Here is a 144,179-nt window from a genome sequence, read left to right as displayed (position 1 = left end):
ACCTACACAAGGCTGGGATGGGCTACAGGACAATAGGCAAGCAACTTGGTGAGAAGGCAACAACTGTTGGCGCAATTATTAGAAAATGGAAGAAGTTCAAGATGATGGTCAATCACCTTCGGTCTGGGGCTCCATGCAAGATCTCACCTCGTGGGGCATCAATGATCATGAGGAAGGTGAGGGATCAGCCCAGAACTACACGGCAGGACCTGGTCAATGACCTGAAGAGAGCTGGGACCACAGTCTCAAAGAAAACCATTAGTAACACACTACGCCATCATGGATTAAAATCCTGCAGCGCACGCAAGGTCCCCCTGCTCAAGCCAGCGCATGTCCAGGCCCGTCTGAAGTTTGCCAATGACCATCTGGATGATCCAGAGGAGGAATGGGAGAAGGTCATGTGGTCTGATGAGACAAAAATAGAGCTTTTGGTCTAAACTCCACTCGCCGTGTTTGGAGGAAGAAGAAGGATGAGTACAACCCCAAGAACACCATCCCAACCGTGAAGCATGGAGGTGGAAACATCATTCTTTGGGGATGCTTTTCTGCAAAGGGGACAGGACGACTGCACCGTATTGAGGAGAGGATGGATGGGGCCATGTATCGCGAGATCTTGGCCAACAACCTCCTTCCATCAATAAGAACATTGAAGATGGGTCGTGGCTGGGTCTTCCAGCATGACAACGACCCGAAACACACAGCCAGGGCAACTAAGGAGTGGCTCCGTAAGAAGCATCTCAAGGTCCTGGAGTGGCCTAGCCAGTCTCCAGACCTGAACCCAATAGAAAATCTTTGGAGGGAGCTGAAAGTCCGTATTGCCCAGCGACAGCCCCGAAACCTGAAGGATCTGGAGAAGGTCTGTATGGAGGAGTGGGCCAAAATCCCTGCTGCAGTGTGTGCAAACCTGGTCAAGACCTACAGGAAACGTATGATCTCTGTAATTGCAAACAAAGGTTTCTGTAACAAATATTAAGATCTGCTTTTCTGATGTATCAAATACTTATGTCATGCAATAAAATGCAAATTAATTACTTAAAAATCATACAATGTGATTTTCTGGATTTTTGTTTTAGATTCCGTCTCTCACAGTTGAAGGGTACCTATGATAAAAATTACAGACCTCTACATGCTTTGTAAGTAGGAAAACCTGCAAAATCGGCAGTGTATCAAATACTTGTTCTCCCCACTGTGTGTGTGTGTATGTGTGTGTGTGTGTATATATATATATACTGCTCAAAAAAATAAAGGGAACACTTAAACAACACAATGTAACTCCAAGTCAATCACACTTCTGTGAAATCAAACTGTCCACTTAGGAAGCAACACTGATTGACAATAAATTTCACATGCTGTTGTGCAAATGGAATAGACAACAGGTGGAAATTATAGGCAATTAGCAAGACACCCCCAATAAAGGACTGGTTTTGCAGGTAGTGACCACAGACCACTTCTCAGTTCCTATGCTTCCTGGCTGATGTTTTGGTCACTTTTGAATGCTGGCGGTGCTTTCACTCTAGTGGTAGCATGAAACGGAGTCTACAACCCACACAAGTGGCTCAGGTAGTGCAGCTCATCCAGGATGGCACATCAATGCGAGCTGTGGCAAGAAGGTTTGCTGTGTCTGTCAGCGTAGTGTCCAGAGCATGGAGGCGCTACCAGGAGACAGGCCAGTACATCAGGAGACGTGGAGGAGGCCGTAGAAGGGCAACAACCCAGCAGCAGGACTGCTACCTCCGCCTTTGTGCAAGGAGGAGCAGGAGGAGCACTGCCAGAGCCCTGCAAAATGACCTCCAGCAGGCCACAAATGTGCATGTGTCTGCTCAAACGGTCAGAAACAGACTCCATGAGGGTGGTATGAGGGCCCGACATCCACAGGTGGGGGTTGTGCTTACAGCCCAACACCGTGCAGGACGTTTGGCATTTGCCAGAGAACACCAAGAGTGGCAAATTCGCCACTGGCGCCCTGTGCTCTTCACAAATGAAAGCAGGTTCACACTGAGCCTGTGACAGACGTGACAGAGTCTGGAGACGCCGTGGAGAACGTTCTGCTGCCTGCAACATCCTCCAGCATGTCCGGTTTGGCGGTGGGTTAGTCATGGTGTGGGGTGGCATTTCTTTGGGGGGCCGCACAGCCCTCCATGTGCTCACCAGAGGTAGCCTGACTGCCATTAGGTACCGAGATGAGATCCTCAGACCCCTTGTGAGACAATATGCTGGTGCGGTTGGCCCTGGGTTCCTCCTAATGTAAAACAATGCTAGACCTCATGTGGCTGGAGTGTGTCAGCAGTTCCTGCAAGAGGAAGGCATTGATGCTATGGACTGGCCCGCCCGTTCCCCAGACCTGAATCCAATTGAGCATATCTGGGACATCATGTCTCGCTCCATCCACCAACACCACGTTGCACCACAGACTGTCCAGGAGTTGGCGGATGCTTTAGTCCAGGTCTGGGAGGAGATCCCTCAGGAGACCATCCGCCACCTCATCAGGAGCATGCCCAGGCGTTGTAGGGAGGTCATACAGGCACGTGGAGGCCACACACACTACTAAGCCTCATTTTAATTTGTTTTAAGGACATTACATCAAAGTTGGATCAGCCTGTAGTGTGGTTTTCCACTTTAATTTTGAGGGTGACTCCAAATCCAGACCTCCATGGGTTGATAAATTTGATTTCCATTGATAATTTTTGTGTGATTATGTTGTCAGCACATTTAACTATGTAAAGAAAAAAGTATTTAATAAGATTATTTCATTCATTCAGATCTAGGATGTGTTATTTTAGTGTTCCCTTTATTTTTTTGAGCAGTGTATATCGTTTTTTCCCTTGGTTTCTTTTTTCTTTTTGTATTATTTTTATAGTTATTTTGTTTTCTTTTTTTAAACAATTTTTTTTGGGGGGGGGGTGGGGTGGGGTAGGGGGGTGTATAAGGATTACTTTTATACTATCCCAGGTATTCCTTAAAGAGGTAGGGTTTCAAGTGTCTCCGGAAGGTGGTCAGTGACTCCGCTGTCCTGGCGTCGTGAGGGACGCACCATGGTCTTGTAGCAGATGCGAGCTTCAACTGGAAGCCAGTGGAGTGTGCGGAGGAGTGGGGTGACGTGAGAGAACTTGGGAAGGTTGAACACCAGACGGGCTGCAGTTTTCTGGATGAGTTGTAGGGGTTTAATGGCACAGGCAGGGAGCCCAGCCAACAGCGAGTTGTAGTAATCCAGACGGGAGATGACAGGTGCCTGGATTAGGACCTGTGCCGCTTCCTGTGTAAGGTAGGGTCGTACTCTGTGACTGTTGTAGAGCATGAACCTACAGGATCGGGTCACCGCTTTGATGTTAGCGGAGAATGACAGGGTGTTGTCCAGGGTCATGCCAAGGTTCTTTGCACTCTGGGAGGAGGACACAACGGAGTTGTCAACCGTGATGGCGAGATCATGGAGCGGGCAGTCCTTCCCCGGGAGGAAGAGCAGCTCTGTCTTGCCGAGGTTCAGCTTGAGGTGGTGATCCGACATCCACACTGATATGTCTGTCAGACATGCAGAGATGCGACTAAAATGTAAAATGTAAGACCTCATCAAAGCTCAATGGCTACGTCAGAGAGGGTTACAAGGTAACACACACGCACACATCATCACCACCTTTCCAACAACTTAACACATTGATTCTATGTAACCAGTATATTCGTGGATCGAGAATTTATATTCTCTCTCAATTCTTCTCTCATTTGGCCAGTTCAACCTAGACTCTCCACCTGCCTGACCAAGGCCCTTCTCCCCCGATTGTTCAGTGCGGCCAGCTCTATGTGGAAACACTCTTTTTAATTATTCCCTTCATCTTGCTCACCAACACCTTGCTGTAATGTTCAAATTCTGTGAATATCATTTAGCTATTTTTGTTATTTGTTTTATTTGATCCATATTTAGCACAGGGGAAAGCATGCTTCCAGACCGGAACCCTGTGAAATGTGAAAGCGCATTCCAGAATGACAACACTTCACCTGATTGGTCGGAAGAAAAAACACTGCCCGTGGAATGGAAGTGAGTGAGGGCGAGTTAAGTGAGGTGAAAGGTATGGTGAAGAGCTCAGAGCCCGAGCCTGGCATCAATGTACATGATAAAGAATCTGGTCCAGTAGGAGTGACATTTTTGGAGAAAGTGGATCCTTGCCTTTTGGCGCATCCATTTGTGGTTTCACTGTGGGTGGGAAAGGAGTTTGGTGCAGTTGAATCAGTGAAGGTAACCTGTAGTGGACTTGTGATATTTGTTTGTGTTTCTTCTACCCAGAAAGAGTGGGTGCTCTGTGTCACGCAACTTGGGTCAAGATCTGTTTCTTGCTTTGCGCTTAGGAATTGTGCACCATTGAAAGGAGTGATTTCTGGGGTACCATTAAGTGTGGAGGTGGAGCAATTGAAGTTGAAGATTCCTGGTGTTTGTGATGCCCGCCATTTGGTGTGACACAGACCTGGTAGTGAGCGTGGTGATACAGAGGAGTCACTGTTAGTCCTTTTTGAGTCAAAGTCATGTTAGGATTTATCCTGTGCAAGAGAGGCAGGTTGAGGTGGCCAGAGTCAGAGTAGTGCAGAAGGTGTCGTATGCTGAAGAAAGTAGTGGAGGATGGGTCAAGGATGAGGGATCCCTGTGAGTAGTAGATCTGTGCCAGCACAGCGGGATAGGCCAACGAGTGATCTATGCTTTAGTAAGGTTGGCTTCTTAGCGTTCATAGCAATGGTTATCAACTGTACTGCAGAAATAGAATGTAAATCACAGAAAATAGATGTTGTGGTGGCAGCTGCAGAGATGTATTTGGGTATACAGGGTGTGTTGAGTGGTGGTGTCCCTCCTCTCAGGCCGGTGGCATGGTGCAGGAGCAGGTAAGGTCAAAGTCGTGGAATGGGGTAGTGGGTTTTTAATGAGTGTAGGGTTAGTTGGAAGGGTTTTTATTTTTTTATTTTTTATTCCCATTTTGTATCACAAAGTATATTATAATGGATTTATATTATAGTCCAGTTGTGGGCGGTAATGCAACATATTGGATGCCAACCGTCATTAAACCCAGAAGAAGAATAAAAACCCTGCCCACCAGAGCTGTCCTGTTTTTCTCTGCTGTTGCTTGCTTGCAGAGTAGCTCTTACAAGCACAGCATTCTTTTTTACAACTATAAAACTTTTGGCAGAGGTTAGTCGCTAAATTAGTGACAAAACTCAGAGCGCGCAGATTGGACATTGGCAAATCTAGTTTTGATTCACAGAAGATTCACCAGTCACAAGTTTAGTAAAGGAGTTGCATTCATTCTCAAATTGAGTTGCATGCTTGCATATCTTACTGATTTTTATTTTCTTAACATATTAAGTTACATGTTTTGCAAGTGTTGACGTATTTATTCACACATCACGTAACGTGCTTGCGAGTGTTGTTGCATTTTGTGCAACTACAAAACTAATTATACAGGTGCAACTCATATTTTACATGTGCAAATCACATTTAGTGTTTGTACACTTGTGTCTCTCTATTTTACCTTCATATCTTAGTAGCCTACTATTTGGGTGCCTGGATCCTGTCCAAACACTATCAAATCATGCTCCTCAAAGGTGTTTACTCCCATTAAATCGCAGCGATATCATACAGCCACGGCTTCCCATGTTGATATGGGTATTGTAAATAGTAATTCTGTGCCTGTTAATTTAATTTCCATTGATAGCTCTGTTAGCTCCCGTAAGGAACCCACTGTTATTAACTCCACCTATGCTATTAATAGTCTTATATCAAGCTATTGTATTGCTACATGTGCTCATAAGCATAGTATTGTCAATAGTAATGTTGTGCACATTTAACTTAATTCTACTATTAGCTCTGCAACTTTGAATCTAATCAGGAAGCCCATTGTGGCTCGCTCATCCAGTTCTATTGCCTCTTGTGTCACCATGGATACTCCTGCTGTTTTCAAATCACTGAGGGCTTGGACTGTTACATATAAATGTGCGAGGCCTGATGTCTAAACTAGACTTTCTGGATATCTGGGTGCATGACACTAGCCCAGACGTTCTGGTTCTCAGAGACCTGACTGAATAATTTGATTATGGATAAGGGCGTTGCCATTGCGGACTACAACCTTTTCAGATGTGATAGACAAAACAAAGGGAGGGGTGGCTATTTAAGTCAAATCTACTCTTATGCCATCATGCTCTCTTAGCATCTCTGTCCCAAAATGTGTGAGCTGTTGGTTATAAAAGTGTCCATAAGCAAAAAAAATTGCATATAGTTATTGCTGCGGTCTACTACCCCCCAGCTGCTTCAGCGGAGGCTGTTGGTATTATTTAAAACCCTTTCTGTTATCTGAACTGGTTGTGTTAGGAGATCTAATTATTGATTGGCTTACACATGCCTCAGATCAGTTTAAGAATATCGGTCTTGAATTCAACTTGACTCGGCTGATAAGGAACAGCTGGGGTGAGATTTTGTGGTCCTCTGTAGCTCAGCTGGTAGAGCACGGCACTTGTAACGCCAAGGTAGTGGGTTCGATCCCCGGGACCACCCATACAAAAACAAAAACAAAAATATGTATGCACGCATGACTGTAAGTCGCTTTGGATAAAAGAGTCTGCTAAATGGCATATTATTATTATTTTATTATTATTATAACAAAACCCACTCGGATTAATGTAAAAAACCTAGCAAACTCCTTATTGATTGACCTTATCCTGACTAACCATCCCCTAGTGGTGTTTTTGCAAAAGATATCAGCGACCACTGCCCTATTGCTTTCATTAGAGATACCAAATTGAAAAACTCTGATCCTCGTATAATTGTAAAGAGAAATGTTTTTTTTTTAATTCTCACCCCAGCTGTTCCTTCATGATCTATATTATTCTGAGCATTTTTCTACTAGACCCTATTTTCGCACTTGAATATTTCTCATCCATTTTCACCACTCAGGCTGATAAACATGCCCCTTTCAAGAGACTCAGATTCAAAAACCGGACTAATCCATGTTACTCTCCTGTACTCTCAGACCTCCTCTTGATGAGAAATCAAGCCTGGGCCAAAGCTAGACAAACTGGCTCGTTAGGTGTTTGGCAGCTATTTAGGCAATTGAGAAATAGGTGCACTGCCTCAGTTAAACAGGCCAAATCAAACTACTTCCTTAGCTCTATGGCAGACTCTGTTAGTGATCCTTCTAAATACTGGAAAACCGCTAGTGCACTGATGCAGGGTAATTCCTCTACGTCGCTGCCTAAGCAAGGAGTTTTAGACTCTTGCATCATTACTGAAAAACTTCAGATTTGTGATGCTTGTAATCAGCATTTTATCTCAGCTGGTTTCTTATTTTTAAAGAAATGGTGGTCATACTGTTCTTGGCCAGTCAGTTGACTGTTCTTCCCACATACAGCCTCGATGGATGATCAGTCAACCTCACGTGAATTGGGAAATGGCAGTCAGGGTTGTTATTTTTGGCAACTCACAGAAACAGAAGTTCTTGCTGCCTTATTAGTTATTGACACCCAGAAGTCATTAGAGGCTGACAATTTGAACCCGTCTCTGCTTAAGTATACAGCGCCCCTCATTACTGGCTCAGTAACACACATTTTTTTATTTAACTTTAGTATCAGGAAATATTCCAAATGTGTTGAAAGCAGCTTTTGTGCTGCCACTCCAAAAGGGCGGGATAGAAGTGATCTCTATAATTATCGACCCATTTCCAAGCTCCCTTGTCTTGAGAAAATCCTAGAATCATTGGTCAGCAAACAGCGACGCTATTTTCTATCTCAAATCAAATTTTGTTTGTCACATGCGCCGAATACAACAGGTGTAGACCTTGTGAAATGCTTACTTACAAGCCCTTAACCAACAATGCAGTTTTAAGAAAATATAGTTAAGAAAATATTTACTAAATAAACTAAAGTGAAGAAAAAAAAAAAAAAAAGTAACACAATAAAATAACAATGAGGCAGGGGGTACCGGTACCGAGTCAAAGTGCGGGAGTACAGGTTAGTCGAGGTAATTTGTACAGGTAGGTAGGGGTAAAGTGACTTTGCATAGATAATAAACAGCGAGTATCAGCAGTGTAAAAACAAAGGGGGGGTCAATGCAAATAGTCCGGGTGGCCATTTGATTAATTGTTCGGCAGTCTTATGGCTTGGGGGTAGAAGCTGTTAAGGAGCCTTTTGGACCTAGACTTGGCACTCCGGTACAGCTTGCTGTGCGGTAGCAGAGAGAACAGTCTATGACTTGGGTGACTGGAGTCTCTGACCATTTTTTGGCCCTTCCTCTGACACCGCCTAGTATATAGGTCCTGGATGGCAGGAAGCTTGGCCCCAGTGATGTACTGGGCTGTATGCACTACCCCTCTTTAGAGCCTTACGGTCGGATACCGAGCAGTCGACATACCAGGCGGTGATGCAACCGGTCAGGATGCTCTCAATGGTGCAGCTGTATAACCTTTTGAGGATCTGGGGACCCATGCCAAATCTTTTCAGTCTCCTGAGGGAGAAAAGGTGTTGTCGTGCCCTCTTCATGACTGTCTTGGTGTGTTTGGACCATGATAGTTTGTTGGTGATGTGGACACCAAGGAACTGGAAACTCTCGACCCACTCCACTACAGCCCCGTCGATGTGAATGGGGGCGTGTTCGGCCCTCCTTTTCCTGTAGTCCACGATCATTTCCTTTGTCTTGCTCACGTTGAGGGAGAGGTTGTTGTCCTGGCACCACACTGCCAGGTCTCTGACCTCCTCCCTATAGGCTGTCTTATCGTTGTCGGTGATCAGGCCTACCACGGTTGTGTTGTCAGCAAACTTAATGATGGTGTTTGAGTCATGCTTGGCCACGCAGTCGTGGGTGAACAAGGAGTACAGGAGGGGACTAAGCACGCATCCCTGAGGGACCCCCGTATTGAGGATCAGCGTGGCCGAAGTGTTGTAGCCTACCCTTACCACCTGGGGGCGGCCCGTCAGGAAGTCAAGGATCCAGTTGCAGAGGGAGGTGTTTAGTCCCAGGGTCCTTAGCTCTTCAACTGGATCCTGGACTTCCTGACGGGCCGCCCCCCAGGTGGGCACTATGGTGTTGAAAGCTGAGCTGTAGTCAATGAACAACATTCTCACATAGGTGTTCCTTTTGTCCAGGTGGGAAAGGGCAGTGTGGAGTGCGATTGAGATTGCGTCATCTGTGGATCTGTTGGGGCGGTATGCGCATTGGAGTGGGTCTAGGGTTTCCGGGATGATGGTATTGATGTGAGCCATGACCAGCCTTTCAAAGCACTTCATGGCTACCGACGTGAGTGCTACGGGGCGGTAGTCATTTAGGCAGATTACCTTCGCTTTCTTGGACACAGGGACTATGGTGGTATTCTTAATGTTAATCAATCCGGATTCAGACCTAAACACAGTACCACTACGGCTATCATGCTTGTTGTAAATTATATTGCAAATGCATTAGATTATAGAAATAATTGTGCTGCCATGTTTGTAGACTTGTCAAAAGCTTTTGATACTGTAGACCATGTTATTCTGTTGAATAAGATGTCCTCGAAAGGGTTGGTTACTGATGCTTGCCAATGATTTCATAATTCTCATTGACAGAACTCAGGCCATCAAGGTAGATGAGGTCAAATCTGAGTTCCTTGGGTTACATAAAGGGGTGCCCCAAGGTTCGATACTCGGCCCACTACTGTTACAATCTATATACAATGAACAAAAATATAAACGCAACATGCAAAAATATTTTACTGAGTTACAGTTCATATAAGGAAATCAGTCAATTGAAATAAATTCATTAGGCCCAAATCAAAATGTATTGGTCACATACACATGTTTAGCAGATGTTATTGCGGGTGTAGTGACATGCTTGTGCTTCTAGCTCTGACAGTGCAGTAATATCTAACAAGTAATATCTAACAATTTCACAACATACAGTGGGGAGAACAAGTATTTGATACACTGCCGATTGCAGGTTTTCCTACTTACAAAGCATGTAGAGGTCTGTAATTTTTATCATAGGTACACTTCAACTGTGAGAGACGGAATCTAAAACAACAAAAATCCAGAAAATCACATTGTATGATTTTTAAGTAATTAATTTGCATTTTATTGCATGACATAAGTATTTGATCACCTACCAACCAGTAAGAATTCCGGCTCTCACAGACCTGTTAGTTTTTCTTTAAGAAGCCCTCCTGTTCTCCACTCATTACCTGTATTAACTGCACCTGTTTGAACTCGTTACCTGTATAAAAGACACCTGTCCACACACTCAATCAAACAGACTCCAACCTCTCCACAATGGCCAAGACCAGCGAGCTGTGTAAGGACATCAGGGATAAAATTGTAGACCTGCACAAGGCTGGGATGGGCTACAGGACAATAGGCAAGCAGCTTGGTGAGAAGGCAACAACTGTTGGCACAATTATTAGAAAATGGAAGAAGTTCAAGATGACGGTCAATCACCCTCGGTCTGGGGCTCCATGCAAGATCTCACCTCGTGGGGCATCAATGATCATGAGGAAGGTGAGGGATCAGCCCAGAACTACACGGCAGGACCTGGTCAATGACCTGAAGAGAGCTGGGACCACAGTCTCAAAGAAAACCATTAGTAACACACTACGCCGCCATGGATTAAAATCCTGCAGCGCACGCAAGGTCCCCCTGCTCAAGCCAGCGCATGTCCAGGCCCATCTGAAGTTTGTCAATGACCATCTGGATGATCCAGAGGAGGAATGGGAGAAGGTCATGTGGTCTGATGAGACAAAAATAGAGCTTTTTGGTCTAAACTCCACTCGCCGTGTTTGGAGGAAGAAGAAGGATGAGTACAACCCCAAGAACACCATCCCAACCGTGAAGCATGGAGGTGGAAACATCATTCTTTGGGGATGCTTTTCTGCAAAGGGGACAGGACGACTGCACCGTATTGAGGGGAGGATGGATGGGGCCATGTATCGCGAGATCTTGGCCAACAACCTCCTTCCCTCAGTAAGAGCATTGAAGATGGGTCATGGCTGGGTCTTCCAGCATGACAACGACCCGAAACACACAGCCAGGGCAACTAAGGAGTGGCTCCGTAAGAAGCATCTCAAGGTCCTGGAGTGGCCTAGCCAGTGTCCAGACCTGAACCCAATAGAAAATCTTTGGAGGGAGCTGAAAGTCCGTATTGCCCAGCGACAGCCCCGAAACCTGAAGGATCTGGAGAAGGTCTGTATGGAGGAGTGGGCCAAAATCCCTGCTGCAGTGTGTGCAAACCTGGTCAAGACCTACAGGAAACGTATGATCTCTGTAATTAAAAACAAAGTTTTCTGTACCAAATATTAAGTTCTGCTTTTCTGATGTATCAAATACTTATGTCATGCAATAAAATGCAAATTAATTACTTAAAAATCATACAATGTGATTTTCTGGATTTTGTTTTAGATTCCGTCTCTCACAGTTGAAGTGTACCTATGACAAAAATTACAGACCTCTACATGCTTTGTAAGTACGAAAACCTGCAAAATCGGCAGTGTATCAAATACTTGTTCTCTCCACTGTATACCCAGTACACACAAATCTAAGTAAGGAATGAATTAAGAATATATACATATACAGTGAGGGGAAAAAAGTATTTGATCCCCTGCTGATTTTGTACGTTTGCCCACTGACAAAGAAATGATCAGTCTATAATTTTAATGGTAGGTTTATTTGAACAGTGAGAGACAACAAAAAAATCCAGAAAAACGCATGTCAAAAATGTTATAAATTGATTTGCATTTTTAATGAGGGGAAAAAAGTATTTGACCCCCTCTCAATCAAAGATTTCTGTCTCCCAGGTGTCTATTATACAGGTAACAAACTGAGATTAGGAGCACTCCCTTTAAGTTTGTTACCTGTATAAAAGACACTTGTCCACAGAAGCAATCAATCAATCAGATTCCAAACTCTCCACCATGGCCAAGACCAAAGAGCTCTCCAAGGATGTCAGGGACAAGATTGTAGACCATCGCCAAGCAGCTTGGTGAGAAGGTGACAACAGTTGGTGCGATTATTCGCAAATGGAAGAAACACAAAATAACTGTCAATCTCCCTCGGCCTGGGGCTCCATGCAAGATCTCACCTCGTGGAGTTGCAATGATCATGAGAACGGTGAGGAATCAGCCCAGAACTACACGGGAGGATCTTGTCAATGATCTCAAGGCAGCTGGGACCATAGTCACCAAGAAAACAATTGGTAACACACTACGCTGTGAAGGACTGAAATCCTGCAGCGCCCGCAAGGTCCCCCTGCTCAAGAAAGCACATATACAGGCCCGTCTGAAGTTTGCCAATGAACATCTGAATGATTCAGAGGAGAACTGGGTGAAAGTGTTGTGGTCAGATGAGACCAAAATCTAGCTCTTTGGCATCAACTCGCCGTGTTTGGAGGAGGAGGAATGCTGCCTATGACCCCAAGAACACCATCCCCACCGTCAAACATGGAGGTGGAAACATTATGCTTTGGGGTTGTTTTCCTGCTAAGGGGACAGGACAACTTCACCGCATTAAAGGGACGATGGACGGGGCCATGTACCATCAAATCTTGGGTGAGAACCTCCTTCCCTCAGCCAGGGCATTGAAAATGGGTCGTGGATGGGTATTCCAGCATGACAATGACCCAAAACACACGGCCAAGGCAACAAAGGAGTGGCTCAAGAAGAAGCACATTAAGGTCCTGGAGTGGCCTAGCCAGTCTCCAGACCTTAATCCCATAGAAAATCTGTGGAGTGAGCTGAAGGTTCGAGTTGCCAAACGTCAGCCTCAACCTTAATGACTTGGAGAAGATCTGCAAAGAGGAGTGGAACAAAATCCCTCCTGAGATGTGTGCGAACCTGGTGGCCAACTACAGGAAACGTCTGACCTCTGTGATTGCCAACAAGGGTTTTGCCATCAAGTACTAAGTCATGTTTTGCAGAGGGGTCAAATGCTTATTTCCCTCATTAAAATGTAAATCAATTTATAACATTTTTGACATGCATTTTTCTGGATTTTTTTGTTATTCTGTCTCTCACTGTTCAAATAAACATATCATTAAAATTATAGACGGATCATGTCTTTGTCAGTGGGCAAACGTACAAAATCAGCAGGGGATCAAATACTTTTTTCCCTCACTGTATGGACGAGCGATGTCAGAGCGGCATGGACTAAGAAACAGTAGAATAGTATAGAATACAGTATATACAAATGAGATGAGTAATGCCAGATATGTAAACATTTATTAAAGTGGCCAGTGATTTCTAGTCTGTCTATAGGCAGCAGCCTCTAATGTGCTAGTGATGGCTGTTTAACAGTCTGATGGCCTTCAGATAGAAGCTGTTTTTCAGTCTCGGTCCCAGCTTTGCTGCACCTGTACTGACCTCGCCTTCTGGGTGATAGAGGGGTGAACAGGCAGTGGATGTGGTGGTTGATGTCTTTGATTATCTTTTTGGCCTTCCTGTGACATCAGGTGCTGTAGGTGTTCTGGAGGGCGGGTCGTTGTGCAGACCGCACCACCCTCTGGAGAGCCTTGCGGTTGCGGGCGGTGCAGTTGCATACCAGGCGGTGATACAGACCAACAGGATGCTCTCAATTGTGCATCTGTAAAGGTTTGTGGGTTTTAGGTGCCAAGCCAAATTTATTTAGCCTCCTGAGGTTGAAGAGGCTCTGTTGCACCTTCTTCACCACACTGTCTGTGTGGGTGGTCCATTTCAGTTTGTCAGTGATGTGTACGCCAAGTAACTTGAAGCGTTCCACCTTCTCCACTGCGGTCCCGTCGATGTGGATAGGGGGTGCACCCTCTGCTGTTTCCTGAAGTCCACGATCATCTCCTTTGTTTTGTTGAAGTTGAGTGAGAGGTTATTTTCCTGGTACCACACTCCCAGAGCCTTCACCTCTTCCCTGTAGGCTGTCTCGTCATTGTTGGTAATCCAGCCTACTACTGTTGTGTCATCTGTAAACTTGATGATTGAGTTGGAGGCGTGCTTGGCCACACTGTCATGGGTGAACAGGGAATACAGCAGTGAGCTGAGCACACACCCTTGTGGGGCCCCAGTGTTGAGGATCAGCGAAGTGGAGGTGTTGTTTCCTACCTTCACCGCATGGGGGCGGCCCGTCAGGAAGTCCAGCACCCAGTTGCACAGGGCGGGGTTCAGACCCAGGGCCTCAAGCTTAATGATGAGCTTGGAGGGTACTATGGTGTTGAATGCTGAGCTATAGTCAATGAACCTCATTCTTACATAGATATTCCTCTTGTCCAGATGGGATAGGGCAGTGTGCAGAGTGATGGCGACTGCATCGTCTGTGGATCTATTGGGGCGGTAAGCAAATTGAAGTGGGTCTAGGGTGGCAGGTAAGGTAGAGGTGATATGATCCTTGACTAGTCTCTCAAAGCACTTCATGATGACAGAGGTGAGTGCTACGGGGCGATAGTTGTTTAGTTCAGTTACCTTTGCTTTCTTGGGTACAGGAACAATGGTGGACATCTTGAACCATGTGGGGACAGCAGACTGGGATAGGGAGAGATTGAATATGTCCGTAAACACACCAGCCAGCTGGTCTGCGCATGCTCTGAGGACACGGCTAGGGATGCCATCTGGGCCGGCAGTCTTGCGAGGGTTAACACGTTTTAAATGTTTTACTCACGTCGGCCACGGAGAAGGAGAGCCCACAGTCCTTGGTAGCAGGCCGCGTCGGTGGCACTGTGTTATCCTCAAAGCGGGCGAAGAAGGTGGTTTAGCTTGTCCGGAAGCAAGACGTCGGTCTCGGGGACGTGGCTGGTTTTCCTTTTGTAGTCCGTGATTGTCTGTAGACCCTGCCACAAACGTCTCGTGTCTAAGCCGTTGAATTGCAACTCCACTTTGTCTCTATACTGACGTTTTGCTTGTTTGATTGCCTTGCGGAGTGAATAACTATACTGTTTGTATTCTGCCATATTCCTAGTCACCTTGCCATGGTTAAATGCAGTGGTTCGCGCTTTCAGTTTCTTGCGAATGCTGCCATCTATCCACGGTTTCTGGTTAGGGTAGGTTTTAATAGTCACATTGGGTACAACCTCTCCTATTCACTTCCTGTATACTCAGTTACCGTATCGGTGTATTTGTCTATATTATTTTCGCAAGCTACCCGGAACAAATCCCAGTCCGTGTGATCAAAACAATCCTGAAGCGTGGATTCGAACTGGTCAGTCCAGTGTTGAATAGTCCTTAGCACGGGTACTTCCTGTTTGAGTTAGGAAAGCCTATAGGAAGGGAGAAGCAAAATGGAGTCGTGGTCAGATTTGCCGAAATGAGGGCGGGGGTGGGCCTTGTAAGCAATGCGGAAGTTTGAATAACAGTGGTCCAGAGTTTTAGCAGCGCGAGTACTACAGTCGATATGTTGATAGAACTTCACCAGTCTAGTCCTCAAATTTGCTTTGTTAAAATCCCCAGCTACAATAAATGCAGCCTCAGGATATGTGGTTTCCAGTTTGCATGAAGTCCAGTGAAGTTCTTTGAGGGCCGTCGAGGTATCGGCTTGAGGGGGGATATAAACGGCCGTGGCTATAATGGAGGAACATTCTCTTGGGAGATAATACGGTCGGCATTTGCTTGTGAGGTATTCTAGGTCGGGTGAACAAAAGGACTTGAGTTCCTGTATGCTACTACAATTACACCATAAGTTGTTAATCATGAAACACACACCTCCGCCCTTCTGCTTCCCGGAGAGATATTTATTCCTATCTGCGCAATGAACTGAGAATCCCTCTGGCTGGACCGATTCCGACAGAGTATCCCGAGAGAGCCATCTTTCAGTGAAACAAAGTATGTTACAGGCCCTGATGTCTCTCTGGAAAGAAATCCTTGCCCTGAGCTCATCAACTTTGTTTTCCAAAGACTGAACATTAGCGAGTTATATACTCGGAAGCGGTGGGTGGTGTACGCGCCTCCTAAGTCGAACCAGCAGGCCGCCTCAAGGTGCCTCTCCTCCGCCAGCGACATTTTGGATTGGCCTCTGGAATCAGTTAAATTGCTCTGGGGAGAGCGAACAAAGAATCTGCTTCGGGGAAGTCAAAATGCTGTTAGTTCTGGTGAGTTCTGATATCCAATAGTTCTTCCCGGCTGTATGTAATGACACAAAATATTTCCTGAACTAATAATGTAAAAAATAATAAATAAAAAAACAAAATACCGCAAAGTTTCCTAAGAGCTAGTCGTGAGGCCGCCATCCCCGTCAGCGCCATCATTCTCTATGGCTTTCACATGACTGGGAATACAGATATGCATCTGTTGGTCACAGATACCTTTTTTTTTTTAAGTAGGGGCGTGGATCAGAAAACTCAGTCAGTATCCGATGTGACCACAATTTGCCTCATGCAGCGCGACACATCTCCTTTGCATAGAGTTGATCAGGCTATTGATTGTGGCCTGTGGAATGTTGTCCCAGTCCTCTTCAATGGCTGTGCAAAGTTGCTGGATATTGGCGGGAACTGGAACACGCTGTCGTACATGTCGATCCAGAGCATCCCAAACTTGCTCAATGGGTGACATGTCTGGTGAGTATGCAGGCCATGGAAGAATCGGGACATTTTCAGCTTCCAGGAATTGTGTACAGATCCTTGCGACATGGGGCTGTGCATTATCTTGCTGAAACATGAGGTGATGGCGGCGGATGAATGGCACGACAATGGGCCTCAGGATCTCGTCAAGGTACAGTATATCTCTGTGCATTCAAATTGTCATCAATAAAATGCAATTATGTTCGTTGTCCGTAGCTTATGCCTACTCATACCATAACCCCACCGCCACCATTGGGCACTCTGTTAACAACGTTGACATCAGCAAACCGTTCGCACACACAACACCATACACAGGGTCTGCGGTTGTGAGGCCAGTTGGACCTACTGCCAAATTCTCTAAAACGACATTGGAGGCGGCTTATGGTAGAGAAATTAACATTACATTCTCTGGCAACCGCTCTGGTGGACATTCCTGCATTCAGCATGCCAATTGCACGCTCCCCCAAAACTTGAGACATCTGTGGCATTGTGTTGTGTGACAAAACTGCACATTTTAGAGTGCACCTGTGTAATGATCATGCTGTTTAATAAACTTATTGATATGATACACCTGTCAGGTGGATGGATTCTCTTGGCAAAGGAGAAATGCTCACTAACAGGGATGTAAACAGATTTGTGCCCAAAAATTTGAGCGAAATAAGGTTTTTGTGTGTATGGAACATTTCTGGGCTCTTTTATTTCAGCTCATGAGACATGGGATCAACATTGAACATGTTGCCTTTATATTTTTGTTCAGTGTATTTGGTTTTAATATCATCACCTCTTGAAGAGCATAGTCAGAACTACACATTTCCGATTTGTTTCACATTTAGCTCTGTCAGAGTTATACAGCAAGTAACTGCATGCTTTTCATGATCAGTAAACATCAATTTATCATGTATCTTGAGATACACGTCGATCCAGAGCATCCCAAACATGCTCAATGGGTGAAATGTATGGTGAGTATGCAGGCCGTGGAAGAACTGGTATATTTTCAGTTTCCAGGAATTGTGTACAGATACTTGCAACATGGGGCCATGCATAATCATGCTGAAACATGAGGTGAGGATCTCGTAACGATATCTTTGTACATTCAAATTGCCATTGATAAAATGCAATTGTGTTCGTTGTCTGTAGCGTATGCCTACCCATACCACCATGGGGCACTCTGTTCACAATGTTGACATCTGCAAACCGCTCACCCACACGACGCCATACACGCTTGTCTGCCATCTGCCCGGTACAGTTTAAACCGGGATTCATCCGTGAAGTGCACACTTCTTCAGCGTGCCAGTGGCCATCGAAGGTGAGCATTTGCCCACTGAAGTCAGTTACAATGCCGAACTGCAGTACAGTTTCTGACAGTTTGTGCAGAAATTCTTAGGTTCTGCAAACCCACAGTTACATCAGCTGTCCGGGTGGCTGGTGTCAGACGATCCCCCAGGTGAAGAAGCCTGATGTGGAGGTCCCAGGCTGGCGTGGTTACATGTGGTCTGCGGTTGTGAGGCCGGTTGGACATGCTGCCAAATTCTCTTAAATGGCGGCTTATGGTAGAGAAATGAACTAACATATGAATTGTTTTAAGATGGTCGTACCATTGATCATTTAGCTTATTGATTTAGAATTTGAGGACTCCTTTAAATAAATACAAATTATACAAATTTTATTTTATAAAATATTGAATTTGGCCTTTACTACTATAGCCCATAGAAATGCATTGAATAACACATTTATAAATGTCTGTCCTATATCTAGGAGCTATAAGAAAGCTCAGGAAATATTTTTGTTTTTTGGACACATTTAACCCCTTATTTTTGTAATAAGGGGTTACAAAGCCATTTCCATTTATTTTGGAAATGGCTATGTAGTTGGCCCTGGAGGGGCATGTGTTACAGGCTCACTAGACCTCAGCTCTGATCAGCGGAGGTACTATACTGCCCTAACTACCACCTTGAGGCAGTTGTTTGGCAGTAGAGACTACAGCGAGAGCATGCCGGAGAAGGCAAGACAAAACCAAAAACCCATTGGCTTAACAATAAAGTGGCAAGGGGAATCACCAATATAACCCTGTTACACTCCCCCCTACTGAATTCCACTTGCAAAGAAAAATAATGAAAAATACAAAACGGCACTGTGCAAACACTCAACATATGTACAGAATAATTCAGAGAGAAAAAAAAATTATAGATATTTTTACACTACCTAATATAGAAAACTAAAAGGTAAAGCTGTGTATATCGAGGATGCAGACCCTGCTTTAAAACAGTCTCTACATATTCCAATCATTAGACTATTCTCCTTGAGAATTAGAGTGAAAAGCGGTTGATCAATCCCCTTAGCCCTCATAGGTAAACATGCCTGTTACATGTTAAGAACACTCAGTGACTTTAAAACATCCAAGTAATAAAATAAACAACCATAAGAGACTTTATCATATCCGTCACATTACCATCCTGCAACCTCTAATCATGGTCACAATGATGTAAAAACAGAACAAATAAAAGATGTCAATACCATTCACATACTAACCTTCAAGAGCTAACTTTCTGCTGATTCATAATCTCAATCTGTCTAGACACTGGTTTAAATATTATTCCTGCCCTTGACCTAAATACGACCCGAGTACCTTCAACTGCATAAGGGGTAACAGTGTTGTGTACTGTTGCAATAGTGGGTCTGTCAACACAGTCAGTGCGTAACTGATCAGGTAAGGAATGGTCCGAGTTTGGTAGGTCAGTACAGATATCGTAAGCAGACTGGTCAATTATCTCACTCACTACACTGTTACGGTCTCGGTCAGATTCTTGAAGACTCTCTGATGGAGGCAGACCTTCCAGCTGCAGTATATCTTCCACAGAATCCAAAGGTGGAATATCCTGAGCTTCCAAGGATCGCACATCACCCTCCAGGCTTGTGTCACCTATTCCTTCAGAAAGCAACTCTGACACCCACACTCTTGTTCTGTACTCAGCATCATCATCCACTGCAGTGTCCATGGCAGCCGAGACCACAAAGCTGTCATTCATGTCCTCAGACTCTGTTAATCCAGACATGTCTGTTCCCTCATCAACAGCAGCATGGGGAAGAGGAAGAAAGTTGACTGGCATTATCAGGTTGCGATGTACCGTCTTCTCCTATCCAGTGGAGCTGTTCTGAATCTTAAAAGTGTGACTGTCAGCATTCAATCCAGTGACAAGGTAGACAGTATCCTCCCAACGGTCAGCGAGCTTCCGCTTTCCTCGCTCCCCCTTGTTAGCCAGCAACACTCGATCCCCAATCTCCACTGGTGCTCCTCTGACTCTTCTGTCATAAAGGTCAGCGTGCCTCTTCAACTGCTTCGCTGCAGATGCCTGTGCTGTATTCATGGCTTCTTTCAAATCTCTCCTCAAAGACTGAATGAATTGATCAAAGTCGACAACTTCTGGGTTCTCTATGACAGAGCCAAAGACTATGTCAACAGGCAGTCTTGGCGTCCTCCCAAACATTAGCAAGAAAGGGGCAAAGCCTGTGGTCTCGTGGATGGTACAATTGTACGCAAACGTGAGGGACTTCAGCGCCTGAGGCCATCTGTGCTTTGCTCTCGTCGGCAGGGCCTGGATCATGTTTCCCAACGTCCTATTCATCCTTTCACAGGACCCGTTCCCCATCGGATGGTACGGCGTGGTGTGAGACTTCTGAACACCTGCAACACTCAACAGTTCGGCTATTAAAGCGCTCTCAAAGTTGGCTCCCTGGTCTGAGTGTATACGGCGAGGCATCCCGTAGACACAGAAATAGTTGTTCCACAACTGATGAGCTACTGACTTAGCAGACTGGTTCGGGCACAAGAAGGCATGAGCCAATTTGGTAAAGTGGTCAGTAACAACGAGCACATACAAGGACTTGTTTGAAGAATCTTCTGCAGACCAAAAGTCTATGCACACTAGTTCAAGAGGCTCAGTTGTTATTATGCTCTCAAGAGGAGCTCTAGCTTCCGGATCAGGAGTCTTGCTCACGACGCATCTCCTGCAGCACTTCACATATGCTTTTACCTCCCTCTCCAGGCCATGCCAGAAGAACCTCTGTCTTGTCAGGTAGACTGTTCTCTGTTGGCCCTGGTGGCCAGCTTCATCATGGACACCCTTCAACACCATTGCTTTCATGGAGGCTGGAACCACATACAGATACATCTTCCTCTTTGTAACCACATTCTTCGAAACACGATACAGTACACCCATCTTCATGGTCAACTTGTCCCAACTTCTGAGAAGACACAAAACCTCAACACTCATGGGCACGCTCTCTCTGGGATGGTCTTCTCCCCCTCTCCACAAAGAAGATCACTCTACTGATCACGTTGTCATCACGCTGCTTACTCATCAGTAGGTCGTGTGGCAGAACATCGACATCGGTCTGCTCTGATGGCATAACAGCCTGTGGAAGCTGTGGCAACAGTAGTGCATGTGAGCCCACTTCACCCACCCAGCACCTGTGTGAATGAAGAACAGCTGCAACTTCATGTCTTGATAAAGCACCAGATGGGGGGGTCAACAGTAGCCTGACAGTTAATGACCACTTCGTTGGAGTCAGAGGCTTTGTCAAAGGGGTGGCTGGACCAGCGAAACACATCTTGCACTCTGTCTGTGCGCACAGCTTTAGCTTCAGCTAGTAAGGTCTCGTATGGGACCATTGTCAGGCGATGGAGTGCACTGGGTCGTACGAAGGGCTCTCTGCTCAAAGCATCTGCAACAACATTTATTTTTCCAGGGATGTACTTGATGTCAAACTTGTACGGTGCTAGCTTGGCGGCCCATCTCTGTTCACAAGCATCAAGCTTTGCTTTGGTCAGAATGTATGTCAAGGGATTATTATCCGTCCATACCGTGAACTGCTGGCCCCGTAGCCAGTGGTGGAACTTGTCACAGATAGCCCATTTCATGGCAAAGAACTCAAGCCGGTGCGCAGGATACCTCGACTGCGCATAACTGAGGGACTTGCTCGCGAAGCCTATAGGGCTCGCTGTAGCTCCCTGCACCTGGGACAGCACAGCACCTAAGCCGTTGCTGGACGCATCCACCGAGAATAGAAAGGGTTTGTCGAAGTTGGGGTGGGCCAACAAAACCTGCTCCAGTAAGGCTTGCTTTAGCTGGAATAAGGCCTGTCTGCATTCTGTTGTCCAGTCGGCAGCCGTCAACTTCCTGACAAGTGAGCGTCACTTCTTTTTCCAGCGTGGAGCCTTGTCCAGTAGTCAATCCAAAGAGAGGCTTTGCGATGGTCGAGCAACCTTCAATGAATTGTTGATAATACACCACCATCCCAAGGAATGACCTCAATTTCTTCTGAGATGGAATGTCAGTGCCATCTGCCATCAGATCAGCTTCTGTTATTCCTGTAATGGCCCTCACCTTCTCTGGGTCTGTAGCTACACCATCCGCACTAATGATATGTCCCAGAAACTTCACAGACCTCTGCAGAAAGTTACACTTTTTAGGCGCCAACTTCAGGTTGTGAGCCTTGAGACGCTCAAAAACCATTTCCAGGCGCTGTATAGCCAGATCTTCAGTGGGTGCATAGACCAAGACATCGTCAAGGTAACACAGCAGGCTAAGAAAGTTCTGATCCCCAAAGATGTTTAGCATCATCCTCATAAAGGTTGCAGGACTATTACATAACCCCTGTGGCATACGATTGTATTCGTACAATCCAAATGGCGACGTAAAAGCTGTGAATCGCCGGTCATCCTCATGCACTAACACATTGTAGTAGCCAGAGGTAAGGTCCATTGTCGAGAAAAAGGCATTTCCACCTAAAGCAGCCAGCGCATCAGCCTGGTGAGGGAGTGGGTGTGCATCCTTTATGGTGCGAGCATTGAGCAAACGAAAATCAGTACAGTCTCAGGTCTCCAGATTTCTTCCATACAAGGACAAGGGGAGAGTAGAACTCACTACTAGACTTCCTTATGATTTCACGTTCTTCCATCTCATTCAATGCTTGCTTGAGCTTCTCATAATGATTTGGTGAAAGGCGTCGGTAGGGCATCGGAAAGGGTTTCTCATCACTCAGTTGAATGCGGTGAAGACATCCAGAAGCTTTTCCACAATCCAACTTGTGCCTGGAAAAAATGTACTGGTACTCAGCTATGAGCTGGATGAGTTTCTTCTTACCAGCAGGAGACACTTGACAGGAGTCGACATCAATATCAGTCAAACCTAAGTCACGTAAGACCTCAGGACTGCTTGAACTGTCAGGTCCGTCAGTATCGTGAAATTGTCTGGAACCGTCATCAGTCAGTGTCAAGTCATCTTGGCAGTCAGTGAGTATATCAGCCGGTCTCTGCACTTGCTGCTGAAAAGCTGCTGATGAATCATCATTCACACACGAACAGTCAAAGTCCTCTAGAGCCATGCAAGGAAAGACATCGGCTAGAGTGGCATTTCGTCTCAATGTCACTGTCTTCTGAGAAGGGTTTATCACTCTAACAGGGAGCCACCCATCCCCCCGCAATAGAGCTACTGTCCTCCCTACCAGGATTGACCTTGGTGTTGACCTTGAACTGCTGGGCTCAATGAGAACAGCACTGCCCGCTGATAGATTCTGAGTGTTTCGTAGTCTGCCCCAGACTAAGTGCTCCTGCATAGGCTCTAGAGTCACAGCCCCTTTTAGTCTCACAGTTCCAACTTTGTCAGGTACTTCACTGTCTCTCCATCTCTCCACATTAGCCATCATGTTGATTCGCTTGCTCTCCTCACCCCCATCACACACAGGAGTATAAAGCCTCTTCCAGAGATCTCCATTAGTCTTCAGGTGGCAAATCAAGTGCTTTAGGAGATTGCTGCCCAAGATGAGGTCATCACTCTGGCCTTCAACCACCAGTGTAGGCACGGCAACTCTACAGCCGTACACCTCCAGCTCACATACTCCCGAAGGCCTCGTCTTCAACCCACCACAACCAACCAAGACTACCTCTGTAGGACTCAATGATGGACTTTTCAACACTCCTGCATGCAACAGTTCAGGTAAGACCCTAGAGCTCAAGGTACAAGCCATGGACCCACTGTCAAGCATAGCTCTCACTTCTACTTCTCCTCCTATTAACACCTTGGCATAGAATAAATCATCATATGGGGAAAGTCTCTGTGTGTTCAGCATTATGATACTCTTCTCAGTCTCCATTTCGTCACAAACACTTTTATATACAGACTCCAAATCAACAGCTCTCACCGATGGGGACTCTACAAAAGGCCCTTCTACATGCAGGCCTACTAGTTTCCCGGGAGCTGTGGCCTTGGGGCACTGAGAGCGTGTGCGTGGCCAGCTACATGACAAAGAAAGCAGAGGTGATTGGCCCTGCAGTGAAAGTAAGTATCATGTCCAGCATCCCCGCACACATTACATGGCCCATTAGACTTCAATTTGCTCCTATTCTCTTTTTGGAACTTACGGTCAGACTGTTGTGGCCTCTGCTCCAGCACACGCTCCAGCATTGCAAGGATACGTTCCATCGGCTCAGCTGAGCCCTGAATAGTCTGGGCTGGAGAAGGCAACGCATTAGGTACTTCCATGTGGGGCCTCACAGCAGGCATGGTGATTTGCATGACAGCACCAACTTCCTGCTTCATTGTTGCAATGGCTGGGGTCACCTTAGATAAGTGAGAGTACCTCTGCTCCCTTCTGTATTCATCCAACCTCTCATGAACATCTGCAGCAGTCCACTGTTGTAATGGTTTGCACTTAAAGATAAGCGACAGTTTGGCGTTAGGGCAATGTCTGATGAACATGACCGTGAGCTCATGAGATGGGTCTTCAACACTTTTTTTCTGTCTCTTTAGACAATCTTCAGCAACCTCCATAGCCCTGTTAAGTCTGAGCCAATAGTCGAATGGTTGTTCATCAGTCAGAGGTAATGTGGCATAAAAGTCAGCGAGGGGCATGCTTGAAAAAGCAGTGTCACTAAAATGTTGTTTCAGTATGTCAAAGATGGGACTCGGGCCTTTGGATAAATCAACGGAGGGATTGCTGCGTATGCCCACTTTAACAACATCACGGGCCCTTCCCATAAGCCTACCCATAACCTCATCTGCTTGGTCCATCACAGATACGCCCCTCGTACGCATGTAAACCATGACCATATCCTCCCACTCATGCACTGTGCACTTTTCAGAGCCATCCCCCCGAAAGTACACCGGTTCCCTGATATCAGACTTCAATACCAGGTTCAGGCCTGACACATCCATACCCCTAGAGCTGCATGCATTTCCCATAACATTGTCACCAACATGTCCAACAATTGCCTTTGACTCCAAACAGGAGGTAACGTTCTCCCCAATGGAATGACCAATCTGCAAAATCGAACCTATAACTAGTACACTGGTAAAACTCACCCTACTTATATCAGATATACGTTAGAATTGCAAATAAACAAGTAACACACAAGTTATATCGTTTATCAGTGAAGAGAAAGTCTCAACCAGAGAAATCATCCATTTCGATAGTAAAACGTTGCAGTAGCGCCCTCTTGTGGCGAAATGCGATATTGCCATAAACTGCACCAGCAACGTCTTATCTGATTCTTCAACGGCAACCACGGCGAAGTTCTGAGATGGAAATCCAGCGAAGGATGATCCGATCCAGAAGAACGGTCATGGCACCACTGTAACAGTACTCTTCTTGCGTTGTGTACAATCAATCATCAACACGAACTCCATCTTGTAACACCAGTCATGGAGCTTTATTCTGATAGGAACAGCACAAAATTGCACGTCATGCAATGCACGGCTCACCATCCAACTCTGCACTCACGCACGCTGGTTTGGTGCTTTTTCACTGGGACTGTAGTTACCAAAATAATACAATTACAATATAATATCTTTAACAATGTACCTGATAGGAACAGCACAAAATTGCACGTCATGCAATGCACGGCTCACCATCCAACTCTGCACTCACGCACTGTACAACATATACAAACCCCCCACCAGAAATACAAACCCCCCACAGTAAGTTGCTAGCTAGTATTAGCTGGAATTCTCTACAACAAAATGCACAACAAATATTCACCAAAAAACACTGCATCTTATGTGTGATGTTCAAATAACATTTACAAACAAATTGATATAAATTATACATTTACATAATCACTTGGGAGTATAAAAATCACTTTTGAAGTACAGTGCTTTGCAACCAACAACTTACCTCTGGTTTGGTGCTTGTTCACTGGGACGATTCTAACTGAAGCATCCTCCCTCGTAAGCAAGCTAGGCCAACCAGCCAATAAGATGCCATGTTGAGTAGGTGAAGGCAAGACAAAACCAAAAACCCGTTGGCTTAACAATACAGTGGCAAGGGGAATCACCAATATAACCCTGTTACACCAGGACAACAACCTCTCCCTCACTCATCATCAAGATCAAGACAAAGGAGATGATCGTGGACTACAGGAAAAGGAGGGCCGAGCACGCCCCCATTCTCATCAACGGGGCTGTAGTGGAGCAGGTTGAGAGCTTCAAGTTCCTTGGTGTCCACATCACCAACAAACTATCATGGTCCAAACGCATCCTGACTGGTTGCATCACCGCCTGGTATGGCAACTGCTTGGTATCCGACCGTAAGGTGCTACAGAGGGTAGTGCGTACAGCCCAGTACATCACTGGGGCCAAGCTTCCTGCCATCCAGGACAGGACAGGTGTCAGAGGAAGGCCCTAAAAATTGCCAAGGACTCCAGCCACCTTAGTCATAGACTGTTCTCTCTGCTACCTCACGGCAAGCGATACCGGAGCGGCAAGTCTAGGTCCAAAAGGCTTCTTAACAGGTTCTACCCCAAGCCATAAGACTGCTGAACAGCTAATTAAATGGCTACCCGGACTATTTGCATTGACCACGCTGCTGCTATTCCCCCTCAGGAGACTAAAAAGATTTGGCATGGGTCCTCAGATCCTCAAAAAATTCTACAGCTGCACCATCGAGAGCATCCTGACTGGTTGCATCACCGCCTGGTATGGCAACTGCTTGGCCTCTGACCGCAAGGCACTACAGAGGGTAGTGCGTACGGCCCAGTACATCACAGGGGCAAAGCTCCCTGCCATCCAGGACCTCTATACCAGGCGGTGTCAGAGGAAGGCCCTCAAAATTGTCAAAGACTCCAGTCACCCTAGTCATAGACTGTTCTCTCTGCTACCGCACGGCAAGCGGTACCGGAGTGCCAAGTCTAGGTCCAAAAGACTTCTCAACAGCTTCTACCCCCAAGCCATAAGACTCCTGAACAGCTAATCATGGCTACCCGGACTATTTGCACTGCCCCCCACCCCATACTTTTACGCTGCTGCTACTCTGTTAAGTATTTATGCATAGTCACTTTAACTCTACCCACATGTACATATTACCTCAACTAGCCGGTGCCCCCGCACATTGACTATGCAACGGTACCCCCCTGTATATATAGCCTCCCTACTGTCACTTTATTCTATTGTATATATAGCCTCCCTACTGTCACTTTATTTTTACTTCTGCTCTTTTTTTCTCAACACTTTTTTGTTGTTGTTTTATTCTTACTTTTTTGTTTAAAATAAATGCACTGTTGGTTAAGGGCTGTAAGTAAGCATTTCACTGTAATGTCTGCACCTGTTGTATTCGGCGCATGTGACCAATAAAATTTGATTTGATTTGATTTGCTACTCGCTGTTTATTATCTATGCATTGTCACTTTACCCCTGCCTACATGTGCATATTACCTCGACTAACCTGTACCCCTGCACATTGACTCAGTACCGGTACCCGTTGTATATAGCCTCGTTATTGTTATTTTATTGTTGCTCTTTTATTTTTTACTTTAGTTTATTTAGTAATTTTTCTTATCTCTTATTTTTCTTAAAACTGCATTGTTGGTTAAGGACTTGTAAGTAAGCATTTCACGGTAAGGTGTTATATTCGGTGCATGTGACAATTTGATTTGATTTGTTTCAGATCTACACAAGTGCCTAGGGAGGAGGGGTTAGGGTTTCTTCTGGACAGGACAGAGCCTAACTACTGGCCCAATAAGCACATGCCCTAGAGATATCACTTATTAGGACAGTGGTTAGGGGGACGTTGATGGAATGTTCTCCTGAACACAATGTTCTTGCAACGTTCCCATGAAATATGTCTAGAACATTCATATCTTAAATTATAGGAACATGGTAACCACGTTCTGGGTACATTTTGACATTTGACATTAAGGGAATGGTCTTGGAAACATTCCATGCACATCAGGGAACATACCTATGAAAACGTTAGTTAATTACCTAATGAGACTCTTAAGGGAACGTTCTCTAAAGTTGTGGGAACGTTTGTTGTTAGCTGCCTAAAATGTCTGTACTTCAACCCATGCCAGATATCCCTCAGGTTGTTGTAATGACTATGGTGGATGGCAACCTGAAAAAGATCTTTACAAGTAAGAGAATCTAACACTTTCAACACTGTTGAAGTTCCTTTAAAAGTACCATAATGTGCCAGTTATGCCAGTATTTATTGGCCGACAAATATAATCTGTAATGTCACATTTCAAGATGGGGAATGAGGTTACGAAGCTAAATCCGTTACATAGAGAAGCAACACATTTCTGTTTGATTCAATCATCTTTCTCTAGATGGAATGCAGTAATCAGCTGGGCATCCCAATGAACTGCACCCTTCCCGTAAAGGACTGCGATAAGGAGGGAAATGTAAATTAAGATGTAGATGTGCTGCTGCTGAAAGCGATCATCAAAATCACACATTTTGAAAAGGACTACATACAGTGAGGGGAAAAAAGTATTTGATCCCCTGCTGATTTTGTACGTTTTCCCACTGACAAAGACATGATCCGTCTATAATTTTAATGGTAGGTTTATTTGAACAGTGAGAGACAGAATAACAACAAAATAATCCAGAAAAACGCATGTCAAAAATTTTATAAATTCATTTGCATTTTAATGAGGGAAATAAGTATTTGACCCCTTTGCAAAACATGACTTAGTACTTGGTGGCAAAACCATTGTTGGCAATCACAGAGGTCAGACGTTTCTTGTAGTTGGCCACCAGGTTTGCACACATCTCAGGAGGGATTTTGTTCCACTCCTCTTTGCAGATCTTCTCCAAGTCATTAAGGTTTCGAGGCTGACGTTTGGCAACTCGAACCTTCAGCTCCCTCCACAGATTTTTTATGGGATTAAGGTCTGGAGACTGGCTAGGCCACTCCAGGACCTTAATGTGCTTCATGAGCCACTCCTTTGTTGCCTTGGCCGTGTGTTTTGGGTCATTGTCATGCTGGAATACCCATCTATACGACCCATTTTCAATGCCCTGGCTGAGGGAAGGAGGTTCTCACCCAAGATGTGACGGTACATGGCCCCGTCCATCGTCCCTTTGATGCGGTGAAGTTGTCCTGTCCCCTTAGCAGAAAAACACCCCCAAAGCATAATGTTTCCACCTCCATGTTTGACGGTGGGGATGGTGTTCTTGGGGTCATAGGCAGCATTCCTCCTCCTCCAAACACGGCGAGTTGAGTTGATGCCAAAGAGCTAGATTTTGGTCTCATCTGACCACAACACTTTCACCCAGTTCTCCTCTGAATCATTCAGATGTTCATTGGCAAACTTCAGACGGGCCTGTATATGTGCTTTCTTGAGCAGGGGGACCTTGCGGGCGCTGCAGGATTTCAGTCCTTCACAGCGTAGTGTGTTACCAATTGTTTTCTTGGTGACTATGGTCCCAGCTGCCTTGAGATCATTGACAAGATCCTCCCGTGTAGTTCTGGGCTGATTCCTCATCGTTCTCATGATCATTGCAACTCCACGAGGTGAGATCTTGCATGGAGCCCCAGGCCGAGGGAGATTGACAGTTATTTTGTGTTTCTTCCATTTGTGAATAATTGCACCAACTGTTGTCACCTTCTCACCAAGCTGCTTGGCGATGGTCTTGTAGGTCTACAATCATGTCCCTGACATCCTTGGAGAGCTCTTTGGTCTTGGCCATGGTGGAGAGTTTGGAATCTGATTGATTGATTGCTTCTGTGGACAGGTGTCTTTTATACAGGTAACAAACTGAGATTAGGAGCACTCCCTTTAAGAGTGTGCTCCTAATCTCAGTTTGTTACCTGTATAAAAGACACCTGGGAGCCAGAAATCTTTCTGATTGAGAGGGGGTCAAATACTTATTTCCCTCATTAAAATGCAAATCAATTTATAACATTTTTGACATGCGTTTTTCTGGATTATTTTGTTGTTATTCTGTCTCTCACTGTTCAAATAAACCTACCATTCAAATTATAGACTGATCCTTTCTTTGTCAGTGAGCAAACGTACAAAATCAGCAGGGGATCAAATACTTTTTTCCCCTCACTGGATGGGACCTTCAACACCAGGAGAGTTGCACTTTAAATGGAGCTTGATGTGGTGTACTGTTATTAACACCAAGTTGTGTCAAACTGCTTTTGAAAACATTGTGGGCATGTCCAGCTTGCCTTGGATGTATTGGATCTTTTTTGCTGTACTATAACCTGTCTTTTGAGAAGATTAAATTAGTTAATTGAAATGTATTGGTACATTTTGAATTCTTTACAAAGAAAACTGTGATGAAATTAGGAATTATACTGTACAACGTTGACTACAGTTTTGTTTTGTCGATCCTGTAGTAGATGACTGACTCTCCAATACAATGTAGAGTCAATAAACGTGGATACATGCAGATATACTGTAAACACCTGTGAAAAGCTAAAGACAATTTAAAAACCTTATTTTCCAGGACAAAATACCATACCAGTTTAGCTTTGTATTTATTCACACAAAACAAAATACATTTTTTTAATAAGGCAACACAATATATACATACAATGACTTATATATGAATACCGTATTTAAATGTAAAGTTATTTCATGACAAACAAGTCATTCAGTACCAGCACTAGCCTGAACACAGTCATGGTTTAGCAAGTCATGTAAAAGAGTACCAGATGCTAAAGCTTCTTCAAAAGTCTCCTTCTTGTTGGTGTCCATTAGAAATGTGGAATTTTGTAGAATTATCTAAGCAGATACAAGCTTTTGACAGTGATGTCTCTGACAAAACATCCCTTTCCGATTGTGTACTATGAACAATGGGACATAAAATATCAAGACCCAGAACCCTTTTCCAAAAGAAAGACTCAGAACAGAAACACTTTTGTTGAAATAACTTCCAATACAAGACCACTGAATCCTATTCATTTACGTACAGCGCAACCAAACTCCAATAGCATTTACTGAGCACATTTCTTGTTACTTTCATTAGCTGTGTAAGATACAACAAAAACATATTATCCGATATTGAACATCTTGATCACTGAGGATTCATGTTAGAGACATTTGGGCAATATGACGGATGACTTCAGAGTGCTTGCATGGTGAAAGCTCCATTTGTTTAGTGTTAAATGTCTCCACATGCAGATCACTATTTGGCAACTGTGTTTGACTGTACAAAGTAGAATAATTATAGAAGAAAAACATGTGACAAGCCTACAAATGGCTTACTGCTTGATCTGAGTTTGATACCTAGCTTATTAGTATTTCTCAATATTTTGTGCCCTAAACCATGTCTCTGAAGTCAAATTAGTAGGTTGCTAGAAAGTTTGTGTTCCTTCTCTTCACTGCTGAGACTGAGTTCACAATCATTTACAAAAATATAATTATATTCTGCATAACAAACATCAATAATATAGATTAGTACTGAATTAGAAGATGAGCAGACATGGAGAGTGACTTGAAAACAACACCTTGGAAAATACCCTGGCCCATGAAGTATCAGTTCAAACCAGACCTGGGTTCAAATGCATGTGTATTACTTTCTATTTATATACTTGTGTTTGAGTATTTTCAAATAATTTGGCCTGAATCAACTACTTCTATTGGAAGCCTACTATTTGAGAGTATTTTCAAATACTTATTTCAAATACTATTTTCAAATACCTGGGTTAAATGCATGGGAGTGTATTTAAGTCAGTGCATTTTAGTTTAGTCAAATACATGCCAATACATTCCAAGTGTATTTCCAAATAGATTCCAATATTCAACTACTTGTCTTTTCAAATAAAAAATATCTGAATATTTACTTGGAAATGTATATGAAAGTAATTGAGATATTTGAAATAGTATTTGAACCCAGGTCTGGTTCAAACAGATCTGGTTCTGTTGTTATGCATGATGCAATAGTGGGGCTCAGCTGTAACTGTTCAAAACACACAGTTGATAAGGCCATGAAGTGATGTGTTACGAAACAAAATATTAAGGTTCGTATCAAGCTCATATCATAATAGTGATTTAAATATGATGGTACACTTAATGGTAGTACCCTGCCTGGATTATTTGTGGACAGTTGGATTTCAGAGCATTAGATAAATGACGTCTACAGTTCAGGATGTAGTGGCTAGGGGATGTGTGTGGTTTCCTTGTCTTACTACACACAAACGCAATAATGCCCCACACACACCTACAGTCTCTCCCTCTCTCTCTCACTCATGCGTATGTAAACACAAAACAGGCCTTCCACACACACACACACACACTTCTCAGCCATAGTTGTAGGTGAAGTTGTAAGTGCTGGGCTCCTTTGGCACGGGGGGAGGGGCTTCGGGTATGGTGATGTTCTCCAGGTCCAGGAGGCGGAGCTTCATCTCCATGGAGATGAGTGTGTCCAGGTCGCTGCGGGTGAGGTCACTGCCCATCTCTCGGCCCAACAACGCACACAGCCCATCAGTCCAGATACAGTACTGCTCCATGCACAAGCAGGCAGACAGGCACACACAGACACACAAAGCAGACAGAGAGCACAGGTCAGATAACATACAGTACATTTGCAACACACACTCATATACATGTCTTCAGAGTTGTATTTATTCTGGGGTTAAACGGGTTGCTTACCTCATATTTGTTGGGAGCCACAAAGTTGAGGTTCTCATCAGGATCGTACAGGATGGAGAAGGCCAGCTCCAACACCTCCTACACACAGAACAGAGATCACATCTCATGTCCACAACTCTAATATGAACTGCATGCACTAGAACAGGGGTGTCAAACGTCCGGCCCGCGGGCCGGATCAGGCCCGCAAACGGGTTTAATCCGGCCCGCGAGATGATTTTGTAAAGTATAAAAATGAGCTGCAATTTTTCAATAAAAGAAACTGCTGTTCCAATTGTGTCCACTGGATGGCGCAATAGCAATTGTGTTAAGCAAGCAAACTGTTTATACCGGGGCAGAGCAAATAGGTCAAGCAAGTGCAGCCAGTCCGGATGAGCTACTTTGTTTTGCCCGCGATATTTATTACGGCTTCTACTTTTAACATTATGTGCGTTGGCACCCTCATTGCCCCAATATGTCTCTGTCAAAAAAAGAGAAAAGTGGACGCAGAGTGTTCCAAGAAAAATGGTCATCCTATTTATTCACGGAATTGAATGGGAAAGCTGTATGTTTGGTGTGTTCACAGCATGTTGCAGTGCTGAAAGAATATAACCTTCGTCGCCACTATGTGAGTCTTCATGCCGACAAATATGACAACTTTCAAGGACAGCGGAGAAGAGAGAAGGTGAATGAACTGTTGGCGGATCTGAAGAAACAGCAGTCTGTGTTTACTCACAGCCGAGACATCAGTGACGCTGCAGTGAAAGCTAGCTACCTCATTGCTAATGAAATCGCAGTGGCTTCAAAACCATTTAGTGAGGGTGAATTTGTAAAAAAATGCATGATGAAGGCAGCGGAGATTGTGTGCCCTGAAAAGCACCAGGCTTTTGCAAATATCAGCCTGACAAGAAACACAGTTGCAGACAGGATTTCCGATCTTTCAGTGGATTTGGACAGCCAGTTGAAGCAAAAAGTAAAGTAATTTATTGCGTTTTCGGTTGCAATTGATGAAAGCACGGACATTACAGATGTTGCACAACTGGCCATTTTCATCCGTAGAGTTGATGACACATTGACCGTCACCGAGGAGTTCGTGGAGTTGGTGCCGATGACAGATACAACGACAGCAGCTGATATTTTCACTGCACTCGTCAGCGCGCTGGACAGGGTCGGAGTGGACTGGTCCCGCGCTGTCAGCCTGGCTACAGATGGTGCGCCCTCAATGATCGGGAAAAAAGCAGGCGTTGTGACAAAGTTCAGAGAGAAAGTCCAACTGCAAATGGAGGACGTGATTTTTGGACTTTTCACTGTATTTTGCACCAGGAGGCTTTGTGTTGCAAGTCATTAAAGATGGATAACGTCATGAAGGTGGTTATTATTTTTATTATATTATTATTATATTATTATATTATATTATTATTATTATATTATCCAAACTGTTAATTTCATCCGATCCAGAAGCCTGAATTAACGTCAGTTTGACAGCCTTCTCAGAGAGAAAGACCACATCTATGGCCTGCCATACCACACTGAGGTAAGATGGTTAAGCCGAGGTGCTGTGCTGAGGCGTTTCTTTGATTTACGAGAAGAAATTGAACAGTTCATGGAAGAAAAGGGCAAACCAGTGTTAGAATTTCATTCCGCAGAATGGATGCAGGACCTTGCATTTATGGTGGATGTTACAGAGCACCTGAATAACTTGAACAAACAGCTGCAAGGGTGCAACAAAGTTGCCACGCAGTATTATGACAGCATACGTTCTTTCAAGTTGAAGCTGTCATTGTGGGAGACGCAACTCGCGGTGGTGATGCAGCTCACTTCCCCTGTCTGAAAAATGTGTGCGCGACCCAACATGTGGCAGACATGAAGCGGTTCAAAGATAAAATAACGGGACTGTTAAGGGAGTTTGAGCAACGCTTTCAGATTTTTGGTGAACTGGAGAAAGACTTCAACGTTTTTTGTTCGCCATTAACCGTGAATCCCTCTGATCTGCCCGTCAGCATCCAACTTGAAATAATATACTTGCAGTGTGACTCGGATTTGAAGGGCAAATTTGTCGCAGCTGGCTTGGACACATTTTATCAGAATCTCTTGCCAGGTTACCCCAACTTGACAGCCCTCGCTGCAAAACTGTTGTGCATGTTTGGAACCACATATCTTTGTGAGCAAGTTCTCTGTAATGAGCATAAATAAAACAAAGCTGCGCTCAAGGCTCACGCACAAGCACTTGAATCACATCCTGAAGTTGGCTGCCACTCAGGATGTGACGCCTGATATTGATGCGCTGGTGAAAGCTAAAAGATGCCAGGTATCAGGAGTCAAATAAACTATGCAACCCCACTTAAAGTGCTGCATGAGACACCCTGATATAGTTCTGTGATCTGTGATATACTTCTGTGAATCACTGAGGCATTGTGTGTTTGTGTGTTGTTTGTCCTCAGAATTTCAAATAGCTTGAGGTGTTTTATGATTAATAGTGATGTTGTGCTTGTACTATTTTGGACACACTGTCCTCAGGCTCCAGCTTTATGTTTTATGTTGATAGTATTAAAACAAAGAAAACAATCTGAAGTTGTTGTTTTTAAGTTATATATACCATGATTTTACCGGTCCGGCCCACTTGGGAATAGATTTTCCTCCATGTGGCCCCTGAGCTAAAATGAGTTTGACACCCCTGCACTAGAATGACTAGATATTCCATGGATGGGCCCTGGTCAAAAGTAGTGCACTATAAAGGGAACAAGTTGCCATTTGGGACGCATCCATAAACATTGAGATGAATAAGATGAAGGGCTAGTAGTTACATATCAGTTAAAGGCATGCCCTCTGCTGGTAGGCTCCAGTACAGTACCTTGTTTTGTTTCAGTGCACTCTTCTCCTTCATGTGGGGACAGTCCTTCCCCGTCACCACTGACTTGATATCAGACACGGGGACTGCAGGGGAAGATTAGAAAGAGCAGGAAATTAAAAAGAGATGAAACAGGCATGTATCTAGGTCAGCCACTGCACAGTTCCACTGATCTAGGCGTGATGTGGATCAGTCCGTTTTAAGACTTGGTTGTTTACCATCCATATCTGTGCAACATCAGCTCAAAGCTAGACTGAGAACAACATGAGGTGTGGCCTATGCCTAAAAAAAACCCAGTAAAACTGAAGCCTTTCCATGTGCTTTGAGACTTCACCTGATGAGCTTTTAGATGGACAACCTCACTCAAATCTCATGATTGCACAGGTCACAGAGCCCATCGCTGTAGAGAGTGAGTGGGAGACACTTAGTGTTGTAGCCAGGAGACTCACTCTTGTCGGTGAGCAGCTCAAAAGGCACTTCCCCCTGGGGAGACTCGTCCAGATCTCCATAGTGCAGCACCTTGTGGTTCAGAGACAGGCGGCAGAACCAGAACTTCTCTGAGGAGGACAAAACAAAGGACAAAGTTAGGAATAAAGACAAAGGTAGTGATCAGTCCTCTGAAGTAAATCAACAGCAAGAAAATATTTTTATTAAAACATCAGGTAAATGCTGCCATATTTGTTATTGTGTATGTGTGCGTGTAGGGTTCCCACCTTGTCTGCGGCGGTTGCCAAGCTTGCGGAAGCAGCTTCCCTCACACAGGCGGTTGAGTCGCTGTTGCTTGATCAGCTCCAGTATCTCAGGCTGGATCCTTTCACGCAGTTCACTGCAACAAACAAACACACACACACACACACACACACACACACACACACACACACGTAGGTCTCTAAGTATTGAACAGCAACTAAGACAAGACTGAGGCAAGGCTAAAATAATGACATGAGGGGTTAAGAAGCCAAACACAGAGGCAGACTAATCTAATGGACAAAGTCTAAGAGTTAACATGGATGTGTGACTGACATGATGGGTGGTGACTGGAAGTCGTCCTGGCTCATCCTCTCTGACTGGCGCAGACGCAGGATCTCAGAGTAGCTGAGGCCTCGTAGTTTCCCTTTTAGCTGGTCCAGGGACGAGGGCTTCATAGCCAGAGCCCGGGTGATCTGCTCCCGAACCACCTGCATCACCTGACCAACCAAGGGTTAGCAACACAATGGATTACCAACCACAGTCAACCACGCATTGGAGCCAATGGCTACATCCAATATTCCACAATTTTCCAGTAGTGTGCACTTTAAAAGCATAGGATTGGTGTAAGCATTGGCTGGAGGGAGTTTCCACATTGTAAAATCCATACGAGAAAGTGTGCAAGTGCACACTTCCGGACAAGGGTGAAGAATCGTGACTCAGCCTATGAGGTTCAGAGATTCTGCGGTGGTCAAAGGTCTCTAGGTGGTTGAACTCTGACCTTGTTGAAGTCCTCGGCCGTGGCCCTCATCTCCTTCCAGGTCTTGTTGAGCAGTTGGATGCAGACGCAGAAGAACTCCTCCCACGCCCGGTCGTGAGTAAAGAACATGGGGTGGTAGTCGTTGCAGCCCTCGTTGGCTGGAGAAAGGGAACACACACAGTGGATGCTTATTATAACACGTGGTTGTCATGAAAAAGAATGAATCAGTTATCCCTCTGACGATACATGTACAATAGAACTGATGAGATTGGCCATTCTGATTAGCTTGGAAAGCTCCAAACAGATTGAGGCTAGCTTGAATGCCACATCAGCCGTAAAGCCATCTGTGATGTGTTGTGATGAGTCCATGTGTGAGGGTGTGAGAAGTGGGAGCATTGTACTCACGCAATTCTCCCACTTGCAGTATCTCACATAGCATACGGGTGAGCTCGATGGCACAGCGTCCGAAGGGACACTCGTGTTTGTCCTCGCGGCTGCTGTTCTCCAGAACAATCTGATGTGAGAAACACACCACACATTATATATATATGTCACACTCGGGAAAACTGAAGTTCTACCATTTGAAATCTTCAAATATTTGTTTTCAGATTTCTTTCACAGACAACTAAAATGGCAAGCTATTCCCTATATAGTGCACTATAGGTAAAAAAGTAGTGCACTATATAGGGAATAGGGTACCATTTGGGCCGCACTTACAGACTCACCCTGATGTAGGTGTCCTGGTGCAGCTTGGCCAGGTAGAGCATGTTGTCCAGGGCCAGCATGCCTGGAGGGGTCTGAGTGAAGTCCATGGCAGGGTTCACATGGTTCTGGAGAGACAACAGACATGAGCGTCAATGACACAGACAGACCCATAACAACTCCTCTAGAGAGCAGCAGCTCTACCAACCCCTCTACAGAACCAAACAATCCCTTTATGACACCAAACAACCACTTTAATACATCCACACACACTCAAACAACCCCTCTAGAGAGCTATACAGATGAAAACAACCCACTAGCTGGACTCACAGTGAAGCCCAGCATCTTGTAGTCCTTGGTGTACATGGCCTTTCTCTTCTCTGTGCCACTAGGGTCATTCTCCCCGTCAAACGCAATCCTGCGCAGCTCAAAAATAATGTCCCTCTGGGCCTGGAGATGGATGAGGGCAGAACATAAAAACATCAAACAGTATGAATATGGCCAAAAGGGTTCAGCTAAAAGATTCAGGGAATGCAAAAAAAGAAAAGACCGCTTTTGTTAGTTTCTGGTCATTTTACCTGGTCACTGGGATCCATCTTGGTCATCATGCGTTCTTCCAGAAGGTTAAAGGTCAGCACCTGCAGCACGTACAGCTGGTGTGCCATCTCAGCTTTGATTGGTCGGTTGCCTCGGATAACGTGCTGTGAAAGATGACACATATATTAGGAGTTCTGGATCTGTAATGTTAAGAAAGCATCACGTTATTATGAAGGGCTGTTTAGAAAGCATCACGTTATTATGAAGGGCTATTTAGAAAGCATCACGTGATGCTTTCTAAATAGCCCTTCATAATAAGGTGATGCTTTCTAACAGCCCTGCATAATAACGTGATGCTTTGTAAATAGCCCTTCATAATAACATGATGCTTTCAAAACAGACCTTCATAATAATGTGGTGCTTTCTAAACAGCCCTTCATAATAACGAGATGCTTTCTAAACAGCCCTTCATAATAACGTGGTGCTTTCTAAATAGCCCTTCATAATAATGTGATGCTTTCTAAACAGCCCTTCATAATAACGTGATGCTTTCAAAACATTCCTTTATAATAATATGATGCTTTCTAAAAAAAAAAGTCATAATAATGTGATGCAACAAGCCCTTCATAATAACGTGATGCTTTATAACAACCCTTCATAATATCGTGATGCTTCCTAAACAGACCTTCATAATAACGTGATGCTTTCTAACCAGCCCTTCATAATAACATTATGCTTTCTAAACAGCCCTTCATAATAGAGTGACGCTTTCTAAAGCATCGTGTTATTATGAAGGGCTGTTTAGAAAGCATTGTGTTATTAAGAAGGGCTGTTTAGAAAGCATCGTGTTATTATGAAGGGCTGTTTAGAAAGCATCACGTTGTGAGAGTCAGGCATCACGTTATTATGAAGGGCTGTTTAGAAAGCATCACGTTATTATGAAGGGCTATTTAGAAAGCACCACATTATTATGAAGGGCTGTTTAGAAAGCATCTCGTTATTATGAAGGGCTGTTTAGAAAGCGTCACGTTATTATGAAGGGCTGTTTAGAAAGCATTGTGTTATTATGAAGGGCTGGTTAGTTTTGGCTCTGGTTTGTGCCATCCAAGACAAGTACACTCAGGCTTTCCCTGACACTCACATTGAGGATGATGGATCGTAGGTGTTTCTGTGCCAGGGTGCTCGCCATCTCCTGAGAGGAAGATAGACAAATACAGTGAGACTCAAAAGCGAGGCCTGGTATGGAAATAGTTAGCCAATAAGCTTACTACCAGACAACAATATCTAATTTGAGGAAAGGCTTACAGCCATATCACACAACCCTGAAAGGGGTTCATAACTGTTACATTTCCATTTTTGGGTGGGGTCACATCATCAGAAACATATCTCCCCCTTACAGCAGTGAGACATGTCTCAGAGTGCAGAATGCTGCTTCTACAACTAGGGGGATCCAGAGTGACTATGAAAGGATTGCATAATGTATTCTTCACGGCTGACTTTATCTAAGTTGATTGGACGATGACGGTGGCAGTCCACAGTTCTCTATGGATCAGGAAGGGGGGCTGAGGGGATGGAGTGAAGGATTGTGGAATGATGTGTACTCACAGTGAGCTGCTGGTCCAGGGGGTTAGTATGCTCCTCCTGAGGGGGTGGGTTGGGAGGAGGGGTGCAGGCGTGACGGCAATGGAAACAAAGAGTGCACACTTATAGGCACACATCACAAGACACAGCATGCACAGTAACAGCATGGTACAGTACAGTACACCTTGGTAGTGAGGAACAGCACAGTACATCACAGCACAATACGGCAATGCACAGCGGAGTATGGCACAGCACTGAATGAGATGTACAACACAATGCAGTGTTGTGTGGCAATGCATGAACACACAGCACAGTAGAGCACAGTACAGTACAGCATAGCATGGAGTCTCTAGAGGCTGAAAGACAGAGCTCAGACTGACATGCTCCTCTGGTTGTATGAATAGTATACATGTAGGTTTGATGTCAAATTTTATTTTTGCACTTCAAAATATGATATCTTCACTTCATTACTTTTGTAAAATAAATATACTACACTGAACCAAAATATATAACGCAACAATTTCAACGATTTTACTCTGTTACAGTTCATATAAGGAAATCAGTCAATTGAAATACATTTATTAGGCCCTAATCTATGAATTTCACGACTGGGAATACAGATATGCATCTGTTGGTCACAGATACACTACATGACCAAAAGTATGTGGACACCTGCTCGTCAAACATCTCATTCCAAAAAAATTGGTATTAATATGGAGTGTGTCCTCCCTTTGCTGCTATAACAGCCTCCACTCCTCTGGGAAGGCTTTCCACTAGATGTTGGAACATTGCTGCGGGGACTTGCTTCCATTCAGCCACAAGAGCATTAGTGAGGTTGGGCACTGATGTTGGCCGACTAGGCCTGGCTCGCAGTCTGCGTTCCAATTCATCCCAAAGGTGTTCAATGGGGTTGAGGTCAGGGCTCTGTGCAGGCCAGTCAAGTTCTTCCACACCGATCTTGACAAACCATTTCTGTATGGACCTCACTTTGTGCATGGGGGCATTGTCACGCTGAAACAGGAAAGGGCCTTCCCCAAACTGTTGCCACAAAGTTGGAAGAACAGAATCGTCTAGAATGTCATTGTATGCTGTAGCATTAAGATTTCCCTTCACTGGAACTAAGGGGCCTAGCCCGAACCATGAAAAACAGCCCCAGGCCATTAATCCTCCTCCACCAAACTTTACAGATGGCACTATGCATAGGGGCAGGTAGCGTGCTCCTGGCATCTACCAAACCCTGATTCGTCCGTCGGATTGCCAGATGGTGAAGCATGATTCATCACTCCAGAGAACGCGTCTCCACTGCTCCAGAGTCTAATGGCGGCAAGCTTTACACCAATCCAGCTGACGGTTGTCATTGCGCATGGTGATCTTAGGCTTGTGTGCGGCTGCTCGGCCATGAAAACCCATTTCATGAATCTCCCGACTAACAGCTATTGTGCTGACGTTGCTTCCAGAGGCAGTTTGGAACTCGGTAGTGAGTGCTGCAACCGAGGACAGAGGATTTGTACGTGTTACGCGCTTCAGCACTTGGCAGTCCCGTTCTGTGAGCTTGTGTGGCCTACCACTTTGCGGCTGAGCCGCTGTTGCTCCTAGACGTTCAGCATTATCATGCTGAAACATGAGGTGATGGCGGTGGAGGAATGGCATGACAATGGGCCTCAGGATCTCGTCACGGTATTTCTGTGCATTCAAATTGCCATCGATAAAATGCAATTGTGTTCGTTGTCGGTAGCTTATGCCTGCCCATACCATAACCCAACCGCCACCATGGCGCACTCTGTTCACAACGTTGACATCAGCAAACCGCTTGCCCACACAATGCCATACACGTTGTCTGCCATCTGCCCGGTACAGTTGAAACCGGGATTAATCTGTGAAGAGCACAGTTCTCCAGCGTGCCAGTGGCCATCGAAGGTTAGCATTTGCCCACTGAAGTCGGTGACGATGCCGAACTGCAGTCAGGTCAAGACCCTGGTGAGGATGACGAGCATGCAGATGAGCTTCCCTGAGATGGTTTCTGACAGTTTGTGCAGAAATGATTTGGTTGTGCAAACCCACAGTTTCATCAGCTGTCCAATTGGCTGGTCTCAGACCATCCCGCAGGTGAAGAAGCCAGATGTGGAGGTCCTGGGCTGGCGTGGTTACACATGATCTGCAGTTGTGAGGCCGGTTGGACCTACTGACAAATTCTCAAAAAATAAGTTGGAGGCGGCTTATGGTAGAGAAATTAACATTAGATTCTCTGGCAACAGCTCTGGTGAACATTCCTGCAGTCAACATGCCAATTGCACGCTCCCTGAAAACTTGAGACATCTGTAGCATTGTGTTGTGTGACAAAACTGCACATTTTAGAGTAGCCTTTTATTGTCCCCAGCACAAGGTGCATCTGTGTAATGATCATGCTGTTTAATCATCTTCTTGATATGCCACACCTGTCAGGTGGATAGATTATCTTGGCAAAGGATAAATGCTCATTAACAGGGACCAACATTTTACATGTTGTGTTTATATTTTTGTTCAGTGTTCTGAGTCTGACAATTATTTATTTTACAGTGTGCGGCCACCTCTTTTAATTGCATAATGTCAAATTTGGAAATCAAAATGTTCTCTCTTTTCCCCATGCATCTACCAGACAGGATGTAAGAGAAGAAAGTATTGTGTGGGTGACTTCCTACATGATGTCATAGCACACAAACTCCTGTATCCACATCTGTCTGACACATACTGTCTGTCTGTCTGCCAAGGCAGTTCTACTCTGTTTCTCAGAGAAACTCTGTGCTGGTATATTAGAGTGGTTGCTTGACAGTTTACTTTATGATGCATAACATTTTGCATTTTAGTCATTAAGCAGACGCTCTTATCCAGAGCGACTTACAGTTAGAGCATTCATCTTAAGATAGCTAGGTGGGACAACCACATATCACAGTAAGTACATTTTTCCTCATTAAAGTAGCTATGAGCAAAGTCTGAGCTAGTAAGGGTGGGGGGGTAAAGTGCGAGTGTTGGTTCACGAAAGGGATTATTTTGGAAGGGGGTGCGAGGGGGGGTGCTGTGGGATTATTTAAGATACTATTTGAAGAGGTAGAGTTTCAGATGTTTTCGGAAGATGGCAGGGACTCTGCTGTCCTAGCTTCAGGGGGAAGCTGGTTCCACCATTGGGATGCCAGGACAGAGAAGAGCTTGGACTGCGCTGAGCAGGAGCACCACCTTTCATATTGTGTGTGCACATTTCAAGGTAAAGACCTTCTTCAATAAGGAAAATAAGAAAATAGGTGGACTGACTAAGGTGAAAATAGGTGGACTGACTAAGGTGAAAATAGGTGGACTGACTAAGGTGAAAATAGGTGGACTGACTAAGGTTAAAATAGCTGGACTGACTAAGCATAGCATAGAGAGCAGAGCACAGAATGACCATAGATCATAAAACTCAGTGACAGTGGGGTTGGCCTATATGACATGGGTTATGTATTACAGAACATGATATGTGTATGAGTGACCATGAAGTGTGTATTAACAGTGAGCTTGCATTACATTACCCTGATGTGTGTGCTAATGACTGTACCATATATGAGACCTGTGTTAAGACTTTCTAACCCTTATATGTGCTATGCATGTACGAGTGACGATGGTTGAGTGTAAATATGTTGCAGAGGACCCGTTCAGTGGGGGTTATGTGCTAGTGACTACAATACATGAAACCTGGGTTAAGACACTGTCTATCCTTTATAGGTGGCATTCATGTATGAGTGATCATAGTTAAGTGTCAATATTTTGCAAGAGGACCCTTCCGGTGTGCTGGTGAGCAGGTACTGTACTGACCTGCCGTCTGTCCTCCGGTGCCTTGAGGAAGAGGGCGTTGATGAGTGCGATGGCATATGTCTGGATCTCCTGATTGGATCTAAAAGTTACATCAGACACAGCAACACCAGTTAGAAGCATCTGGTTCTAGGAATTGTCACATGGGCACAAAATGTTAAGTTGCCACTGGTTAAGTGTATTAGTACAGTACTCATAGTATTAGTCTGGGGTTCTACACTTCTAAGCTCAGTCATAATTACAAGGAGGCAGAGCAAGGCAAGGCTTGTCATCTACGCTCTATTGCACTGACGTTAGTCACGCCACTACATTTCTACACACTAACTCCGACTACATCCCCCACACAACTGTATGTGGGAGGCCCCAGTGCGTGTGTGTGTGCTCACACTTGCAGGTGTCCGATGAGCTGTCCAATGGTGATCTCCTGCGCCACCCGGTGGTAGAGGCTGTGGCTGTTGAGGACCATGCTTTCCAGGATGGCCAGTGAGCGCTGCAGGATGGACACGTCCACCATTGGCTGGTTCACGTAGCCCGCAATCTGACCAGACAAGGGAGGGAAATACTATTTTAAAATGGACACCTAAATCTAGGGTCTTGTTGATTACACCTAGGTTTATGAGGTAGATTTGAAAGCTGATTTACTAAGGTTTGAGATTAGGACTTGAAATGTATGTCTGTCAAATGACATACAGTTGGCAGTTGGATCCATATGATCCAAAAACGATCCAAACGATCCATAGCTATAGCCCATAGAAAGACACATACAGTTGAAGTCGGATGTTTACATACACTTAGGTTGGAGTTATTAAAACTCGTTTTTCAACCACTCCACAAACTTCTTGTTAACAAACTATAGTTTTGGCAAGTCGGTTAGGACATTACTTTGTGCATGACACAAGTAATTTATAAAACAATTGTTTACAGACAGATTATTTCACTTATAATTCACTGTATCACAATTCCAGTGGGTCAGATGTTTACATACACCAAGTTGACTGTGCCTTTAAACTATTAAATTATGTCATGGCTTTAGAAGCTTCTGGATAGGCTAACTGACATAATTTGAGTCAATTGGATGTGTACCTGTGGATGTATTTGAAGGACTACCTTCAAACTCAGTGCCTCTTTGCTTGACATCATGGGAAAATCAAAATAAATCAGCCAAGACCTCAGAAAAATTGGTAGACCTCCACAAGTCTGGTTCATCCTTGGGAGCAATTTCCAAACGCCTGAAGGTACCGCGTTCATCTGTACAAACAATAGTACGCAAGTATAAACCCCATGGGACCAAGCAGCCGTCATACCGCTCAGGAAGGAGACGCGTTCTGTGTCCTAGAGATGAACGTACTTTGGTGCGAAAAGTGCAAATCAATCCCAGAACAACAGCAAAGGACCTTGTGAAGATGCTGGAGGAAACAGGTACAAAAGTATCTATATCCACAGTAAAACTAGTCCTATATCGACATAACCTGAAAGGCCGCTCAGCAAGGAAGAAGCCACTGCTCCAAAACCACCATAAAAAAGCCAGACTACGGTTTGCAACTGCACATGGGGACAAAGATCGTACTTTTTGGAGAAATGTCCTCTGATCTGATGAAACAAAAATAGGTGATAATGACCATCGTTATGTTTGGAGGAAAAAGGGGGATGCTTGCAAGCCGAAGAACACCATCCCAACCGTGAAGAACGGGGGTGTCAGCATCATGCTGTGGGGGTGCTTTGCTGCAGGAGGGACTGGTGCACTTCACAAAATAGATGGCATCATGAGGAAGGAAAATTATGTGGATATATTGAAGCAACATCTCAAGACATCAGTCAGGAAGTTAAAGCTTGGTCGCAAATGGGTCTTCCAAATGGACAATGACCCCAAGCATACTTGCAAAGTTGTGGCAAAATGGCTGAAAAAGCGTGTGTGAGCAAGGAGGCCTACAAACCTGACTCAGTTACACCAGCTCTGTCTGGAGGAATGGGCCAAAATTCACCCAACTTATTGTGGGAAGCTTGTGGAAGGCTACCCGAAACGTTTGACCCAAGAAAAACAATTTAAAGGCAATGCTACCAAATAATAATTGACTGTATGTAAACTTCTGACCCACTGGGAATGTGATGAAATAAATAAAAGCTGAAATAAATAATTCTCTACTATTATTCTGACTTTTCACATTCTTAAAATAAAGTGGTGATCCTAACTGACCTAAGACAGGGAATTTTTACTAGGATTAAATGTCAGGAATTGTGAAAAACTGAGTTGAAATATATTTGGCTAAGGTGTATGTAAACTTCCGACTTCAACTGTATGACTTGTTTTCCTTGTATAGTGCTTGTTGTTGTGCAGCACGTCAGAGGACTTCATCAGGGAGAAAACTATCCACAGAAGATGCAGCTGAAAGAGCTCCAAATAACATGGGGTGTTGCTAGGTAACAGCAACCCACTCAGTTCTGGCAGCCAATGAGGGGTTGAAGGTCAAGTAATTAAAGAAAAGAGAGAAAAAAAACTAAGGGGAGGACTTCGAGATAGGCCTCAAACTACTGAAACTACCCAAACTAATATACAGACGAAAATTCACATATAAGTTTCATCAAAATAATCAAGAAATACATTACGTATTTTTTCCATTGCAGACAGTGTAGGAATCTGACATATGGGCTTCCTTATATGCCACGTTTTATGAAGAGTGGTGTGTTTTGTGGAAGTAAAGAGGCGAGTTCTAACCTGTTTGATGAAGGACAGAGAGATGAGGTCCCAGGACACGATGCCATGGTCCATCAGCTCCAGGAAGGCTGTGAGAGTGAAGGCCAGCATCTCCCCAAAGCTGAGGAGGAGAGCGCAGACTAGAGTCAGAGGACAACACTCTATACATACACTGAGTAAACAAATAGGGCCATATTCACAAACAAAGCCATAACACAACTCTCCCTATGCACCACCAACAACTACAGCCACAAACAAACAGCATGCTATCAGTATGGGGCAATCAGTGTTAGCCCACAGTAACCATCTCCGGAGAGGCTTCTAGTAGCCAGTAGAAGTACCTTTAGACCAAGGGTCTCAATCTAATTTTGCCCTGGGGGCACATAAAAAATTGACTTGTGGGCCGACTCTGGCCCGTGGGACGCCAGTTTGAGACCCCTGCTTTAGACAAATGCACATTAATGTCTATGGCTGTGGCGTGTAGCCTACAATAGACCCATGGTTTGTCTGTTTGTATGAGACTCACTGGGTGCCACTCTCCACCAGGCGCGCCAGGGTCCCAATGCCCTCCATGTTGATGAACTCGGTGGCGAAGGTGGGGTCAGCTGACAGCTTGGCCAGCTCCTTCAGGGCCTCCAGGCGGGCGTCTATGCCGTGGGACTGGATCCTGTCCAGGAGCTGCCGCGCTGCACGGGCCTATTTTTTTTTGGGGGGGCAATCAGGCACGGCAATGGTGGCCATTATTGACTGTTTTTACCTGCTTTACCTCAATGACTACATTAGCTTGATGCAGGCAGCAACTGTTGCTGAGACGTCTATAACTTAGCAATAGGGTTTGTCTAATGCAGCTACCATTATTGTGCACTGCAATGCCGTCATTATATAGAGTTAATAAAATACAGTGGGGGAAAAAAGTATTTAGTCAGCCACCAATTGTGCATGTTCTCCCACTTAAAAAGATGAGAGAGGCCTGTCATTTTCATCATAGGTACACGTCAACTATGACAGACAAAATGAGAAAAACAATTCCAGAAAATCACATTGTAGGATTTTTTATGAATTTATTTGCAAATTATGGTGGAAAATAAGTATTTGATCAATAACAAAAGTTTCTCTATACTTTGTTATATACCCTTTGTTGGCAATGACACAGGTCAAACGTTTTCTGTAAGTCATCACAAGGTTTTCACACACTGTTGCTGGTATTTTGGCCCATTCCTCCATGCAGATCTCCTCTAGAGCAGTGATGTTTTGGGGCTGTCGCTGGGCAACACAGACTTTCAACTCCCTCCAAAGATTTTCTATGGGGTTGAGATCTGGAGACTGGCTAGGCCACTCCAGGACCTTGAAATGCTTATTACGAAGCCACTCCTTCGTTGCCCGGGCGGTGTGTTTGGGATCATTGTCATGCTGAAAGACCCAGCCACATTTCATCTTCAATGCCCTTGCTGATGGAAGGAGGTTTTCACTCAAAATCTCACGATACATGGCCCCATTCATTCTTTCCTTTACACAGATCAGTCGTCCTGGTCCCTTTGCAGAAGAACAGCCCCAAAGCATGATGTTTCAACCCCCATGCTTCACAGTAGGTATGGTGTTCTTTGGATGCAACTCAGCATTCTTTGTCCTCCAAACACGACGAGTTGAGTTTTTACCAAAAAGTTATATTTTGGTTTCATCTGACCAGATGACATTCTCCCAATCCTCTTCTGGATCATCCAAATGCACTCTAGCAAACTTCAGACGGGCCTGGACATGTACTGGCTTAAGCAGGGGGACACGTCTGGCACTGCAGGATTTGAGTCCCTGGCGGCGTAGTGTGTTACTGATGGTAGGCTTTGTTACTTTGGTCCCAGCTCTCTGCAGGTCATTCACTAGGTCTCCCCGTGTGGTTCTGGGATTTTTGCTCACCGTTCTTGTGATCATTTTGACCCCACGGGGTGAGATCTTGCGTGGAGCCCCAGATCGAGGGAGATTATCAGTGGTCTTGTATGTCTTCCATTTCCTAATAATTGCTCCCACAGTTGATTTCTTCAAACCAAGCTGCTTACCTATTGCAGATTCAGTCTTCCCAGCCTGGTGCAGGTCTACAATTTTGTTTCTGGTGTCCTTTGACAGCTCTTTGGTCTTGGCCATAGTGGAGTTTGGAGTGTGACTGTTTGAGGTTGTGGACAGGTGTCTTTTATACTGATAACAAGTTCAAACAGGTGCCATTAATACAGGTAACGAGTGGAGGACAGAGGAGCCTCTTAAAGAAGAAGTTACAGGTCTGTGAGAGCCAGAAATCTTGCTTGTTTGTAGGTGACCAAATACTTATTTTCCACCATAATTTGCAAATAAATTCATTAAAAATCCTACAATGTGATTTTCTGGAAAAAAAAATCTCATTTTGTCTGTCATAGTTGACGTGTACCTATGATGAAAATTACAGGCCTCTCTCATCTTTTTAAGTGGGAGAACTTGCACAATTGGTGGCTGACTAAATACTTTTTTCCCCCACTGTATACCTAAGAAATACTGGTAATTTATATGAAAAAAAAGAGAAAAGAACTGCATGTACAAGAAGAGAAAGTGTCTCACAGGAGATATGGCTAATCGAAGGATGGTTCCATTCTTGATTTCACTACGGCTCTGGAAAGAAATAAAATGAAATTGTGAACATTGCTACTACCACAGCACTTCTCTAGAGTCATTGGTAATATGCCATAGTAACAGTAACATACTAAGGAACCATGTAGTGTATTATAGTGAAGAATTGTAAACAGCACTTTATATCTGCCAAGGTGCTGAGGCTCACCTGTTCAGTGATGTAGAGCTGAGGACCGTCAGCATAACGCAGGGCAAACTGCTCCGAGCCAGACAGAGACCAGCTGTGGACACACACACATGCACACGCACAAAATCTATTTAAAAGTAGGTGACTGAATTCACCAATATTCCACTCAATACCGAGTGCACTGACCTCCCTAAACATGAGGCAGACAGAAGCTAAACCCACACATTTCTCAATAAGACCTACTACTATAATGCTGTGCGTTTGTTTTTCCAACCTACAGAAAATACCATGTGCATAAGGTTTACAAAAGTCATTATCGGAGCCTGCAGCATTTCTATTTGCCAGAAGATCAGATGGAGAAGACTGCACAAGGAGATATTCAGTGGGTGTTAAGTGTTAGAAAACAAATGTAATGCATTCAGATGTGAGAGAGGGAGACAGCGAGGGAGTGGGAGGAAGCATTGGAGAGAGAGGAGAAGTAGGAAGTTAGAAAAAGTCTCAGTATTCATGACGGACAGACAAGGTGGATCAGGAGACAAAGGAAATGGAAAGACAATGAGAGGAGGCACTCGGGGAGAACGAGTCAGAAAGAGAAATATGAACATTCAGACAAACGGGGACAAAAAGTGAAAAAGAGAGAGAAATCAAAATGTTTATGAAAGCATAAAAACACGTCTGGCCCCTATCTGTGAGCCACTACACCTATTATTTTTAGTGTAAGAACGCCTTTTAGAAACGGACATGAGAGACAGAGAGGTGGATGGGACAGAGAGAGGGAGGGAGAATGGATGAATATAACTAACTCCAATAGTCAGATATCAGCTTAGCCAAACGAATTTAACCCCTAAGCACACTTACTTAGACTGTGTCTGGCCTAAGTGCAGATTAAGGTCACCTTGGATGCGTCCCAAATGGCACCCTATTCCCTAGATATTTAGGGAATAGGGTGCCATTTGGGACGTAGTCCTTGTGTGGCATACTTTGGATTTAGTGAGTGAAGCCTGAGTATTGGCTAGAGGTTGTGTCTGTTTATTGGCAGTGGTACAGTGGGGAAAAAAAGTATTTAGTCAGCCACCAATTGTGCAAGTTCTCCCACTTAAAAAGATGAGAGAGGCCTGTACTTTTCATCATAGGTACACGTCAACTATGACAGACAAAATGAGAAAAAAAATTCCAGAAAATCACATTGTAGGATTTTTTATGAATTTATTTGCAAATTATGGTGGAAAATAAGTATTTGGTCAATAACAAAAGTTTCTCAATACTTTGTTATATACACTTTGTTGGCAATGACACAGGTCAAACGTTTTCTGTAAGTCTAAAGTTTTCACACACTGTTGCTGGTATTTTGGCCCATTACTCCATGCAGATCTCCTCTAGAGCAGTGATGTTTTGGGGCTGTCGCTGGGCAACATGGACTTTCAACTCCCTCCAAAGATTTTCTATGGGGTTGAGATCTGGAGACTGGCTAGGCCACTCCAGGACCTTGAAATGCTTCTTACGAAGCCACTCCTTCATTGCCCGGGCGGTGTGTTTGGGATCATTGTCATGCTGAAAGACCCAGCCATGTTTCATCTTCAATGCCCTTGCTGATGGAAGGAGGTTTCCACTCAAAATCTCACGATACATGGCCCCATTCATTCTTTCCTTTACACGGATCAGTCGTCCTGGTCCCTTTGCAGAAAAACAGCCCCAAAGCATGATGTTTCCACCCCCATGCTTCACAGTAGGTATGGTGTTCTTTGGATGCAACTCAGCATTCTTTGTCCTCCAAACACGACGAGTTGAGTTTTTACCAAAAAGTTCTATTTTGGTTTCATCTGACCATATGACATTCTCCCAATCCTCTTCTGGATCATCCAAATGCACTCTAGCCAACTTCAGACGGGCCTGGACATGTACTGGCTTAAGCAGGGGGACACGTCTGGCACTGCAGGATTTGAGTCCCTGGCGGCGTAGTGTGTTACTGATGGTAGGCTTCGTTACTTTGGTTCCAGCTCTCTGCAGGTCATTCACTAGGTCCCCCCGTGTGGTTCTGGGATTTTTGCTCACCGTTCTTGTGATCATTTTGACCCCACAGGGTGAGATCTTGCGTGGAGCCCCAGATCGAGGGAGATTATCAGTGGTCTTGTATGTCTTCCATTTCCTAATAATTGCTCCCACAGTTGATTTCTTCAAACCAAGCTGCTTACCTATTGCAGATTCAGTCTCCCCAGCCTGGTGCAGGTCTACAATTTTGTTTCTGGTGTCCTTTGACAGCTCTTTGGTCTTGGCCATAGTGGAGTTTGGAGTGTGACTGTTTGAGGTTGTGGACAGGTGTCTTTTATACTGATAACAAGTTCAAACAGGTGCCATTAATACAGGTAACGAGTGGAGGACAGAGGAGCCTCTTAAAGAAGAAGTTACAGGTCTGTGAGAGCCAGAAATCTTGCTTGTTTGTAGGTGACCAAATACTTATTTTCCACCATAATTTGTAAATAAATTCATTAAAAATCCTACAATGTGATTTTCTGGAAAAAAAATCTAATTTTGTCTGTCAAAGTTGACGTGTACCTATGATGAAAATTACAGGCCTCTCTAATCTTTTTAAGTGGGAGAACTTGCACAATTGGTGGCTGACTAAATACTTTTTTTCCCCACTGTATGTGAGTAAGCTCTGAAAGGGTGGAGTACCAGAGCATTTATGTGTCACTGGGGATTACGCTGAAATGCCTGGTATTTTATTGAATAAATATCTGCACCTAATGCAAAATCATTCTGAACTTGTACAATTACGTAGCATAGTGAATCAGTATAGCGTCACTAGAATCAATTGGTATGATGGAGCAAGAATGTAGAAGGCATTCAAATGGGATTTGTTATTGTGTGCAGAACCTTCAGCAGTATGCCAATAGGTAGTCAGTTACTCCAAACTGTTCAATTTCTACACAGGATAATATATAATATATATACAGTGTCTTCAGAAAGTAGTCACACCCTTTGACTTTTTCCACAGTTTGTTGTGTTACAGCCTGACTTTAAAATGGATTAAAATGAGATTTTGTGTCACTGGCCTAAAACTGAGGATGGATCTACAACATTGTAGTTACTCCACAATACTAACCTAAATGACAGAGTGAAAATGAGGAAGCCTGTACAGAATAAGAAATGGCTAATAAATGTCCTGTCACTTTATGTCCTGAATACAAAGCGTTATGTTTGGGGCAAATCCAACACAACACATCACTGAGTACCACTCTTCATATTTTCAAGCAGGGTGGTGGCTGCATCATGTTAGGTTGTATGCTTGTCATCGGCAAGGACTAGGGAGTTTTTATGATAAGAAACGGAATAGAGCTAAGCACAGGCAAAATCCTAGAGGAAAACCTGGTTCAGTCTGCTTTCCAACAGACACTGGGAGACAAATTAACCTTCAAGCAGGACAATAACCTAATACACAAGGCCAAATATACACTGGAATTACCAAGACAACATTCCATGTTCATGAGTGGCCTATTTACAGTTTTGACTTAAATTAGCTTTAAAATCTATGGACTTGAAAATGGCTGTCTAGCAATGATCAACAACCAACTTTACAGAGCTTGAAGAATTTTTGTAAGAATATCTGCAAATATTGTACAATCCAGGTATGCAAAACTCTTAGAGACTTATCCAGAAAGACTCACAGCTGTAATCGCTGCCAAAGGTGATTCTAACATGTATTTACTCAGGTGTGTGAATACTTATGTAAATGAGACATTTCTGTATTTCATTTTCAAACAATTTGAAAACATTTTCTAAAACCCTGTTTTCACTTTGTCATTCTGGGCTATTGTGTACAGATGGATTCAGGCTGTAACAACTACATGTGGAATAAGTCAAGGGGTATGAATACTTTCTGAAGGCACTGTTTGTCGTTGGCTACAGCTAGAAATGCTGCAGGTGTCATTTGGTTAGCTAGCAAGAAATGTGAATCGCTTTGTTAGCTAGCTGTGGATAACGACTGTTATCCACAGTTAGCATACTATATCTCTTAGTTGTCAATCAAATGTATTTGGCATCGATCAAATGGGCGGGCAGGCCAGTTCCCATTCAGTTGTCAAAACATGGGTTGGGACAAGCATGCATTGGCAGCAAACTGCAGAAGGACGAGCAGGATATTATTCCCCATCGTTTATCGGCCAACTAGCTGAAAACGTTTGAGAGGGTTTATCTAAGGTTCCCTCGTTAGATTTTAGCTCATCTCGCTCTGGCTAGCGTTAGTTGTTGATCTTGTTGTTGTTGATGAGCATAGGCAACTGAGGGAGAGATAGCCTACCTTTTCATGGTTGTTTGATCAATAGGTTTGTGAAGTTCCCAAATGTAAGAGGACTCCCGTGGTATTTACATATTTGCAGAAATCCATTCAGGTGTATTTTGTGGCTTTTGGCGAATATTTTCTAATGATCTAAAGTCACGCTGTTGCTACTGCCTGTAAACACACAATCCAGTTCAAAGTGAATGATGGCAGGCCCGTATGGCAAATGGCTTATTTGCATATAGGCCTACTGTGGCTCTGATTGGCTATGTCGCACCGGTCTGCATCGACACCGGTATTGGACAGGACAGATGTTTTTATTCGGTTTTATTACTGCAGTGTATTAATTGTCCAAACACAAGGCCGCTTTCCCACTCTATATTGCTATAGAATTTTCACAAATGCCTTACTATACGTCATTCCCAAACATTCTATGAATTGATGACATGAAAATGACCATATCTAAGTGCTCGCTATCTAAGTGTGAAAAAAAGGTGTCATATTCTTCCTGGGGATATGAACAGATTTTAATAAGATTTCATTTTGCTAAAATGCTGTCAGTTCCACTTTAATGATATAAAGCAAAATTATATAATACGAGTTCTGGCATGAAGAACATGTGTGATCCAGTCCATGTGTAATGGCTCATACTAATGTTTCTCTGTGTGTTCTTATCATGGACCTGCTATACATCTGGCTACCACTGAGTCCGTCTAGCTAGCACTAGTCTTACGTAAGTGAACGCAGGGTGTGTGTGTTCATATCACACACATATATAAATCAGTCATAAACATTGTGCCGCCATTAGCTCCAGCGAGAGCAGAAACAGCTGGGTGTGGAGCTGGTGCTTACCCATCACACACCTCCCGTATGATAGATGACAGGGGCTTCTTCTGCAAAACACACAACAGACAGACAGACAAAAAAACTGTCAAACTCTGCAAAGCCACTGCAATCACAGGATAGTTGCTGATTGGTCAGAAAATACCCTTTTATAACTTTAACAATGGTTCTCACTCCTTGCTTTGCTTGGCTTTCATCAGAGGAAAATAAACGTTGATGGATTTGTTGGTGGGTAGGCACCATTGAAATTGTGTTGGACAAAATCAAATCCACTGTATTGTGTTGCAGCAACATACAGAGAAATAAGATATGTGCTAGAGCTAGACTGACCAACAAAATCTCAGTGATGTAGTTTATGCTTGTCTGAGAAGAAAAAACATACTGTAGATTTCTTTTCCCTTCAATTATTTAATGTGGAGTCTCTTGAGTTTAAAGTAGCTGGCACAGGGAAAACAGACTTCAATAAAAAGTTTGGTTGAAGGGCCTCCCGAGTGGCGCAGCGGTCTAAGGCTCTGCATCGCAGTGCTAGAGACGTCACTCCAGTCCCAGGTTCGATCCCGGGCTGTATCACAACCGGCCGTGACCGGGAGTCCCATAGGGCGGCCCAGTGTCGTCCGGGTTAGGGGAGGGTTTGGCCGGGGGGGGGGCTTTACTTGGCTCATCGCGCTCTAGCAACTCCTTGTGGCGGGCCGGGTGCCTGCAGGCTGACCTCGATCGTCAGTTGAACAGTGTTTCCTCTGACACATTGGTGCGGCTGGCTTCCGGGTTAAGCGGGCAGGTGTTAAGTGCGGTTCGGCAGGTCATGTTTTGGAGGACGCATGACTCGACCTTCGCCTCCGCCGCCCGTTGGGGAGTTGCAGCGATGAGACAAGATCAAAATTGGGGAGAAAATGGGGTTAAAAAAATATACAAATGAAATTGGGTTGAGTAGACAGAGTGGAGGATTGATGCTGTTAAGGACAAGACAGACCAACAGAAACATCAGCATTGCACAGCGGCTGGCCGTCCTATCGCCTCTGACCACAGAGGCTGTCATTTTCTGTTCATTTCTCTACGATTCTACATGTTGAATCGCCAATGTTCGTCGATACCCAGCAGGCAATCTACAGCGCACAACCGATGTTCGTGTTGGTCTGTCTTGTCCTTGAGTGATGTTTTTAGACTGGACACTGACCTGGTCAATCTCGATGAGCTGGGCGTTGGCACCGGGCCACTCGATGGCCACCTTGACAATGTCAGAGGGGGGTGGCATGGCTGCTGTCCTCTCACACACCACTGGAGGACAGACATCACAGAGAAGAAGAAACAGCACCTTATTACTGTTACATTATTAGATATATGGATCCCACTTCTGCCACCATGACCACGTTATGGTAGCTTAGTGGTTAAGAGCGTTGTGCCAGTAACCGAAAGGTCGCTGGTTCTAATCCCCGAGCCGACTAGGTGAAAAATCTGTCGATGTGCCCTTGAGCAAGGCACTTAACCCTAATTGCTCCTGTAAGTCGCTCTGGATAAGAGCGTCTGCTAAATAAAAAAATTAAAAAACTTGTTGGCATTAATGTTTGACAGCAATAGTTAAATCACTCAGTCTGTGGGCCCACATGTGGCTTAAAACACCATGAAACCTGTCGCAAAGTATTGTTCTAGAACGGCCTGTTCCTTACTATTGGCACAAGGTCAGACGAGTACCCTTCTCTTCATTGCCAAACAACAGTATCCATTCAATTTGGTCTCATTACAGTCCAGTTTGCCCTAGCCCATCTTAGGTATAGCCTTCCCCACATGACAATACAAGGCTTTTATGAGAGTGTGTTAGGGTAGAAAGATGGGACCAGGACCGCTTTTACGGCTGTAGTGGCTTGCGGCAGCGTCTATCAGTGCAATTAAATCCTCAGATTTAATACCCGAGGTAGCTTGTAGCTACACACTTTGTATGCCCATTAGCTAAATCCACTTCAAATAGGAATTTTAACAGCCTGACGGATGATGGTCTGGGCCATCGATGGGGAGACGAGGGCTTTTATGTGGACGTCCTCTAAATATCAGTGGCCAGGGGTTTTCAACATCAAAGCCCTAGACCACCAAGTGGAAAACAGGCTGATACTATGCAGCCTGAACTAAACTTCAGCTCTGTGTCACTGACAGAAATAGTCTAGCACTAAAACCAGATGACCATTTGACAAAGAAAAACATCCCATGTCTTGCTGTTTAAATACACATTGTTTTGTCTGTCTGTCTGTGTTTACTCCACTATATGGTCACATTCTCTGTTGTTGCCGACAGAAACATAGAAACATTTTCATTCATCAACATTGTATTCAGACGCCTACAGAACCTTTCGAGATTCTTTCTGCGCATTTCTGTCCAGCAAATGTGTATGCAGGCACACACACGCACGATCACACGCACAAGCACTGCATCTGGGGTTGTTAGAAACAGTAGGTTTCACATATCCACATCGCTGGTAGGCTCAGTCCTTCCAGTCAGGAGCCCTAGCACCTGGTGGGCTGGGTTGGTTTACCACAGCTCCCTGATCTACAGCAGATAAAACAGCACCACAGCTCCCTGATCTATTGCAGATAAAACAGCACCACAGCTCCCTGGTCTACTGCAGATACAACAGCACCACAGCTCCCTGATCTACTGCAGATACAACAGCACCACAGCTCCCTGATCTATTGCAGATAAAACAGCACCACAGCTCCCTGGTCTACTGCAGATACAACAGCACCACAGCTCCCTGATCCACTGCAGATACAACAGCTCCCTGATCTACTGCAGCTACAACAGCTCCCTGATCTACTGCAGATACAACAGCTCCCTGATCTACTGCAGATACAACAGCTCCCTGATCTACTGCAGATACAACAGCACCACAGCTCCCCGATCTACTGCAGATACAACAGCACCCCGATCTACTGCAGATACAACAGCACCCCGATCTACTGCAGATACAACAGCCCCACAATATACTGCAGATACAACAGCACCACAGAGCTCAGGTTTACCCCTGCTAGCCTCCCTATTCTAAATCCACAGGGATTCTTTGCTCTGCGCTTGGCTGTCGTCAGGCAGTGCGATGACAGATGAGTGTGCATCAAAGGAGTAGAAATCAGTTCCAACAGAGGGCATTTTACTGGGGAACCACACAACGCATAATCAAGCAGTGCTTTTCACTGCACGGTACAGATGTCGGCACTCTCTGAACCAACACTTTTTGTTGAGTCTTCGGCGGTGGGAGGAGAGGAGGTTGTTAAGGGGGCTTTTTTGGGTTCCAAAAACTGGTTTGTTTTGGGAAATGTCTGTACACTGTCTTTTGCCAAACGCACAATGCCTGGAAGACATCCAAAGACATCAGTGAACAACCCTTCTCCCAGAATTCCCTCTGTCTCCGGGGGCCCCACTCTGGCTGGGAAGGCAGTTGGTGGGTTGACATGGCCGTGGTTAAAAGTGTCCCTGTTTGTTTGCCTTGGTTCTCTTGCTGTTTTCTATAGACAGTTTTCAAGAGGGATATTTTCAAAGCAGACACAATATCAGAATATTTCTTGTACTGCAAAGACAGTTCAATTCATAAATCATAATCTGTGGTTATTATTCTGCAGTAGTTGCCTAATGATCAACTGAAGTGGTCTGTGCAACACTTGTTTACTTTCTTGAGGAAAATGTAATTCCATTCGTAACACCTCTAATAACAAGCTGGGTCCAATTCAATATCGCCTTTGAATAAAGTATTACCTCTGCTCTCATATCTTGCAATAATATCCATACATGAGGAGACTCTCCTGGTTATGCAACTCAAGGGGATAGGAGAATTTTGAGAAATGAGAACAAGTCAAACCACAATCAGTGATGAGACTTGCCTTGGAATGAAGAATGGGGCATTGTGCAACAAAGCCACTCCTAAACAGGCTGTGAAAAAGCTGCCGAAAAATACTGAGAATTGAGTCCAAGACTGGCAAGCGCAGGATAGCTTATCAACAGTGTAGATTCAGAGACTGACTCTACTACAGACCACCACATCATCCACAAAGGAAAGACCAGTCACAAAAACAGACTTGTAAAGTTTTAACTACACTGTTATACACAAAAAGCATATGCTAGTAGGCTATGCTCCACTGCTGCATAAAATTACACAAACGTTTTATAAGAACACATCAAAAGTGTTGGGGATTGTTTGAGTGTTTAATTCTTTAAAAAGTAATTTAAATATATTTTTCTTTCCACGCTGTCAGTGCATTTGTGGCCAAACATCAACAACAAACAGAAGCCGGAAGAAACATAGCACACGTAATTAGGGCTGGGATGACACCAGTATCGCAAAAAAATATATATATGGCAAAATTGAAAACACGATGCAGACCAAACTCTTTGGTCCTTTCAAAATCAGCTGTAGGCCTATGTAAAATATTGTGTGCTATAGCTTGGATAATAAATAAATGTCACTCTGGATGACAACATAATGATGTTTGTTCCCAACATTAGGACTGTTTTCCTAAAGAAGTTTAATCCACTTTGTGTTTTGTTTCCTTGACACGATACTAATGAGTATGGTGATACTGGTATATTCCCGGCCCTACATGTAATGGCTAAATTAAAAGGTAGACTCAGCGAAATGACGTTGACACAAGCAGCAGCGCAGATATTGAGATGAGTGAGATGCAAGACTTCGCTCTCACACAGTCACACACAGTATCTGTGCATGTGCCAGGGCACCAAAACAACAGAGAAGTTGAGCCTCACACTTTAACGGTTTTAGTTATTGCGGAAATCGACCCACTATGCTGTTTACTTTCTGCCTCTACGTAATATCGCTGAGTCTACCTTTAACCTTGCTAGACAGGAATTCCTGCCATGATATATCAACTGGGCCACAATGCTGCCATTGTCTGGGGGTATAAATGAGAGAAGTCCATTCCGTCTGAAATCGCACCCTATTCCCTATGTAGTGCACTACTTTTAACCAGGGCCTATAGGGCACTGGTCAAAAGTAGTGCACTATATAGGGAATAAGGTGTCATTTGGGACACAGTCGTCCATTCCCAGTCCCAAAGCCACTGACCACAGCCTCCACAGAGGAACCTCCATGATGACAGTTTGAACAGCAGCACCAGTGGAGTCCTGTACAAGTGCTACTGCTGCTGTCAGCTCCACTTTGTGAACAGACTTTTGATACCATGAACTGGCAAGAACGGTGTTCATTTTCTCAGTTCACTGACTAGCTCTACAAAAATCATTACATGAGGGTCTTTCAAATTCTTCAATCAAATGCAGCAAACGTCAGACCGCTAGATCAGAATTGAATTTGAAATGAGGGAAAGAATTAGGAGCCAAATCAATATTCTAATGGTGAACAATAATGGCATGAAACACAAGTCCAGCATAGTGAGGACACCGTCTGAATATCAACTGTGAATTCCATTAGTTGACAGAGGGCCAAGTGCTTACGATCACAATGGTGGGAAAACCCACTAAGAAACCAGAGTCCATGAAGGACAGGGCTAAGAGGTTGTAAGAGACAGTGTGTGTGTGTCTAGGTAGAGAGGGGGGGGGGGGAATCTGACAGTCAGTACAAGTCAGGACCTTTATGCCTGGGCAATTACGGAGGGAATTGAAAACAGATGACAAGTAAGCCTGAGAGAGAGCCATTCTTAATTTAGCAGGCTTCTCCCTCTCCCCATAACAAAGACTATGCAGTCTCAGGCTCAGCAGCCATCTTGTTCAACATGAATTCAAAACAAAAAACCCACTGCTGTTCCTTCCTAGCACAACTTTCCCACACACATTTGAAGAGCAGACTCAGCCGGGGCTCTTTTTAATGCTAAAAGGCATATCTCTCAACTCTGCGTTGCTAATCCCTTAAAACCATTAGATGGGTACATTGTTTCTGTTTCCTCCTCTGATCCTGGGTCTTATCTTCACGAGATATGGCGACCGGACCTCACCTGTTGGAGGAGCGTTGAGTGGGCACCTCACTCGCTCTCTCAGTCTCACAGTTCAGAACATGGCATCAGTTCCCCTGCAAAGTCAGACAGGCAAATAACTGTCAGAGGAACTGTAGTACAGTCAAATATTCACCCTCTGTCTGAGGTTTATGTCGAGCACTCCTGTAAAATGTATTCTTTGAGAAGTTCCCTTCAGTCTTTTCTTGATGTTATTAACCAATCAAATACTGACAACCTGCTTTCATGCAGACATTTCATCTAAAACTGCTTCAGTTACATATCAGATTGAAACCAATCTTGGAGAACGCTTTCAACTGATATTGTTTGAGTGTTTTGAATTTCTTATTTTATAGACAGGGAGAGATTCTGTCTTGCATTTCATATTGGAAAAACTGCAAGCCAAAATAAGAATTTCCAATGGCATCCTGGCTGAAAATAAGGGACAGTACTGCTGGTGATGCTGCTTTGGAGCTCAGCTACTCTAGCAACCACTGACCTATCTAATCTGGGAAAGGTAAGTGAGACTCCAAATAACTGATCCTAAAGACCCCATTGCCTGCCTACCTACCACTGCAATGCCCCTGAGTGACAATGCTACAGTAACATCTTATGAGTTCATCCTTTGTTTTCAGGACACAATCACATGCATGATCCTGGCTCCTGACATTATATTGTGACAGGTAGGTAGGTACCTAATCTGATAGGCTACAGAGTGACACAAAATGTCTCCAGCTCGCGGGAGGACAGATACTGAACCTTCTGTAGAATGATGGGGACAGAATCTCCCTCACACAGATGTCAAGGCAGCTGGATACATTTGTAACAATGTTATCAATTGCTCTTCACCACAACTGTAGCAGCAACATTATTACTCAAGACGTACTGAGCTGCAGCGAGGATGCATAGTGACAGCATTGGCTGTAACTTGCTGATTAATTGGATTGAGCTGGCTTTAATAAGGCATTCCTGCTGTCAACGCTGTATTTTTAGAAACCATGGCCAGCATGGTCAATTGTGAAATAGATATTAGTACCCATTTTATAAACCATGATAACATCACATGTAGTGAGCATTCGTAATTAGCTAGCTACGAAGGCAGTGGGCTGCAAATGAACCGCATCGCGCAAGCCATGTAATTCGTTACTAATTTGGGGCGAAACAAAGCTAGCCTGAATTAAATTGTAGTCAGTAGTCAATTTAATACATTGAATTTAAGGGCATTCATATTTCCAAACTGAAATCCCCAGCAATTGAATTACATGGAAAATGTATAAAATGTACAGAACGTATTCGTCTCAAGAGGGAATCACCACACTGAAAAAAGCATTCACGCGATATTCCTGTCGGCGAGCGATTTCTTCCTACGCAAACATCTATCTTTCAGCAGGCTATTGCCGATGGGCTTTTTGGTTTGCAGGCGCGCGAAATAGTAGTTACAATTGAACGACAAATTCATCATTTATCCTAATTTTGTATTTACTGATAGTAAATCGTTCGTGTAACGGTATTTACTTACCCCATGGCTTGGACCTGATCGCCGCTGTTTGATACTTCTACCAATGGAGCATCTGTGGTAAGATGATACATCACCACGCCTCATAGGCGGGACATAAGGTCTGTGTCCATGGCGCTGCACATGACACTCGTCTTTCACACAAGTTAAAAACACTTCGATTTTAAATCAGTGCATGTGCAGCGCAATGCAATACATTTAAACATTTAATACAAATCGTAATGTGATTAAATCTTCTAAAAATATTATATCTATCCACCATTAGAAAAAAAAGTCAAAAACATACATGTATACGTTTTTATTTAGCATACAGACAACAGGTGGTGCAGAGAAATACACCCACAACCGGAACTGTTACATATTTATAGAGTACAGTACTATAAGGGTCAAGCCTACCGTAATCTTATGGTTTACATTAGAGTTAAGAGCACTGGAGGAAATTCCCTTCAATCAATCACCATTTTGGAACGATAAGTTAGTGGAACTCAAAGAAGAAAACAACTCACCAACGCCCAATGCACTTAGAAATACAATGATGTTTAAAAATAAAATAAAAAAATCAACTATTTATTTATCTCCAAACCATAGTTACATTAGGATGCATTAATCATTTCATGTACAATATCGAAAAATAGTAATTTGTTGACTGAACAATGATATCTACAAAAGATTGCCACCCACAATCTCCAATGTGACAGTCAAAACATGAATAGACAAAAAGCACATATTGTACTTTTGTGAAAAGTTCTGTTAGGCCTATATTTCACACATACCAAATGATCTACAGTGAGATTTGTAGATCTATAAACAGGATCTCTAACATTTAACATCCTTTAGATTAAAGCACTGGAATTCATTGACTAATAAAAAAAACATTTTGGGACTAAGAATATGTGATTTTGCCTGGTGGAACTAGCATAATCACTACATTCACCTTCAGGCTGGTTCCACCAGACTGATTAGTCTTAACTGAAAATGTTAAGTCGTCATAAAACATAATACAGTACAAGAAAAATCATTATAAAGCATCAGACATGTGGAGGCAAACTAAACAGCAGCACCTCGTTTTACTTTTATATTTTATCATACATGCTGTCCAGCTAATAAGGGAGAACACACTCACACATACACCCAAACACACACACTCTTAAAACCAAACTGACAACGGTTTATCAATAGATAGACTGAGGACAGCTCTTTAAGGCTGGTAACATTAAAATAGAGGGCAGGGGAGATACAGCACTATTGCAGAAGATGCACTACTACACAAACATTGCACAGTTATCACAGTTATCCTAGTTTACATCTCCGGTCATTAATTTTGTGTAGAAAACATGCAAATCTTAACAGATGGTCTTTGTTGCCCTTTTAGCAGAAGCACTTTTCATTCACACAAGACAATGCATGCCACGCCATATCAGCCCATAAACTGTGGTTCCACCAGAAAAACAGCCAGGGGAAGGAAATGCCAACAATCTGGTGTAACTAAGAAATAGTAGCCTCATCATCTTTCTCAGGAGTAGAATAATTATCTAGGCAATGCCTCAGTCTCTCACATACATACAGGGTGAAATTGAGGGTTCCACCTCCTTACAATGGGAGACTGCAAACAATTTAAATTAATCTGTTAAATGACCATGGAAAAGTCACTCAAAAAACATGCATGACTCGAACAAGGCCGGGATTAGGCCTAGCCAAGCCTACATGGCTGAAGTTAGAGTGAATCTCTGGGACCACCTTATTCTGCACTTCCATGTAAAACATGTGGCTCATTTTAGAAGTCCAGCGAATAGCTTTATTTCAAATCAGCAGTATTCAACATCACTCGAGAAGTGAATGTTTGTCAGAAATTCACTGTACAAATCTGAATTTTGTATCAAACTTTCCTGTAAAGATTATTACATAACTGGCCTGAGATGTGTTCTTTGACTGTCGTTTGACTCAACATTATGTTGATCTCGTCAATTATGCACATTTATCAACTCATAAAAACTTGGATGCAACACTTAAGACCAAGACTGAAAATCTCATCTCACTGAGAAAGGGTTGATTTTTAGTGTTAAAAGGACAACAGACACAACATAGACTACATCCCACTAAGGGTCAACTGAAGTTTACGGAGGTCACAGAAGGTTGCTGTGGTGGTCCCACAGGTTTGGCAGTATTACATATATGCAATGAAGCATAAGTCATCCTTACCCCAAAAACGAATGTGTCTAGTTCTCAACACACACAATCATTTTACAGATTAAAACACATACTGTACATTAAATGAACACATGATCACTCATATTACAGTAAGTGGATGAGGTTAATACGATCGACAACCACTGATTGGGTGGTGGAATAGTACTTTTATACTATCAACCTCTTTTTAGACCAGGTTGTATATAAACCAAAGTGTACTTCTCGTCACCTGTTCATCAAAATAACCAAATTGTACTGACTTATAAGAGTCTTCTCTTCAGGTTTCAATGAAAAGAGGACTGAGGATGTATAAAATAAAAAATAAATTGTTCAAATAATGTACTTGCATCAGATGAATCCAGCAACTACATTTATACATGTAATGCCATTGCACAATGTTAAGCATCATCCTACCAAGGTTAGTTGCAGTAATAAATCGACACAACAGAACGTTTTGACCGTCAATTTTTGTCAACACAGACAGCACTGTTGGGGTGCAATCCAGGGATGCTGGCTTTACATGATAACACACTAAACTGGAGTCCAGTTCCTTGTCAACGTCATTATGCATCATGTGTAAACAAAGTGGAAATCCCGGTTTCTCGTGGGATAACCATAGACAGACTGGGCTCCTCTCACTCTAGACACTCTGGTTCAGTAGGTGACTGCTGCCATCTTTAGTTGAGGATGATTAAATTGAACGCCTGAATATAGAGCAGGGCTATTCAAACTGGCGGCCCGTGGCCAGATCCGGCCCATTTATTAATTTAGACTTGCCCTTTGATCAATTCTGAACATTAATAAAATATCTGGAAAAAAAAAAAAGCCAAAATTCGACATTCATTGCCAAAATGACAAGCAAGTGTAGTTTTGGCTGTTTTTAGCACCTATGTGGCATGTTGGTAATTTTTTCTTCATATAAATTTGTCTTTAGCGTTTGAACGGTTTAAGCTACAAAATATTATGACCCCATTCCTGAAAGCTACGAACACGTCCGTGTCTTCGGTTTCCATTGCTGACGCTCACAAGGACTCGTTAGAAGGGAGTGTGACAAAAAAAATGCACCTAATGACTGAGGGAAATGAATTCAAAGAATACTTCCTTGGCATTACCTGATTTGACATATCTTTGTGTTTATTGAGATGCTTAGTTTTCAGATGATTTTCTAATGACCTAATTACTTTTAAGAAGCTTTTAATAGTGGTTTAAATAAATAAAAATAACGGTGAGCGAACGTTGCTCCTTTTATTTTTCAATGATGATAACAAAATGTCGGTTGCACCTCGACTCACGTTGCACCTCCACTTCTTTCTTAATTACTTTTAGCAACATTTAATTTGACAAAAATGTATTTATTGGTGTGTGTCTCCTTAGAATAATCACGTGGAAAATGTCCTGCAACTAACCTTTTTTTTTTTTTTTTTATCTGGCCCCCGTAAGAATATAGTTGAATAGCCCTGCTATAGAGTCATAAAACCAAGATGGCACCTTGCCTTCTAATATGGAAACAACTTTAAATATTACATAAGATGATTATACCCCTGCTCACATTTTGATTTTTGAACTCCTGCAATTAAAGAAAATAACTTTATTTACACAAATCCAGCCAAATTAAAATACACTACAGACTGCTTTAAAGTTTGTGAATATTCAGGTATATTCAGTATGCATTTAACTCAATTTACTTTTAATTGATTCTTATTGAGGAATAACATAACATACAGAACTGGCATTGAGCGCAGCCCAGGTTAGAGACAGAACTGTGCAACTGTAAAAGTGCCTGTGAAAAGGAAGTAAAGAGAGAAGGTGGAGAAAGAGAAAAAGGGAGTAAGGGAGAAATAGAGCCGGGGAGGAGAGTGGGAGTGAGAGGCCTCTACCAGTCTGCATTGTCCCAGGTTTCCTCAGCAGGTTTGTCAGGGGCGGCAGCGGGGCTCTTCTTGCACTTGGCCTCTTTGCCGCTGCCGGCGTTGTCCCAGTTGTTGTCCCAGGCCTCCCAGCTGTCTCCAGTGCTGTGTTTGTTGTTGGTTGCCGCCTCCGAGCCCCAGTTGTCCCAGCTGTCGGAGCTCTTCTTCTCTGTGGCAGAATTGTCGACGTTGGTCCAACTGTCGCTGCTTGGAGACTTCTTGGGCTTGGAGGAGCTGGTGCTTCCAAAGGTCTCCCAGAAGTCCTGCGCAGGGGCCTGGCCTGGTTCTGGGCCTGAGGAGTTGCCCTGGTAACCCTCAGTGGCGTCCATGTTCTGGTAGCTCTCTCCTTCTGACCTGTGGAGGAGGGTTAATCAAATAAAGCCACCCACCTAACTAAGGACATATACGGTATGTCATATCTCCAAGCCAAAGTATTTGATATTACCCGTCCTCTGGCTTTCCAGCAAAGAAGTCGCTCATGTCTTTCCAGCCTTTTGCACCAGCGCCCTGGACCTGAGAAGCGGGCACGTGTCAAACTCCAAAAAACATCTAGACATGAAATTATGTTGATAAAAAGTTAACTAATGAAATCAAGGGTTTACAAACATGTTTGTGTCAGATTCCAGTCAAAATATAACCTTTTCACCTAATCATTGACCTCTGTATTCATCACAATAGTTCATCACATTGTCCTTTACTTGACTCAAGTGAAGCTTGAACAAGTTAATATAATACAAGTACAGTTACATCTACATAGTACTCACCACCAGAATAACAATGGCAGCAAGAGAAATGGGAGATCAAATTGCATCATTATCTTCAAAATGTACATCAACACACCCAAACCAGTCTCCTTTTCAGGATACGTCATTTCTAATGAATGCATAGCTTCCCATGACCCTTGCTCAGGAGACTGGTTGTCGGTTTGCAGTGTGGCAGAGGTCTGCCTTCTCCTACCTTGGATGCCAGCCCAGCAATGCTGACGGACATTTCATCTAGCAACTTGCCATCTTTTACCTGGACAAGCCAAATCAACGTTAATGGAAGAATGGAGACAACTTACAGCATCAAGAGGTGGGCGTGCAAATAAAGACATCACCCACCTAGGCTAGCTCAGGCAGTATTTCTTATTGAGAGCGATTGCAGATTTTACTGTGAGCAAAGTGGTTAGGCTTAGATTTTGTACTGAGAGGACATTAAGAATGTGGTGATTAGCCTATTTATAAGGAGACAGCAGGTGATTTCAGTTAGTCTCAGTCAACACCCATTTTTAGCAGCTATGTGGAATCTTTCTACATCAAGCAATTAGCTATTACACATGCACAGTGCACACTATCTAGACAGTCACCACAGCAGACACATTCCAAAGGACACAATGCACATTCAAATTTAAAGCTGGTTCTATTAAGCATATTAGCCTAAAGGGACCCACCACCAAATTAACATTAACTTCAAACAATGTTACCTTTTCGTGGGTAGGTTTGATAACATTCTCATTTAATGTCTGTCCTAACTCTGTGGCCTAGTTGGGAGTGAGAGGGAGAAAATGTGTGAATCAAACGAACAGTTCGACATTCACGGCAACGAAAGACACAGTTTCTGAGTAGCAGGCAGCTGAGGCAGGCGGGGGAACTGTCATTCCATTCATTAGGACATTAAACGAGCACAGTCAGCACAGCGGACGGACAGCTGACCAGCAAAGGGTAGTGAGCAATGGAACTGTCATACATGGATGGATAACCCTATGGTCGGTGAGTACAAAAGTAACGGTCACTTTACCCTGCCTTAATGTACATATCTACCTCGTACCCCTGCACATTGATCTGGTACTCCTTGTGTATAGCTTAATTATTGTGTACTTTATTCCTCGTGTAAGAATTTCACGGTAACGTCTACACCCCTTGTATTCGGCACATGTGACAAATAAATTTTGATTTGTTTATTATTGTGCCAAGATTTCTTTCTTTGTAAATGACAGGAATGTTCACACTCCTAGAACAGGTTCTAAACAATTTGGTATTATGAGCTACTAAATTTAAAGTGACCAAGAACTTCATATTAATAAATAATTTAACACTACAACCTTTAACATTAAGATTATCCATCAACTTAAAAAAAGAGAGACAGGAGAATGTTATTTGTCTACAGCCAAGCAAAAGCTTACAGTAACAGTACAGGTTGGGCTAACTGCATCAACCATTTCACAGGAGCAGGTTTAAACATTTGTACATACAATATTGACCAGCCAACAAGCTCTGGGTGTGTGAGAATGAATGCATTCATAAAAACAATAAGTACATGAGATATGCAGGTATCATATGGACAAAGAGCATGCATTTGTTATTGGTTTTACCGGCTCTGGGGGTGGCTTATAGCCCCTTAACTATGTTCAGAGAAAGCGAGGTTAAAGAAGCGTCAAACAGTTCAAACTACAGTCAATTCACAGAATAAGGTCAGTTATTTCTGTCCAGTTAATTTATGAGCAAAAATACAAGGGAAATGTGTGTGGGGGGAAAAAATCTATGTTCCATGAGCTCTAAAGGCTAAACATTTGCACTGCCGTTTCTACTGCAGAGGGAATAACATTCAGTAGTGCATCCATAGAAAGAATGAAGTTCTAGAACATAATTATTTTTCTGTGGGTACATCACATGGAATTAGGAGATTGAGCCTCAACCAATATCTCGCTATGGTTGAATTATGATCAATGAAAATGTCTTATCACTCAAATCAATTACCCTAGCTTGGTATTTCCTTAGAGAGGGGGGCTAGAACTCTGTCTCTCTATAGCAGAGCATCATGTTAGTTATTACTTGAGCCATGAGAGAGAATGAGCATATGAATGGTTTCCTTATTCAACAAAAGGGGATTCACATAATCACGTCTTTATCAACTTTGTTAAATGGCATCTTAGACTTGTAAGGTTAAAAGAGTTTGTTTGTATCTACAAATCCATATAAACAGTCTCATTTAAATACAAGTTTTTAGAGCACATGTACAGTAAATTGCAAAATTATGCTAAAAAATAATAATTCATAACGATATCTTAGTAGTCAGGGTTTTTTTCGGGATAAAAAGGGGCTTAGGTGTTAGGCGTGGCAGGGGCAATGGGCGCGGTCAATGGCATGGTCGCCGACTGAAAACTTGAGGCCCTCCTCTTGGCCATAGAGACAAAGTTTTGCTGGTTGAAATAAAATTTCCTGCAATTTTACACATTTTACCATGGGTCTGAGAGACATTTCAGTAAAAAAAAAAAATACTGGGCAAAAATAACACTTGGTGGCCCGGCCAATACTTTTCTATGCAGAAAAAACCCTGGTAGTAACTAAAGGTAAGACTAATCAGTTACTAATAACTGTTTAACAAAAGGAATTCATACCTTTAGGGTTGCTGAAGTTGCAAGTTTTGCGGTCTGTTTCAGTGAAAAGATGGGAAAACGCAATTAATAAACAGTAAAATTAAGTTATTTGACAGGATAACAACTTTCCTTGGAGATACTTACATTATCCTTGGCGACTGCAGCAATTTTGCTAGCGCCGATGGTGAAATTGCTCCAGCCCTATAAAACAAAACATGTCACACGAGTCATCATGTGTCCCAAATGGTACTATTGCAGCGTTCAAGACTGGTAACTCGGAAATCTAAGACTTCAGTGCGTTCAAACAATGAAGATCAGTGACGCCATGAGTTGACCTTGTTTGTTCCCAGTTGTCTTAAAAGCACCATACAGTGGGGAAAAAAAGTATTTAGTCAGCCACCAATTGTGCAAGTTCTCCCACTTAAAAAGATGAGAGAGGCCTGTAATTTTCATCATAGGTACACGTCAACTATGACAGACAAATTGAGAAAATAAAATCCAGAAAATCACATTGTAGGATTTTTAATGAATTTATTTGCAAATTATGGTGGAAAATAAGTATTTGGTCAATAACAAAAGTTTCTCAATACTTTGTTATATACCCTTTGTTGGCAATTACACAAGTCAAACGTTTTCTGTAAGTCTTCACAAGGTTTTCACACACTGTTGCTGGTATTTTGGCCCATTCCTCCATGCAGATCTCCTCTAGAGCAGTGATGTTTTGGGGCTGTCGCTGGGCAACACGGACTTTCAACTCCCTCCAAAGATTTTCTATGGGGTTGAGATCTGGAGACTGGCTAGGCCACTCCAGGACCTTGAAATGCTTCTTACGAAGCCACTCCTTCGTTGCCCGGGCGGTGTGTTTGGGATCATTGTCATGCTGAAAGACCCAGCCACGTTTCATCTTCAATGCCCTTGCTGATGGAAGGAGGTTTTCACTCAAAATCTCACGATACATGGCCCCATTCATTCTTTCCTTTACACGGATCAGTCGTCCTGGTCCCTTTGCAGAAAAACAGCCCCAAAGCATGATGTTTCCACCCCCATGCTTCACAGTAGGTATGGTGTTCTTTGGATGCAACTCAGCATTCTTTGTCCTCCAAACACAACGAGTTGAGTTTTTACCAAAAAGTTATATTTTGGTTTCATCTGACCATATGACATTCTCCCAATCCTCTTCTGGATCATCCAAATGCACTCTAGCAAACTTCAGACGGGCCTGGACATGTACTGGCTTAAGCAGGGGGACACGTCTGGCACTGCAGGATTTGAGTCCCTGGCGGCGTAGTGTGTTACTGATGGTAGGCTTTGTTACTTTGGTCCCAGCTCTCTGCAGGTCATTCACTAGGTCCCCCCCGTGTGGTTCTGGGATTTTTGCTCACCGTTCTTGTGATCATTTTGACCCCACGGGGTGAGATCTTGCGTGGAGCCCCAGATCGAGGGAGATTATCAGTGGTCTTGTATGTCTTCCATTTCCTAATAATTGCTTCCACAGTTGATTTCTTCAAACCAAGCTGCTTACCTATTGCAGATTCAGTCTTCCCAGCCTGGTGCAGGTCTACAATTTTGTTTCTGGTGTCCTTTGACAGCTCTTTGGTCTTGGCCATAGTGGAGTTTGGAGTGTGACTGTTTGAGGTTGTGGACAGGTGTCTTTTATACTGATAACAAGTTCAAACAGGTGCCATTAATACAGGTAACGAGTGGAGGACAGAGGAGCCTCTTAAAGAAGAAGTTACAGGTCTGTGAGAGCCAGAAATCTTGCTTGTTTGTAGGTGACCAAATACTTATTTTCCACCATAATTTGCAAATGTATTCATAAAAAATCCTACAATGTGATTTTCTGGATTTTTTTCCCTCAATTTGTCTGTCATAGTTGACGTGTACCTATGATGAAAATTACAGGCCTCTCTCATCTTTTTAAGTGGGAGAACTTGCACAATTGGTGGCTGACTAAATACTTTTTTCCCCCACTGTATATATGGACCCCTTTACTTCAGGGCTATGCATATTTCCAAATGCTGTGCCATATTACTGCCGTACCGAATAAATGGAAGATAGAGCGTTGTTCAGGACATCATCCTCCTTCTTCTCTGGAGTCGGCGTATTCCCAAAGCCAACATAGCGGTTCTCCTGATTCCCACTATAACCGCCACCACTACAGGGGAAATGGGAATTTTTCATAAATGACAAGTCCCTATTCAGTGACCAAAAACATATAATATATGCCATTTAGCCAATGCTTTTATGGAAAGCAACTTACAATCATGAATACACACATGGGTGGACCCAGCAGGAAAAAAAATAATTACAATATGGTTGAAATGTAGCTTTATGCAAAAGTTTAAATTTTGTATTCTGTGGCATCTTACTTTTGTATTAAGACCCTGTGCTACAATTTGGGTGAGCATTCACAGATAAAGTCCTTGAAGTTGTTAAGTTTGATAATTATGGTTAAGAATACGTTACATAAGAGAAAACCAGATTAAAGTGATCTTCTTTAAACAAAACAAAAATGTTCTCTGTGGCATCTTACTTTGGATTTAGACCATGTGCTTTATGTGTACTATAAGAGAAAAGCTGAACAGCTGCCTCAGAGAGGAGTGAGTAATGTTTACGATGGTCTCACCTCTGATAAGAGTTCACATCGTCACTCAGCCAGTCCTCAAACGCCTTGTCTGAAGGTTTGCCCAAGTTCTGCCCCGGGCCCCCTGAGCTACATTGGAAAACAGATGACAGATTATTATGAGACTTGATAACATTGGACATTAGTACTTTGGAAATATTCAAGTAGTCTAATACTTCAGCTATATGAAATAACACTCTTTTCACCCTTACCGATGGGGCTGGGCGATATGACCTAAAAATCATCAAACTTATGGGCGATTCACAATATATATATACACACACACCTCAATTTTTTTTTTTATGTTCTCTAAATAAGCTTTGTTGTACAATTAAAAGGTCAAATACACTGCATTTCAAACAATCAGCAATAATCTAATTCAGGTTGTGTGAAATTAGGCGAAATATAAGCCCCACTAATAATTGTATTATTTTATAAAAATAGTTTACCAGATTTTTTGCAATAATCACTGATCTGCCTTTGAAGTCTGTCTATGAAAATGCCCTTTTTGTTACAAATGTAACCAGAACCATGCATAATGCACATTCAATAATAATGACAAACTTCTTGTAGCAGTTATTAAAGAAAGTTAACACAGGTCTCAAACAATCTCTCAAGCACAAACCGGTGTGCTCGTGAGTAGCCAGCTAATCTTTACATTTCAATTGTAGTCAACTAGGATCTATTTGCTAGCTAACAAGGCAGAACAGTTATGAACACACACACACACACACACACTTCTGTCCATCTCCAACTGTTTGAACAGTATGCTAGCCTTTCCACTTTGTTCAGATGTTGAAATCAAGTGGCCTACCATATCTTTCAGAATGAGAACGAGTTTCCAATCCCTTATATAACTGTGTTTTATGCTTATTCCACATTTATAAAACACAGACTAGACAGCTAGTATAACAGTATTTAGCTAAAATGCTGCTGGTGGTACCACAATGCCACGCACGACAAACTGCGCATATATTTTCCAGAATCAATGTTAATTGATACTCCTGTTTTAGTAGTGTCTTATCTGCGTGCAATTTCAGTGGTTGAGACATAAAAAGGGTATCGTTAGAAAGGTTAACTTCTCTATTACAGTAAAATAATGTCGCAATGTGTATCGGTGTCCATATGACCGATTCTGTTGGACCAAACCTCAAATGCAAATAGTGAGTTGAAACCGCTTGTCAGAGAGAAAAAAGTGATCTCTCAACTTTGTTGTTGTGTGGCAGGGGGAGGGGCTTGATGTGTGTGTGTGTGTAAACAGAGTTGAAGAGGTGAAGCGAGAGGTTCAGGGTGCATACACATTAACAGATGGGATTTCATTACTTTTCCATGACTTAACCAAATTTCTATGACCAACAATTGGCGGTGTCTCTATGTACGAATAAAAAAGTATGCGTAATGTGGTATCGACACTGCAAGGTTGCTCTCTGATCCCATGTCCGATCGATCTCCTGTCGTTGAGAAAGGCACTTAACCCCCCACAAAGTAGAATACCTGTTAGGCAACTATATAAAACGTGGTCAACCCTCAGTCTGGAGAGCTACTGGGTGTGCAGGCGTTTGATCAAGACCTGCTCAAAACAGAGCCAGTTTATCAAGGTCCGGTTGAGCAGCTCATTTCTAAAATGTGGTTTGTTAGAGGGGAATAAAACTGTAGACCCTGCCTCCAAAACTATTGAGTGTGCCGTCTTTAGCCAACTCTTTTGCTATCTCTCTCAGAATGACCTTCTTGATCCAAACCAGTCAGGTTTCAAGACTGGTCATTCAACTGAGACTGCTCTTCTCTGTGTCACGGAGGCTCTCCGCACTGCTAAAGCTAACTCTCTCTCCTCTGCTCTTGTCCTTCTAGACCGGTCTGCTGCCTTTGATACTGTGAACCATCAGATCCTCCTCTCCACCCTCTCCGAGCTGGGCATCTCCGGCGCGGCTCACTCTTGGATTGCGTCCTACCTGACCGGTCGCTCCTACCAAGTGGCGTGGCGAGAAGCTGTCTCCGCACCACGTGCTCTCACCACTGGTGTCCCCCAGGGCTCAGTTCTAGGCCCTCTCCTATTCTCGCTATACACCAAGTCACTTGGCACTGTCATATCCTCACATGGCCTCTCCTATCATTGCTACGCTGACGACACACAACTAATCTTCTCCTTTCCCCCTTCTGATAACCAGGTGGCGAATCGCATCTCTGCATGTCTGGCAGACATATCAGTATGGATGACGGATCACCACCTCAAGCTGAACCTCGGCAAGACGGAGCTGCTCTTCCTCCCGGGGAAGGACTGCCCGTTCCATGATCTCGCCATCACGGTTGACAACTCCGTTGTGTCCTCCTCCCAGAGTGCGAAGAGCCTTGGCGTGACCCTGGACAACACCCTGTCGTTCTCCGCTAACATCAAGGCGGTGACCCGATCCTGTAGGTTCATGCTCTACAACATTCGGAGAGTACGACCCTGCCTTACACAGGAAGCGGCACAGGTCCTAATCCAGGCACTTGTCATCTCCCGTCTGGATTACTGCAACTCGCTGTTGGCTGGGCTCCCTGCCTGTGCCATTAAACCCCTACAACTCATCCAGAATGCCGCAGCCCGTCTGGTGTTCAACCTTCCCAAGTTCTCTCACGTCACCCCGCTCCTCCGCACACTCCACTGGCTTCAAGTTGAAGCTCGCATCTGCTACAAGACCATGGTGCTTGCCTACGGAGCTGTGAGGGGAACGGCACCTCCGTACCTTCAGGCTCTGATCAGTCCCTACACCCAAACGAGGGCACTGCGTTCATCCACCTCTGGCCTGCTGGCTCCCCTACCTCTGCGGAAGAATAGTTCCCGCTCAGCCCAGTCAAAACTGTTCGCTGCTCTGGCACCCCAATGGTGGAACAAGCTCCCTCACGACGCCAGGACAGCGGAGTCACTCACCACCTTCCGGAGACATTTGAAACCCCACCTCTTTAAGGAATACCTGGGATAGGATAAAGTAATCATTCTACCCCCCTAGCACCCTAACCACCGCCCGTTCGGAGTAAGAAACCAATGAATGTATTCACGTGTTTGCAGCTCGTCTAGCTCTGTTGACCCAAGCCCTCTTGGAAAGGAGGTTTTGGCTGGGTCTTCGCTCAGCTCACTTGTAAGGCTCTGATTGTCCACCAGAGGTCACAATGTCCTTCTTAGAGCTTCTCTGGTAGTGAAGTGTTTGTTAGAACAATTACTTCAGATGCACCAATGGTTGTCTGAGATGGGATTGTCCAGCTGCAGACTGGTAATGCTACGGTCTAGTGAGTTTCTTCTTCTATGTTTTCTCACCATTTCAAACGTGTGGACTAACGTCTCACGTTTTCTGGTCTTAGAGTGTCAACCATTTGTAACGTTCAGCTCCCACTGTACGTCGGCTGGTCTGTAGAAGTTCAACCATTTGTAATGTGAGCTCGCGCTTCACGTCGGCTGGTCTTTCTGGTCTAACCATCTTTAGCCGTGTAGACACAGCTCCACGCTTCCTGGTCTTTCTGGTCTCTGATTCAAAGTTCTAACGCTTCTAAACGTGCAGTCACCACTCTCACGTTTTCTGGTTTAATGTACATTTCGTTACCAAGGCTTTTATACTCGGGTAAAAAGGGGCCGTTCCATCACGCCAACACAATGCCTGTGCTCACTTGGGCGTGGTTACTGACTGGGCAAAAGTTTATATAAAACAATTCTCAGAAGAATAAAATCACATTTATATCTCCACAAAAGTACTCTCATACTTAATCATATTTTATACAACATTTAGATGTAAACTTGATAACTAGAATGTGTACACTTTCAGAGTTATTTATTTATTTATACCATCCTTAATGACATCACAAAATAATAAACAATATGACATGATTATTCTTTAAGTTCCTACTGACCATTCTGAACATTTGGATGTCAGAAATAATGTTCCAATGTCCACGTAAAAGTTTTGGCGGCAAAAGTCTCTGTAACAAAGAGATTTCTTTCCCAATACTGCAGGGCAAGAAAGACCCGTTTGCGGCACACAATTTATGACCAGGTGTTAAGGTGTCAAAACCAGCACAACTCCCCCTCTCCTCTCCTGTGGGAGAGAGGGGGGGGTCTGGCTATCTGTCAGCCATTTGCCACTTTGATCTGGCACCTTTAATCCTCACCAAGGAGAGAGTCATGACACTTCAGAGTAAAGCATTAAAAACAAATCAAGCAACCCAGAAAAGTGCTAAAAATAGCCCATATTAACATATGTAGCCTAACAAACAAGGTTCATGAAGTCAATAACTTCCTTGTAACAGATGACATTCATATTCTGACTATCTCTGAAACCCACTTAGATAATACCTTTGATGATACAGTGGTAGCAATACATGGTTATAACATCTACCGAAAATACAGAAATGCCAACGGGAGCGGTGTTGCGGTCTATATTCAGAACCACATTCCTGTAAAGCAGGGCTGCCCAACCCTCTTCCTGGAGATCTACCGTCCTGTGCGTTTTCAGACCAACCCTAATTTAACACACCTGATTCTACTTATTAGCTGCTCAAAAATACCTTAACTAGCTGAATCCGATATGCTAAATTAGGGTTGGACTGAAAACCTACAGGACAGTAGATCTCCAGGAAGAGGGTTGGGCAGCCCTGCTGTAAAGCTCAGAGAGGATCTCATGTTAAATACTGTTGAAATAATATGGCTACAGGTTCATCTGCCTCACCTAAAGCCCATTCTTGTGGGAAACTGCTATGGACCACTAAGTGCTAACAGTCAGTATCGGGATAATGTATGTGATAAACAGAAAAGTATATTTTATGGGTGATCTAAATATTGACAGGCTTTCATCAAGCTGCCCACTCAAGAAAAAACTTCTAACTGTAACCAGTGCCAGCAACCTTGTTTAGGTGGTCAGTCAATCTACCAGGGTAGTTACAAAGAGCACTAGAATGAAATCATCAACATGTATTGATCACATCTTTACTAATGCTTCAGAAATGTGCTTAAAAGCAGTATCCAAATCCATAGGATGTAGTGACCACAATAAAGTAGCCATATCTAGGAAAACCAAAGTTCCAAAGGCTGGGCCTAATTAGTTTATAAGAGGTCATACAATAAGTGGTGTAGTGATTCTTATGTTGACGATGTAAATAATATTTGCTGGTGTGTACTGAGGAGCAACCAGATGCTCCACTTGACACATGAAATTGCTTACTCCAGTTACTGATAAGCAAGCACTCATTAAGAAAATGACTGTAAAAACTGTTAAATCCCCTTGGATTGAAATATTGTATGGTTGAGAGGGATGAGGCAAAAGGTATGGCAAATAAGTCTGGCAGCCCAACCGATTGGCAAACATACTGCAAATTGAGAAATCATGTGACTAAACTAAATAAACAGAAACTACACTATGAAACAAAAATAAATTATAGGAAATTATAGGAAAAAGCTTTGGAGCCCCTTAAATGACATTTTGGGAAAAAATGCAAACTCTGCTCCATCATTCATTGAAACAGATGGCTCACTCATCACAAAACCCACTGATATTGCCAACTACTTTAATTATTTTTTCATTGGCAAGATTAGCAAACTTAGGCATGACATGCCAGCAACAAAACGCTGACACTACACATCCAAGTATATCTGACCAAATTATGAAAGACAAGCGCTGTACTTTTGAATTCAGGGGTGCGTGTTTAGTCCCCTCCTGTACTCCCTGTTCACCTACGACCGAGTGGCTAAACTGTTGTGCTGACGACACAACAGTGGTAGGCCTGATCAGCGACAACGATGAGACAGCCTATAGGGAGTTGGTCAGAACCCTGGCAGTGTGGTGCCAGGACAACAACCTTTCCCTCAATGTGAGCAAGACAAAGGAGCTGATCATGGACTACAGGAAAAGGCGGGCCGAACAGACCCCCTTTGACATCGACAGGGCTGTAATGGAGCGGGTTGAGAGTTTCAAGTTCCTTGGTGTCCACATCAACAACAATCTATCATGGTCCAAACACACCAAGACAGTCATCTGGGTCCCCAGATCCTCAAAAAGTTATACAGCTGCATCAGAGAGAGAGCATCCTGACCGGTTGCATCACCGCCTGGTATGGCAACTAATCGGCATCTGACCGTAAGGCGCTACAGAGTGTAGTGCGTACAGCCCAGTACAACACTGGGGCCAAGCTTCCTGCCATCCAGGACCTATATACACACACACACTAGGCGGTGTCAGAGGAAAGCCCAAAAAAAAAATTGTCAAAGACTCCAGTCACCCAAGTCGTAGACTGTTCTCTCTGCTACCGCACGGCAAGCTGTACCGGAGCGCCAAGTCTAGTACCAAAAGGCTCCTTAACAGCTTCTACCCTCAAGCCATAAGACTGTTGAACAATTAATCAAATGGCCACCCAGACTATTTACATTGACACCCCAGCGCGACTTACAGTTAGTGAGTGCATACATTTTCATACTGGCCCCTGTGAGAAACGAACCCACAACCCTGGCGTTGCAAGCACCATGCTCTACCTACTGAGCTACAGGGGACTACACTGCTGCTAACCGCTGTCTATTATCTATGTATAGTCACTTTACCCCTACCTACATGTACAAATTGACTCGGTACCGGTACCCCCTGTATATAGCCTCGTTATTGTTATTTTATTGTTTTACTTTGTATTATTTTTTACTTTAGTTTATTTGATAAATATTTTTACTCTTTCTTGAACTGCATTGTTGGTTAAGGGCTTGTAAGTAAGCATTTCACGGTAAGGTCTACACCTGTTGTATTCGGCGCATGTGACAAATAAAGTTAGATTTGAATCAGTAAAATGAGTGTGGAAGAGGTGAAAAAATGATTGTTTTCTATCAACAATGACAAGCCACAGGGGTCTGACAACCTGGATGGAAAATTACTGAGGATAATAGCGGACGATATTGCCACTCCTATTTGCCATATCTTCAATTTAAGCCAACTAGAAAGTGTGTGCCCTCAGGCCTGGAGGGAAGCAAAACTCATTCCGCTACCCAAGAATAGTAAAGCCCCCTTTACTGGCTCAAATAGCCGACCAATCAGCCTGTTACCAACCCTTAGTAAACTTCTGTAAAAAATAGTTTGACCAGATACAATGCTATTTCACAGTAAACACATTGACAACAAACTTCCAGCACTTTATTTTCCGTGCCATGCAGAGTATTGGGAGAGGAAATTTCCCTGTGAGAAAAAGGAAGTCTTCCCACCAAGACTCCAACATCCAAAAGTGGATAATGAAACAATATTCCTACTTAAAAGACGGTTGGTGGGGACTTAAAGAACTATCATGTCAAATTCGTTACTATGTTGTGATGTTATTAAAGACTGTGGAACAACATAACTATCTCTGGGGGTGTACACTTCCCAGTTATGGGGTTTGCATCTAATGGTTGCATAAAACAAATGATTAAGTATAATAACACTTGTGAAGATAATGTGATTTAAGCATTCTAGATGAGATTATCGTTTTCCATATTGAATTGTTCTCAGTCAGTGGCCACGCCCAGATGAGCGCAAACATGATGGAACGCCCCTTTTACCCCGAGTGCATAAAAAGCCTTGTGACGAAATTCACCTCAGACCAGCAAGCCCCACGGCTTAAAATGGTTGAAACCCTACAGACCAGCAGACGTTAAGCGTGAGCCAAACGTCGCAAATGGTTGAATGTCTACCAGACCAGTAAACTCCACGTCTTAAAATGGTTGACACTCTACAAGACCAAGAAGCGTGAAGCTGAAGCTACACGTTACAAAATGGTTAGACTAGAAAGACCAGAAAACGTGACGTTAGTCCACACGTTTGAAATGGAGAAACTCTGAAACTCTCAACCTCTACATGAGGTGAAGAAGACAATGCACTAGACCAGCCAACCCCAATAAGCGGCCCGCGGGCCAGATTCGGCCCGCAAGAGCCAAATGTCTGGCCCACACTGACAGCATTGGCATTCACTTGTAATAATAAACATGAATTTAATATCCGCGGCTCTGCTTTATTTTGAAATGATCCCACACCTTGACCTGTGGCCTTTACCGCGTGCATACGTAAGACGTGCTTTGCGTACTCGTCTCCACTCGACTAGCTACCTAGTGTAGTGTCACACACACACAGTAGCCGCAGCCGCTCGCCAGTTAACCCTCTTTCATCAAAAGGACTGACCACTTCCTCACAAAAAATTATTAAATACATGGCATTCGTCAAGATACGCAAGGTAGACCAGGAGAACCGTCAGTTAAAAACTGACTGGACTGAGAGGTATTGCTTTTTTTTACCGGACCACAAGTGCTAAGCCCACATGCTTAATATGCATGCAGACTGTAGCTGTAATCAAAGCGGGCAATCTGAAGCGGCATTTTAACTCTATTCATGCTGCCAGTTTTAATGCAAACTACCCAGAAAAATCAGCGACTTTTTTAGCTTTTTAACTGACAAGGTGATATCAGATGTTACTTTCTTGTGTGACATCATGTCTCATCTAAATCACCTTAACCTGCGACTACAAGGCAAGAACCACACTGTTGCTGACATGTATGAGGCGATTGAAGCTTTCCGGTCAAAGCTGCACCTCCTGGAGAGAGACATTCATGGGAGAAAGTTGCACTTTCCACGTCTGCGTGAGCATTGTGAGAAGAGTAAAATGCAGGAAGATCCAGCAATGAAGGATTTTGTGTCCAGGCTGGCAGAAAACTTCAAGGAAAGATTTGAAAGCTCCCCTAAACTCTCAGCTGACATCCTTCTCTTCGTAAGACAGCCGTTTTCTGTGTCAGCTGACAGCCAGTGGACTGCAGAGGCCAAAAAGCTGGTGCCTTCCATAGATGAGGCTGCTCTTCAGATGGAAATCTTGGAGATGGGAACATCTGATTTGCTCAAAGCTCAACACAAGGATGCACTGGTGAATGACTTTTGGATCAACGTGGTTCCCCAAGCTCGTTTTAAAAACACCAGAGATATTGCAATGCTCCTACTCACGATGTTCCCCTCAACATACATCTGTGAATCAGCATTTTCTTCAATGAATGCTATCAAGAGCCAGGACAGAAACAGACTCTCAGATTCACATCTTGGACAGTGCCTCAGGATTGCCACAACAGAATACAAGCCTGACATCAGAAAGGTTGCCTCATCCCGTCGCTCTCACTTCTCTTTTTTGCTATTTTTCAATCTTCTTGTGGTATAATAATTATTACAATGAAATAACCATTTCATATTTAATAGCATGTTTCCTACTAAATATGCTACACAGCTTAAATAAAAGTAAATGGCATCCAACTAGTTAGTAAAATTTCAAATACACAAATAAAAGCTAATTAATTATATTGTCACATTAATATCAAACACTTTTGGTTGTTAACAGCTTGATATTATTTGGTTCACATATTTTAAAAAGTTTAAAAACTAATGTGGCATATTCTGATAACACATTTGAAAAGTACCTAACTAAAAATCTCTGTCTGTCTGTGTTTGTCCTTCTGTCTCTTCTCTTAGAAAGACCGCCTGAACGCAGATATCCAAAGCATGGGTGTTCCAGACAGAAGTGGGCGCTGTGTGTGTGTGTGTGTGTGTGTGTGTGAATGTGTTTGCTGGACTTTTTGTTTGCTGACTGTTTGCACAGAATATGCTCCAGGGGCATTTCATAATTAAATAGTTGGTTTTGGACTCCTAACACGACTACTAATAATTATAAAATCACAATAGAAGTGAAAACTGATAAAACATAAAACTGTCGCCAAAAAAACAAACATTGGCCCTCGGCTTGGCATGCCTGACCAAATTTGGCCCTTTTGGAAATCTAATTGGGGAACCCTGCACTAGGCCTTATCATTTCAGTCTGCAGCTGGCATGAATAGTCATCTAGAGAAATTTCACTAAAGACACGAAGTGAGAAGGACAATCCCTCTCCGACAACCATTGGTACATCTGAAGTATCCATTCTAACCACAACTACGACCAGAAACTCTACCAAGGACATTGGGATCTCTGGTGGGCACACCAGAGTCCTACATCATCAACTCAACTATCGAGGACAGCTACACGTAAATACATGTTGCATTTCTAATCCGACTGAGCGTAGTTTCCAAAGTAACCACGATAGAGATTCAAACTGTCTCTCCCTTCCACTCTGACCCTCCTTCTACCCATGCTATTGTTAGTCCAGTCCACTAGGGACCTGTTTTCATTGTATTACGTTAGTAATCAATAACCTATGTGTGTTTGTATTGTGTTATTATTTAGTTAGTAAATAAATAATGAAGCCAATTTGTGCATTGCTGATTCATCAATAAGGTTAGGGTTCTTGCAGGTTCAAGGATTATGTGACGTTCAGAATGCAACTGATAAGAGGTAATTATTTAATAAGTGACTTATCGATATAACATATATATATCTAAGAGTTTAATTCGGGAGATGGTAACTCGTTAAACAACTTCTTCCGTGGTGCCCCAAATTCCTAATGAGTTAATTGTTACATGATTAATTTAATCAAGTGACAATTAAACATAGATAGGTGATTCGATAAATAACAGTCATACATTAAAGTAAGTCACGTCACGACAGGTGCCACAAAGAGGGACTTAGGAAAATTAGGATTGGCTCAGAACAGGGCAGCACGGCTGGCCCTTAAAAGTACACGGGGAGCTAACATTAATGATATGCATGTCAATCTCTCATGGCTCAAAGTGGAAGAGCGATTGACTTCATCACTACTTGTTTTTGTAAGAAGTGTTGACAAGCTGAATGTACCGAGCTGTCTGTTTAAACTACTAGCACACAGCTCGGACACCCATGCATACCCCACAAGACATGCCACCAGAGGTCTCTAAACTTTTCCAATACCTGGTTTGAATACCCATTGTTGCCTTAGTTAGCATTTACTGGTAGATATAAGTTGAAACGTCTTTCCTACCCTACCGGATACTGAAGTCATTCTTCTGTGAACTACTCCATGCCAAAACCAGTTGAGAGCTGCGCACTCTTGATGCCTGCAGATGATATTCCGCTGCAACTAGGCTGTGTGCGGCTCGCATGTGAATATATTTCATATGCTTTGCGATTGTTTAGGCTACTTTGTGCATGATTTCTCGATTGTACTACATAATTGATAAATCGTATACCTCCACTACACTACTTTGATACGCATCAATAGGGAATAAGTAGTGAGTATACGCAATACCCACTGAAAAAAAAAGTGGGTACATGGCTTATACCTGCATAACCCTCCCTCCACTACACCACCGTCCCTTAGTTTTTTACAAAAAGTGCATAGTGCGCTGGTATTACGGTTGCTGTCCTTTCAGAATCACGAAGCTGTCACACACTGAAGGCCTATTGTTTTGCCACTGCGAACATGCCTATAATAGATATAAAGGCTGTTAAGATAGTCATGTTTAAAGAAAGGAGTGTACATATTTGGGCTGGCGAAGCAGTTTTATGCGCTGACTAAATGGAAGCTGATAATGAGTTTTACACTCCACTGGTCTCGGGAAGGAATTACGAGTTCTCACTGTGAGACCGAGTCAAGACCGAGAACAAATGTATTCAACACGGAGACAAGACCGAGAAACTCAATATGTGGTCAGTTACCCAGAGGATATAAGATACAGTAACAGTACATGTCCAAAGGTATGTGGACACCTGCTCATCGATCATTTCATTCCAAAATCATGCTGCTATAACAGCCTCCACTCTGCCCTATTCAACAAGAGAGGCTAGATCACCATGGCCGACATTCAGAATGTGACTCTGGAGGGTGGTGTGACTGTTGGGGCCGTGGACATGATGATCTCCCCTGCAGCCGCCTACGCCCCGGGGGTCATGGGCTGCACCGCCTGCTTCATGGGATACAGGTACCTCACCCTGTTCCTGGCCCGCCACTTCAGGATCCAAGACCAGTCTGGCATCCACAATCTCCACGGCCTCATATCCTGCACGACCGGCATTTATGCCATCCTCATGGCCAACAAAGAAACCTATGGCCCCAGTATGTACCAGATCTTCACCCATCGCGCACCCATGGAGGGAGACCCAAAGCTACACTACATGACCAAAAGTATGTGGACACCTGCTCGTCGAACATCTCATTCCAAAATCATGGGCGTTAATATGGAGTTGGTCCCCCTTTTGCTGCTATAACAGCCTCCACTCTTCTGGGAAGGCTTTCCATTAGATGTTGGAGCATTGCAGCAGGGACTTGCTTCCATTCAGCCACAAGAGCATTAGTGAGGTCGGGCACTGATGTTGGATGATTAGGCCTGGCTCGCAGTCGGCGTTCCAATTCATCCCAAAGGTGTTTGATGGGGTTGAGGTCAGTGCTCTGTGCAGGCCAGTCAAGTTCTTCCACACCGATCTCAACAACCATTTCTGTATGGACCTCGCTTTGTGCACAAAGGCATTGTCATGCTGAAACAGGAAAGGGCCTTACCCAAACTGTTGCCACAAAGTCGGAAGCACAGAATCGTCTAGAATGTCAATGTATGCTGTAGCTTTAAGATTTCCCTTCACTGGAACTAAAGGGCCTAGCCTGAACCATGAAAAACAGCCCCAGACCATTATTCCTCCAACACCAAACTTTACAGTTGGCACTAGGCATTCGGGCAGGTAGCGTTCTCCTGGCATCCACCAAACCTAGATTTGTCCGTCAAACTGCCAGATTGTGAAGCGTGAGAGTCAAATGGTGGCGAGCTTTACACCCCTCCAGCCGACGCTTGGCATTGCGCATGGTGATTTTAGGCTTGTGTGGCTGCTCGGCCATGGAAACCCATTACATTAAGCTCCCGACGAACAGTTCTTGTCCTGACGTTGCTTCCAGAGGCAGTTCGGAACTCGGTAGTGAGTGATGCAACCGAGGACAGACGATTTTTACATGCTGCGCGCTTCAGCACTCAGCGGTCCCGTTCTGTGAGCTTGTGTGGCCTACCACTTCGTGGCTGTGCAGTTGTTGCTCCTACACGTTTCCACTTCACAATAACAACACTTACAGTTGACCGGGGCAGCTCTAGCAGGGCAGAATTTTGACAAACTGACTTGTTGAAAAAGTGGCATCCTATAACAGTGCCACGTTGAACGTCACTGATCTCTTCAGTACGGGCCATTCTACTGACAATGTTTGTATATGGAGATTGCATGGCGGTGTGCTCGATTTTATACACCTGTCAGCAACAGGTGTGGCTGAAGTAGTCGAATCCACTAATTTGAAGGGGTGTCCGCATACTTTTGTATATATAGTGTATGTTTTGAATTGGCTACCTACAGTAGTTATTAGTCTGTTCTCTAACATATTTTATAGGCCTACCTACTGCTGCAATGTCCGAATGTCTCTCTCTCCTTAAGGAATCAGCATGCTTCAGTTCGGCTGGCCCCTAGCCGAACTCGGCTAGCCGAACCGAATGAGTGCGCTCACATACTCCCTTAAAAGACTACAGTTTGTCCATTGAGAAGCCGTAGTCAGTATACACTTCCTCAAAATAGTCAGAATTAATCTAAGATAACTCAAGAAAGCTGTCATTAATTTTTGACATTTTTGCCAAGGAGATCTTAGCCGCGCAATTTGACATCTAACTAAGATGTTTGGTACAGTATTTCGCAATGAAAAAATGTGCATGAAAACGAGTTCTCTCAATGAATGACAACAAAGACTTTACTGAAGTATCCCTACTGTTGACCAATCACTGACGAAGGGGCGTAGATGTCGCCTACCGACATACTTGCCTCAAGAAAACAAATGGGGTGCCCGAACAACCGAAAAAACTATTACCGAAGTCCAAAACGAAAAAAACGTCACAAAATGTCATATACTGAAAAAATATATAAATGCAACATGTAAAGTGTTGGTCCCATGTTTCATGAGCTGAAATAAGATCCCACAAATGTTCCATACGCACAAAAAGCGTATCTCTCTCAAATTGGGCACAAATTTGTTTACATCCCTGTTAGTGAGCATCTCTCCTTTGCCAAGATAATCCATCCACCTGACAGGTGTGGCATATCAAGAAGATGATTAAACAGCATGATCATTACACAGGTGCACCTTGTGCTGAGGACAATAAAAGGCCACTAAAAATGTGCAGTCTTGTCACACAACGCTACAGATGTCTCAAATTGAGGGGGCACGCAATTGGCATGCTGACTGCAGGAATGTCCACCAGAGCTGTTGCCAGAGAATTTAATGTTAATTTAATTTCTTTACCATAAGCCGCCTCCAACGTTGTTTTAGAGAACGGTACGTCCAACCGGCCTCACAACCGTAGACCACGTGTAACCACGCCAGCCCAGGACCTCCACATCCGGCTTCTTCACCTGCGGGATGGTCTGAGACAAGCCACCCGGACAGCTGATGAAACTGGGTTTGCACAACTGAAGAATTTCTGCAAACTGTAAGAAACAGTCTCAGGGAAGCTCATCTGTGTGCTCGTCGTCCTCACCAGGGTCTTGACCTGACTGAACTTCGGTGTCATAACTGACTTCAGTGGGCAAATGCTCACCTACAGTGCCTTGCAAAAGTATTCATCCCTGTTGCGGTTTTTCCTATTTTGTTGCATTACAACCTGTAATTCAAATGGATTTTTATTTGGATTTCATGTAATGGACATATACAGAATAGTCCAAATTTGTGAAGTGAAATGAAAAAAATAACATGTTTCAAAAAGTCTAAAAAATAAATAACGGAAAAGTGATGCATGCATATATATATTCACCCCTTTTGCTATGAAGCACCTAAATAAGATCTGGTGCAACCAATTACCTTCAGAAGTCACATAATTAGTTAAATAAAGTCCACCTGTTTGCAACCTAAGTGTCACATGATCTCAGTATATATACACACACCTGTTCTGAAAGGCCCCAGAATCTGTAACACCACTAAGCAAGGGGCACCACCAAGCAAGCAGCACCATGAAGACCAAGGAGCTCTCCAAACAGGTCAGGGACAAAGTTGTGGAGAAGTACAGATCAGGGTTGGGTTATAAAAAAATATCAGAAACGTTGAACATCCCACGGAGCACCATTAAATCCATTATTAAAAAATTGAAAGAATATGGCACCACAACAAACCTGCCAAGAGAGGGCCGCCCACCAAAACTCACAGACCAGGCAAGGAGGGCATTAATCTGAGGCAACAAAGAGACCAAAGATAACCCTGAAGGAGCTGCAAAGCTCCACAGCGGAGATTGGAGTATCTGTCCATAGGACCACTTTAAGCCATACACTCCAGAGCTGGGCTTTACGGAAGAGTGACCAGAAAAAAGCCATTGCTTAAAGAAATAAAATAAGCAAACACGTTTGGTGTTCGCCAAAAGCCATGTGGGAGACTCCCCAAACATATGGAAGAAGGTAATTCTGGTGAGATGAGACTAAAATTGAGCTTTTTGGCCATCAAGGAAAACACTGTGTCTGGCGCAAACCCAACACCAACACCTCTCATCACCCCAAGAACACCATCCCCACAGTGAAGCATGGTGGTGGCAGCATCATGCTGTGGGGATGTTTTTCCATCGGCAGGGACTGGGAAACTGGTCAGAATTGAAGGAATGATGGATGGCGCTAAATACAGGGAAATTCTTGAGGGAAACCTGTTTCAGTCTTCCAGAGATTTGAGACTGGGACGGAGGTTCACCTTCCAGCAGGACAATGACCCTAAGCATACTGCTGAAGCAACACTCGAGTGGTTTAAGGGGAAACATTTAAATGTCTTGGAATGGCCTAGTCAAAGCCCAGACCTCAATCCAATTGAGAATCTGTGGTATGACAAAGATTGCTGTACACCAGCGGAACCCATCCAACTTGAAGGAGCTGGAGCAGTTTTGCCTTGAAGAATGGGCAAAAATCCCAGTGGCTAGATGTGCCAAGCTTATAGAGACATACCCCAAGATACTTGCAGCTGTAATTGCTGCAAAAGGTGTCTCTACAAAGTATTGACTTTGGGGGTGGTGAATAGTTATGCACGCTCAAGTTCTGTTTTTTTGTCTTATTTCTTGTTTGTTTCACAATAAATATTTTGCATCTTCAAAGTGGTAGGCATGTTGTGTAATTCCAGGTTGTAAGGCAACAAAATAGGAAAAATGCCAAGGGGGTGAATACTTTCGCAAGCCACTGTACCATGGCCACTGGACAAGTGTGCTCTTCACGGTTGAATCCTGGTTTCAATTGTACCGGGCAGATGGCAGACAGAATGTATGGCGTCATGTGGGAGAGCGGTTTGCTGATGTCAACGTTGTGAACAGAGTGCCCCATGGTGGCAGTGGGGTTATGGTACGGGCAGGTATAAGCTACGGACAACGTACACAATTGCATTTTATTGATGGCAATTTGAATGCACAGAGATACCGTGACGTGATCCTGAGACCCATTGTTGTGCCATTCATCCACCGCCATCACCTCATGTTTCAGCATGATAATGCACCGCCCCATGTTGCAAGGCTCAGGTACACAATTCCTGGAAGCTGAAAATGTTCCAGTTCTTCCATGGCCTGCATACTCGCCAGACATGTCACCCATTGAGCATGTTTGGGATGCTCTGGATCGACGCGTACGACAGCGTGTTTCAGTTCCTGCCAATATCCAGCAATTTCGCACAACCATTGAAGAGGAGTGGGACAACATTCCACAGGCCACAATCAACAGCCTGATCAACTCTATGCGAAGGAGATGTGTCGTGCTGCATGAGGCAAATGGTGGTCACACCAGATACTGACTGGTTTTCTGATCCACGCCCCTACTTTTTTTTTTTTTAAGGTATCTGTGACCAACAGATGCATATCTGTATTCCCAGTCATGTGAAATCCATAGATTAGAGTGTAATTTATTTCAATTGTCTGATTTCCTTATATGAACTGTAACTCAGCAGAATCTTTGAAATTGTTTTGTTTATATATGTATGCACTCACTAACTGTAAGTCGCTCTGGATAAGAGCGTCTGCTAAATGACTAAAATGTAAATATTATGTTCAGTGTATATGCACAAACTCTTCCGAATTGTTTCGGCTGGAAAGAATGCGGACGCCTTTAAGCAACAGCCCCACTCGTCTTGCACACTTGCAAAGTGCCATTCTGATCCTGGCTGATGTGTTGATAATTTATTTGATTGATAAAAACGGTGCTTAAATAAATTACATGAACGGAAATTTACTACATTCATTTCCAGACCTTTTCGGATTTTATAATTTTGCTAAACTTTTTCAGGCCTGGAAAACAAAATGTAATAATTCTATGACTTTTCCAGGATTTTCATGACCATACGAACCCATGAGGTTTCACTCTCACCATAAATCAGTCAAAAATATGTCCAATGCATTTATATGGGCTTATTTTGGACCTAAGCTTGTCGCCTGCCTTCCCGCCTTCGGGACAACGACTTCCATTGATAGTGCGGAGACATGAGCATCTCGTCATTATATTCAGATCTCTGGTGTAAATGGGAAGGTGCACACAGCACAGAAGGAGCGAAGTAGACAAAACCAAAAAGACAACATGAGAACATGTGGACATAAACGCTCAGAAAAATGAACTACACAAAACCTTGATTCTTCCAATACAGGTATTTGGAATATCATGCAAAAACAAATTTGAATTAAATATATCGCCCAGCCCTACTTACCGACGAGACGACGAAAGTCCTGTCTTGGGCTGAGGTGGAGTCCAGTCCTTGACAGAGGAAGTTTCAATAGACCACTCCTTCCCTTCTGCAATGGTTGCAACCTGTCAATGGAATACAGAGGCATGGAATTAAGTGAGTGAGACCATTTTATACGTCCTGTCTGATATTAGCATTGGAAATCCATAAATGGACATTTGGAGTGTCCCCGGCAATTGTGCAGAGCATTACCATTAAATTATGACTCATGAGAGTGAGGCTTCCTCACCTTGTCTCTGAAAAGTGCAGCAGCTCTGCTGTTATATTTGTCCTGCATGGTCCAGGTGGCATCGTAATCATCTTGGAGTTCCAGAAACATACGGAACTTTCCATTCCCTCCCGCCTTCATCTTCTCCAGCTCAATGTCCTTCCACTTGTCCATGGTAACAGAGCGCACAAAGCTAAAGTACAGAGATCACATCGGGGGTTCAATTCTTCCAAACACACTGACTAACAGTCAGGAAAGAAGAACTGTCAATGGCTGCTGGGTATGGTGGGTTAACAAAGAATATAACTGCTAATCATCATCTTAGAAGAGCATGGCTGAAAGCAATAAACAATTTATCCAGGATAAGAGAGGATTTTGACATTCATGCACATAGACAAGCCTCTGCTGGCAAGCATAACTCCCAACACAATCAGCAAAATTGTCCTTTTGGAACTTTGAAGTTACTCACCTAAGGTGTACTCCCAAGCCTCTGTGTTTGCCAGAACACTCCAGACAAATCCAGATCCCATAGGTCACACTAACCCATTGAGGGTTGAAGCCCCCACACTCAAAGCAAAGCTGAGAAAAGGAGGGGGAATTGTTGTCTATTTGATGTCGTTGTCGATATTGAAAAAGTGAATGTGGACACTGGACAATTATCACATTGAATATATCAGCAGAGATTGTTCAGCCTTAGCTATGGTTAACTCCAGTGTCCATATAAAACTTTAGCTAGTTCAGCCTAGGCCCTGCCCTGCCTTGGGCAATCAAGTAGTGACTAAAGCGTGACGCATGCTTCCCAGTCAAAACAGTTCACACATACAGTGCATTTGTAAAGTATTCAGACCCCTTGACTTTTTCCACATTGTTACATTACAGCCTTATTCTAAAATTGATTCAATTGTTTTTTTTCCTCATCAATCTACACACAATACCCCATAATGACAAAGAAAAAACAGGAAATATTACATTTACATAAGTATTCAGACCCTTTACTCAGTACTTTGTTGAAGCACCTTTGGCAGCGATTACAACCGAGTCTTCTTGGGTATGACGCTACAAGCTTGGCACACCTGTATTTGGGGAGTTTCTCCCATTCTTCTCTGCAGATCCTCTCAAGCTCTGTCAGGTTGGATGGGGAGCGTTGCTGCACAGCTATTTTCAGGTCTCTCCAGAGATGTTCGATCGGGTTCAAGTCCAGACTCTGGCTGGGCCACTCAAGGACATTCAGAGACTTATCCCGAAGCCACTCCTGCGTTGTCTTGGCTGTGTGCTTAGGGTCGTTGTCCTGTTGGAATGTGAACCTTCACCCCAGTCTGAGGTCCTGAGCGCTCTGGAGCAGGTTTTTATCAAGGATCTCTCTGTACTTTGCTCCGTTCAGCTTTCCTCGATCCTGACTAGTCTCCCAGTCCCTGCCGCTGAAAAACATCCCCACAGCATGATGCTGCCACCACCATGATTCACCATAGGGATGGTGCCAGGTTTCCTCCAGATGTGACACTTGGCATTAAGGCCAAAGAGTTCAATCTTGGTCTCATCAGACCAGAGAATCTTGTTTCTCATGGTCTGAGAGTCTGTATGACAAATTTGTGGCGTTTTTGTTTGTTTAAAGCCTGTCGCATGCTTCCCAGTTGAAACAGTTTGTGCAGATAATATGATAACATTGTGACGTTGTTGTTCGTTTTGTTGGTCCTCTGTAGCTCAGCTGGTAGAGCACGGCGCTTGTAACGCCAAGGTAGTGGGTTCGATCCCCGGGACCACCCATACACAAAAAAAAATGTATGCACGCATGACTGTAAGTCGCTTTGGATAAAAGCGTCTGCTAAATGGCATATTATTTATATATTATTAACCAAAAAATGTATTGAGGCAAGTCGAAGTTTGGTGGCCGAAGTCTACGCCCCTTCGGTGATTGGTCAACAGTAGTGTTTGTTTTCATTCAACGAGACACTCGTTTTCATGCACATTTGTTCACTTGAGATGTAAAATTGCACAACTAAGACCTCTGCAAAAACGCCCCGCCTTCGGGACAACGACTTCCATTGATAGTGCGGCGACATGAGCATCTCGTCATTATATTCAGGTCTCTGCTGTAAATAGGGCTGCAGGTAGCTTAGTGGTTAAGAGCGTTGTGCCAGTAACCAAAAGGTTGCTGGTTGTAATCCCCGAGCCGACTAGGTGAAAAATCTGTCGATGTGCCCTTGAGCAAGGCACTTAACCCTAATTGCTCCTGTAAGTCGCTCTGGATAAGAGCGTCTGCTAAATGACCAATTTATTTATTTTATTTTATTTAAATGGGAAGGTGCACACAGCACAGAAGGAGCGAAGGACACGAGACCAAAAAGACATGAGAACAAGCGGACATAAACGTTCATAAAAACAAAAAAATACAAAAACCTTGATATTTCTGATACAGGCATTTGGAATATCTTGCAAAAACATCAAATTCAAATTACTTCAACATGTCGCCAAGCCTTAACTGTGTACATATCTGGCTGTGTTGGCAAATCCCCTACATATCCCATCGAACCAAGTGGGGAGAGGCTGCCCACTGTCACAGTTCCTAGACCAGTCAGAAACGTCCAGCTAACCCTACGCTAGGCTTGGGCGGTATACCGTGGTATTTAGAAAAAGCGACGGGATGGGTTTTCAATATCGTCAAAACTATTTACTTGAATTTTTTTAAATAAATGTGAATATTTGTACATACTTTTTAATTAAATACCTGCAGTCAAATTGTGCAATATGTTAGGAGATAAAGATTGCATTCTTTATTTCACCTGTCACACAATTTTTCCTTATGAAGCTTACTGGTAGTCCCCAGTCACTTGGTGTTTGTTTACAAGCACACAAAAACGAGACCGGAACCTTGTGAGTCACTCACTGTTGTGCAGCATGTGCCAGGTGATCTAGTTACAGTATGGAATTCACAACTAAATGTTAGCCAGCTAGATATCTTATAACTATTAAGTTACCTGTTTAAAATGTGCTAATTGCTCTGCAGTTGTGCATTTGGTTTGTTAATTTAATAGCTATTAAGCTAAGTGGTTAGCTTCTTCCAAAATCAAGCATTTGCTTGGTAACAGCAGAGAATCCCCTCCTGGATCAAGAGACTTGCTGTCTAATATTTGTTTTGTGCATGTAGCAAACTGTGAGTAGCATTTTTTAGTTACTTGTATACTTTAGGTCAGAGACTGTATAAAATGTTCACAATGCATTCATTGGCATTTAGTTAGCATTCTCTATGAGATTCTACATGTACTTGTTAGCATTGCTAACCTTTGGATTACAGAGTATCAGTGGGGTTTGAAAAAAGCCCCCCTTGTGTTTAGTTCCGGTATTACTGAATATCCCAGTATGGCACAAGGTCGGTATGAAGGTATGACAATCTGGATACCGCCCAAGCCTACCCTACGCCAATGGGTCTCAAAACTTAACTTGGATCCACATTAAGTAGCAATGGTATCCTTCGCCACAGTTGTCTTATGACAGAGAGCTCGAACCAGTCATGACTTTTCAACAAAACAATAAATATTTTTCCAGTTTCTTTCCAGCTAATTTCTTTGTTACATGATTGTATAACTAGCAAAGGAGTTTTGAAGTTGAGGGTCCAGTATTTATAAAGTTTGGTAATGAGGACGAAAACTAACATAGTTCAGCTAGCCAGCTAGTTTAGCCAGGGAAAACAAACTTGGGACAGGATATATCTGGGTGCACATGCACACTAGGCTAATTTAAGACACCGATTGTAGTTCTTATACCGTGATATCAGGAGCTAGTGGCGAAAAGTTGGATTAAACAATTAAAGTGACAAACGAATACATCAGATTACAAATATTTAAGGAGAGCAAATCGATATACATTCCCAAAATCAGCTGTAACCGTCAATAGTAAAACAAAGCTTAAAACTATGTTTGAGTGAACCTGAATCCAGAAAATATGGCGAAGTCGCTTCTGGACACTCCTCCTCCACACCACTCTATTGCACACATGCACTTCACAGTGAAGGTGTTCCCTAACAGAAATATGCAAATACATGCCAGAACATGCCAATAGGATCTCGCTTGGTCGTGCTTGGCTCTGCCCACCTCCTTGCTTGTTCTGCCCACTATGCTTCATTTACTCCCATTGAAAAAGACATGGATGAACCATCTTGGGTTAGATATATACAGTGTCTTCAGAAAGTATTCAGATCCCTTGACTTTTTCCACATTTTGTTAGGTTACAGCCTTATTCTAAAATTGAATCAACTGTTTCCCCCCCCCCTCAATCTACACACAACACCCCATAATGACAAAGCAAAAACAGGTTTTTAGAAATGTTTATAATATGGAAATATTACATTTACATAAGTATTCAGACCCTTTACTCCGTACCTTGTTGAAGCACCTTTGGCAGCGATTACAGCCTCAAGTCCTCTTGGGTATGACTACAAGCTTGGCACACCTGTATTTGGGGAGTTTCTCCCATTCTTCTCTGCAGATCCTGAAGCTCTGTCAGGATGGATGGGGAGCATTGCTGCACAGCTATTTTCAGGTCTCTCCAGAGATGTTCGATCAGGTTTAAGTCCGGGCTCTGGCTGGGCCACTCAAGGAGATTCAAAGACTTGTCCCGAAGCCACTCCTGCGTTGTCTTGGCTGTGTGCTTAGGGTCGTTGTCCTGTTGGAAGGTGAACCTTTGCCCCAGTCTGAGGTCCTGAGCGCTCTGAAGCAGGTTTTCATCAAGGATCTCTCTGTACTTTACTCAGTTCATCTTTGCCTCGATTCTGACTAGTCTCCCAGTCCCTGCCGCTGAAAAACATCCCCACAGCATGATTCTGCCACCACCATAGGGATGGTGCCAGGTTTCCTCCAGACGTGACGCTTGGCATTCAGGCCAAAGAGTTCAATCTTGGTTTCATCAGACCAGACAGTCTTTAGATGCCTTTTGGCAAACTCCAAGCGGGCTGTCATGTGCCTTTTACTGAGGAGTGGCCTCCGTCTGGCCACTCTACCATAAAGGCTTGATTGGTGGAGTGCTGCAGAGATGGTTGTCCTTCTGGAAGGTTCTCCCATCTCTACTGAGGAACTCCAGAGCTCTGTCATAGTGACCATAAGTTTCTTGGTCACCTCCCTGACCAAGGCCATTCTCCCCCGATTGCTCAGTTTAATTTAACTTAGTCCAGAATGATGGAGGCCACTGTTCTTGGGGACCTTCAACGCTGCAGAAATATTTTGGTACCCTTCCCCAGATCTGTGCCTCGACAACAATCATGTCTCGACGCTCTACGGATAATTCCTTCGACCTCATGGCTTGGTTTTTGCTCTGACATGCACTGTCAACTGTGGAACCTTATATAGACAGGTGTGTGCCTTTCCAAATCATGTCCAATCAATTGAATTTACCACAGGTGGACTCCAATCAAGTTGTAGAAACATCTCAAGGATGATCAATGGAAACAGGATGCACCGGAACTCAATTTCGAGTCTCATTGCAAAGGGTCGGAATACTTCTGTAAATAAGGTATTTATGTTTGTAATGTTTAATACATTAGCAACAATTTCTAAAAAACTGTTTTCACTGTGTCATTATGGGGTAGTGTGTAGATTGCTGAGGATTTCAATCAAAAAAATTCAATCAATTTTAAAATAAGGCTGTAACGTCCATGTTGAAAAAGTCAAGGGGTCTGAATACTTTCCGAAGGCACTGTATCTTTGGCTATACTGCTCAAACAGCAAGCTATTGTCGTTAGCTATCCAACAGTAGTTACTCACGTTGTTTTCCTCCTGAGTTCTCACTTCCTTCAAAACTCTTCTAGTCCTTGGGCTTGCCATTTTGACTGACACTGAAAGATAGTAATCATTAGCAATCTTACACAGAAATCACGTCCCATTTATCTCTTATCACCGAGCCATCAAAGCACCAGGCACTAGCTAGCTACCAAGCGGCTAATTTAGGCAGCCTTGGACAGGCTTTGAAAGCCATAGCTAGTTATCTAGCTAAATAATCAACAATATTCGAAAACAATGAAAATACGAACTGACAGCAACTAGAAACCTGAATGACATTCAATAGTCTATGTATGATATATTGTGTATCTGGAGCGCCGTCTGGATAACGCCGGTAGCTAGCTAGCTGATGTTAGCTACTGTGCTACTGCTAGTCTCTTACCAGGCTGGGTAATGTAGAAAGCGTCTGAGTTGCTTAGTTCGATATGGCTTTTTGCTAAAGACGTGGAGTTAAAATGTATGGAAAATATGTGTCAGCTCAAATTACATCCATTGAGAAGAGCTACGAACGCTAGCTGATGGCAGATTTGCCTACGTTGGCATTGCAATGCATTATGGGAAAAGCATCACTCTTCTTCTTCTTCTTCTTCTTCTTCTATCGTATATTGGCGATCGCACAATGTATGGAAACAGGATTCCTCAAAATGGAACAAAATACCCCCCAAAAAACTACCAAAAAAATAAAAATAAAAACTACTTCAAATAAATTTTATTAAAAATAAATAAAACAGATCTGATCCCTACACAGGTTCAAGAGGAACCTGGGAGGGCGGGTCTTCAGGTGCCAGTACCCCTTGCAAGTCTTCAGATGTAAAATCCTTAAGTCCCAAAAACGTTTCTGTCGCAGCCACAATAATGTCCAGTTTCTTAGACTTCTTTGAGACTTGTGCCGTACAGTTTATAACTGTGGCAATGAATGCCACAAAATCCACCTTTTTAATACACGGTATCTTTTGACTGGCAGCAAACATTTACAACAGGCTGTGGTGCGTCCACTACCATATCTTCTCTAGCATCACTTGTTTTCTCAGTTCTTTTTTAATCGCCTTCACATAGGAGATTCGATTGACCGCTCTAACTTTTGCCACCTCAATCTCCTTCACCCTTACAGGGCACTCCAGGAACTCGGGGTCAAGATCCCCACCAGAATTGCAACACCGTTGTCCTACCTACACACCGTTCTTCAATATACTCTGTCCGTCTGCACACACTTGAAACATGGTCAAATCCTTTACAATTCTTACGCTGAAATGGTTTGGGGACGAAGCTCTTACTGTGTATCTTACATAACCAAGCTTCACATGCGTAGGTATTTGCTCTCTATTAAAATACAACAGGAACGACAGACTTTCTTATTTTTCTCCATTCACCCAGCGGGTCAGATGCCGGGCACCAACCACACCAGGAATTTTCTTCAGGTATTCAACCTGAATATCCGTCGTCACCCCTGAGGTGACTCCTTTGACGGGTGCTCTACTCCGAAGTTCAAAACACAAAACTTCTGTTGTTCTGATTATTTTGAGGCTCACTGCAATCTTCCTCTGTTCTTCAGAAATACAATTAATCAAAATAAGACCACTCCTGGTCACTCTGACAGACTCCACTTTTCCCAGCGCATACTTCACCATTTTCAAGACCTCAAACGGGTTTCCAACATATAATTTACATCCTTACTCAACAAACGCATCCCAATAAGAAGCGATTCATTATCATACACGTATCCAATTTTAGACAATTTCCTTTTTGTTCCAGTTTTCACTACTACGGTTGTCCATTCAGAACATTCGATTTCACCAACTTTGCTCAACACGCAGCTTGATTTGAACTCAGCATCCACTTCCGCCATCTTTTTCCTGAACCGGAACAGTGGTCCTCAAACATCACGATTTGTTGGTGGTCAGTGCTATCAAGAATCCTTTGGAAGTGCCTACCCTAAACCCACAGCCTAACCTTTTTATTTTTATTTATTTAACCTTTATTTTATCAGGGAGTCATACTGACACCAAGTTACAGAAAATACACACATCAAAATATAAATACAAAATGCAAGCAGAAAGAAAAACACAGTCATAAAAAACAAACACATTCATCAGTAATAAGGTCCTCATTCAACTTTCTGGATTGCCCTAGGGGCATCAAAACATCAAATTAAAGAACATTTTGAAGACTGTTCCACAAATAAGGTGCAAGAAAACTAAAAGCTGATTTATCTAACTCAGTAGAGACCAAAGGAATTTCCAGAGTTAGCCATCCCTGAGACCGGGTGTGGTAAGTGTCAAACATGTTGTAAAGATGTTAGGTACAGTGGGAATTTTTGGAAAAGGGCTTTATAAATGAAAACATAGCAATGTATCAACCTATGTGACATCAAACTCTGTCAGGTTGGATGGGGAGCGTTGCTGCACAGCTATTTTCAGGTCTCTCACAGAGGAACTCTGTAGCTCTGTCAGAGTGACCATTGGGTTCTTGGTCACCTCCCTGACCAAGGTCCTTCTCCCCCGATAGCTCAGTTTGGCCGGACGGCCAGCTCTAGGAAGAGTCTTGGTGTTTCCAAACTTCTTCCATTTAAGAATTATGGAGGCCACTGTGTTCTTGGGGAACTTCTATGCTGCAGAAATGTTTTGGTACCCTTCCCCAGATCTGTGCCTCGACACAATCCTGTCTCGGAGCTCTACGAATAATTCCTTCGATCTAATGGCTTGGTTTTTGCTCTGACATGCACTGTCAACTGTGGGACCTTATATAGACAGGTGTGTGCCTTTCCAAATCATGTCCAATCAATTTAATTTACCACAGGTGGACTCCAATCAAGTTGTAGAAACATCTCAAGCATGATCAATGATCACCTGAACTCAATTTCGAATCTCATAGCAAAGGGTCTGAATACTTATGTAAATAAGGTATTTCTGTTTTTTAGTTTTTAATACATTTGCAAAGATTTCTAAAAACCTGTTTTCACTTTGTCATTATGGGGTATTGTGTGTAGATTGCTGAGAATTTTTGTTTTTTTTATCCATTTTTTTAAAAGGCTGTAACGTAATAACATGTGGAAAAAGTCAAGGGGTCTGAATACTTTCTGAAGGCACTGTGTGCTTAAATTTGTTATTTTTATGCGCTCTAGAGAACAACATATACTTAGTTTTATCTGCATTCAATACTAATTTCAGGTAGATATTTTTTTTGCAGTACAATGAAGGCAGACTGTAGTTCAGATAGCGCCTGGTCAACCGTGGGGGCAAAAACGTACACAACAGTATCATCGGCATACAAGTGCAGGTTACATTTTTTTTACAGAAAAGTCGATACTGTTAATGTAAACAGTAAAAAGTACAGGACCCAGAATTGACCCTTGCGGGACACCTTTCGTAATATCAAAGAAACCTGATTTAACACCATCAGTAAGTACACATTGAGTTCTATCTGTCAAGTAATTTTTAAACCAGTTACATGCAGCCTGGTCTAGGCCAATTGAGGAAAGCCTCTGAATTAGCAGTGAGTGATCAACAGTATTGGAAGCCTTTGACAGGCCAATGAAGAGGGCAGCACAATGTTGTTAATCACATCATTTATAACTAATAATATAATAATACGCCATTAGGCAGCAGAGATAGTGCTATGACCTGGTCTAAAACCCTACTGATGTACATTTAGAATACATTTCAAAGATAAGAAGGATCTTAGCTGAGAATTAATTAATGATTATAATATTATATCTAGGCAAGAAAGTTTAGAAATAGGGCAATAATTATTTAGGTCACAAGGGTCAACACCTTTGTGAAGTGGGAATAAATGGGCTGCCTTCCAAACCTTGGGGATATTACTAGATATAATCGTCAGGTTACAAATATGGGTTAATGATTCAGCAATCAGGGGGGACAGAGAGCTGCAGCAAAAATGAGTTAAGCATACCAGCCCCAGTGGATTTTTTAAAACATAAATCTTAAACAATGCATCTAGCACATCACAGATAGTAAATTGTTGAAATGAAAACAAAGATTCACTAGAAGTTGGCGGGTTAACCGTCAAGTCAGCTAGATGCTAGCAGTGGGAAGAGCAGTCGATTGACTGACCAGGGCCAATTAAGTTTCTCTCAAATAAAAAGCCTGCCAAGATAAAAAATGATACTTTTTATCCCATTCTTCTCAGTTAGGATACCAGAGTCAGACAGAACTTGCTTAGGCAGGGAAGAAGAGGAATTTGTGCGCTTCAGTGCATTTACTGTTTTCCAAAAATTTGAAGGATCACCAGCAGTCAGAGATAGAGCTTAAAAAGTAGCTTGATATAGCTTTCTTAATTGGGATAGTACATCTGTTTCTCAATTGTCTGAAAGATTGCCAATCCACTACAGAGTCAGTTTTCCTTGCTTTGGCCCAGGCCTGATTTCTCATCTGAATGAGCTCAGATAGCTCAGAAAATCTTTGACTCTGAATTGTTTAAAAGGGGCATGTTTATCTGCCAGAGGGATAAATATGGAGGATACATTTTCTAGAGCCAAATGAGGGTCAGGAATACAAGAGACAGTGACTAAATCAGAGTAGAACATGTCATTTAAAAACCTTGAGGATAAAACTTTATAAGATAAGTCTCTTCTTAATTAAACGAGTATTAGTATTTTGCTGTTTCGTATCTCTAATACATAGTATGGGACAATGATCACTGAAATCATCTGCAAATACTCCACTAGACAAATATTTATGTGGGTTATTAGTAGGAATTATATAAATCAATGAGGAGTTAACAGGGTTTTTCACATTTAGCCGTATGGGTTTTGAGATAAATTGAGTCAGATTCAAATCAATGCATATACTCTTAAATTAATCTGAGGGATAGCCAATCCAGATTAAAATCCCCTAAAATGACCAACTCCGAGGACAGAAAAGGTGTTAAACACTCAGATATAGAACCAATAGCATCCGCCATGGCAACAGGGGGATGGTAAATCCCAGCAACAAATAAATGTGTATTCTGGTTTATGGACACATCTACAACCAGGAGCTCAAATGTATGGGAACAGAAATATTTAAAGATTGGGACGGAAAGAAATTAGATTTTACGTATATGGCCACTCCTTGGCCACTCTACCTTAACCCCTACCCTAACCCTAACCCTAATACTAACCTTAACCCTTACCTTAACCATTTAAAATGTCGACTTCAATGGGGGTAGGGACATCCCAATGATTCCGGATAACACTGACCATTTTTTAAAATAAAGGACTGTGACACGGCTTGTGACACTGGCATTCAAATGAGATACAGCTGCGACCGGACGTGACTTTTTTGTAACAGGTTAGGAGAAGTAATGTGGCAGGCTATGAGAATTAGGTTAAGGTTAGGAAAAGGGTTAGGGTTAGCAAAAATGCTATCCTATCCTGCTACAAAAAGTCACTTCCGATCATAGCTGTATCGAAGTGGTGTGTTTTCAGGGAGTCACACATTCAAACACTGTTATATGGAGCATTATTCCAAATACCTGAGTAATTGTATCAATTAAAATGCAGGATGCATACAGTGGGGGAAAAAAGTATTTAGTCAGCCACCAATTGTGCAAGTTCTCCCACTTAAAAAGATGAGAGAGGCCTGTAATTTTCATCATAGGTACACGTCAACTATGACAGACAAATTGAGAATTTTTTTCTCCAGAAAATCACATTGTAGGATTTTTAATGAATTTATTTGCAAATTATGGTGGAAAATAAGTATTTGGTCACCTACAAACAAGCAAGATTTCTGGCTCTCACAGACCTGTAACATCTTCTTTAAGAGGCTCCCTCTGTCCTCCACTCGTTACCTGTATTAATGGCACCTGTTTGAACTTGTTATCAGTATAAAAGACACCTGTCCACAACCTCAAACAGTCACACTCCAAACTCCACTATGGCCAAGACCAAAGAGCTGTCAAAGGACACCAGAAACAAAATTGTAGACCTGCACCAGGCTGGGAAGACTGAATCTGCAATAGGTAAGCAGCTTGGTTTGAAGAAATCAACTGTGGGAGCAATTATTAGGAAATGGAAGACAAACAAGACCACTGATAATCTCCCTCGATCTGGGGCTCCATGCAAGAGCTCACCCCGTGGGGTCAAAATGATCACAAGAACGGTGAGCAAAAATCCCAGAACCACACGGGGGGACCTAGTGAATGACCTGCAGAGAGCTGGGACCAAAGTAACAAAGTCTACCATCAGTAACACACTACGCCGCCAGGGACTCAAATCCTGCAGTGCCAGACGTGTCCCCCTGCTTAAGCCAGTACATGTCCAGGCCCGTCTGAAGTTTGCTAGAGTGCATTTGGATGATCCAGAAGAGGATTGGGAGAATGTCATATGGTCAGATGAAACCAAAATAGAACTTTTTGGTAAAAACTCAACTCGTCGTGTTTGGAGGACAAAGAATGCTGAGTTGCATCCAAAGAACACCATACCTACTGTGAAGCATGGGGGTGGAAACATCATGCTTTGGGGCTGTTTTTCTGCAAAGGGACCAGGACGACTGATCCGTGTAAAGGAAAGAATGAATGGGGCCATGTATCGTGAGATTTTGAGTGAAAACCTCCTTCCATCAGCAAGGGCATTGAAGATGAAACGTGGCTGGGTCTTTCAGCATGACAATGATCCCAAACACACCTCCCGGGCAATGAAGGAGTGGCTTCGTAAGAAGCATTTCAAGGTCCTGGAGTGGCCTAGCCAGTCTCCAGATCTCAACCCCATAGAAAATCTTTGGAGGGAGTTGAAAGTCCATGTTGCCCAGCGACAGCCCCAAAACATCACTGCTCTAGAGGAGATCTGCATGGAGGAATGGGCCAAAATACCAGCAACAGTGTGTGAAAACCTTGTGAAGACTTACAGAAAACGTTTGACCTGTGTCATTGCCAACAAAGGGTATATAACAAAGTATTGAGAAACATTTGTTATTGACCAAATACTTATTTTCCACCATAATTTGCAAATAAATTCATAAAAAATCCTACAATGTGATTTTCTGGATTTTCTTTTCTCATTTTGTCTGTCATAGTTGACGTGTACCTATGATGAAAATTACAGGCCTGTCTCATCTTTTTAAGTGGGAGAACTTGCACAATTGGTGGCTGACTAAATAATGTTTTTCCCCACTGTACATAGCTACAATATTATTCTATTGTAGATAAATGTCACTCACAGAACCAAAATGTTAGACTCATGAGGCTGTCATCTCTGCATGTATTGATAAACCTAAAGGCAACAATTATGCGTCGGTTGGCTATTAAAAATATAGTTTTTATTCATTTCAAAACAGTAGTCTATATTTCATCCCAAATAAAATAGCTAAACCTAATAATCTTTATGAAGGCTAGATCAGGGAAAGCCACAGCTTTATCAGAGCCATCCCTCTGGGCACACACTGGTTGAATCAACATTGTTTCCGTGTCATTTCAATGAAATGACGTTGAACCAATGTGGAATAGACGTTGAAATGACATCTGTGCCCATTGGGATAGGCCTACATCACCAGAAGAAGAGCACCCATATCTAATAATCTACAGGGGTGCGCATACTATCTTTTGTGTTGCTTAAACAATTGGAAATGACGCCACAATTCAATGCAACATTTAAAAGTCGTGGAAAATCTAGACAACTAAATATGAGGCATATGACCCACTTGGAGTTGACAAGCAAGATATTTCTACATGACACCCCCTCCCCACATAGTCAAAGATGGTGGATAAACGAAGATAGTTCACTCAGGCCGTTCACCATTGAAAAAAATGGTTAGTTCCAGTCTACTTAACCAACACAACCCAACGCTGCAACCTAGTCTCAGATAATTTCGTATTATTAAGTATGTAAATCCGAGAATAATTATTTAGTATGATATGTTACAGCGGAGTCACTCACCACCTTCCGGAGACATTTGAAACCCCACCTCAATAAGGAATACCTGGGATAGGATAAAGTAATCCTTCTACCCCCCAAAAAAAAACAACAAAAAAAAACATTGTAAAGTGGTTATCCCACTGGCTATAAGGTGAATGCACCTATTTGTAAGTCGCTCTGGATAAGAGCGTCTGCTAAATGACATAAATGTAAATGTAAATGTAATGTTACGTTTCGTATGGTATGTATTAACATGTGAATGTCCATCACCCATTTCGTATGATATGTTCTGAATTACAATTCGTATTATATGTTATGAATTTGCAAAATGTACAATATGTTACAAATTTGTAAAATGTATGATATGGTACGAATTACAAAATGTACTATTAAGATGGCGCCGGAGAGAATGGCTGCCGTTTTACAGCCCTCTAACCAATTGTACTATTATGTGTGTTTTTTCGCGTTATTTGTAATTTATTCTGTACATAATGTTTCTGCCATCGTCTCTTATAACCAAAAAGAGCTTCTGGATATCAGGACAGCGATTACTCACCTCGTATTGGACGAAGATTTTTTCTTCAACGAGTCGGACGCGAAGGATATCCTACAGACACCCGACAAGGCCCAAATCCCCGTCATTCACAGGAGAAAGAGACAGAGATATCGTGGACGTAGGTCGGGGTGCCTTGTAAGGATCCGACGGCGAGCGAGTAAACTGCCTCTTCCATCAATCCTATTAGCCAATGTTCAATCATTTGAAAATAAATTAGATGACCTAAGATTACGGTTATCCTACCAACGGGACATTAAAAACTGTAATATCTTATGTTTCACAGAGTCGTGGCTGAACGATGACATGGACAACATACAGCTGACGGGATATACGCTACATCGGCAGGATAGAACGGCTGACTCCGGTAAGACAAGGGGTGGCGGTCTGTGTATATTTGTAAACAACAGCTGGTGCACAAAATCAAATACTAAGGAAGTATCAAGGTTTTGCTCGCCTGAGGTAGAGTATCTTATGACAACCTGTAGACCACACTATTTACCAAGAGAGTTTTCATCTATATTTTTCATAGCTGTCTATTTACCACCACAAACCAATGCTGGCATTAAGATTGCACTCAATGAGCTGTATAAGGCCATAAGTAAACAGGAAAACGCTCATCCAGAGGCAGTGCTCCTAGTGGCCTGGACTTTAATGCAGGGAAACTTAAATCCGTTCGACCTCATTTCTACCAGCATGTTAACTGTGCAACCAGAGGGAAAAAAACTCTAGGCCACCTTTACTCCACACACAGAGACGCATACAAAGCTCTCCCTCGCCCTCCATTTGGCAAATCTGACCATAACTCAATCCTCCTGATTCCTGCTTATAAGCAAAAACTAAAGCAGGAAGCACCAGTGACTCGGTTAATAAAAAAGTGGTCAGATGACGCAGATGCTAAGGTACCGGACTGTTTTGCTAGCACAGACTGGAACATGTTCCGGGATTCTTCAGATAGCATTGAGGAGTACACCACATCAGTCACTGGCTTCATCAATAAGTTCATCGATGACATCATCCCCACAGTGACCGTACGTACGTACATACCCCAGAAGCCATGCAACATCCGCACTGAGCTAAAGGGTAGAGCTGCCGCTTTCAAGGAGCGGGACTCTAACCCGGACGCTTATAAGAAATCCCGCTATGCCCTCCGACGAACCATCAAACAGGCAAAGAGTCAATACAGGACTAAGATTGAATCGTACTACACCGGCTCTGACGCTCATCGGATGTGGCAGGGCTTAAAAACTATTACTGACTACAAAGGGAAGCACAGCCGCGAGCTGCCCAGTGACACAAGCCTACCAGATGAGCTAAATTACTTCTATGCTCGCTTCGAGGCAAGCAACACTGAAGCATGCATGAGAGCACCAGCTGTTCCGGATGACTATGTGATCACGCTCTCCGTAGCCGATGTGAGTAAGACTTTTAAGCAGGTCAACATTCACAAGGCCGCAGGGCCAGACGGATTACCAGGACGTGTACTCCGAGCATGTGCTGACCAACTGGCAAGTGTCTTCACTGACATTTTCAACATGTCCCTGACTGAGTCAGTAATACCAACATGTTTCAAGCAGACCACCATAGTCCCCGTGCCCAAGGACACTAAGATAACCTGCCTAAATGACTACCGACTCGTAGCACTGACGTCTGTAGCCATGAAGTGCTTTGAAAGGCTGGTCATGGCTCACATCAACACCATTATCCCAGAAACCCTAGACCCACTCCAATTTGCATACCGCCCCAACAGATCCACAAATGATGCAATCTCTATTGCACTCCACACTGCCCTTTCCCACCTGGACAAGAGGAACACCTACTTGAGAATGCTACTCATTGACTACAGCTCAGCGTTCAACACCATAGTGCCCTCAAAGCTCATCACTAAGCTAAGGATCCTGGGACTAAACACCTCCCTCTGCAACTGGATCCTGGACTTCCTGACGGGCCGCCCCCAGGTGGTAAGGGTAGGTAACAACACATCTGCCACGCTGATCCTCAACACGGGGGCCCCTCAGGGGTGCGTGCTTAGTCCCCTCCTGTACTCCCTGTTCACCCATGACTGAATGGCCAGCCACGACTCCAACACCATCATTAAGTTTGCCGACGACACAACAGTGGTAGGCCTGATCACTGATAACGATGAGACAGCCTATAGGGAGGAGGTCAGAGACCTGGCCTTGTGGTGCCAGGATAACAACCTCTCCCTCAACGTGACCAAGACAAAGGAGATGATTGTGGACTACAGGAAAAAAAAGAGGACTGCGCACGCCCCCTTTCTCATTGACGGGGCTGTAGTGGAACAGGTTGAGAGCTTCAAGTTCCTTGGTGTCCACATCACCAACGAACTATCATGGTCCAAACACACCAATACAGTCATGAAGAGGGCACAACAAAGCCTATTCCCCCTCAGGAGACTGAAAAGATTTGGCATGGGTCCTCAGATCCTCAAACAGTTCTACAGCTGCACCATCGAGAGCATCCTGACTGGTTGCATCACCGCCCGATATGGCAACTGCTCGGCCTCTGACCGCAAGGCACTACAGAGGGTAGTGCGTACGGCCCAGTACATCACTGGGGCCAAGCTTCCTGCCATCCAGGACCTCTATACCAGGCGGTGTCAGAGGAAGGCCCTCAAAATTGTCAAAGACTCCAGCCACCCTAGTCATAGACTGTTCTCTCTGCTACCGCACGGCAAGCGGTACCGGAGCGCCAAGTCTCGGTCCAAAAGGCTTCTCAACAGCTTCTACCCCAAGCCATAAGACTCCTGAACAGCTAAACATGGCTACCCGGACTATTTGCACTGCCCCCCCACCCCCCATGATGTTTTATTTTACTTTTTTATTAAAAAATAAATACATTGTTGGTTAAGGGCTGTAAGTAAGCGTTTCACGGTAATGTCTACACCTGTTGTATTCGGCGCATGTGGCAAATATAATTTTATTTTATTTTATTTGAAGTACGAATTTGTAAAACATATGATATGTTACGAATTCTAGCTAGGTGGCTAAGTGGCTAACATTAGCTGGCTGGCTAATGTTAGCTAGGCTAGGGGTTAGGGTTAGGGGTTAGGGTTAAGGTTAGGGTTATGTTTAGGAGTTACGTTAAAGGGTTAAGGTTAGGGTAAGGGTAAGGGGAAGGGTTAGCTAAAAGGGTTAAGGTTAGGGGAAGGCTTAGCTAAAAGGGTTAAGGTTAGGGTTAGGGTTAGGGGAAGGTTTAGCTAACATGCTAAGTAGTTGCAAAGTAGCTCAAAAGGAATAAGTAGTTGAAAAGTTGCTAATTGGCAAAAATGCTAAAGTTGTCCATGATGGGATTCAAACTCGCAACCTTTGGGTTGCTAGACATTCACATATATGCCCACCCATCCACACCGACCAACCACCCTAATTTGTTTTAGCTTTATGGAACCATCTGTCTTATGTAACCATTCCAAACGTAACATATCATACTCATTTGAGTGTCACAGATTTACGTTTACTATGTTACATCTAGTCTAGTCTACCAGGGTGATTCTCCCCCTCTTCTCCCAGCCAGCATAGATGGATGGATGGAGTGAGGGACACAATGGAGAACCGCAATTGGTGGGCTCAGAGCAGGTTGCTGACGATGGAGAATGGCAATTGGTGAGCTCAGAGCAGGTTTCTGACAACAAATATTTTATGTAGTAGGCTGCTACCTATATGCCTAACATATATTAAACTAAAACATGTTTAGGGTAGGCTAGTCTAGAAAGCGGATGGTGATAAATTGAGATAGACTAGATAATGTTATCCTAGGCTACATTTGAAATAGCCTATAGAAAACATTATATATGTCAAAATATGCCAAATACACAAAGTTTATTGTCTGACATACACAATTCATGACAACAGTTTTTTTGTTTTCTAAAAGCCCACTCAGAGATGTCATAGATGAGCATGAGTAGGCACAGCAAAATAGTGCAAGTCATCCCTGCAAATAAATCATAGCTAATAAATTGTGAGAATGCAAAAGATAAATAACTTTTTACAGTATGGACACCTTTGAATCGTACAAACTGTATGCACGTTTCTAAGAAATTAATTATAGGGTGGGGTCACAGGAAAAAATGTTGACCACTGTTGTAGAGAGTTCCTGTAATATCTATGTATTCCCACTAGATGTCAACATATTCACACAATGAAACACAATTTGAAACAGCGCTTGCCTGCAATGTAGCAATGTTTGCAAAATCACTTGCTAACCAACCCAACACCAATTCACTGATAGGGGCTAAAGCAAAGGTATTTACTCCAATGCAGGGGCGTAGGCAGAAATTCGTTGGTGGGTGGGACTGCAGAAATATTTTGTTGAATATATTGTGCTGTATTCTAATGAAATAGAATTACTAGTAATTGCAATAAATACAAAAAATCTAAGTCAATTGTTTGGGCATCTTTTGTTTTTGTTTTGTACATGTGTTGAATACTATAATACTTTTGAGGCATTAGCTCATTAGCTCAGTGCTTTTTACAGTATTAATCCCTCTCACAATATAAATTCTAATTTGAGGCTTACAGTAACAAACAGTTGGGAAAAAACACTGAAAACTCCTGAAAAACCATTTACTTATTTATTCAAAATAGACACTGCATGGCTACAACCCTACCAATTTATTTGATCTGAATCCATAATAATTTCATCAGTACACATTGTGTTGTGAAACTGTAGAACATGATGGCTTGTCAAAATGCCACTGTGGTTAATTTGAGGGACCAAAGTGCAACCCTGTCCTCAGTGTGAGAGATGTGGAGTCCTGTGTAGCTGTGTGGTGTGCGTGCGTCTGCTCTCTGCCCAATACACTTATCTCACAGGAGAGGTACAGTATAAAGGGAAGGAGAGAGTGCTGCTGCTAGAGTAATTGGTCTCTGTGAGCTGTCCGTTGCACCATGAATAAGTCCACTAGCCTGAGGGTGCGCTTGCCAGTGCTGGTACTGGTGCTGGAAGTGGTTTTCCTTGGTCTCTATGCCAGCTTTGTCACCTATGACGACAATGCCAACGGCAAGTTTCAGAACAATGAGACCAACCCTATGGACAACTCCCTGTATCGAGACTATCCCTTCTTCGCTGACATGCAGATGATGATCTGCCTGCTGGCCTTCCTGCGGCTTTACAGCTTCAGCGGGATCGTCTTCAACTTCCTGACAGCCACCTTCACCATCCAGTGGGCAGGGCTACTTCCAGTTCTACTCCGATGGAAAGATCCACCTTGGGGTCATCAACCTGCTCAATGCTGAGTTTGCCTGCGCCGCGGTGCTTATCTCCTACGGGCCGGTGCTGGGAAAGAACAGTCCGGTGCAGGTGCTGGTCATGGCCCTGCTAATGATCCATATCTTTGCCATGACAGAGTGGGCTGTGCTGAAATACCTAAAGATCAATGATGCAGGTGGCTCCATCCTCATCCATCTGTTTGCCTGTTACTTTGGGCTGGGGGTCACGTTTGTGCTGTACTGGCCGAGCCTGAACAATGCCACGTCAAGGAGATGACCATTTACAAGTCAGACATCCTGTCGGTGATGGGCACCCTGTTCCTTTGGGTGTTCTGGCCCTCTTTCAACTCTGACCTTAAAGGGTGATGACCAGCACAGGCCTGTCCTGCACACCTACATAGGCCTCAGCTCCTTGTCGATGACCACCTTCGCTTTATCTGCCCTATTCAACAAGAGAGGCTAGATCACCATGGCCGACATTCAGAATGTGACTCTGGAGGGTGGTGTGACTGTTGGGGCCGTGGACATGATGATCTCCCCTGCAGCCGCCTACGCCCTGGGGGTCATGGGCTGCACCGCCTGCTTCATGGGATACAGGTACCTCACCCTGTTCCTGGCCCGCCACTTCAGGATCCAAGACCAGTCTGGCATCCACAATCTCCACGGCCTCATATCCTGCACGACCGGCATTTATGCCATCCTCATGGCCAACAAAGAAACCTATGGCCCCAGTATGTACCAGATCTTCACTCACCGCGCACCCATGGAGGGAGACCCAAAGCTGCTTGAGCTGCAGCAGCTGATCCCCAGGGCTGAAGTCTGGCCTGGGCCGCACCGCCAATGAGCAGGCCTTCTGCCAGGTGGCAGCTACACTACAGGACCAAAAGTATGTGGACACCTGCTCGTCGAACATCTCATTCCAAAATCATGGGCGTTAATATGGAGTTGGTCCCCCTTTTGCTGCTATAACAGCCTCCACTCTTCTGGGAAGGCTTTTTACTAGATGTTGGAACATTGCTGCGGGGACTAGCTTCCATTCAGCCACAAGCGCATTAGTGAGGATGGGCACTAATGTTGGGCAATTAGGTCTGGCTCGCAGTCAGCGTTCCAATTCATCCCAAAGGTGTTCAATGGGGTTGAGTTCAGGGCTCTGTGCAGGCCAGTCAAGTTCTTCCACACCGATCTCAACAAACCATTTCTGTATGGACCTTGCTTTGTGCACAGTGGCATTGTCATGTTGAAACAGGAACTGGCCATCCCCAAACTGTGGCCACAAAGCACAGAATCGTCTAGAATGTTATTGTGTGCTGTAGCGTTAATATTTCCCTTCACTGGAACTAAGGGGCCTGAACCATGAAAAACAGCACCATACCATTATTGACCTACACACAATACCCCATAATGTCAAAGTGTAATTATGTTTTTAGAAATTTCAACAAATTAGTTAAAAATGAAAAGCTGAAAATGCTTGAGTAAATAAGTATTCAACCCCTTTGTTATGGCAAGCCTTGATTGCAAGTTTGATTGCACACATAACACAGAGGGGATATCATTGGGAGTACATACAGTTGAAGTCGGAAGTTTACATACATCTTAGCCAAATATATTTAAACTCAGTTTTTCACAATTCCTGACATTTAATCCTAGTAAAAAATCCCTGTTTTAGGTCAGTTAGGATCACCACTTTATTTTAAGAATGTGAAATGTCAGAGTAATAGTAGAGAGAATGATTTATTTCAGCTTTTATTTCTTTCATCACATTCCCAGTGGGTCAGAAGTTTACATACACTCAATTAGTATTTGGTAGCATTGCCTTTAAATTGTTTAACTTGGGTCAAACTTTTCGGGTAGCTTTCCACAAGCTTCCCACAATAAGTTGGGTGAATTTTGGCCCATTCCTCCTGACAGAGCTGGTGTAACTGAGTCAGGTTTGTAGGCCTCCTTGCTCGCACATGCTTTTTCAGTTCTGCCCACAAATTTAGAGGTCAGGGCTTTGTAATGACCACTCCAATACCTTGACTTTGTTGTCCTTAAGCCATTTTGCTACAACCTTGGAAGTATGCTTGGGGTCATTGTCCATTTGGAAGACCCATTTGCGACCAAGCTTTAACTTCCTGACTGATGTCTTGAGATGTTGCTTCAATATATCCACATAATTTTCCTTCCTCATGATGCCATCTATTTTGTGAAGTGCACCAGTCCCTCCTGCAGCAAAGCACCCCCACAGCATGATGCTGCCACCCTTGTGCTTCACGGTTGGGATGGTGTTCTTCGGCTTGCAAGCATCCCCCTTTTTCCTCCAAACATAACAATGGTCATTATGGCCAAACAGTTATATTTTTGTTTCATCAGACCAGAGGACATTTCTCCAAAAAGTACGATCTTTGTCCCCATGTGCAGTTGCAAACCGTAGTCTGGCTTTTTTATGGCGGTTTTGGAGCAGTGGCTTCTTCCTTGCTGAGTGGCCTTTCAGGTTATGTCGATTTAGGACTAGTTTTACTGTGGATATAGATACTGTTTCCTCCAGCATCTTCACAAGGTCCTTTGCTGTTGTTCTGGGATTGATTTGCACTTTTCGCACCAAAGTACGTTCATCTCTAGGAGACAGAACGCGTCTCCTTCCTGAGCGGTATGACGGCTGCGTGGTTCCATGGTGTTTATACTTGCGTACTATTGTTTGTACAGATGAACGTGGTACCTTCAGGCGTTTGGAAATTGCTCCCAAGGATGAACCAGACTTGTGGAGGTCTACAATTTTTTTTAACTTCTGACTTCAACTGTATTAGGGATCAACAAGATGCAATTCATCACAAGATTAATTGATACAGTATTCACACCCCTTGACTTTTTCCACATTTTTTTGTGTTACAGCCTGCATTTAAAATTGATTAAATTAAGATTTTTTTGTAATTGGCCTACACACAATACCCCATAACGTCAAAGTGGAATTACGTTTTTCAAAATCTTTACAAATTAATAAAACATTTAAAGCTGAATTTTTTAAAGACAATAAGTATTCAACCCCTTTGTTATGGAAGGCCTAAATAAGTTCAGGAGGAAAAGCTTGCTTAACAAGTCACATAATAAGTTGCATGGACTCACTCTGTGTGCAATAATTGTGTTTGATATTATTTGTGAATGACTATCTCATCTCTGTACCCCACACATACAATTATCTGTAAGGTCCCTCAGTTGAGCAGTGAATTTCAAACACAGATTCAACCACAAAGACCAGGGAGGTTTTCCAATGCATCGCAAAGAAGGGCACCTATTGGTAGATGGGTAAAAATAAAAAAGCAGGCATTGAATATCCCTTTGAGCATGGTGAAGTTATTAACTACACTTTCGATGGTGTATCAATACAGCCAGTCACTACAAAGATACAGGTGTCCTTCCTAACTCAGTTGCCAGAGAGGAAGGAAACCCCTCAGTGATTTCACCATGAGGCTAATGGTGACTTTAAAACAGTTACAGACAGTGGTGGAAAAAGTACCCAATTGTCATACTTGAATAAAAGTAAAGATACCTTAATAGAAAATGACTCAAGTAAAAGTGAAAGTCACCCAGTAAAATAGCACTTGAGTAAAAGTCTGAAAGTATTTGGTTTTTACATATACTTAAGTATCAAAAGTAAATGCAATTGCTAAAATATACTTAAGTATCAAAGTAAAAGTAAAAGAATACATCATTTTAAATTCCTTATATTAAGGGAACCAGACGGCACCATTTTCTTGGTTTTATTTATTTACAGATAATCAGGGGCACACTCCAACACTCAGACATAATTTACAAACTAATAATTTGTGTTTAGTGAGCCCACCAGTTCAGATGCAGTAGATGACCAGGGATGTTCTCTTGATAAGTGCCTGAATTTGACTTTTTTCTTGTCCTGCTTTCGAAATGTGACGAGTACTTTTGGGTGTCAGAGAAAATGTATGGAGTAAAACAGGGGTGTCAAACTCATTTTAGCTCAGGGGCCACATGGAGGAAAATCTATTCCCAAGTGGGCCGGACCGGTAAAATCATCGTATATATAACTTAAAAACAACAACTTCAGATTGTTTTCTTTGTTTTAATACTATCAACATAAAACATAAAGCTGGAGCCTGAGGACAGTGTGTCCAAAATAGTACAAGCACAACATCACTATTAATCATAAAACACCTCAAGTTTATTTGAAAATTCTAAAGAAAAAACACACAAACACACAATGCCTCAGTGATTCACATAACTGTTTCACAGATCACAGAACTATATCAGGGTGTCATTTCTCAGGCAGAAATGTAGATACAAATAATGAAATCCTGTTCCCCAAACAAGTGCAAGAACCACAGAGTCAAGAATAGGTTAAATATACAAATAAAATAAAATCAATTAAAAACAATAGCACATCAACATAAAAACATATAAACATAAAGCTGGAGCCTGAGGACAGTGTGTCCAAAAGCACAACATCACTATTAATCATAAAACACCTCAAGTTATTTGAAATTCTGAGGACAAACAACACACAAACACACAATGCCTCAGTGATTCACAGAAGTATATCACAGATCACAGAACTATATCAGGGTGTCTCATGCAGCACTTTAAGTGGGGTTGCATAGTTTATTTGACTCCTGATACCTGGCATCTTTTAGCTTTCACCAGCGCATCAATATCAGGCGTCACATCTTGAGTGGCAGCCAACTTCAGGATGTGATTCAAGTGCTTGTGCGTGAGCCTTGAGCGCAGCTTTGTTTTATTTATGCTCATTACAGAGAACTTGCTCACAAAGATATGTGGTTCCAAACATGCACAACCGTTTTGCAGCGAGGGCTGTCAAGTTGGGGTAACCTGGCAAGAGATTCTGATAAAATGTGTCCAAGCCAGCTGCGGCAAATTTGCCCTTCAAATCCGAGTCACACTGCAAGTCTATTATTTCAAGTTGGATGCTGACGGGCAGATCAGAGGGATTCACGGTGAATGGCGAACAAAAAACTTTGAAGTCTTTCTCCAGTTCACCAAAAATCTGAAAGCGTTGCTCAAACTCCCTTAACAGTCCCGTTATTTTATCTTTGAACCGCTTCATGTCTGCCACATGTTGGGTCGCGCACACATTTTTCAGACAGGGGAAGTGAGCTGCATCACCACTGGCGAGTTGCGTCTCCCACAATGACAGCTTCAACTTGAAAGAACGTATTTTACATTTACATTTTAGTCATTTAGCAGACGCTCTTATCCAGAGCGACTTACAGTTAGTGAATACATACATATTTTTTTTTTATACTGGCCCCCCGTGGGAATCAAACCCACAACCCTGGCGTTGCAAACGCCATGCTCTACCAACTGAGCTACATCCCTGCCGGCCATTCCCTCCCCTACCCTGGACGACGCTGGACCAATTGTGCGCCGCCCATGAGTCTCCCGGTCGCGGCCGGCTGCGACAGAGCCTGGATTCGAACCAGGATCTCTAGTGGCACAGTTAGCACTGCGATGCAGTGCCTTAGACCACTGCGCCACTCAGGAGTATGCTGTCATAATGCTGTCATAATACTGTCATAATACTGCGTGGCAACTTTGTTGCGCCCTTGCAGCTGTTTGTTCAAGTTATTCAGGTGCTCTGTAACATCCACCATAAATGCAAGGTCTTGCATCCATTCTGCGGAATTAAATTCTAACACTGGTTTGCCCTTTTCTTCCATGAACTGTTCAATTTCTTCTCGTAAATCAAAGAAACGCCTCAGCACAGCACCTCGGCTTAACCATCTTACCTCAGTGTGGTATGGCAGGCCATAGATGTGGTCTTTCTCTCTGAGAAGGCTGTCAAACTGACGGTGATTCAGGCTTCTGGATCGGATGAAATTAACAGTTTGGATGACCACCTTTCATGACGTTATCCATCTTTAATGACTTGCAACACAAAGCCTCCTGGTGCAAAAATACAGTGAAAAGTCCAAAAATCACGTCCTCCATTTGCAGATTGCACTTTCTCTCTGAACTTTGTCACAACGCCTGCTTTTTTCCCGATAATTGAGGGCGCACCATCTGTAGCCAGGCTGACAGCGCGGGACCAGTCCACTCCGACCCTGTCCAGCGCGCGACGAGTGCAGTGAAAATATCAGCTGCTGTCGTTGTATCTGTCATCGGCACCAACTCCACGAACTCCTCGGTGACGGTCAATGTGTCATCAACTCCGCGGATGAAAATGGCCAGTTGTGCAACATCTGTAATGTCCGTGCTTTCATCAATTGCAACCAAAACGCAATAAATGACTTTACTTTTTGCTTCAACTTGCTGTCCAAATCCACTGAAAGATCGGAAATCCTGTCTGCAACTGTGTTTCTTGTCAGGCTAATATTTGCAAAAGCCTGGTGCTTTTCAGGGCACACAATCTCTGCTGCCTTCATCATGCATGTTTTTACAAATTCACCCTCACTAAATGGTTTTGAAGCCACTGCGATTTCATTAGCAATGAGGTAGCTAGCTTTCACTGCAGCGTCACTGATGTCTCGGCTGTGAGTAAACACAGACTGCTGTTTCTTCAGACCCACCAACAGTTCATTCACCTTCTCTCTTCTCCGCTGTCCTTGAAAGTTGTCATATTTGTCGGCATGAAGACTCACATAGTGGCGACGAAGGTTATATTCTTTCAGCACTGCAACATGCTGTGAACACACCAAACATACAGCTTTCCCATTCAATTCCGTGAATAAATAGAAGGATGACAATTTTTCTTGGAACACTCTGCACTCTGCGTCCACTTTTCTCTTTTTTGACAGAGACATATTGGGGCAATGAGGGTGCCAAAGCACATAATGTTAAAAGTAGAAGCCGTAATAAATATCGCTGGCAAAACAAAGTAGCTCATCCGGACTGGCTGCACTTGCTTGACCTATTTGCTCTGCCCCGGTATAAACAGTTTGCTTGCTTAACACAATTACTATTGCGCCATCGAGTGGACACAATTGGAACAGCAGTTTCTTTTATTGAAAAATTGCAGCTCATTTTTATACTTTACAAAATCATCTCGCGGGCCGGATTAAACCCGTTTGCGGGCCTGATCCAGCCCGCGGGCCGGACGTTTGACACCCCTGGAGTAAAACGTACATTATTTTCTTTAGGAATGTAGTGGACTAAAAGTAAAAGTGGTCAAAAATATAAATAGTAAAGCACAGATACCCCCTAAAAATTACTTAAGTACAGTGGGGAAAAAAAGCATTTAGTCAGCCACCAATTGTGCAAGTTCTCCCACTTAAAAAGATGAGAGAGGCCTGTAATTTTCATCATAGGTACACGTCAACTATGACAGACAAAATGACAAAATCCAGAAAATCACATTGTAGGATTTTTTATGAATTTATTTGCAAATTATGGTGGAAAATAAGTATTTGGTCAATAACAAAAGTTTCTCAATACTTTGTTATATACCCTTTGTTGGCAATGACACAGGTCAAACGTTTTCTGTAAGTCTTCACAAGGTTTTCACACACTGTTGCTGGTATTTTGGCCCATTCCTCCATGCAGATCTCCTCTAGAGCAGTGATGTTTTGGGGCTGTTGCTGGGCAACACGGACTTTCAACTCCCTCCAAAGATTTTCTATGGGGTTGAGATCTGGAGACTGGCTAGGCCACTCCAGGACCTTGAAATGCTTCTTACGAAGCAACTCCTTCGTTGCCGGGCGGTGTGTTTGGGATCATTGTCATGCTGAAAGACCCAGCCACATTTCATCTTCAATGCCCTTGCTGATGGAAGGAGGTTTTCACTCAAAATCTCACGATACATGGCCCCATTCATTCTTTCCTTTACACGGATCAGTCGTCCTGGTCCCTTTGCAGAAAAACAGCCCCAAAGCATAATGTTTCCACCCCCATGCTTCACAGTAGGTATGGTGTTCTTTGGATGCAACTCAGCATTCTTTGTCCTCCAAACACGACGAGTTGAGTTTTTACCAAAAAGTTATATTTTGGTTTCATCTGACCATATGACATTCTCCCAATCCTCTTCTGGATCATCCAAATGCACTCTAGCAAACTTCAGACGGGTCTGGACATGTACTGGCTTAAGCAGGGGGACACGTCTGGCACTGCAGGATTTGAGTCCCTGGCGGCGTAGTGTGTTACTGATGGTAGGCTTTGTTACTTTGGTCCCAGCTCTCTGCAGGTCATTCACTAGGTCCCCCCCGTGTGGTTCTGGGATTTTGCTCACCGTTCTTGTGATCATTTTGACCCCACGGGGTGAGATCTTGCGTGGAGCCCCAGATCGAGGGAGATTATCAGTGGTCTTGTATGTCTTCCATTTCCTAATAATTGCTCCCACAGTTGATTTCTTCAAACCAAGCTGCTTACCTATTGCAGATTCAGTCTTCCCAGCCTGGTGCAGGTCTACAATTTTGTTTCTGGTGTCCTTTGACAGCTCTTTGGTCTTGGCCATAGTAGAGTTTGGAGTGTGACTGTTTGAGGTTGTGGACAGGTGTCTTTTATACTGATAACAAGTTCAAACAGGTGCCATTAATACAGGTAACGAGTGGAGGACAGAGGAGCCTCTTAAAGAAGAAGTTACAGGTCTGTGAGAGCCAGAAATCTTGCTTGTTTGTAGGTGACCAAATACTTATTTTCCACCATAATTTGCAAATAAATTCATTAAAAATCCTACAATGTGATTTTCTGGAATTTTTTTCTCAATTTGTCTGTCATAGTTGACGTGAACCTATGATGAAAATTACAGGCCTCTCTCATCTTTTTAAGTGGGAGAACTTGCACAATTGGTGGCTGACTAAATACTTTTTTCCCCCACTGTAGTACTTCTAAGTATTTTTACTTAGTTACAGTGGCTTGTGAAAGTATTCACCCCCTTTGGCATTTTTCCTATTTTGTTGCCTTACAACCTGGAATTAAAATGGATTTTTGGGGGGTTTGTATCATTTGATTTACACAACATGCCTACCACTTTGAAGATGCAAAATAAATAAAAATCTGAAACAAACAAGGAATAAGACAAACAGAAAACTTGAGCGTGTATAGCTATACAAGAATTTCCCTGTATTTAGCGCCATCCATCATTCCTTCAATTCTGACCAGTTTCCCAGTCCCTGCCGATGGAAAAACATGGTGTTCTCGGGGTGATGAGAGGTGTTGGGTTTGCGCCAGACATAGTCTCATCTGACCAGAATAAATTCTTCCATATGTCTCCCACGTGGCTTTTGGCGAACACAAAACGTGTTTGCTTATTTTTTTCTTTACGCAATGGATTTTTTCTGACCACTCTTCCGTAAAGCCCAGCTCTGTGGAGTGTACGGCTTAAAGTGGTCCTATGGACAGATACTCCAATCTCCGCTGTGGAGCTTTGCAGCTCCTTCAGGGTTATCTTTCGTCTCTTTGTTGCCTCTCTGATTAATGCCCTCCTTGCCTGGTCCATAAGTTTTGGTGGGCGGCCCTCTCTTGGCAGGTTTGTTGTGGTGCCATATACTTTCAATTTTTTAATAATGGATTTAATGGTGCTCCGTGGGATGTTCAAAGTTTCTGATATTTATTTATAACCCAACCCTGATCTGTACTTCTCCACAACTTCATCCCTGACCTGTTTGGAGAGCTCCTTGGTCTTCATGGTGCCGCTTGCTTGGTGGTGCCCCTTGCTTAGTGGTGTTGCAGACTCTGGGGCCTTTCAGAACAGGTGTATATATACTGAGACATGTGACAGATCATGTGACACTTAGATTGCACACAGGTGGACTTTATTTAACTAATTATGTGACTTCTGAAGGTAACTGGTTGCACCAGATCTTATTTAGGGGCTTCATAGCAAAGGGGGTGAATACATATGCAAGCACCACTTTTCCGTTATTTATTTTTTATAATTTTCTTAAACAAGTTATTTTTTTCATTTCACTTCACCAATTTGGAGACTATTTTGTGTATGTCCATTACATGAAATCCAAATAAAAATCAATTTAAATTACAGGTTGTAATGCAACAAAATAGGAAAACGCCAAGGGGGATGAATACTTTTGCAAGGCACTGTACTTTACACCTCTGGTTACAGAGTTTAATGGCTGTGATAGGACAAAACTGAGGATGGATCAACAACATTGTAGTTACTCCACAATACTAACCTAAATGAGTGAAAAGAAGGAAGCTTGTACAGAAAAAACTATTCCAAAACATGCATCCTGTTTGCAATAAGGCAATTCCAACACAACACACCACTGAGTACCACTCTTCATATTTTCAAGCATGGTGGTGGCAGCATCATGTTATGGGTATGCTTGTCATCGGCAAGGACTAAGCAGTTTTTTAGGATAAAAATAAATGGAATAGAGCTAAGCACAGGCAAAATCCTAGAGGAAAACCTGATTCAGTCTGCTTTCCAACAGACACTGGGAGACAAATTCACTTTTCAGCAGAACAATGACCTAAAACACAAGGCGAAATATACACTGGAGTTGCTTACAAAGATTACATTGAATGTTCCTGAGTGGCCTAGTTACAGAATACCTATCTATCAAGTTCAGGTCATGCTGAATTAGAAAAAGTGAAGCTCAAAAGAAACATATAATACTCAACCTCTTTTACAGTCTTAATCTCCTGTTTACAATTTTAATCTATAGTTTACTATCTTATCAGCACCTCAATAATCGTACCACTCTATATCAGCACCAGCGGCTAATGTTAAAATTGCAACAGTGCCAGAAGTGTTGGTTGAAGGACCAAGGAAAGTCTACCCTGATAATAACATTGATGATGAACAGCTATTTATGACAGATATGTATCTATTTGTGTACAGTGTCTCTTTTCATTGTGATACCCACATACTATGTATTATCTTAATTTGAGCCAGTTTGCTACAGTAGGAAAAGAATCCTGCAGCAACAGGAAATGTGAATTATTATCAAAGATTTGTATAACTTAACCAAGATATTCCACAGCCCGTCATTTCAAATGGGAACAAATGAGTCATAGTGGGCAGAACAAGAAAGGAGGTGGGCAGAGTCAAACACGAGCTAGCAAGATCCTATTGTTTGTTACGTGTGCGTGTGCAATAACTCAATTTGCCTTTGAGTTCCTTCTAAACAACGCAATTTTTTACAACTTTGGCAAAGGGTATAGTCTACAAAACGTAGTCAACTATGTTCATAACAGATTCTAGTTTTGGGGACAGAAAACTGTATTGAGATCAAATGTTTCATCAATGAGAAAATTAGCAGAATGTCGGCCAAAATCCATCTTGTTCTATCTTCTCCCACTGCCAGCCACTGCCGGCCACATATTTGGTAGTGAGTGGAAACGCCAAGCCGATGCTTCACATTTATACATCCGGTGAAATATCTGTCTCATTGTTCTCTCTGTGTTATTATGTGGATTATAATTAATCTACATTTTTGTAGGGGTTGATACATTTTTCATGAAAATCAAGTAAGTGGAAATACAAACTTCAAAAGCCTGTTTAAACCTCAAATACACTACAAATTTGTAATTTCTCCTGCAACAGGGTGATCAAATTAAGATCCTACATCTGTATTGTTGACCGGCACAAGGTGTTCTATTGGAAAAGGCAACAAGTACCATGAAACCATGTGTTTCATGTGTTTGATACCGTTCCATTAATTCCCTTCCAACCATTACAATAAGCCCATCCTTCGATTTAAAGTGGCACCAGCCACCACTGATAGTGACTATTGTTGCTGAGTGGACTATCTTTGTTGAATAATAAAATAATCACTCTTCAAAAGTGAATTGCCGTTATTGATGACTCCCTTAACTACACAGTGTTTGCGGTGGTGGGACCATGTGTCCTTCATATCTTTGTTGGATCTTTTAATTGCCATTGCAAGGCCAAGGCCCAGAGTTGTTCCTGGTCAGGTCACATGGTCAGGAAAAAACCCTGGCCCCACACATTAGGAATACAACAATTTTTATTAGCAGGTCAGTGTTGTTGCTTTTGCACTTGATAAAGCAGTCTTGTGTGTGAAGCCCTTTGTCACTGGTCCCCTCTCACAGAAGCTCTGGGAACAGAGCCATGAAGGATTGCTGGGTTTCCGGATACACAGGTTCAAAGTGGTCAAAACATTGTATTATGTCCACATCATTGATTTCACCCAGAGTTTAGTAAGGCTTTTAAGACAATATCATCCACATTACCCATTATCTCTGGTAGAGAGTACAGAGCAGCATCACTTCAAACTACTTTGAACTTTCTGTCCACTTTCATTTCTATGGACGGTCCTACACATAATCTGCAAAAATAGTCTGCAAAAACAGTTTTACCAAGGTATTCATTCTTTATTATGGGATTATCGTTATTTTATTGATCATCGTTAATTTACCATTTTGACCATAAAGTATTTTCTCATGAACAATTATCGCTTGTGGATTATTACTCGTCTGCCATCCTGATTGAGATAAGATGCTGGACAACACAAAGTCTACAAGATAACAGAACATTATAGTACATTTATATCTATGAACAGTTATCCATACAAATAATACATCATATCTAATATATATTGGGTGAATATTTTGTGAACATATAGTATACTTTGTTATTAACCCTGTTCGATCCCCGGGACCACACGTACACAAAAAAATTTATGCACGCATGACTGTAAGTCGCTTTGGATAAAAGCGTCTGCTAAATGGCATATTATAATATTATTATTATAAAGTCTAAGCCCTGTCTAAGCCGGGGGAGGGGTTCTAAAATAACATATGGAATTGTTTTAAAATGGTCATACCAAGGATTATTTAGCTATTTGATTTTGAATTTTAAGACCGCTTAAGGTATACAAAAAATAATTTTTTTAAAATAATGGATTAAACATTGAATTTGGCATTACTGCTATTAGCCAATAGAAACACATTGAATAACAGATTCACTACATGGAACAACAGATAGTCCCCAAAATAAATCGAAAGGAAGTTTATTCTGTCCTACATCTGTGAAATATAAGAAAGATCAGGAAACTTTTGTTTATTTTTTATTACATGTATTTATCCCCTTATTTTAGGCACTAAACTATCTCCATATATACTTCCATTCATTCTTTAAACTGGTACCGGGACCTTCGAACAAGTCTTGTGAGGCTTGTGGGCATCCTAGAGCAAAACGAAGAGTATCAGCTTTCCACAGAAGGGTCATATTAGTGTGTAGCCCAAACCGTTCCGATGCTACAGACAGAAGTTGGCAGAAGAGGTTGTACCGACTTCAGAGGAGTCTTGTGAGGCTTGTGGGCGTCATATAGCAAAACCGTTCTGATGCTACATACGATTTTGTCACAAGACCGATTTTCGGGATGTCTCATGGTCTGACAAACACCTCTCTAGCTCTGTCACCTTTCACAGCAGATGCAGAAGGGCGATATCAGCAGATGCGGTGGATTGAGATGTAGCTCATGCAAAAAAGCACAGTTTAAACAGACGGATTTTGATGGGGATTTTTGTATTATGTTAATTAGATTTCCACAGGGGCGTGACCATTGTAGGCTAAGGGTTCATTTAAATTAAATCAGTTTAGGAGTTTAATTGGATTTCCAAATCAACAATTGAAAATTATAATTATTTTCAATGAGGATTTGGGAATTCAATTCACCTACTGAATTCACTGACTTGAGAAGGAATTGACACATCCCTTAAGCAGATACAAAATAAACACCTGTGGTTACTGCAGGCAAATCCACTTTAGAATTTTGCATAAAAACAGCACAATTCAAAGATGGATCCATTATAACAACATAGGACAAACATTTTAATGCAGACAACTTTCTAATGCAGTCCAGATACAGTGTGTGGATGAATCGTGTTAGGTTGTATTTTGAATGGAACACCCCTTTAAACGAAGAGCTCACCCTGAGATGATCTTGCTGCCAATGTTGGTTGCAAATGTCTCAAGAATTTGACCTCAATACAGTTAAGGCCTTAGAAACACTCCATAACCCAAATGTGTAATCATTTAAAATCAATGATATCTTTAACATTTTCATAAAAGTTTTAACCCCCAAAAAAACAAGCAATTTAATACCCTGGTACCCTCTAAATTAGTGGTATATGTGTGGTATATGTGGTATATGTAGTACAGTAATGAATTCTAGATTTCAAATGAATTTCAGACAAACTTATCAAATACAGTGATAACAAACACGTTGTATAGTGATTACAACTTGCAAAGCCTCATGCCTGTATCTCAAGGCCTAGTCACTCACAATCACTAATGAGTTTAAACATTAACATATCAAAAGGTCTATGACACATTATTACCCTTACAGGAGAATCCGACCGTCAAATGAACTGAAAATAAATATGCAGAGAACTTAAATAAATGATCAGTTTTTTGTTTATTACGAAAGGAGGTATTAACAATTTAGACATAAACAACATGGATGAATATCTCAACGATATAGAAATTGATTGCTTTTCACAATTTTATCTCCATACATTTCATTATCAGTTCAACCTTACTGTTAGGCAGGATCTGGAGATTATAGAACGGCAAACAACATTCCCCGGAAGATAGGCACAGCCATCTGAAAATGTGGCATTGAAATAATAGAGGAAATAACCCTATTATTTCATAAAAATGGCCGGAACGCAACCAATGGAATGGCATCAAACACCTGGAAACGGTGTGTTTGATGTATTTGATACCATTCCACTAATTCCGCTCCAGTCATTCCCACAAGCCCGTTTTCCCCAATTAAGTTGCCACCAACCTCCTGTGCTTTGCATGTAGCCTCTTACCTCCTACTGGCTTCTTGTTTGAGCCTCAACTTCAGACAAAGGGTCAGGGGACTTAGATAAGTAAGTACGGGCCTCAACAAGTTGTAATAATGTCTGACTGCATGTACTGATTACTGAAGTTAAACCACACAGTTGTCATACACACACTGCTCTGCAGATTTTGATATTAGGAAGAGCAAGGGGATATATTTTTTTAAAGCTAACAAATAGCGACACTCAGTGGTTATGAAGTGAAACTGCGGCTAGACAACCAACGTCATCTCCAAATCTTGCCAAATAAAAACACAAAATTTCAATAACAGATTGGAAAGCGTATCACCAATGTTTTGTCTCTCAGACATGGTTGGCATAGCCGTCATTGCCATCCACTGTGTCCAGAGTTTTGGTGCGATCCGTTTGCACTGAGGCGTAGAGGTCAGAAAGCACAGAGACCGTGTCGGCGTTGTTGTTGGCCACGGTCACTTTCTCCGCTTCCTGTGGCCCCTGTAGTGTCACCACGTCAGAGTACTCAATCTGGGGCTGTGGGGAGCTGCGGCCAGACACCATCTTTGGGGCCTTCAGAGTCAGGTTGGCATAACAGTCCTGGCCTTTAGAAGGCGCCTGACAGAAAGAAGAAACATGGTAAATGTATGTTTAATAAAGGTCCAATGCAGCCCTTTTTATCTGAATATCAAATAATTTCTGGGTAACAACTAAGTACCTTACTGTGATTGTTTTAATTAAAATGGTCAAAAAGAAACAAAAATAGCTTCTTAGAAAATAACAATTTCTCAAGAAAGAATTTTGCTAGGACTGTCTGGGAGTGGTCTGAGTGTGGAGGGGAAAACCTGAAAATTAGCTGTAGAGAGGTTTGGAACTCTCTTTCCTATTGGTCTGCTAACTAATTTACCGCTTGGTGATTTTACCAGGCAGGCCAAAACTTCATCCTACCAATACAGGCTGAAATTTCAGGCAGTCTTTTCAAACAGTTCTTACACTAAAAGGGTATTATCATAATTTTCACAAGTTCGCAGTATAATTCCAACCACGTAGGGAAATCACGTTTTTGACTGCACTGGTCCTTTAATATAATCTTCTCCACCAGCCAGCACTCTCTAGCAATTGAGCCTGGGGACAAGGTTATGTTTAATATACTGTAGAAGCTTTTGGTATGGGCCTATACATGACACAAAGAGCTAGGTAACACAAATAATTAACAATAACAGGAGACATTTGTGCTTCACAAGGAGAAGGTGTAGAAAAAGTAGCACCTGACCACTTTTGACCGGACGATCTCTGACGGATGACGAACTGAGTGGAAGTTCTACTCCTGTCAACAAAGAGAAACCAGTTGTGAAAAAGAGGATCATTCAACCCTGGGTCACTCATCACATGGAATTGTGTTTTCTTGGTGTTATTACATGTAACTACATAGTAACTATACTACAAAATACATTTGAAAAACAAAATTACCTGTTTTATTACATTACAATTCACAATGCTTTGCTTTCTGGGGCTTACGATATACTCTGACAACAGTGAAACATTGACATTCAAAATGAAATTCAACTGAAATTCTGCAAGCAAGTATCTTTTGGGAACTTCTTCTCACTAGTCTGGGTGTAGCTGATGTTCCCATAGATAGGGTTGTCCTCCATGTCCCTCAGTCTCAGACTTAGACTGGTTGATTCCCATCGAGGATGAGGAGAGAGGAAACAGTGAGGTCATTAGCAAAACAGATATTAGCATGTAATAATAGTCCAATACCATCATGATCAAACCAGATCAACTAATCTAAAGATGAATAAAGACAATAATCCATGATCCAGAGCCATGCAGATACTGTATCTATATCTGTCTATATACTGTATATATGGCTCTGCATCATTCATTGCAGTCCCAAAGAAAAAGTCCAGTGTCTGTGCCCATCTTAATCTTTTATTTTTATTGGCCAGTCTGAGATATGGCTTTTTCTTTGCAACTCTGCCTAGAAGGTCAGCATCCCGGAGTCGCCTCTTCACTATTGACGTTGAGACTGGTGTTTTGCGGGTACTATTTAATGAAGCTGCCAGTTGAGGACCTGTGAGGTGTCTGTTTCTCAAACTAGACACTCTAATGTATTTGTCCTCTTGCTCAGTTGTGCACCAGGGCCTCCCACTCCTCTTTCTATTCTGGTTAGAGCCAGTTTGCGCTGTTCTGTGAAGGGAGTAGTACACAGCGTTGTACGAGATCTTCAGTTTCTTGGCAATTTCTCGCATGGAATAGCCTTCATTTCTCAGAACAAGAATAGACTGACGAGTTTCAGAAGAAAGTTATTTGTTTCTGGCCATTTTGAGCCTGTAATCAAACCCACAATTTCTGATGCTCCAGATACTCAACTAGTCTCAAGAAGGCCAGTTTTATTGCTTCTTTAATCAGCACAACAGTTTTCAGCTGTGCTAACATAATTGCAAAAGGGTTTTCTAATGATCAATTAGCCTTTCAAAATGAAAAACTTGGATTAGCAAACACAAAGTGCCATTGGAACACAGGACTGATGGTTGCTGATAATGGGCCTCTGTACGCCTATGTAGATATTCCATAAAAAAATCAGCCGTTTCCAGCTACAATAGCCATTTACAACATGAACAATGTCTACACTGTATTTCTGATTAATTTGATGATATTTTAATGGACAAAAAAAAGGAAATTACTAAGTGACCCCAAACTTTTGAATGGTAGTGTATATATATATATATATATATATATATATATATATATATATATATATATATATATATTTTTGTTTGCAGGATTCAGATTCAGAGATTCAGATTCAGAGTGTTTAATAATCACATGTACAGGGGTTGCAGGTGTTATTGCAGGGTACAGTGAAAATCTTAGGCTCTGAGCTCCAACATGTAGGACTAAGTGAAATAAAACCATGAAAATTGTAATAAAAAACAACAACAATATAAGTAGAAATAGCACTATATACATCATAACTGTAGCAGTGATGAATAAAAAAAATGTCCATTGGTGTGGAGGCAGAGTAAAGACTGTTGAGGGGGTGTGGGGGAATGACCATTGAGGGGGTGTGAAAAAACAACAATAAAAATTATATTTCAAAAATCTATAATATATATATTAACAACTGCAAAAGCGATGAATGTCGTTGGGAGAGGGGGGGTCCATAGTGGGAGTAGCAGGGGGCGGGGGGAGCAGGTAGCTGACTAGTGGTGGCTATTCAGCAGCCTGATGGTCTGAGGGTAGAAACTATTGGCCAGTCTTCCAGTTTTTGCCATGATGCTCCTGTACTGACTGTGTCTGAGTGATTGAAGCAGGGAGAACAGGGCATGGCTTGGGTGGCTGGGGTCCCTGAGAATCGGCCTTCCTGTGACACCTGGTGTTGTAGGTGTCCTGTAGGGCAGGCAGTGTGCACCCAATGGTGCGTTCGGCTGCACGTATCACCCTCTGAAGCACCTTGCGGTCCGCAGTGGTGGAGTTGCTGTACCAGGCTATGATGCAGCCCGAAATTATGCTCTCAATGGTTCTCCTGTAGAACACTGTGAGGGCCCTCGGGGACAGGCCAAATTTCTTCAGCATCCTGAGGTTGAAGAGTCGCTGTCGTGCCTTCTTCACCACGGTGTCCATGTTGTTAGACCATTTCAGCTTCTCTGAGATGTGTACGCAGAGGAATTAGAAGTTATTGACCGTCTCCACGGCGGCCCCGTTGATGAGGATGGGGGCGTGTCCAGCCTGGTTCCTCCTGAAAACCACAATCAGCTCCTTTGTTTAGCTAACGTTGAAGAAGAGGTTGCTTACCTGGCACCACGCCGTCAGAGTGCCTACCTCCTCCCTGTAGGCTGTCTCGTCGTTGTTGGTAATCAGGCCTACTACTGTTGTGTCGTCAGCGAACTTGATGATGGAGTTGGAACTGTGTGAGGCCACATATTCATAGGTATACAGGGGAATACAGGAGGGTACTGAGGACGCACCCTTGTGGGGCCCCCGTGTTGACGATCAGTGTTGAGGAGGTAATGTTGCCTACCTTCACCACCTGGGGGCGGCCCATCAGGAAGTTCAGGACCCAGTTACATAGGGAGGAGTTCAGACCCATCGCCGTGAGCTTTCTAATGAGCTTATAGGGCACTATGGTATTGAAGGCCGAGCTGTAGTCGATGAACAGCATCCTCACATATGCATTTATTTTGTCCAGGTAGGTGAGGGCAGTGTGCAATGCAATGGCGATTGCGTCGTCCATGGATCTGTCAGGGCGGTATGCGAATTGGAGAGGGTTGAGTGTGTCGTGGAGGGAGGATGTGAGTGCTACTGGTCGGTAGTCATTCAGTTCAGTTACTTTCCCTTTCTTTTCTTGTAGCAGAGCTTCAACTGTTAGATGCACCTCAGCTGTAGTGATGCATAAAACAGTGGAAAGAGGCACGCTGCTAGCCGCCATTGTACTGGAGAACAAGCGCCCACGCGTGGACTATTCGGCCTCCCCATCTTTCCAGACCAGATTTATATCCCCCAGAAAGGCTGGATGTTCTGCCCCTGCCTGCTATGAGAGTGAGCAAGTGAGCGAGCGAGTGAGCGAGCGAATGAGTAAGTAAGTGAGCCAGCCAGAAGGCGCTTTAACCAGTGAGCCAGCGCTTCAGCCAGTGAGCCGGCGCTTTAGCCAGATTCATTCATCGGTATCATCACAATCTAATTCATGTATTCAATACATAGGCTGGTTTGCACTTAGTTTTGTAGACTTTCCATTGGCGCACAGAAACACAATCCACAATAGAACTAAGGAAAGGTGAATACAATGGAGGAACACAACTGATATGAATGTATAGCCCTCAATCTATACCAAAGCAATGCTCTATAATGGAAGGTAAAATTGTTGGAGATTATGACTTAAGAGTAACCCAAAGTTACTTAAAGTAAACCTCTGCATCTCTGCATGTCCGCAATATTGTAAAAAGTCTAAAAATTAGATTGTCCCTATTGCCTAGATATTTCCCTTTATTGTACATGGTATGACACTGATGGGGTGATTTAGAGTTTACTGATTGCCGGAAACAGTGAACACAATTGCATACATTTCTCTTCTGACAAAAACAATGTGTTAATATTCTGTGAACAAAGCACTTAACAGTGAATTTTGTATTCACTGATGACATATGTATTTAAAGTTTTGCAAAAGGTGGTCTATGATATGCAAGTCAGGTACAAAACCAAGAATATGATCAGATGATCTGTAAATGGATTTGAGCACAGATTAAAAAATTGCTTGTAGGCGATACACACCTCCTTCTGAAGCGGGGCAGAAATGTATTTCCTTTATCTGTAACAACAAAATAGTGTTCTCTGTCAGTTTTTTCTTTTAAATCAGAGATAGTGTTAACTTTTGACTTCAGTCTTACCTGTACAATGTGTTGCGATACAGCAAAGAATATTCCAGCACACTGTAAAGACCAACATTGTGCTGACAACTGCCAGTAGGATCCACAGCTCAAAAGACCCGCAGAAAATACCCAAAACTATGGGGAGAACAACAACAAGAAAGAGAACAGGTGTATAACCGTTAGTATACATTGTTTTCTTTGCATTGGGCTGACAAGATTTGATGGCAAGTCTGATAAAGACTTTCGTGTCGAAATTTTGCACAATAAAACGTCAGGTGCATGGAATAGTGTGTGGGTATTCATCTTTCTTTCAATATTTTTTTTTCAAGATGGCTTGTCATGTGTAATATGTATATAGCTCCAGAAGACACTGAAATGAATAAATAGTTCAAAGTAAACTAAATGAACCCACACACTGTTGTAGGCTCCCACATGTCGTTTGGGAGCCTACAACAGTGTGTGGGTTCATTTTGATTACACTGCATAATACATTTAAAAATGTAACACTGACACCAGTCTTTGAGCCTGAAGAGTTTTGAGTTTCATCGTTTTTTTTATGGCATGTACATTTGACCTTTTTGACCTCTTGATGATAATAAAATATTGTCTAACTTCAAACAAGCTTTTAAAAAGGACACCACAATATTGTGAGTTAAAATAGATCAGACTTACCTGTTGTTTGAGTGCTGCTGTTACAGCTGCTTGCCATGATAGCGAGTTTATACGCCTGATAAATTCAGAGACTCGCTTGAGAAAAATTAAAAATTAAAATAATAAATCCCTCCCTGTGACTTTCTAAAAGATTGACCCAATATGTAATTATATTGAAACGTAATTCTGTACTAAACTATTATATTTGTATTTTAAGGTGTTGGTTTTAGTGATGCAGGTTAATCTAGGGTTCTTTCTGGGAGTTTGCTGCAGGATGTTAGCTTGTCATGTTCTTTTGTGCATCAGCAGGGCAATCTGCAGAAAACCACAATCCTTCCTATGAAAACAACTCATGCTGAGCCACATTTTGGTAATGCGCAAAAGAGAGAGAATAATATGTATGAGTTTTATATCAAGGGATGCAGCAGCGCTTTATTTTTGTCTGAAAGATTCTGACTAATTTTTTGTTTGTACGTTTTGGGAAATGTACTAATGTGCTTGCTAGTGTGCAAAAAAAAATGAAATTATAAAGTGTCTGCAAATATTTAAAAAGTATTGTAATTATTTAGGCAACGTTGGCCTAAAATTATCTGCAATGGTTAACTATACTGAGAAATACCCCACAAACATAAGTTAATTTAATTATCGATTATGGAAGAATGGTTCATGTAAAGTTAAATGTTTTTGTTGTTGTTGTTGATTCAATCATTTTCTCCTAAACATTTTGACAATCCCTATACGTTCATAGTATGGGCGTGTCTTAAAACTCTCTTATCCCACGTCTTCTCTAACAGTTCTTCCTTTTCCTGAGTGCTCATGTGTATGTAGCAAGCTACGAACTTGACAGCAGCAAAATGTTCAATTTCGGATCAAAAATACTTATACTTTTTCTCATGGCTTTCCCATGTAGCCTGATATCCTTCGGTAAGTCATTTTAGCCTTCTGAATTTGTATTCGTCACTCCAGCAGTCCAGAGGTCATTGCAATAATGAAACGTTAGCAAAGTTAACATTGACGTGGCATAACGCAGTTTTTCATTCAGTGATATTTAAAGTTTGAAGACTGCATTGTCTGAAAGCTTCGTGCTCAATATCCATATTTGATCAATTAAGTAAACAAATGCATTTAACATAAAATTATAGCAGGAACATAAAACTTTGGGAAGCTTTCAATATAGGCATGTTGATACCTCGCATGTTTATGCAAATGTTACATTTCCATAGATGTAATTGTGTGGTGAAAGACAAAAAGAACCTTGCATGGAGAAACAAAAATACTAATTTTTCAAGACAAAATGTGTCTGGTAGGCAATATTGTTGCTCTACACAACTAGTATTCTGTGATATTCCCAAAGTTTAGCATGTCTTTGCTGGAGGACTCTTATTTAGATAGAAGAAAAAAAAGAAGGAAATAAAATCCGCGATCGTGCTGCCAACTAGGAGAACGGTAATCTCTACTCTGGGTTCCCCTTTTTTCTATGGTGACGTGTCCTAGGATCATCGTTCCGTTAGTACCGTATTTATACATTGGAACACCAGTGCTGAGGCGCTGACTGTTAGATTGTAGCTTTCCCTGTTACATAGTGTTCCAATTGATACAATAGGGCAGGCCTACTACTAAATGATTGGTTTTGCAATGTATCCTGCATTTTCGATTAATCAGGCCTACCAATCATGAAGCATAACATGACCTAGTTTTAGTCTTTAGGCTACACATTCTTTGTGAAGGAGCACAAATTAACTAATCTATTTTCATGATCACTTGTATCTATTTAGTAGTGTCACTATTTTACATTTATTTGATCCATTGTATCCTATGTGTATTTTTAGTGAAGATGGACAAACTAGGGGTAATGTTAGGTTGAGAGGCCTGGCCTTTTTAACAGGTGGCGAGTTGACTAGTTTCTCATCACAATTATCATAATCTATTATAGCAATTTATGTTATGTGTATGTGTTAAAACGCACACATTGCTAATGGATTCTTCTCTCTGTTTGGACAGGCCAAGTATCTGCAGACTCTGAGTCTGCAGAGGACATTTCCCCAGATTCAACAGTCGAGGAGGAGGAAGAGGAAGAGGATGAGGTGCTGGTGGAGGAAGATCAGGTCCCAGGCTCAGTATGTGACGTTGGTCGAACTGGGATGAAAGCGGCTTCTATTGTCCCTGCCAAATGAACCAGACAGTTGTTTGACATATTGCTATTTGATTTGATATTTTGAAATCTCTCAGGAAACAGAAGATGACTTAGATGAAGATGCTGCAGTTGGAGATGTAACCTCTCACCCTGATGCTGACACCACCATTGTCTTTGTGACTGGGGAAGGTTGGTCTTCTCTTCCTTGATGAAGACTTTCATATCATTTTACACTCAGTCATTCATTGTAAATGAAAGAGACAGCATGGAATGTAATTATTCATTCACATCAATGGTTTAATTTGTATATCTTTGTGCCCTCTATCCAGAGTTCCCAGCCAATGAGATTGTGAAGTTCCTGGTGGGTTTCACCAACAAGGGAAGCCAGGATTTCACTGTCCATTCCTTGGAGGCCTCCTTCCGTTACCCTCAGGACTTCCAGTTCTACATCCAGAACGTGAGTCTGGGCTTTCGGATGAGTGATGCCTGCATGCCTCATCTGAGGAATAGAAAGTCCCCTTGAAAACACACATGATTCTGTAACACTATACATTATAATGGGGTTTGTAATCTGTTTACTTACAATTTATTAACTAACAATTACAAGAATAGTAACTTTTTATCAAGCCTTTACAAACCCGATAACGTATGTATTACCCATGATAGATGACAGTTAGTTCAAAAACAGTGTGTTGTATTTACCAAATATACATGGAATGCCCTGTAAAATGTAGTACTGGGAACTTTCTGCCATTGTTGATCAGAAAAGTAGACAAGCTGTTTTTGGTATCTAGTTCACAGCCTTGCCCCTGAGCACCGTGGTCCAGCCCCAGAAGCAGGCCTCCTTTGAGTACTCCTTCATCCCTGCTCAGCCTATGGCTGGTCGTCCCTTCGGCCTGGTTATCCTACTCAATTACCAGGACAGTGAGGTGAGACTAGATTGATTGATTGTTTTTATTATTAGAGTGTTTTGCATCTTCAGGATGCCCAGCTCACATGGGTTGTTGACCAGGTTCAGAAATTCCTTGGAATGTATGGCCTGAGGCTTAGGCGCTGATCTTGTGTTTTGACTGTTCCGCAGGGCAACGGTTTCCAGACAGCCATTTACAACCAGACTGTCACTATTGTTGAGCTGGAGGAGGGACTGGATGGAGAGACGTATGCATTTCTTTGCATACATCAATTCTATTTTTATGCCAATATTTGGTTACATTCATTCATGTTTTAAGTACATTTGTTTAAATATGGTAACACATTTTTATAGTATGACATGTTTCTCCTCCAGAATATTCATGTATATCTTCCTGACTGGATTGGTTGTCTTGGCGGTCTTTGGCATGTACCAGGTGCTGGAGTCTAGGACGGTACAAGTCTTCTTCAACATTTCATGAATCTAAATTGTGATAGTCTAAAATATCTCCACCTCTTTACATATGGTGGTAAATGTTACATTCAAAATGAGCACCAGGGTGAATGAAGTGATGACTTTTGATCTATGTTGTGCAGAGGAAGAGGCTCCCAGTGAAGGTGGAGACAGGCACTGGTGGGATGAACGGTGTGGACATAAGCTGGATTCCCCAAGAGACCCTCAACATCATGAGTAAGTTGAGCTTTGTCATGAGCTTTAATACTCTCTCATAGCTTTTCTTCCTGAGTGCAGGAAGACAAATTCAAACTCTGCTTATAACAACCACTTTTTTGGAAGTGTACTTGAAAAGGCATCCTCTGTTTTTATCTCGTCTGTACAAAGATTAATATCAACTCAAATGGCTATTTTGACCATCTCTCTCTCTCTCTTACTCTCTTTGTCGCTCTCTCTCTTACAGGCAAGGCATCGGCATCCCCTAAAGCCTCCCCAAGGAAACGCACCAAGAGAGCGGCGGGAGTAGATCAGTAAACCATTCCATGATCCGGCAATCTTCATATCAATGTCCACCAGGCCCATGTTCAAGGCCCATGTCATCACAACCTCCAACAACCGTCAACACCATCAATCTCTGCTCAACCTCTGAGTGGACCTAGTTAGTTACCCAAGCTTTTTGCCGCTGATACATAGGCCTACACCTAATGTCTCAATGTCGAGGGTTCTTGGACTGAAGACACTGGTGTCACGAATGTGTCCCATTTAGACACCACTCTAGTTGGACATGGTCATAATTGTGCAAATTTGGCCCACATGTCTTTTATTAAAGGAACTTGTTTTCTTATCACTGTGTGGTTGAAACACTAAAGGACTGATATGAGACTAAAGACTGAGTAATTGAATCACCATGCCAGCTCCATGAAAGACATGGGGAAGACTTGGGGAGTTTTAGACCTGCCAAAGAAAGCTATAATGCTACACCAAATATTTCAAACAAAATCTATTCCTGAAGTATTACGATATTGATCATTTAGTTATATTTCATTCTGTGCCTTAGTGGCTGACAGGGAGTGCCTTAGTGGCTGACTCCTTGTCTGCACAGTCAGGAATTGAGATAGTGACCAAAAGGGTCTCCAAGTTCCTCCAAGGGAAAGTTTTCCTTGTTCATGTGGACCAGGTTTTTCAGTGTCATACTTTGGAATATCATAAAGATGCTTTGAAAGGCTCAGTGAAGAGGATTTTGAAAGAAAAGGCCATCGGCTACCAGGTTACATTGTTAAATGTGAATGATACAAATGCATTTGACAAATTACTTGCTGTCAGTGTCAGGTTTCATTTTCTCCCAAACCATACTACAATAAATGTAACTGATTGAATTCTGTAATTTTTTTCTACAAAAATAAAAGGTAAAAAATCCGGAGAACAAATGTGTTCACTTTCCCCTAAAAGTTAAGGTAATTATCTTTTTTTTTTTACCCACACACACATACTACGCTGACACTCCAACACACACATACACACACAAACTACATACGCTCACACACACATGCATATTGATGCCACACTCACTCTTTCACACTCTTCACACTGCTGCTACTCTGTTTATTATCTATCCTGATAGCCTAGTCACTTTTACCTACATGTACACTACCGTTCAAAAGTTTGGGTCACTTAAATGTCCTTGTTTTCGAAAGAAAAGCAATTTTTTGTCCATTAAAATAACATCAAATTGATCAGAAATACAGTGTAGACATTGTTAATGTTGTAAATGGCTATTGTAGCTGGAAACGGCTGATTTTTAATGGAATATCTACATAGGCGTACAGAGGCCCATTATCAGTAACCATCAGTCCTGTGTTCCAATGGCACGTTGTGTTCGATAATCCAAGATTATCATTTTAAAAGGCTGATTGATCATTAGAAAACCCTTTTGCAATTATGTTAGCACAGCTGAAAACTGTTGTGCTGATTAAATAAGCAATAAAACTGGCCTTCTTGAGACTAGTTGAGTATCTGGAGCATCAGCAATTGTTGGTTCGATTACAGGCTCAAAATGGCCAGAAACAAATAACTTTCTTCTGAAACTCGTCAGTCTATTCTTGTTCTGAGAAATGAAGGCTATTCCATGCGAGAAATTGCCAAGAAACTGAAGATCTCGTACAATGCTGTGTACTACTCCCTTCACAGAAAAGCGTAAACTGGCTCTATCCAGAATAGAAAGAGGAGTGGGAGGCCCCGGTGCACAACTGAGCAAGAGGACAAATACATTAGTGTCTAGTTTGAGAAACAGACGCCTCACAGGTCCTCAACTGGCAGCTTCAATAAATAGTACCCGCAAAACACCAGTCTCAACGTCGACAGTGAAGAGGCGACTCCGGGATGCTGACCTAGGCAGAGTCTGTGTTCTTTTGCCCATCTTAATCTTTTATTTTTATTGGCCAGTCTGAGATATGGCTGTTTCTCAAACTAGACACTCTAATGTATTTGTCCTCTTGCTCAGTTGTGTACCGGGGCCTCCCACTCCTCTTTCTATTCTGATTAGAGCCATTGGAACACAGGACTGATGGTTGCTGATAATGGGCCTCTGTGCGCATATGTAGATATCACACAAAAAATCAGCTGTTTCCAGCTACAATAGCCATTTACAACATTAACAATGTCTACACTATATTTCTGATCAATTTGATGTTATTTTAAATGGACAAAAAAATTGCTTTTCTTTCGAAAACAAGGACATTTCTAAGTGACCCCAAACTTTTGAATGGTAGTGTACATATTACCTCAATCACCTCAACTACCTCGTGCCCCAGCACATTAACAGCATACTCCTTGTACTGTATACAGCCTTGTTATTTTATTGTGTTTCTATTTCCTTTTTTATTTTTTATAATTGTCTTACTTTTTAACTTTGTATTGTTGGGAAAGGGCTCTGAAGTAAGCATTTCATGGTAAAGTCTACACCTGTTGTATTCGGAGCATGTGACAAATACATTTGATTTCATGCCACAATTTATGAAGCTCTGAAATAAGCACTTTATTTGGTCTTTTGATTTTGCTCAACATTATTCTCAGAGAAGTAAAAGATGACTGATGTCAGATAAACAAGGGATCTGATTGAGAGAGGAGACTGTCCATATGTACCAATGGGCTATTTGTCTGTCAGCAAATGAGAGACATGGGATGGCACTAAACGTATCTCTGGCGAAGAGCGTCGATGAGGTGAGAGAAGCGCTCTGAGACGAAGCACGCACGAGAGGGGCAGGTTAGGTAACGTCACGGTTGTTATCATGGTTTGGATCGAGAATAAACTGCAACTGATACTGCAAATGTCAATCACCTCATGGTAACCAGATAGGACGTCACAAGTCATTTATCTTGATCGATTCATCTTACTTCGCTTTGATTTTTTTTCTCAATTTATGAGCGACTTTGTTGGATCCCACAGATGGCGCGAGGCACCCTCCACTGGGTTTGATATGGGATATGGGATTTACGTCAGCGAAGATTCTAATATTTTGTGCATTTATTGCATTAGGTAAGACGGGTTAAATTATCGTTTTAGATACATATTTATTTATTGGTAGAATAATATTTTGTCATATTGAATGATTTTTCGACACAACTGTCTTGGCTCTGTTTTTATAATATGTTGGATGAAACGTAATATTTTATTAACTAAGGGTGTAGGCTAAATGAAGATGTTGCATGCAGGGTGAGAATAGAGTTGTAGCCTACTATTTGATAGTGCCAAGCCTTTTTCATATTTTAAGTGCTTATCGATAACGCATCGTCCCTCAGGTGTGTGCAGTTAGATTTTGGAGTGCTTGAATTATATTTGACCAGAAATAGACTTGCAGTGTTGTGCTGGTTTGGGGGCACAAAGTACTGAGGATGGCTGGAGGGTGGACCGGAGGGGGTCTAGGCCCCATCCTGAAGTTGGAAAATTTTGTATTTTTCAAACACCTTAAACATTTTCTTCCTGCAATCTAGAGCCATAATCATTATGCTTAATTCTATGTAGAAAATAAAAATAATAAAAATTCTCTGCATATTTAAGTTTACCTCTTGAGCTGTATCCTCCTGACTGTTGGTTATTTTTTTAAATAAACTAAATATGCTTCTCTGCTTCTCTGGTAAAATCTGGGTAAAATATTGAAAGGAATGTGAGTCTTATTCAGTACATTTAGCAATTGCTTGCTTTTCTGAAGTCTACCAACCTTGCCAGCAGGCATGGCAGCTATTTAATTTTGTCCTTATTTTACCAGGTAAATTGAATGAGAACACATTCTAATTTACAGCAATGAGCCGCAGAATAGTTACAGGGGAGAGTAATGAGCCAATTGGAAGCTAGGGATGATTAGGTGGCCATGATGGTATGACGGCCAGATTGGGAATTTAGCCAGGACACCAGGGTTAACACCCCTACTCTTACAATAAGTGCCATTGGATCTTTTAGTGACCACAGAGAGTCCCATCCGAAAGACACCACCCTACATAGGGCAATGTCCCCAATCACTGCCCTGGGATCTTTTTTTAGATCAGAGGAAAGAGTGCCTCCTACTGGCCCTCCAACACCACTTCCAGCAACATCTGGTCTCCCATCAGGACCAATCCTGCTTAGCTTCAGTGGCAAGTCAGCAGGGGTATGCTGCTTGATTGATAGCATGAAATGGCTTCATGGTAGCTAGTTATGAGGTTGGGATATTGGGAACCTATCTGGGCTAGCTAAAGCCAACGTCATAAAATTGCTAGGTGGCCAGTAGTATTACAGAGCGAAACAAAATGTATATTATTATTATATATATATATTTCTTTTTTTAAGAGGACAAATCTGAAGGGGCATGTGCCCCTGTGCCCCCTATGGGCATGGCACCTCTGTATTAAGCATGCATTCATGTTCAAATAATTGAAACCAAATAACAACAATTATTTAAAAGTATTGTGTTGTCACTACCCTATATCTGGCAATGGCGTTCTTTTTAATTCAATAAAGTCACCACCCCATGCATTCACTCAAAACATAGGGACTTATGCAATGTATGCACATACAGTATGTGTATGCACAAACACTTTCCATCCTGATAAATTAAACAGAAAATCCTGGTTTTAAACTTCATGAGCCTGTGCAAGCTGAATCATATTGGTGTACTATAGCTATTCATATTGAACGAATAGTAATATAGTGGGTATCATAAGTATTCACCCCCTTTGGATTTCTTCACATTTTATTGTGTTACAAATTGGGATTAAAATGGATTTAATAGTAATTTTCTGTCAACAATCTACACTAAATACTTAATGAAGATTAATGAAAAATAAAACACTAATATACCTTGATTAGATAAGTATTCACCCCCCTTGGTCAATACATGTTAGGAACACCTTTGGCAGCGATTACAGCTGTGAGTCTTATTGGGTAAGTCTCTAAAAGCTTTGCACAATCCAATATTTGCTCATTATTCATTTTCAAAGCTCTGTCAAGGTGTTGGGGATAATTGCTAGGCAGCTATTTTCAAGTCTTGCCAAAGATTTTCAAGCAGATTTAACTCAAAACTGTAACTTGGCCACTCAGGAACATTCACTATCTTCTTGGTAAGGAACTCCATTGTAGATTTGGCATTGTGTTGTTGGTTATTGTCCTGCTGAAAAGTGAATTCCTCTCCCAGTGTCTGGTGTAAAGCTGACTGAAGCAGGTTTTCCTCTAGGATTTGGTCTGTTCTGAGCTCCATCCCGTTTCTTTTTATCCTGAAAAACTCCCCAGTCTTTGCTGATGTCAAGCATACTCATACCATGATGCAGCCACCACCATGCTTGAAAATAAGGAGGCAGGTACTCAGTGATGTATTGTGTTGGATTTGATACAAACATAAGGTTTTACATTTAGGCCAAAAATTGTACTCCTTTGCTGTGTTTTTCTTTCAGTATTACTTTAGTGCCTTGTTGCATACAATATGCATGTTTTGGAATATTTGCATTCTTCTTTTCACTCTGTCATTTAGTCATTATTGTGGAGTCACTACAATGTTGTTGATTTATCCTTAGTTTTCTCCCATCACAGCCATCCAATTCTGTAGCTGTTTTAAAATCACCAATGTCCTCATGGTGACATCCCTGAGCAGTTTCCTTCCTGTCCTGCAGCTCAGTTCAGAAGGACGACAGTATCTTTGATATGTCTGGGTGGTTTAAAACCTCATCCACAGCATAATTACTAACTTGACCATGCTTTAAGAGATATTCAATGTCTGATTTGTCATTGTTACCCATCTACCAATCACTGCCCTTCTTTATGAGGTTTTGGCAAAGCTCCCTGCTCTTTGTAGTTTAATCTGTGCTTGAAATTCAATACTTGACTGAGGGACCTTACAGATGTTGTATATATGGGGGACAGAGGAAGGGGTAGTCATTAAAAAATCATGTCAACCCCTATTATTTCATACAGAGTGAGTCCATGTAACATTATGTGATTTGTTAAGCCAAATTGTACTCCTGAACTAATTTAGGCTTCCCTAAACAAAGGGGGTGAATACTTATGCAACAACTATGTTTAAGTTATTTAATTGTTATTAATTTGTAAACATCTGTAGAATATTCTTTTCACTTTCATCAATAACAAAAAAGTACAATTACATCTATTTCAATCCCACTTTATAATGCAACAAATGTGAAAAAATTCAAGGGGGGTGAATACTTATGATACCCACTGTATAACCACTGCCTACTTTACCTCTAGCCAGGGATGTATTTGGGGAGGGGGCAATGGATTGAATGTGCAGTGGGACTTGGAAATGTAATAGATTTCTTGAAAATGATCCAGGCAAAGCAACCAAATCTAGGGGCAGTTGCTCTATCCTCAGAATCCCAATATAACCCATGCCCTGATATACTTCAATGTTTTCTATGCTGTAATAGTGGCCTTGGACACCTTATCCCTGAGCCTAAGCAATCAATAAGTGGGTGGGAGGGAAGAGGTAGATGGGAGAGAATTGTGACATGAATCAATCTCACAGGTAGCCTATGCTGATTATATCAATTGACAACATTTTTACATTTAAGTCATTTAGCAGACGCTCTTATCCAGAGCGACTTACAGTTAGTGAATACATATTTTTTTTATACTGGCCCCCCGTGGGAATCGAACCCACAACCCTGGCATTGCAAACGCCATGCTCTATCAACTGAGCTACATCCCTGCCGGCCATTCCCTCCCCTACCCTGGACAACGCTGGGCCAATTGTGCGCCGCCCATGAGTCTCCTGGTAGCGGCCGGCTGCGACAGAGCCTGGATTCGAACCAGGATCTCTAGTGGCACAGTTAGCACTGCGATGCAGTGCCTTAGACCACTGCGCCACTCAGGAGCATATCTGCTGATGGAATCATCCACCCTTTGAAGTATCTCTAAATCACAGGAGGCCAAATATCTCTAATGCAATCTCGTCATTAAAACTACATTGAGAGGCCATTTGGAAAGACTGGAAGAAAAACGTTAGCCAAACTTACTGGGAGGGATGTTGAGAGCTGTTATGTCTCTGTTTCCTCCATTTTAACTCCAAGAACAACAAAGAAGGAGGGTGACCTACTTTTGGCATCCTCCCATTTGTTTCAGAAGACACTCTTTGCTTCAAACAGGGAGATAGATAAAGATCAGTGGAGGCTGGTGGGAGGAGCTATAGGAGGATGGGCTCATTGTAATGGCTGGAATGGAATAAATGAAACGGTATCAAACACATCAAACATATGGAAACCACATGTTTGACTCTGTTCCATTTACTGCATTCCAGCCATTACAATGAGCCTGTCCTCCTATAGCTCCTCTAGCATCCACTGATCTAGATAAAGATGATACTATAGCCTATTGTTATTCTATTATGACATAAAACAATTATATTTGGCCTCTGTAAGTGCAATGCCTGAAATGTATAATACAACTTATGATAAAAAAGAATAAACAGGATATGTACCCTATGCATACAGTATGATTTTTTTCACAACGGGCAATATAATGGTCTTTCTTTCCTTAATGCATTTGGACGTCTTTTTCTCTCTGTGTGTGTTTTGCAGTGTCCCTGGCTGTGGCAAGAGTCTCAGTGGCGGATGTGAAGTGTGAGAATATTTACAGGGACTTCTCTGACTGTGTTCTGGAGCTGGGGGAGGGCATGGATAACTACCAGGAGAACGTGACCAGCGAGATGGGAGTGGAAGTTGTGTGTAGGTGAGAGGGGTGTGTGTGTGTGCGTGTGTGCAATGTAGCTGCACTTACTGTACATCTGTGTTTGCAGTGCACCAGGATCTCATGGGACCTGATTACTCTTACGACCGTAAGCAGAACGTATAAAACAGCGTCTGTATTTTTTCATGCAGTCTCCTTCTGCTTGTGCATATAAGATCTAGTATCTAAATCCAGTGAGGTGTGTACCTTGCGTAAGAACAGTGGAGAGAAGAGAGAGATGCTGTAACCTCCGAGGAAGATAGCAGAAGTGAATGGTGCTGAAACACTGAGCCACTGTACTGAATAATTAATGACTTTGCTGCAGCAGTAATGAAACTCAGAGGCCATCTTTTTTTTTTATTGTTACTGAGTGCATTCCAATACATAGTACAGTATATTACTGCCTAAAGCTTACACAGGCCTTGCCTTCTCCGGGTGAAACATGTCCCTGTGCAGCATCAGCTCTTTTTTCTAATCTAATTTCTGTGGCTACAAAATAAAGGAGGGTTGATCTTGCAAAACGCTAGAATAAAATCTGTTACAGTATCGCTGGACACTTGTATAAAAACAACAATGCAAAACAATAATAAACCAAAAATACTCATGTAAAACACACTTTCAGCCATGTGTGTTACAGGTGAGCTTTGAAGCCTGGCATGTGAGGCGATTAAAGTGCCAGATAAATCAAAGTAATGACATTCTTAAATCCAATAGATTGAAAACCAATGGCATGTTTTAATGTCAAATATGAAACAGGTAGTGTAATTGTGGAAAGACCCTCTTGTAAAGCACTTTGAGACAACTGCTGATGTAAAAAGGGCTTTATAAAATAAATTTGACTGATTTATTGATTGATCTTTCACACCTAGCCACTGGGAGGCGTTCCACACGTGTGCCCTGACGGCACTGTCCAGGTGTCAGGAGGAGGTGGGCTCCATCTGGGAGACCCTAAGAGAAGACTCCAGGAAGATCCGCTTCCAGGGCAGCCTCTTTGACCTGTGCAGCCCCAGCTCGGCCCCCAGCCTGCGCTCGCCTCTACCCCTGCTGCTCCTGGGCTTGCTGATCCTGGGAGGGCCCATCTGGCCCTCCACATAGGTGGGGGATGCCTCCCTCCTCCTCCTCGCTCCCACCCCCATGCGCTCTCACAATCCCCGAGGTGGGGTGAGTAGAGAGAAGATCAGTGAGTAGAGAGGGGATATGGATCGAAGATTAGGTTAGCACACAGAGCCAAGTCTCTATGGAGACACCATAGATATCTATAGTACTGGGTAATCAGAAGGCTATGATATCACAGAGCCATTGATGTCTATGGAGAGATGGATGGATACCTATAGCTCTGGGTTACCCACCATAGATGTCTATGGCACTAGGTAAATATAGGGTTATGTTATCAGGGCCTTAGATGTTAATGTCATCAATATCTATGAGTCTGGGTAAACATAAACACCCAAGACCCAAGCAATTGTAATGAAATTACCTACAACAGTATACGCCTATGAAAAAAAGCAATTTTAAAGCAATTGGTCGGTTTTGTTGACAATCAAGTGAATTCTATATAAACAATGACCTTTTGACCACTACACACCAGCCCCATATGGTTGGAGTTGCATGGCTGCTATAATGACACCAAAAAGGTATTTTCTATATTTATGCTCTGTTAAACTGTTTCTTTGGTCATCCTGTTAGACAGTAGGTGCTGTTAAAGTCAGGTAATGCTCTTAACTGAAAATATTGTAAAAAATTGTTGAGGTAGCTAATGCTCTTAACTGAAAATATAATTCCTTGCTTTATTATGCACCTTACAGTAAAATGCCTAATTTATTGTTAGTAATTGTGGATGAAGCACAACAGTCTAGTTAGTTTCTCTCTTGCCAACTAGTTATTGTACCTGAAAATGGTCGCTGGTTATGTGAGAATGTTCAGTGTTGTTTTATGAACCTGTGTCTTGTATGGAAGTCCAAGTGTTTGGCTGTCAATTTATTTTATATCATTGACTCCACAACAATACACAATTGTACATAGTTCACTTCAAAGCACATTCACCTTTACACAAAACACACAGCATACTGAGTAGAAATAAAGATGAGGTAATGCCACAAATATTCACTTTATTATGGAAGCTAAAATATATTGGACTTAAGTCATAGGATTCTCATAGGGCACCACCCTGCATTGTTAGCCCTAATGCCTCAATGCATTACAGTATTTGATTTTGTCAACAGCTGTAATACAGTTGAAGTCGGAAGTTTACATACACCTTAGCCAAATACATTTAAACTCAATAAAAAAATCCTGTCTTTGGTCAGTTAGGATCACCAATTTATTTTAAGAATGTGAAATGTCAGAGTAATAGTAGAGAGAATGATTTATTTCAGCTTTTATTTCTTTCATCACATTCCCAGTGAGTCAGAAGTTTACATACACTCAATTAGTATTTGGTAGCATTGCCTTTAAATTGTTTAACTTGGGCAAACGTTTTGGGTAGCCTTCCACAAGCTTCCCACAATAAGTTGGGTGAATTTTGGCCCATTCCTCCTGACAGAGCTGGTGTAACTGAGTCAGGTTTGTAGGCCTCCTTGCTCGCACACGCCTTTTCAGTTCTGCCCACAAATGTTCTATAGGATTGAGGTCAGGGCTTTGTGATGGCCACTCCAATACCTTGACTTTGTTGTCCTTAAGACATTTTGCCACAACTTTGGAAGTATGCTTTGGGTCAATGTCCATTTGGAAGACCCATTTGTGACCAAGCTTTAACTTCCTGACTGATGTCTTGAGATGTTGCTTCAATATATCCACATAATTTTCCTTCCTCATGATGCCATCTATTTTGTGAAGTGCACCAGTCCCTCCTGTAGCAAAGCACCCCCATAGCATGATACTGCCACCCCCGTGCTTCACGGTGGGGATGGTGTTCTTTGGCTTGCAAGCAACCCCCTTTTTCCTCCAAACATAACGATGGTCATTATGGCCAAACAGTTATATTTTTGTTTCATCAGACCAGAGGACATTTCTCCAAAAAGTACAATCTTTGTCCCCATGTGCAGTTGCAAACCGTAGTCTGGCTTTTTTATGGCGGTTTTGGAGCAGTGGCTTCTTCCTTGCTGAGCGGCCTTTCAGGTTATGTCGATATAGGACTCGTTTTAC

At 42.7% G+C, this 144,179-nt stretch overlaps 4 protein-coding genes and 1 pseudogene across 15 annotated transcripts; 3 read left to right on the top strand and 2 right to left on the bottom strand.

Moving 5' to 3' along the window:
• Nucleotides 1-30,239: 30,239 nt before the first annotated feature.
• LOC121577786 (engulfment and cell motility protein 2) lies at nt 30,240-61,401 on the bottom strand. Of its 5 annotated transcripts, none has more exons than XM_041891669.2 (23): nt 61,328-61,396; nt 59,812-59,885; nt 55,044-55,144; nt 53,879-53,919; nt 48,772-48,844; nt 48,555-48,605; nt 46,501-46,670; nt 45,996-46,095; nt 43,669-43,820; nt 43,286-43,364; nt 39,488-39,523; nt 39,024-39,074; nt 37,924-38,046; nt 37,676-37,795; nt 37,369-37,473; nt 37,049-37,157; nt 36,665-36,801; nt 36,220-36,383; nt 35,910-36,022; nt 35,646-35,753; nt 35,200-35,282; nt 32,373-32,450; nt 30,240-32,221 (listed from the first exon to the last, which is right to left on the bottom strand). In XM_041891669.2, exons 3-23 carry the CDS (start codon nt 55,119-55,121, stop codon nt 32,021-32,023), a joined length of 2,172 nt encoding a protein of 723 aa, XP_041747603.2. In that variant the 5' UTR covers nt 55,122-55,144; nt 59,812-59,885; nt 61,328-61,396; the 3' UTR covers nt 30,240-32,020. The 5 variants fall into 5 exon arrangements, with proteins under 5 accessions (XP_041747603.2, XP_041747605.2, XP_041747604.2 ...); XM_041891671.2 differs by having other exon boundaries at nt 43,675-43,820; XM_041891670.2 differs by lacking the exon at nt 59,812-59,885 and having other exon boundaries at nt 61,328-61,401.
• Nucleotides 61,402-61,607: 206 nt separating this feature from the next.
• Nucleotides 61,608-95,538, bottom strand: LOC121577788 (ADP-ribosylation factor GTPase-activating protein 1). 8 transcript variants are annotated; one of them, XM_041891674.2, is made up of 14 exons: nt 95,368-95,538; nt 94,971-95,041; nt 89,687-89,796; nt 89,239-89,410; nt 88,974-89,074; nt 71,400-71,486; nt 70,814-70,928; nt 68,918-68,974; nt 68,795-68,827; nt 67,769-67,798; nt 66,881-66,937; nt 66,373-66,432; nt 65,861-65,928; nt 61,608-65,769 (listed from the first exon to the last, which is right to left on the bottom strand). In XM_041891674.2, exons 2-14 carry the CDS (start codon nt 95,028-95,030, stop codon nt 65,385-65,387), a joined length of 1,335 nt encoding a protein of 444 aa, XP_041747608.1. In that variant the 5' UTR covers nt 95,031-95,041; nt 95,368-95,538; the 3' UTR covers nt 61,608-65,384. The 8 variants fall into 8 exon arrangements, with proteins under 8 accessions (XP_041747608.1, XP_041747609.1, XP_041747612.1 ...); XM_041891675.2 differs by having other exon boundaries at nt 65,861-65,922; XM_041891678.2 differs by lacking the exon at nt 66,373-66,432 and having other exon boundaries at nt 65,861-65,922.
• Nucleotides 95,539-108,297: 12,759 nt separating this feature from the next.
• LOC121578796 lies at nt 108,298-121,975 on the top strand (annotated as a pseudogene).
• An 8,141-nt stretch (nt 121,976-130,116) lies between these two features.
• Nucleotides 130,117-134,245, top strand: LOC121577789 (translocon-associated protein subunit alpha). The gene is made up of 9 exons (XM_041891683.2): nt 130,117-130,256; nt 131,334-131,449; nt 131,562-131,655; nt 131,796-131,923; nt 132,261-132,395; nt 132,548-132,624; nt 132,752-132,830; nt 132,973-133,066; nt 133,293-134,245. Exons 1-9 carry the CDS (start codon nt 130,187-130,189, stop codon nt 133,361-133,363), a joined length of 864 nt encoding a protein of 287 aa, XP_041747617.2. The 5' UTR covers nt 130,117-130,186; the 3' UTR covers nt 133,364-134,245.
• Nucleotides 134,246-135,835: 1,590 nt separating this feature from the next.
• On the top strand, nt 135,836-143,334 carry LOC121578571 (neuritin-like). The gene is made up of 4 exons (XM_041892939.2): nt 135,836-136,172; nt 136,275-136,364; nt 140,888-141,038; nt 141,905-143,334. The coding sequence occupies exons 2-4, from the start codon at nt 136,313-136,315 to the stop codon at nt 142,128-142,130; spliced, it is 429 nt and encodes a 142-aa protein (XP_041748873.1). The 5' UTR covers nt 135,836-136,172; nt 136,275-136,312; the 3' UTR covers nt 142,131-143,334.
• The last annotated feature ends 845 nt before the right edge of the window (nt 143,335-144,179 follow it).

The sequence above is a fragment of the Coregonus clupeaformis genome, unplaced genomic scaffold (genome assembly GCF_020615455.1).
Source record: "Coregonus clupeaformis isolate EN_2021a unplaced genomic scaffold, ASM2061545v1 scaf0043, whole genome shotgun sequence".
In the NCBI taxonomy this organism is placed as follows: Eukaryota; Metazoa; Chordata; class Actinopteri; order Salmoniformes; family Salmonidae; genus Coregonus; species Coregonus clupeaformis.
Note: the sequence above shows the minus strand (reverse complement) of the source record. Positions and strands in the feature narration are given on the sequence as shown.

Bases quoted from the DNA above. Each gene is read 5' to 3' on its own strand.
- LOC121578571 (XM_041892939.2), top strand. From the start codon at position 136,313: ATGGGATTTACGTCAGCGAAGATTCTAATATTTTGTGCATTTATTGCA. The intron at 136,365-140,887 runs GTAAGACGGGTT...TGTGTTTTGCAG, and splicing joins TTGTGCATTTATTGCATTAG to TGTCCCTGGCTGTGGCAAGA. The intron at 141,039-141,904 runs GTGAGAGGGGTG...TTTCACACCTAG, and splicing joins GGAGTGGAAGTTGTGTGTAG to CCACTGGGAGGCGTTCCACA.
- LOC121577786 (XM_041891670.2), bottom strand. From the start codon at position 55,121: ATGCCACCCCCCTCTGACATTGTCAAGGTGGCCATCGAGTGGCCCGGT. The intron at 36,384-36,664 runs GTCAGAGTTCAA...TTGGTTGGTCAG, and splicing joins CGGCCGAGGACTTCAACAAG to GTGATGCAGGTGGTTCGGGA. The intron at 35,754-35,909 runs GTGGGAACCCTA...TGTCCTCCTCAG, and splicing joins TGGCAACCGCCGCAGACAAG to AGAAGTTCTGGTTCTGCCGC.
- LOC121577788 (XM_041891674.2), bottom strand. From the start codon at position 95,030: ATGGCAAGCCCAAGGACTAGAAGAGTTTTGAAGGAAGTGAGAACTCAG. The intron at 68,828-68,917 runs GTAAGTATCTCC...TCACTGAAACAG, and splicing joins CTGCAGTCGCCAAGGATAAT to ACCGCAAAACTTGCAACTTC. The intron at 65,770-65,860 runs GTAATATCAAAT...CCTCCTCCACAG, and splicing joins GCTGGAAAGCCAGAGGACGG to GTCAGAAGGAGAGAGCTACC.
- LOC121577789 (XM_041891683.2), top strand. From the start codon at position 130,187: ATGTTCAATTTCGGATCAAAAATACTTATACTTTTTCTCATGGCTTTC. The intron at 131,924-132,260 runs GTGAGTCTGGGC...TTTGGTATCTAG, and splicing joins TCCAGTTCTACATCCAGAAC to TTCACAGCCTTGCCCCTGAG. The intron at 132,831-132,972 runs GTACAAGTCTTC...TATGTTGTGCAG, and splicing joins AGGTGCTGGAGTCTAGGACG to AGGAAGAGGCTCCCAGTGAA.